General features: G+C 46.3%; 8 protein-coding genes and 1 non-coding gene across 9 annotated transcripts in view; 4 read left to right on the plus strand and 5 right to left on the minus strand.

Annotated features, from left to right (window-relative positions):
- The window catches only part of krt5 (keratin 5), an 8,221-nt gene extending 1,836 nt beyond the window's left edge, over nucleotides 1-6,385 (plus strand). The window contains exons 2-9 of the mRNA XM_088915084.1: nucleotides 1,888-2,096; nucleotides 2,380-2,440; nucleotides 2,947-3,042; nucleotides 3,161-3,325; nucleotides 3,823-3,948; nucleotides 4,075-4,295; nucleotides 4,511-4,572; nucleotides 4,934-6,385. Coding sequence (XP_088771210.1) covers nucleotides 1,888-2,096; nucleotides 2,380-2,440; nucleotides 2,947-3,042; nucleotides 3,161-3,325; nucleotides 3,823-3,948; nucleotides 4,075-4,295; nucleotides 4,511-4,572; nucleotides 4,934-5,181 — 1,188 coding nt within the window. The 3' untranslated portion in view covers nucleotides 5,182-6,385. The remainder of the gene's footprint in view (nucleotides 1-1,887; nucleotides 2,097-2,379; nucleotides 2,441-2,946; nucleotides 3,043-3,160; nucleotides 3,326-3,822; nucleotides 3,949-4,074; nucleotides 4,296-4,510; nucleotides 4,573-4,933) is intronic.
- A 7,553-nt stretch (nucleotides 6,386-13,938) lies between these two features.
- LOC148841485 (keratin, type II cytoskeletal cochleal) lies at nucleotides 13,939-20,888 on the plus strand. Its single transcript, XM_088915111.1, has 9 exons — nucleotides 13,939-14,299; nucleotides 16,776-16,984; nucleotides 17,281-17,341; nucleotides 17,897-17,992; nucleotides 18,431-18,595; nucleotides 18,807-18,932; nucleotides 19,187-19,407; nucleotides 19,678-19,724; nucleotides 20,425-20,888. The coding sequence occupies exons 1-9, from the start codon at nucleotides 14,030-14,032 to the stop codon at nucleotides 20,526-20,528; spliced, it is 1,299 nt and encodes a 432-aa protein (XP_088771237.1). The 5' UTR covers nucleotides 13,939-14,029; the 3' UTR covers nucleotides 20,529-20,888.
- A 12,052-nt stretch (nucleotides 20,889-32,940) lies between these two features.
- bcdin3d (BCDIN3 domain containing) lies at nucleotides 32,941-34,348 on the minus strand. Its single transcript, XM_088915129.1, has 2 exons — nucleotides 34,048-34,348; nucleotides 32,941-33,667 (listed from the first exon to the last, which is right to left on the minus strand). The coding sequence occupies exons 1-2, from the start codon at nucleotides 34,264-34,266 to the stop codon at nucleotides 33,083-33,085; spliced, it is 804 nt and encodes a 267-aa protein (XP_088771255.1). The 5' UTR covers nucleotides 34,267-34,348; the 3' UTR covers nucleotides 32,941-33,082.
- A 717-nt stretch (nucleotides 34,349-35,065) lies between these two features.
- Nucleotides 35,066-45,107, plus strand: LOC148841487 (NACHT, LRR and PYD domains-containing protein 3-like). Its single transcript, XM_088915025.1, has 10 exons — nucleotides 35,066-35,087; nucleotides 35,716-35,829; nucleotides 36,419-38,078; nucleotides 38,906-39,076; nucleotides 40,339-40,512; nucleotides 41,095-41,268; nucleotides 41,898-42,071; nucleotides 42,832-43,005; nucleotides 43,749-43,916; nucleotides 44,193-45,107. Exons 2-10 carry the CDS (start codon nucleotides 35,757-35,759, stop codon nucleotides 44,263-44,265), a joined length of 2,841 nt encoding a protein of 946 aa, XP_088771151.1. The 5' UTR covers nucleotides 35,066-35,087; nucleotides 35,716-35,756; the 3' UTR covers nucleotides 44,266-45,107.
- Nucleotides 45,108-46,719: 1,612 nt separating this feature from the next.
- On the minus strand, nucleotides 46,720-46,793 carry trnai-aau (transfer RNA isoleucine (anticodon AAU)). Its single transcript has one exon. It is a non-coding gene; the product is annotated as a tRNA-Ile (tRNA).
- A 234-nt stretch (nucleotides 46,794-47,027) lies between these two features.
- Nucleotides 47,028-49,240, plus strand: cox14 (cytochrome c oxidase assembly factor COX14). The gene is made up of 3 exons (XM_088924090.1): nucleotides 47,028-47,088; nucleotides 48,198-48,292; nucleotides 48,852-49,240. The coding sequence occupies exon 3, from the start codon at nucleotides 48,862-48,864 to the stop codon at nucleotides 49,036-49,038; it is 177 nt and encodes a 58-aa protein (XP_088780216.1). The 5' UTR covers nucleotides 47,028-47,088; nucleotides 48,198-48,292; nucleotides 48,852-48,861; the 3' UTR covers nucleotides 49,039-49,240.
- A 1,617-nt stretch (nucleotides 49,241-50,857) lies between these two features.
- Nucleotides 50,858-85,096, minus strand: cers5 (ceramide synthase 5). The gene is made up of 10 exons (XM_088915130.1): nucleotides 84,770-85,096; nucleotides 70,860-70,965; nucleotides 70,171-70,301; nucleotides 68,619-68,676; nucleotides 66,037-66,087; nucleotides 64,578-64,670; nucleotides 61,185-61,313; nucleotides 59,969-60,075; nucleotides 56,889-57,045; nucleotides 50,858-51,485 (listed from the first exon to the last, which is right to left on the minus strand). The coding sequence occupies exons 1-10, from the start codon at nucleotides 84,940-84,942 to the stop codon at nucleotides 51,336-51,338; spliced, it is 1,155 nt and encodes a 384-aa protein (XP_088771256.1). The 5' UTR covers nucleotides 84,943-85,096; the 3' UTR covers nucleotides 50,858-51,335.
- A 5,288-nt stretch (nucleotides 85,097-90,384) lies between these two features.
- Nucleotides 90,385-98,351, minus strand: LOC148841491 (glycerol-3-phosphate dehydrogenase [NAD(+)], cytoplasmic). Its single transcript, XM_088915131.1, has 8 exons — nucleotides 98,178-98,351; nucleotides 94,880-95,057; nucleotides 94,090-94,230; nucleotides 93,779-93,917; nucleotides 93,354-93,466; nucleotides 92,702-92,938; nucleotides 92,083-92,189; nucleotides 90,385-91,247 (listed from the first exon to the last, which is right to left on the minus strand). Exons 1-8 carry the CDS (start codon nucleotides 98,219-98,221, stop codon nucleotides 91,151-91,153), a joined length of 1,056 nt encoding a protein of 351 aa, XP_088771257.1. The 5' UTR covers nucleotides 98,222-98,351; the 3' UTR covers nucleotides 90,385-91,150.
- Nucleotides 98,352-99,600: 1,249 nt separating this feature from the next.
- Nucleotides 99,601-121,688, minus strand: smarcd1 (SWI/SNF related BAF chromatin remodeling complex subunit D1). Its single transcript, XM_088915132.1, has 13 exons — nucleotides 121,472-121,688; nucleotides 116,345-116,526; nucleotides 115,796-115,838; nucleotides 115,175-115,297; nucleotides 114,510-114,632; nucleotides 113,662-113,778; nucleotides 112,276-112,377; nucleotides 109,586-109,747; nucleotides 108,220-108,317; nucleotides 106,360-106,495; nucleotides 103,657-103,779; nucleotides 102,031-102,132; nucleotides 99,601-101,174 (listed from the first exon to the last, which is right to left on the minus strand). The coding sequence occupies exons 1-13, from the start codon at nucleotides 121,655-121,657 to the stop codon at nucleotides 101,121-101,123; spliced, it is 1,551 nt and encodes a 516-aa protein (XP_088771258.1). The 5' UTR covers nucleotides 121,658-121,688; the 3' UTR covers nucleotides 99,601-101,120.
- Between the last annotated feature and the right edge of the window lie 208 nt (nucleotides 121,689-121,896).

Raw genomic sequence — 121,896 nt, forward strand, 5'->3', positions numbered from 1 at the left:
TTCCCAGCCTTGGTCTGTGCACAGCTAACAGGTGGGCGTGACCGCCACGCCAGTCTGCTCTCCTCACCGAGCTCGCGGGCACTCCAGCGACGCCCATGTTTAATGAAGCAACTCACCTGACTCTTGCAGCTCCAGGCAAAACTAAATCTACAGCCGCACCCTGCTCAGAAAACCGCACAGTCAGCCCTCTGAATAGCGAGCCACACCCGCTTTCTGCTAGTGTAAAAGCAATGAATGAATCTTTTCGATTTAACCTTTAATTTTTCTGCCCCATCGAATCAGTCCACTTCAGCCAAAGTGGAAGATCTGCCCACTTCAGAGCTTAAAATACATATCGCTTCCTGTTAATGTTAGCAAACAGGACTTTGCTGAGGTGGACTGAAGAAGGAGGAGGCACATTCCGCAGTGCAGAGCTAATAACAATACCTCTGCGGAACTGAAATGGATTTTGGTCTCCATGCAAACAGAGAATTCACTTCTCTCCAAAAATCATCGCTGACTGGAATCTGGCCAGAATCCATTACGGTTTCCGTAGTACTTACAACAGATGTTATGGATTTTTGTGCATAAAAGTGTTAATTACTGGGTTCAGTTTTCAGTAACTGAGTGGGCGATCTTTAAAATAAAACATGGCTCTGAGTTCAAAGCAGATTACGACTGCTCTGTGTAGCTTAACCCAGCAAATCTAAATTGCAAATGTTTGCTTTTTTCCTGTGTGTGTTTTGCTTTAATAAAAATGCAAGACGCCACTAGGGCCCCACTGAAACAAGAGGTTTGCCTTCTCCCTGCCCCTCCCAGTAAAAAAAAAAACTTGTCAGGACGTGCATTTGAATGTGCAGTAAAACTGCATGTTCCTTCTGCCTTCGAACTCATAAAGCCCAGTTTGGACCCAGGACGCCTTGGCAGGACATTAAAATGATTGCCACAATAAAATTAAAAACCGCAGGGCAGGGGAGAAGTTCTCACACTTATATTTCATTAAACGCCTCTTCAGCCTTGATAAATGCCATCATTGTATACGGTCTTATCTTCTGGCGGGAGATAGATGCTGTGCTAACATGTGGTTTTGAAAGCCACGTTTGCCAGTCCACTCAGCCCATTCATCAGTTTCATCAATAGACTGTAGCAGAATGGTGATATTGCCCACCAGCAGCAGAGGAGGCAGCTCTCACCCTCAGTGCTAGGGGCGGAAGGCTGGCCACTGTTAAAACTTGCTATCTGACTCCGTTAGGGGTTTTCACACCTGGGCAAGCCAGGACTACTCTAACTGCATAGCACAGCTAGCTCTGCTTGTGGGGCGTTGCCTCAGGCTTACCCACCCTTCTTGTATGAAAAGAATTTGAGAAAAATGTACCGTAGAGGTTGTAACAAGCCTTAAGTCATTATTGTTTTACTATAAGTCTCCAGCAGGGATCCACTTCTCTTTTTTCGCCGATTTCCGAAATGCGCTGGGTTACACCCTCGCCCCTGCCACGCCTTGACAAACCAACCAGAACGAAGGATAGAGTGGAGGGTGGGGTGGGAGGGGCTTTTGAGGCAACATCCCTCACAGAGGGTGTGGTTTTTAACACCACCACACGTAGGAGCTTTCCAGCCAAAAGATACAAGTATTAAAATTATTTTAGAAACCCAGAACCCGGAAGTTATAAAGAAAGACAATTCTGGGCGGCATATTAAGATTAAAAAAGCATTCTTCTCCTGCAGAACTGCAAAGGTCTTACTTGATGGCAAAGCACTTGCCTACTGTGACAATGAACCAGTGTGAAGTACACAGAAATCTACATCAAATGAAAAAGTGCAAGGGCGAAATTTTCATTTCTACAATGGTGAGTTTCAGAAACCTAGCGAAAACCTCTCACTCACACCCCTCCCCATCCCTTTCCCCAGGTGCGCTTCCTGGAGCAGCAGAACAAGATGCTGGAGACCAAGTGGAGCCTCCTGCAGGACCAGACCACCACCCGCTCCAACATCGACGCCATGTTCGAGGCCTACATCGCCAACCTGCGCCGCCAGCTGGACAACCTGGGCAATGAGAAGATGAAGCTGGAGGGCGAACTGAAGAACATGCAGGGTCTTGTGGAGGACTTCAAGAACAAGTGAGTGACCGAGGCATCATCAGGGCTGGGTTCCTTTGTGCTCAGTGATGGGGAGCAGCTACATCCTGATAGTGCATCGTCCTAGGACAACCAGCTTCCAAGCCAGCTGTTTTTCCATGTAAAGCAAAGGTAGATAGGTCCCTTGTCACAAAGTTGCAGATCTACCAATGTTAAAGACAGATCAGGAAGCCGGCTAGTGAGACTATTTAAACTGTGAATCCTCCGACACCACAAAGACACAAACAGTCTATTCTAAAGCACTTTTCCTTTCCTACCTCGGCAGATATGAAGATGAAATCAACAAGCGTGCTGCAGTGGAGAACGAATTTGTCCTGCTGAAGAAGGTAAAAGAACTCTACTGAACACATTTGTTTGTGTTTAAGGTGTCAACAGGTCATCAGTTACAGCTCTACTGGAGCAGAACAGAGCTCAGGGGTGGCTAATATAGTAGATGGAATTACATGACCATGAGATTTAGCTGGTGAAGTAGGAACAATGTGTAGTGCATTAGACCTTACCTAGAAAGCACCCATTACCTTGATATAACAGATCCACAGAATGTATTGATTGCAGCAGCATTAGGTGAAGATTCATCCCATTCTTCAGGCCTAATAAAGAAATAAAAAATTACATCAACAATCCAAAGGCAGGATTTGTGTGAAAATGGCCAATTATTGACAGCACCATCCATGCTTTGATAGACATATGGCTGTATCTTCTGCATCTACCAGTTTGTCACCAACACGAGGCAATAGAACTTTTTTGGTGCTGTTCTCTGATGATGGACCAGTGAGGCTGCATCACATGCACAGCAGAAACCACTAACCCCTCCCTCCTTTCCTATTTTCAGGATGTTGATGGTGCCTACATGAACAAGGTTGAGCTGGAGGCCAAGGTTGATGCTCTGCAGGATGAGATCAACTTCCTCAGGGCCATCTATGAGGAGGTGAGCCCTTGACACAGCCGCCTGGGCAGCAACAGCCTTGAAAGCTCACCGCAACCCTCCCTAAATAAGGGTGTCTAAGCAACAGAATGGATTAAATTGTCCCATTTCATTTTTGCAGGAGCTGCGCGAGCTGCAGTCCCAGATCAAGGACACCTCTGTGGTGGTGGAGATGGACAACAGCCGCAACCTGGACATGGACTCCATCGTGGCTGAAGTGCGCGCCCAGTATGAGGACATCGCCAACCGCAGCCGCGCCGAGGCTGAGAGCTGGTACAAGCAGAAGGTGGGAGTTGCATACAAATTCTTGAATGCAGACAGTAATGAAAGAAACCAAGTAGCTTTAGTGGAGATTACTGCACATGCCTTCTGTCAGATTCTCAAAAGTCCAGGTTTCCCGTTTCCCCTTGCGGTCAATCCCATAATTCTTTTCTTTCTGAGATAATACCTGCTGCACACTTCAATTCAATTTCTTTTTATATAGTGCCTTTCACAACAAGGTTGCCCCAAGGCGCTTAACAATATTCACAATATATTTCTTTCTTTCTTCACAAAACAATATTTTCAAGCTAATGCCATTTAAATACCCACTAGCCCTTTCCACTAAAGATTTTGCTTTCCCTCGTCCCATTCCTCAAAAGCTTCTGCATGCACTAGCACCTGGCCGGTGTGACTAGCCAGCTGGCTGAATCGGTAAAACACTACCTTCTTTTGTAACCGTGGCCAAAAGATTCAATGCATCTAACGCATCTTTTGCATGTTTCCCGCCTGCTGTGCATGCAGTACGAAGAGATGCAGTCCTCTGCTGGGAAGTTCGGAGATGACCTGCGCAACACCAAGGCCGAGATCGCCGAGCTGAACCGCATGATCAGCAGGCTGCAGAACGAGATCGAGGCCGTCAAGGGACAGGTAAGTCCGAGGAGCTTCCCAGTCGTTGCCGGAGAGTACTCCTGGGATCAGTAAGCCTACATAAGTCATGCAAGCCTGTGTGTAAGGAGGGCTTGACTCACCTGCTTCCATCTTCACACACTCCAGCGTGCCAACCTGGAGGCCCAGATTGCAGAGGCCGAGGAGCGCGGGGAGCTGGCGGTGAAGGACGCCAAGGCCAAGATCAAGGAACTGGAAGAAGCCCTGCAGAGAGCCAAGCAGGAGATGGCCCGCCAGGTCCGCGAGTACCAGGAGCTGATGAACGTCAAGCTGGCCCTGGACATCGAGATCGCCACCTACAGGAAACTGCTGGAAGGAGAGGAGAGCAGGTGAGTGAGTCAGATGCAGGATGAGTGGCTGTGGGGGGTGCATAGACAAGTAATCTTTTACTCCACTGCGCAGCTTCGGTTTCTGCAAATAGACCCCAATAGCTAAAACAGTCAAACAAAATCACTTGGAGGCTTATAATTGCATACAAGTCTGGGCTGACCAACCCTACTGAGGTTCATAATCTTAAATGTGGGATTTCTTTTTTCATCATCAGGCTGACTTCTGGCGGTGGATCTGCAACAATCCACGTGCAGCAGGTTTCCTCTGGACCCATGTGTAAGTACCAAGCGCTTAGTCAATGCCAGTACTCTTCATTCCAATCCCTCTGCAAAACAACCACCTGCCTGTAGTGCTCCTGCGTTCTAGATATAGGTTTTAAGGGGCATTTAACTTTACTACAGTAACAACTTGGCCAGAGTTGAGTGAGTCTATTTCACCAACCAGGAGGGAATCTAGATTCACAGGAGAGTGCTGTTCCAGAATAATGAGGTGCTAGCTTGTTAACTGACATTGATAAAGTCTAGTGAACTCTAATTCTCATAAATAAAGTGTCTGTCACGAAATGGGCACTCTAATGTCTTCGGAGAACTGGTAAGTTTCTACGTTAACATCACTGTGTCTCTCCCTCTCTCTACAGCCTTCTCAAGCATGGAGAGCTCCGGATATGGAGGTGGATTTGGAGGTGGAATGGGAGGCGGAATGGGAGGCGGAATGGGAAGTGGATACGGAGGCGGAATGGGAGGTGGATACGGAGGCGGATCAGGATTTTCCATGTCCAGCAGCGGTGGTGGTGGTGGCGGCTATGGATTTGGCGGTGGCAGCGTGAGTGGAATCTCCAGCATCAAAAGAACCTCCATGGTCCAATCCCAGGCCCGACGCTACTAAAGCCCAGAGCAGATCTCCCGTCTCGCCACTTATTACAGGCCCTATGGCTTGTGACGCAGCACCTGTCAAAACTCAGATCCCAGGACGTGGCCTTGAGCACCAGCTCTTCTGCCTTACCCATCACTGCCCTGTGGTCCACAAAGTCTAGCAGCCTGTGCTTATGATCCAAAACGCTGAAAGCAGATCAGCCATCCCCCCCTTAAGGGATCCTGCACCGTATCTCTTTAGAGAGATGTCTCCCTGAAAAACAGGGTTTCTGCAGTCCCTGCCCCCTCCACCCACAGCCCTGCGTACGTCCCCCGATCAGAGCCTGGCTGGTGCTGCCGTCACGTCCTCCTGTCTTTCAAGCAAACACAACTGCTCAGCAAACGTCTAACTCACATTTCTGTTTCCTACAGCTGCATTCCCTTATCCACTTCGCCCCTTACCTTTAATAAAAAAAAGAGAGAGAGAGAGAAACCGAAACTGGCCGTAGAGATATCTGTAGGCTTGCCCTCCGTCAGCCTGTCTGGTCGGGCTTTTGTTTGTGTGTTAGGCCACAGTGGCAAGCAGGCAACCCCTCAGGGAGGTATGCTAAGCTCAGAAAGGCAGACTTCCAGATATACCAAAGGTATAGGGAAGGTCTTAGACGCTTAGGAAGGTGGCTCTCAACTCCTGGACACCAGCACAGTCAAATAAAATATAAAGCATAGTTTCTGCTAGGCTGCTCTCCTCCTTGCAACACTTGCACCAACTATACAGAGCTACCACGGACTCCTGTGGTACTATACTTCCCGCTGGTGTGCTGCAGGGGAGAATATAGACAAAGTCTGGAAAACAATGGTGTTCGCTCGAGGCCGAGAGACAGGGAGGTGAGACTGGGAGTTCCACTTTACTGGGGCAAGGTCGCCCGCCCCACTCTTCCCTTCTCCACCCACTGAGCTTGCCGCGTTTCTGTGGTAGAAAAAGCCGACCCCTCTGAGCTCTGACAGCGCCTTCCTCCGCTCCCCCTGGACACTGCTGCACTGAAGTGGCTTCGTGGCACCACCTGGTTGTTGCACCTTGTTCCAGTCATGTGCATGTCTATTCTGGGAGGGGAGGTGGGGAGAGCGCGCATCAGGAACAGTTTTTACACCAAAAAAACGGCTGACTGTTGTAATCAGATTTATTGTGTGCAATTGACTCTGTAACACCAAACCCGAATAAATCTGAGTTCTTTATCACACACGTCTTTTCTGGAGTTTCATTTTTTCCCAGGCGCGCGCAGCATCTCCTGGCCTCCACAGCCATGTTCGAGAACTGCGATGCGCCCGAGCTCAGATACGAAAGCTCTGCCTGAGCTCTTGCAGACAAAGATGGCATTTGCAGTTGATTTCAAATCAGGACTCTTCAAACATTCCTTGCGTTCTGCTCTGCAATCAGCTATCACGCTAGGGAAGGCTTCTTGGTGAATTTCTCAGAGTCTTAGTGGGAGATTTATTTTGAAAACTTGAAATCTATAATAAATTCAGAAGCCAAAGGCACGTAGCTCTTTATCATGCTGTAAAATCATATAGGGTGACAACAAGCTTAAAGAATCCATTAATCCAGTGCAGTGTAATAGAGGCTGCAGTAAAAAGGAAAATGTGATGGAGCCATGTACTATACAAACACAGGGACACTCCCATGGAACAAGGGAGAGCTGAAATGTCACTGACTGGTAGACTTGCACACACAGGTACAGAACGAGTCCCTTTGTGCTGGGTCATCTCATCTGGGGTAGTAAATAGTTGAGGTCTGGAATCAGAAATTGATGGCAAAACAAATGACAACAGTGGTATTGTCAAACACAAACCTGGAGCAGTGGGCAATGGCCAAGACTGGCACAATACAGAGGTGTAACGGCTTTCAACCTGGAGCAGAGTCTGCTTTTAATAGCAATGAAGATGACTGTTTGCCCCTTAGTGGTTTCAGTAATGTCACATCATCTCTGCACAGAGAAATATGTCCACTTGCTTTGTCTTTGTAGGATCATAGTGTGAGGCAAACGGAGCTCCCCGCTAGGGGGAAAATGCCGAAAACTAGAAACACAACAAATTGTACACTGTCAAGATAGCTCCTGGAAAATATGACAGAATCAGGGGCTAATAAACTTTACTGCCTCCAAATAAAAATAAGTTTCATCCATTCATTTAATTCCAACAAATGTGTGACCCCAATTGCAAAATTAAATACCATGATTATTACAATACAAAGTACTATCAATATTTCATCTACCGTCAAAGATTTATTCCTCTTACTAGTGAATAATATCTCCCAACAAGCGTCGATGTGAAGAACTCAACACAAAGTCCTGACAACGCTTTTGGGTCAGAAAAGAATTCAGCACTGAACCCCACGATTCTGCAGGTCATCGCATAAAGTGAAGCATGATTCAGCAGAGCAGCTGGCAAAGGGAAAGTCGAAAGGAAAGCATCATGTCTTCAGAATGAAGGAGGGTGTGAAACAAGCTCTCTAACAGTGAGGGTACTGTATGTTCGTATCGCATGCAAACAGGTCCACTTTAATGGACAAAGTGCTAAATCGGTAGCATTGAATAACACAGAAAACCCAGAGGCAACAGACTTGATGCCAAAAAATGTCACCATGTGCTCTTGAGAAATACGTTCTGATGGGGGGGAAAACCAGCTGAGAGGGTCCCTGCAGGAGCTCCTGGCTCATAAGAGAGATAAGATAAGATCACTTTATTGACCATATACAATTGCTTGCATTAGAAATTTGTTTTTGCAGACCACAGTTTGCTCTCTCTGAGACACACAGACAGGAAGAAAGAAGCTTGGGGTCAGAGCACAGGGTCAGCCATTTATACAGCACCCCTGGAGCAGCTGGGGTTAAGGGCCTTGCTCAGGGGCCCAACAGAGTAGGATTCCTCTGCCGGCTGCAGGATATGAACCAACAACCTTCCAACCACAGGCACAGGACCTTAGCCACAGTGCCACCACTCCACCCTAATTTCTGCTTTTAACATCAGATATCTCATTCTGAAAATACACATTCACTCTTATCATCATCATCATTATCAAATAAAACTAAAGGTATGGTTTGTACGGAAGTTACAGCCAGCTCCTTTGAATTGACCTGCTAAATTCTGTCCTTTAATTATGTATTGGTATAAATATGGGCATCAAAGCTGTCACTGTATTTCTTGGTTTCCTATTTGTCGTGCAAACAATTTAAAACAACAGAACAATGTCTTGTTTGTAGTGCATCGCCCCTGGCTCACTTTTAGAAGAAAGATTCTATTTATTTTCTCCCAACACTGCCCATATTTGCTCTACGCAGTGCCTCACGTGTGAGTAGAAGTACATAAAACCAGCATGAGCGAATAACATAGAACAGTAATATCTTTGCAGATTAATGTATTGAATTGGTAAGATCCAGACCCATAAGGAGAACGGTCAATGCCATCCCTAAACGTGATCCAACTGTCTGACCACCTCTGGAATGATAGAGTATGAGATGTGTTAAAGAGTACACTTTCTGTGCTTTAACATCAAGTCAGAGGAATCAATGCCCCATTTTTACGGACATTATGAATCTCTACCGCCATCTCGTGGCTATTATAACAGCAAAGCCCTGGAAAATCGCGCTCCATATTGCTTGCTCACAGTGTGAAAAATATATTTTTTAAAGCGTCTGAATTATTTCTTATCTCCGGGACAGGAGAAACCAGTAGCAGTTTTGGATTCCAAACTGGCCCAAAATCGTGTACAAAAAGCATTGCTTTGTTTATAAAACACCATACTGTTTATTTTCAAACGGTACATGCGAGTACTTCATGCATAATGCAATTCAATGTACATTTCAAAAGGAACAAATATTTCAGAAGTTGTTCTGAAAGTGATCTCAACATTGCTATTATTATTAATAATAATAATTAATAAAATTAGGAGCCTATTTCCTCTCCAGGGTGCCAGGCAGGACTATACATTCCGTTTGTCAGTGCACATGCACATAAACTTTTAAAAGGTAATAATATTAATAAAGACATGAATAATCCCTTACCAGATACTTACATACAGATACGGACAATCCAAAATAATTTAATTTGCTAGGGAGTTATGCAGCACACGTGTATGGACACACACTCAAAGCAAAAGAAATTGCCTTGTTTATAAGGACAGAATTAAAAACATGACAATTTTGTCAGAATGAAATGAATGAATAGTTTAGCGCGTAAAGCAACATCTGTTATCCTCGCTAATACATTATAAAGCTAAGCCAAGCCAGTCCTACTTTAGTTTGGGACAGGAAACACCGTGCAGAAGGTTAAGTACCAGCAGGAGGCAGCAGAACCTACTTTTAACAACTGCATGTGTGCAACAATGACGGAAAAAAAAACCTGCAGAGGAAAATACACTAATCACAATGCTATTAAATAATTTACAGCACAAACCACATAAGATAATTATTTTAAAATTATTTTTCCAAGCCTACGGCAGACTCTGTTGTTTTAAGCACTCGAGATTATTCATTCTCCAGCAATAACCTGATGACTGATGGCTGTGCTCGGCGTGTGCTGTGGTTGTGAGCCTTCCAACCCAGATGAAACGAGTGACTAGCAATGCCTGAGTGGCCTTTGGAAAGAAAGGGCTTGTTTGAAAAATGCAGGCTTTGCGGGATCTACTGCATGCTAGTCTAAATCCTATTAAAATGGCAAAGATGAAGAATTCAGGACTTTGAAAAGTGTATTCAAAATCAATCGAGAGGTAGTTAAAAGCAACAAATGTGTTCCAGTACTCATTTGTTGGGTTTTTAATGCCTCTCAGAATACAAATGAATGTTGTTTCATGGTGAACATTAAGCCCTTCACGTAACTCCTAGATGTTTCAGCTGTGTGCGACAGTAATTTTCTTCCCATGTACACTTCCTGCATGACTGCTCCCCAGTCTTCTATTATTCATGGCAATGAAAGGCCTCTAGTAGCAGTAGAGAACCCAATGGTGTGGTGCTGGCATCCTCACAGGCAATCACACACACGCCAAGGGACAACGTCCGGTTCCCGAACGAACCAGTACCACATTCTTGCCTTATTTTCTCATTACACAGCAAATCTTAGCACACAGCAACAAAGGGCCAAAAATAGGTTCCACACGCATGCAATTCTGTCAGAACTAGGAATACACTGCATTTATCTCAGGAGCCTTAGTAACAGCGTAAATCTGGCTGGCAGGAGAAAGTCAACAATGAATGGACTGCATGCATAGGTTCTGAAACATATCTGACATTTTTCTCAGCTCTGTGTCAACGTGATTTCTGTTTAGACTTGTCTTTTTTTTCTGTGGGTTGAAGGCATCTCAGAGAAAGCCTTTGTTTTCTTTGACCATATTCACTCATAGACCTGACAGTTGAGTCTAACACCCTCTGAGATCACAGGAGCCTTGAAACAGGTTCTGAACCCTGTTTTCATCAGCATTGGTACTGTGGACTGTGGACTGTGGACTGCCCAGCTTCTCTGTCACAGGGATAAGGATAAGGATGACCACAGTCAGAAAGAAAGGGTAAACCTTTGGGCAGTGCAGCACAAGGAGAAACACTGTCCCTATAACAGTGCTACTGGCTTAAAACTCGACTTGTCTTCATCCAATTTCTACCTTTCCCCCTTATCCATCCATCTTCTAATCCAGCATCACAGGGGACCCAGAGACTTACCCAGCAAACTATGGGCACAAGGCAGGATACACCCTGGACAGGACGCCAGCCTATCACAGGGCACACACACACACAGACACACATTCACACCAGGGCCATTTTCCCAGAAGCCAAATAACCCACCAGCATGTCTTTGGGCTGTAGGAGGAAACCCACACAAACATGGGGAGGACATCGGGGAGGTCCAGAATCAAACCCAGGACCTCAGTGCCGTGAGACAGCAAGACTAACCACTGTGCTACCATGCCAAACCTTTTCCCCCTTCTTGTCTCCCAAACTCACATTTTCCCCAGCAAAATTGCTTGGTAATTCCCAGAGCGAATTCAAGGATTTCCTTTGGCTTTACTGACGTTTCCCATTTCCAGGTACTCACTGTGCCTCACTACACTTTATTGTGCTTTTACCACCAAAATTTCTAGGAGGGCACGCCTGGATAATAATTCTGCAGAGCCTGACTAGTGTGTAGGCATGTCTATCTTGTAGATAGTCAGTTATCCTAAGAATGCATTTTTTTCCAGAAGGTGAACCCAATTCATTCCTCACTGAAAAACAAAAAGAACAGTGTGCAAGCTATTTAATCTCTCTGACTTGTAACATATCTTATCTCATCTGTTTTGTGTGAGTGTCTATGCAGGTGACTCACTCATGGGTGCAACTGACTCCTCAGCACCTGAAAACAATATTCAATTTACCAAGCAGCAATTCAATTCAATAATTAACAACTAGGCTAAAAAAGTGAGTCCTTTTTGAATCTGATAGCATACACACAGGGGGATAACAGAGAGATGCTAATTTCCCCAACCCCCATGTCTTTTGAATGTGGCGGAAAACTCACAAACCCAGAGAAAGAGCATGCAAACTCCACACACAAGTACATCAAGTTTGCACCAAGTCCACATCCCAAGAGTGTGAGGCAGCAGCACAAATGTGATTAACGTGTTTGACATGATTTACTACTTTAAGATTTTAAAACATATTTTTTCCATGTGCTCTATTAAAAAAAAAGATCCTGAGCTTCCTTAATTCAATCTAACATCATACATGTATGACACATTCTCTCTGCTAAAGCCTGCTTGTTTCTGCCAAAGGACACTAAATCTGTGTTGAATATGTAGTACGTATTAAGTGAAAAACAAACAAACAGATCAGCATGCTGTCTTCATTAAGGCTGTCATTCAATGGGCATAGCGAAACTGCAAATAGAAATCAGAGACTGAACGTGAGAGATTACATTATAACTGCTTTCCTATACTTTGACAGAGAAAGGTAACTTTTTCCATTGAGTTACAAATTAAAATATGCGGTTTTCCTTGCATCTCTGTATTTTTGTTTTACTATATAGTGGAACGAAAGTGGAAGATTCAAATAAGTGGCTGGAGTCAATGTTACCTAATTAAAAAGGCGGGAAGGTGTGGCTTAGTTTCTCTCCTGATCATTAAGAATCCTAGTGGAACAAGCTAGGTACAGTACCTGCAGTACCATTAAAACCCAGTTCAAATGTGTCGCTGTGCTTTTCCCTTTTGCAACAATTACAGATCACAGTCCCCTGTCACCCAAACACAGGAAAAGGATTGTTCAACACTTTTGCTGCTGTGACTGACAAACCCGAATGGCAGTGGGAACATATTTTGAGAGACAAATTTCTAAAACCCACCCTGCATGACACAGAAAAGCAATTTCTTTTTCGAAATAAAAAATCATCTAATTATGATGTGCTGTTCCAAAAACGTCCCTCATCTATGGATGCATGCGTTTTGAAAGATGAAGTTTATTTATTAAGTAGTCAATATGAATACTGGTGAAATATTTCTGGTGACCTCTAGATCAGTTATGCATGACTGTCCATGATGCAACTGACTGTTGTATGATCACCTCATCCGTGGGAGATTTGACTGGGCACAGCTGAAGAGGCGATTAAACCTGTTGAATGTCAAGCCTGGTAAATATCAAGAAAGTACTAGTTTGACTTGTTTATTGAGAAAACAATGCATTGAAAACAATGGAGGCTGAACTAAGCCAGCACACTCTTGCTATCTTGGGTATTCAAAGCCAGGAGCTTGTCACCTGGCGAGATTTTACAGTCAAACACATACTAGTAATAAAGGGCCATGATTAGGGAGACCACGAGTGACAGCATCTCACCAAGATCGATGGGGAGATTCTGATGTAATGGGCTGGCCAGTAGTGTCTAGAAGCTACAGGGCTCTACTCCTATCTAATGATTGATTGCTGCCTGACTTCACAGCACTACATTGCTCAGGTCCTCTGCCCTCACTTAGAGCCCATCCTGCAGGCTCCTCCTGACATTCCAGTAGGGCAGTCCACATCCTCATGCTGCTTGAGTGACCACGGTCATCCTGCTGGATGAGAATACGACAGTCATGCCAAAGACGCCCTGCTCTCCAGACTGCAGTGCCACCGAACATTCGTGGGATGAGCTGAGACGATGAGCAGCCTCTAGGGCACAGAGACCGGTGAACAGCCACATTCTTGCCCAGACTCCATAAGAGGAATGGGAGCAGATCCCACAGTACAGCATCAGCACCCTGGTGTAAAGCATGCATTGCAGGGGTACAGCTTGAGCTTCTTCCAGCAGAGGCCAGACACAATGCAGGCCTGTGGTCTTCACAGTACTGTAGATCCCTTGCTGGTGACTAACGTTAATCAGCTAAATGACTTTCCAGTGTCACGTCTATTCAATGACATATCAGTGCTTTTTTTTTTACAAAAAAGTTGAAAAAAGTCATTTTTGTGATAACTTTGAATGTGCATGTGTGTTCAGTGATTACAATCTTTTTTGAGCATATGAAACAAGTAGAAATTGTCAACATACAATATATGTAATGGGGGAAAGACGAGCCACCACCAACAGGGAGGACAGGATCAGTCCCTGCTCCGTCAGTGCTGGCAGGAAACAAGGTGATGGCTTTTGTGCGAAGGGCTGGGGGGGAGTGGAGGTCATTGTGCGACCGGTTCTTCCACATGACAAACACACCTGGCTGCAAGACTCCCCTGCTTCACCCCACCCCTAGAGGCTCTGTCGCCAGCTGGAGAGGATAAAAGGTGATCCGCCAGGGAGCTGCCTCTTCACAGGGTCAGCTCTGCTATCCTCCTGCAGCATCTCGCCCGGGCTCGCTCTCTCTCGCCTCCTCGAGTCGCCTCACAGCCCCAAGCCAAGATGAGCATCCGCAGCAAGACGATCAGCACCGTGAGGACCAGCACCGTGTCCGGGGGGGGCTTCAGCAGCCGGTCCACTGGCTATGGGGGGCTGTCCAGCGGCTACGGCCGGGAGGTCAGCCTCAGCGCCCCCATCACGGCGGTGACCGTCAACAAGAACCTGCTGACCCCCCTCCACCTGGAGATCGACCCCAACATCCAGGTGGTCCGCACCCAGGAGAAGGATCAGATCAAGACCCTCAACAACCGCTTCGCCTCCTTCATCGACAAGGTGAGTGTCACCGGCTGCCGGGGGGGAGACGAGCTGGTGATCACTTCTGGCTCCCCCTTATCCAGATCCTGCACAAACTGAGCAAATCAATGCTGTAGGTAAATACCCTAAGTCTAAAGTAGTTTTCTAACTTGTAAGTTTTAAGTTGGGAATTTCACGTATTCCATTAAAATGAGTGCATTGCTTTCTCAGCATGCTACACTGTAGGATGCATTCTTTAGTTCTTAAGTAGTGTAATTCTTGTGTCAGCGATTTTAAATAACCAAGAAAAGAAATGAAAAGAGCAAAATATGGTCTGTAAAAAGTCCATACTTGGTACCACTGTTACCTATTTTTTTTTAAAAATGAATAAAACTCAGGACATCCTATTCCACTGCATATGAAACTCAGGCTTTCCTCTGGTCATGCGTTCTGTGAAGGGCACTGGACACTGGAGACATCATTCTGCAGTCGGCTTGTTGGAATCCGCTTTTACATGTGCCTTAACTATGGAAACTTACATTGATCATGCAGGAGTTTAACAGAGATCTGGACAAGACAAGTAAAACCTTGTCACATATGATAGATTTGTCAAATTGGATTAATTAAAACCAAAGGAAAAATGAGGAACAACATAGGAAAATTCACTTGCGATCAAGTTCATCAGCAACAGCACAGCATAACAAATAAAAACTGTGTGTATGCCGCATCTTGCAAATCCCTCTACCATTCATTAGCCTTCCAATTATAATTCAATTTTAAACTTCTGGGGATATTTTATAGATGCTTTGTACTTAACACATTAGAAAAGCCGAAAATAAAAATAAAATTGTTCACAGCTACGGTTCATAAAGCCTGACTACAATGCCAAACAATAGCACAGACTCAAATTTCTGTGGTTCCCCAGGTCCTTAGGAAATACATCTGGGGCATAACTTCAGAAATGCAAGACAATGCTCTGGCCTGGAGCTGTGAGAGTATCGGATTAGATTACTGAAACCAAGCTCATACACCCTCACCTATGTCTGATTCTTGGCAAGGGATTTCATGCTACGGATCTTATCAACAGTAAACAACTTTACATTGTTAACATATCACACCCCTTATCTCAGCTGCAGGGACCAAAATATAAGCAGCCAAGTACAATTTGATTATACAAAATGTCAAACTTTGTTATAACTTTGTTGTCTATGACTTCAGCAGTTACTGCCATCCAGCTAATTCAAGGCCAGTTAAAGGATGGATGAACATGCATGAGTCCCATTCAGATGCTATAATGCATCCTTTGCAAGATCTCAAAATCATTTCTCTCTTTCACAAAATAATTCTGCAGAATCAGGTGCTCCGTATGAGAAATGATCCAAACATCCGTGTTAGTGCTGGCATGTGGCTTATTTCAATCACCACACTCTGAAATGCATGTTTAAAAACCCAAAGCCTTAAAGGTAATATCGGCAGAGATCCTGTGAGCAAAGATCACAGGCTGGCGAGGTGGGGCAAGGCTGGGGTTTTGCAATGACAGCTCAAGGAACACGACAGACCAGTTTTGCAGGCTGCCCTTACAGTGCCACTGCTCACAATGGCAGATTTCAGAAGGTGAAAGTCCGTGGTATCTGCAGGAGGAGTTAGTAACTGCAAATGTTTTAGGATTCCTAACACCGAAACTGTACCACAGAGCAAACTGTCAACAAGGCTGTTGGGTTCAAGATTTTAAAGATGTCTTCCATTGACAATACATCATTGATGAGGCCAACTTGCAGCAGTCTAGCACATGCTGAAATTCTCCACATCGAGCTCTGTTCTCAGTATTCGACAACACATCAGTAAGATCAGGGATGAGCTCTTGTCCCACCACATCAGTATGGATGTTACAGATAAGCTGAGAAGTTTTAGGATAGGACATGGCATGGGGGAGCTGTGGTAGCTCAGACGGCAATGGCATCTAGCTCCTGATTGGAAGTCCTGGGTTCAATCCCAAGGAGGGGCAAGCGATGTGGCTTGCTCTGATTCCTTCCAGATGGCTCCCAGGTCCACTTAGCCTGCTTGCCAAATGAGTACCGGGGGTTAATCCTTCCGGGGGTAATAGGCCGGCTGGATGACCACATCACCTCCCCTTCCAGTGTATGGTTGAGAAAAAATGGTGGCCCTTGCCCCCCATTCCCCCATGGGCCTTTATGGCCTGAAAAGGGGACCTTACCTACCATGGCATGGGGAAAACCAATGCAGGTGCCAACCAAACATCTGCAGGATCTCTATCACAAATGATATCACAGGAGTAGGCATGGGAAAAAGCTTTGGTTTCTGAATATATTGTTCTTACCTGACTTAAGTCATTAATATGCACAGATACATATCTTGAAGGAAGGATGTGGTGATCACTCTGTGAACTCTGTTCTGTCTGTTCCACAAATGTAAAGTATCTACTCTGGTTCTCACATCACCTCTGCTTTTTCTTATCTCCCCCACCCTTCACCACCACCACAAAATAAAAACACAGGTGCGTTTCCTGGAGCAGCAGAATAAGATGCTGGAGACCAAGTGGAGCCTCCTGCAAGGCCAGACCACTGGCAAGTCCCAGATCGAGCCCATGTTTGAGCAGTATATCTCAAGCCTGCGCCGCCAGCTGGACATCATCAACAATGACCGGAACAAGCTGGACGGAGAGCTGAGGAACATGCAGGGACTGGTTGAGGACTTCAAGCAGAAGTGAGTCTCAAAGCCTGGGAGCACAACCAAGCTCTGCAGTGCACTGGTCTGTGTAGGAGGACAGAGGTCCGCGGTGCACTGGTCTGTTGTATAGTATTGTTTCTGAAACATTTCCAGTGAAAAGTCTCTGAGCACGGACTATATGATTACTATATTTATAGTAAAATGCACGACTGTGGCAAGGTTTAAACCCCTGTATTGGTTTATTTGTATCCTGGGAGACTGGCATTTAGCAACAATGAATGAGCTTAGTAAGACTGCTGATGAAATCCCTTCTTCCACCTGTTTCCTTTCAGATATGAAGATGAAATCAACAGGCGCACCGGCCTAGAAAATGATTTTGTTGTGCTGAAGAAGGTAAGATGTCTCAAAACACAGAGACACTGCATTTCACACTGCTTCAATATTCATGTTTTTCTCTAGCCGTGACCATTGTAGAGAAAATGAAAACGTGAATGGAATTATGTGACAGAGTTTTGAAACCTTCCCATCAACCAAAAAAATGCCTTCGAGTAGAAAGCGTTCTTGAGCATATTGTATTACTATGCCAACAAAACAGGGCTGTTCGCTTCATGGCCCCAAAATAGGTCCTCCTAGCTACACTGAGACTCCTTTTAAAAGAAAGAAAAAAAGTGAAGGAGAGCTTTAACAATAGGGTCCGGTTAAAATTCCAGCCAAAGCCAGCTTTCTGGTCTATCCACTCCCCAAGACAAGATCTGCAGAATCAGCCTGCTTGAATATCCATTGACAGAGAAGAAGAACGATTCCCACCCTGTTAATAAGAGATCTTGTTTCCTCTGCACCTCATATTCCAGGGCTGGTGTGTCATTTACACTGGTTAGGGATAGTGTTACCCATAGGGAGGCCCTGGGCGTTGCATTGAGCTCTTGTAAATCTGCTTTTGTGCTTTAGGATGTGGATGCTGCCTACCTGGTAAAGGCTGATCTGGAGGACAAAGTGGCTAACCTCACTGATGAGATCAACTTCCTGAGGAGCATCTATGAAGCGGTAACAATTTGCCAAACAATTACCCTGTCTACCTTTTGAAAACTGTGCTGTTTTCATAAAAGGTTTCCATGCACACAAACAGCATCAGAGACCCACACATGTAGACACCCTATTGTTGCATTGTTTTTTAACGTTTCGCATGCAGTTAGAGGGGTCTAACAGTAGGCTGTGCTGGGCAGTTCCAAACTTCTGCAAACAAGTCTGCTTCATATAATGTAGTCCTAAATGGAGGTTTTATATCACATCGTTGTGTCCTGTTGTACATGGTTTGATTCACAAAAAAAACAAGAATCTCTGAAGAAGGTCTAGTCTATTTTTGATTTGGTGCAAAGCTGAACAGCTGGTTCAAAGGCTTTTATAGCAATTCTTTCCAAAACTCCACACACAGGACAATGTTTCGTTGCAATAACAGCCTTCGGTTTTGTTCTGGGTACACAGGAGCTACACGAGCTTCAAGCCAGCATCAAGGACACTTCAGTCATTGTGCAGATGGACAACACCCGCAACCTCAACATGGACCAGATCGTGGCCGAAGTTAAGGCCCAGTATGAGGAAATTGCTGCCAAGAGCCGTGAGGAGGCTGAAGCCTGGTACAAGACCAAGGTGAGGAAAATGATTATTCGGTGACCTTGAATGAAGAAGGATCTTTTGACTTTAAGCCTTAAGTCAGAACTAGGTCTTGTTTTAGTGTCCTGTTTCTGAAACAACTACCAAAGTAATCCATTGCAAACATATTGAAGAAAACATCACAGGTGTTTCCACCATCCCAGAAGTCAGACTGAATTCAATCTGCTCTTTCTTGTCTTGTCGGTAGTTTGACCAGATGTCTGCCCAGGCTGGCCAGTACGGAGATGAACTGCGCAACACCAAGGCCGAGATCGCCGAGCTGAACCGCATGATCAGCAGGCTGCAGAACGAGATCGAAGCTGTCAAGGCGCAGGTTGGTGTGAGGGCGTGAGAAGGAGAAAGTGAAGAAGACCTCAGGCACAGTTCCTGCTCTGGGGCAACATCACATTATTTGTTCATTAAACGGATCATTGCAGCAGTGCAGCCTCTATCTCAACCAAGTGACAGCATTACAGAATTGACTTTCATTGAGTTTCCTCTTAAACGTCTCACACGGACACATTTGAAACTGTTTGCTCAAGAGATATCACAATGTGTTGCGTTTTCAACTTCTCCCCTGTGTACCAGCGTGCCAGCCTGGAGGCACAAATTTCAGAGGCCGAGGAGCGTGGGGATCTGGCAGTGCGTGATGCCAAGGCCAGGGTCAAGGACCTGGAAGAAGCCCTGCAGAGAGCCAAGCAGGACATGGCCCGCCAGGTCCGCGAGTACCAGGACCTCATGAACATCAAGCTGGCCCTGGACATTGAGATCGCCACCTACAGGAAACTTCTGGAAGGAGAGGAGAGCAGGCGAGTCCATCAGGGGAGTCCCTGTGTCTGGGAATCACTCTTGAACAGATTTAAAGTGAAAGATGAGCAAATGATCTTGTATTTGGACGTTTTGAAGCTCTGGAAATGTATTAATCTTAGTTCAGGCAAACAGCATTTACATTTCACAGTTAGGGGCAAGGATGCAAGGCTTTGGAAATACCTTTCCGCTATCTTAGAGAAGATTACAGTACAAACCAAAAACATTTTCTGAAGTGCCTGAAACAATGATGTGTCCATTCTCTTTTTCAGACTTTCCCAACAGTCTGTGATCAACATTCACTCTGTCCCCAGCCTCAGTAAGTACCCAGCAAAATGAAAATTAGAAAAGCACTGTTAAAAACTACCTTATTTGGAACAGAAACGTTAGAAAACAGTTCTGCCGTTTAAAAACTGGTGTGGGTAGCATTTTCCCAAGATGCAAATAAGGATGGAATTATTGTAATGCATCACAATAGATACCTTTAAAAATGTCTAAGCAGTACAAAAGTTTATCTTTTGGCATTATTTCAAGATCGGAAAGGATTGAAAATGCGATAGGACCGGCTTCCAGACTTGAAACTGAATTCACATCTTGTACTAGAGCCTCTACACTGGTTTCCTCTGTGGCTAAGGACTCACATTAATGTTCTGCTTCAGACACGTAAATAGCCAGGGACCCTAACATCTATACCAGGTCCAATATATCACCAGCTTTCTGTTCAGACCAGTAAATGCAGGGTTGCTTGTAATCCTAAGGACTGAGAAAATAAATGAGGAGAGTAAAACTTTGAGCTACAGGACACCCAAGTTGCAGAATGAGCTGCCTAAAATTGTAAAGGAGGCACTGTCTGCGTTACAACAACTGAAACCTTACATGATTTAGCTTTCGGCTCTTGATTGAGATATTTGTTTAATGTAATGTTACCCTTCCTTTTTATTTCTGCTTGTACACAATGTCTCTTTGAACTTTGGCAGTATTTCCACTGACTGACGGATTTCATGCTTTTCGTCTCACAGACTCACCCAGGACAATGAATGGATACCAGCAGAGCAGCTCCAGCTCTAAGGTGCTCATCAAGATGACGGAGACCCGAGACAACAGCAGATTCAGCTCCCGTTAGAATGGACCGGAACCACAAGCCGAGCAAACTGGATTCAGCACTTCACTTTCAGCTTAGGCCTAGCAAGTGAAACCAGTCTCCTGGGTTTCCGAGCTCTTTGATAGCTTATGGTTTAAAATTAACTGCTCTTCACTACTGATCACCCTTTCTTGCTCTCTCCTACCTGGCAGTCCAGCTTGCACTGTGTATTTCCAGACAGGAAACCTGCCTGTCACATGTCTTTATTTCATGAATGAGAGGGATCGAATACTGCCAAAGTAAAAAACAAACAAACAGATAAAGCAATGTAAAAGAAATCATACTTGTAAAAGAAAGAAATGTGTAGATGCACTGAAAAAAGATTAAAAGGTCTTTAAGAAATCTTGGCCTTGACTGATTCTTCCAAGAAAAATGTTTAGACAAGTCAAGATATTGACAATTACTTTCAAAGTAAGTATGCCCAGCTTCTTTTCTTTCTGTTGAGCCAAATTCTCCTTTATTCTGTCCATCTTCAGATCAGTTTAAGAGGGGTATTACAGATCTTCTTTATGCTTTTGCAAAAGGTGCTGCAGGTTATGGGGTTGTTGGAGGGTAAATGAACAGATCTGGCCCCTTTGGCTTCAGAGATTCAGTAGTGCTTTAGCACATTGAGCCTCACACACTAGTTCAGCTCCTCAGTGGCCCAAGCGCATGAGCAGCCACATCATTTCAAAGACCACAACAGCACGACGTACATGACATCAGCAGCCACGAGCTCAGATCTAAAATAAAATATTTTTACTTCTTCTCTAAAATTTCTAGACCAGAATTAAAGAAGCAGATACCAGTCTATGTTAAACAATTAAAATGGAGTAGAAGAAATAACCAAAACCACATTGGCCCAAGTATTTTTTGCAAAAGGTTTAATTTTTGGGTGAGTTTCAATTGTCCTTTCCAACAGCACGTTTGTTCTGCTGAAGGATATATAAAAATCCCTTTAAGGGAACTAAAGATCAAAGCATTTAAAAAAACAAAACAGTCTTTAAGGTGAATAGCAAAATTGTGCTCAACAGCAGTCAGTAATTAAGAGTAAAACTACAGTTGTAGAAAGTATTATATTCATGGTACATCTAGCAGGTCTGATTAACCCTGAGGTTCTTGGACAGAAATGGTTTACAGAAATAAACAGTCTAGCCAGGCAGCAAACAGGAGGTAATACTGCTTAAGGCACAGTTTCACATAAGCACCTCCATAAACTCTCTTCTAATTCAGTAGAAGGCTAGCTGGTTGAAGCTCAAAAAGCTGAAAAAAACTGTAGGCTTACAAGGGAAGAACAAATACATTGTGGAAACGACCGAAGTGCGCAGAGAATGTTAATGTTGGGCCAATGAACTATAACCTCTCTTAACCAGATGCCTGTGAAGGGTTTGTCTGTATCTGTCAGGAAAATTATAGGTACCTTGAGTGATTACAAACAAACATGATTTCATAACATCCGTTGACTTGGGTGTGCTTGTTCTTGCTACCAAACAGATGCGTGCAGAATGAGTCCAATAGTTATGTTTTGCAAGCTCCTATATTTCTCTTAAGTGCACATATTCACATCAGCTTTTAAAAGTGTGCGAGATCCGCAAGTTCCACTATTAATATATGAGCTTGTCTATACAGTTCATGTGTTTCTGTTGTTGTCCTTAATTTGTTTTACAAAAAAATGGTGAACTGCTGATCACAAAAAAACAGATGCACCATTATGCTTGAGTCTCGAGTCCACAGGCTGAAGAAAGATGCAAGCTCACCAGTCTTCTGACCATCTGATAAGACACAAGTGCTTGGACATGCAATCACACACAATTCCTTATGCGTGCATTTGAACATAGAGGCAGATAACCAAAGAGCCTGCTTTGTTTTTGGTGCCAAAATCAAAGAAAGAAAAACAAAAACTTAATAGAGAAGGAAAGACTGTAGACCACTGCTGTGAGTCCATTCCAGGCCCATCTCCTGCATTGCTTTGCTCCTGAGTTATCTCTTGCCGTTTTCTCTTCTCTTGCCGATTTCTTAGGTAGACCAGAAAACATTAATAGATGCTAAAAATAAAAAAAAATCAAAGCATTGTGTGCTTGTTTAATTTCTGGCTCCCCTACAGTTGCTACTTGACGATGACTGCATGCATTTGTACTGCTCTACACTATTTCCAGCCCAGGTTACTATTATGTGTGAATTTCATGCACATTTGTAATGGTCTTCTACATTTAACCTGCACTATTTCTTAAATACAGCAGTCCGGTAGGTTTTCTAGCACTCTTTTAATCAGAGGACCCTGATCCCGATCCTGGAGAGCTGGTGTCTCGTTACATTTTCCAGATCTCTTTAAAGAAGCGGCGCCTGAAGAGCTGGGAGAAGCTGTCGTCCTGGTCTGATTGAGACCCCAGCTGGGCTAGAAACCTGTAGACAAGACTTTCTCCTGCATGAGGAGTGGGGCTTTAAGTCACTGACCACTTAAAAACAGAGAATATTTCATTACACTGATTCTGACCCTCAATCCAGGAGATTTAAGGAGGACTTAAGAGAATCTGCTGTCCTTTAGTGTCTCTCAACTACTGTTTGACAGAGTGGGAAGGGATTGAAATGTAAATGGTAATGGAGTTAAACAAAGGGTGAAATTTCAGTAATAGCGTCAGAGCATTAGTTTTAGCCATAATATTAAAATAAGAGCATAATGCTTTCGTTGCCTTGGGAAAAACAGCCAGTGGAAGCAATCTCCATTGCTATCATTATTCAAATGTTTTGTAAAGATTTTCAGGCGTTCGGGGGGATTTAAAGTGTGTGCGAGGCTTGCATCACTTCACACAAGCAACAGTGGAATAAAAATGCTGTTGGCTTGCATTCCTTCCATAACCCACAAACCACTGAGAGACCTCCAGCATCTTCACAGACCACATTCAACTCGAAACCACTGCAACGCATTCACAGCCAGTGGAATCGGAGGCCTTGCAAAGCATTTGCAGCTAAAAACTACAGTGCTGAATGTTAGATAGATAAGACTTTATTGATCCTGAAGGGAAATTGATGTGTTACAGCAGCCCAAGACAAGCAAAAAAAAAAACAGACTTCAGGATAAACGAAAAATTAGAATACGTACAGTAATACAAAATAAATAAAAATAAATGTTTGCGCTGTACAAGACTAAGGACGTCATTTAAGACGGGGTGTCTAGTCTAACCTTGGTCCAGGCATGGGCGGTGTCTGCAAGATCTCAAGATCACTTGAAAGCAGCAGGACCTGAAGAGCTGGGAGAAGCTGTTAAATTGGTGCAATGAAGCCTGTTACCAGCTGGTCTCTCCCATTAAGAGCTGGGTCACAATGGAAAGACCAGAAATACCAGCCCTCTAGGATCACAGTAGGATAGCCCTGACGTGAGTTTAACAGCAACATTAATTCACACATCTCTGGATGACTGGTTTGGGGAAAGTATAAAGCATGATCCCCTACTGGCCAAATAAGGATTTGCAGTTTACCAGACAAGTAAACCAGTGCTTCTGCAAAAAGATAAATAACAATCATTTAAAACACAGAAACACGATAATCATCCTCGCTGTGGGACTTTAAGAGACTTAAATGATGAGACTCCTCACCTAAAATATCTGCAGTTCAAAGCATCTGCTTTTCTTTGACTCCACATGAGAATGTCATGACAATATGTTTAGGAAGAAATATCTCCTTTACCTGTTCTTTTCCGACACACAGGTACCCAGAAAAAAGATAACAGGCATGCTCCATTTTCTGTTAAGGGAAACGTCATGTTGTGAGGGTGTGTAATGGAAAAACAAATATGGCTGATAAAGTTCCACAAAAATACTATTTCCATAAACTTCTAGGGTGATGATTTTGTATGTCACCCATCAATAAAGGCAGTATTGGAAAGCTGTTTATTAAACCTGTTGAGGACAGCTGGAGCCTGGAGCCTGGCCTGGAAACACTGGACTCCAGTTCATAACCCAGCCTGCAAGACATCAGGAGCTGGGAGTAAACCTGATCACATGGAGAAACTCCACAAGGTCATGGGGAGAACATGCAAACTCCACATGAGAGGAGCCTCAGGTCAGTTGCCCCAGTTGTAATTCCAACATTAATGTTTTGAAACAAGAGGCTCGTTTAGCTCTGGAGCAAGAAAGTTCTGAAACCTAGCCTGTAAGTGAAGAGCATTTGCAAAAACAAGAATCAGGTCTTTGCAGAGTGTAATGGAAATGCTCATACCCTAGAGTGAGTGTGCTGATTGACATGACACTTCACAGCAAGTACAGGTGTTAATTTAGATGCTCGACATGCGTGACTCAATGGCAGTTCAGCGGGTCTGTTTGTGCTGCTTAATGTGGCAGACATAGGGTTATGACACTCTACAAAGGAACTAGACCCATACAATTTTGCAATTCTATCGCATGCTCCACACCCAAAATAGCCTGAAGGCACTGAAGTCTCTTATCAGGAAAGTGGTTACTATGTGCATGGGTGTGGCATTGTGTGTGCCTCCCTAGTTTTTGCAGAGTTAAACAAAACATATCATGTACAAAAGTCAGTTCCCCCCCCCCATCACATGGTAACACACCAGCGATGCCACACTTGCACTGGTTTCAACCATCCAGTGATTTTGATGAGAACAGACTGTGCACTGCAGGATAATTTCACTGTGATCCTGGCCTAGTGCTATTAGCAAGCAGAAACCTGTTATAAGGTCCTTCTGCTCTTCTTCCCCGTGTACAAAGGCCTGTTCTCATGTGCAGTCAAACCTCTGGACCAAAAAGGGAGGCCGTCAGAACAGCCATTTCTATAGGATCTACAGGCTGGCTCCCTCCATCTCAGCTAATGGAGGTGTAATGATCTGATATGTGGGAGGGTGAGAGGCCAACGCACACAAACCAGAGTGATTCCAAGCGAAGATCTGATAAGAAGCTGCACTGGAAGCAGAAGAATAACACAGAAGAACAACAACATAAAAAACATTTTTTTTGCAACCTGCAGGGCTCAGTTGTACACAGGACCCGGTCTCTGCACTGGGATTGGAAGACAGTCTTATAGACAGGCATTTAAAGGCACCCGAGAGGTTAAAGGGCAAACCGAGGATCATCAAGGTGTGCACACTCCAAGTCTCATTGCCTGTGCTGCATGATTGTTCTGCTCTATTTCACACTCAGATCAGGGTTTTCCATGCTGACTTCCCACCCAGCAGCAGCACAGAGTCTGAACACACACGAAACTCACAGCGTGGCACATACAAGAGGAAGGAAAAGAGTGTGATCCCCATTACTGTATCATATTGCATCTCCAACATAAGCCCCCACACACATATTTCCATCCATTAGTCCATCTATCTTCTAACTGCTTTCTCCAACAGAGGGCTGTGGGGGAGCCAGAGCCTATCCTGGCATGCAACAAGCATGAGGCGGGATACTCCCTGGATGGGACGCCAGTCCATCACAAACCCCTGTGTCATTTCCTCTTCACCGGCTTTTGATGATATTTTTTTATCTTTTGGTCTGAAAATTTACAGTAAGTACCATGACTAACTCAGGCTTAAGGTCAAATAAGGACTTAAGTGCTGTTTTTGTTCCAAAAGAAATACTGTATAGAACCCACCAGTGAGACAGGAGGTGCAGATAAGCCTTTTTGTTTTAGAAGAAAGCAGTCAAGGAATATTTACTTTATACAGACCCTTCCACGGAGAGAGGAGATGCCCAGGGCACTGTTCACTGGGTACCTGTGCCCCTGTGTTGTGTCTGCTTCATTATCTCTCATCAGGACCCCTCCCACCAGCAGGATTCCTGCGCTGGGCGAAGCCACCCAACGGAATGAGTGTAGGCGGCAGGTCCTGCGTGCTGGGTATTTCGATCTTCTGTCTCGGACTTCTTTAAGCACCCGGGGGGAATCCCTCCAAAGCAAAGGAAAAAAAAAAAGACAGCCAGAAGCACTGAAGTCGTGCACAGCCTCGTGGCAGCAGCTACTGTGATTCCAGCCCGTGGTCAATTTTCACCCTAAAAGCCAGGCGACTGGTACTGTGTGTGTCAGCACAGCACTTCGCAACCTGGGTGCATTTCAGCTGAACGTGGACGGAAGAAGAAAGCTGATGGGCTGTTTCGCTGGTCTACAGTGCTGGCACAGTGCGGGGCACCTCACCTGGGACCTGAACGAGGAGCCTGGCAGCCCCTCCCAGGCCTCTGCTGGGGGCTCCTGTCTCCGGTGAGGCCTTCTCCGAAAGGAGAAAGGACCCCAGACTGTGCAGCTGGGAAAAAAAAAGCATAGCTTCAACAACACATCTGCCACAAACTTCCGATTTCAACTTCGCCCAGCAAATTTTGGGATCTTGCACAGACCACAGGAAATTTCTACAGCGGTGTCTGATTTACATTAAAGAGCACCCTGCAAACTCCCCGATACATCCAGTGGGATTATCACAGATTAGCTGTGGGTACTGCAAAATTGCATAGCTAAACGTGTTTTGTTAATTCCATTTCTAAAGCACTGAGATTTGGGGGGATTCAAAATAAGACTGTGGCACTGAAAGTATTAACAGTAAGCATTACATCATGTCCCACTCCCCCGCACCCTTAGAGCAATCAAATAATCAAAGTACAAGACGCACCAGATTTGAATTCAACAACACACACGTCATTTCTAGACAGGCAGATAGGCAAGAGACCTCAAACCACAACCAGTGTGGATCTGTTACAGTCGGTGGCAGGCTGGAACCTTCACCAGGCCCGTCTTCTGCTGTGCAACCTTAATACATAAAACTTGTACATTGACCCAGTTAACCCAGCTGAAATAGTGTAGCTCAGCAACTCTGAGAAGTCTAAAAGATTATTACATGCCATCCCCTGCCAACACAGTTCAATACTCAGCCTCAGAGCTCAAACTGCACAGATGAAAGAAAAATATTTCAGCTAATGGTCAGTTTCATATTTAGCCTGCTTGTTGAATTTCAAGCACGCATTAGAGAGTGCATCCACGCAGCTGGAGGAAAACTTGCTTATTTAATATTGACTATAATCATACCGGCAGGCAGAGAGGGGATAACAACCTGCAGTCACACCAGTGCTCCAGAAGCAGGACTGGACAGCTGTGTGCCAGGTTCTCTGCCACTGGGCTAAAGCAGGGATGGACAATTCCACAATGAGGTCTGGATATTTCATAGGGAACTCTCAATTAAGACCTGGAAAAGACAAAAGAGCTAACATCTCATTCAAAAAAGATATAAAAACAAGAAAATCCTGAGACAATCAGGGACTAGACTGACTCACCTATTCACTAAACATAATAAAAATAATTATAATAATTAATCATTGCTTTCACTTATAAAGCGCTTTTCTGGACACTCCACTCAAAGCATTTTACAGGTAATGGGGACTCCCCTCCACCACCACCAGTGTGCAGCCCCACCTGGATGATGCGACAGCAGCCATAGTGCTTCAGTACACTCACCACACACCAGCTATCAGTGGGGAGGAGAGCAGAGTGATGAAGCCAACTCATAGATGGGGATTATTAGGAATGGGAAATTTGGCCAGGATGCCAGGGTTATACCCCTATTCTTTTCGAGAAACGCCCTGGGATTTTTAATGACCACAGAAAGTCAGGACCTTGATTTTACATCTCATCCGAAGGACAGCGCCTTTTTACAGTATAGTGTCCCCATCACTATACTGGGGCATTAGGACCCACATGGACCGCAGGGTGAGCACCCCCTGCTGGCCCCACTAACACCTCTCCTAGCAGCAACCTTCTTTTTTCCCCAGGAGGTCTCCCATCCAGGTACTGGCCAGGCTCACACCTGCTGAGCTTCAGTGGGCTGCCAGTTGTGAGTAGCAGGGTGATATGGCTGCTGGCGAGGCATACTTGATTAAAGAAGGCAACATAAAAATTACAAAGTTGTATTTGTATAAAGAGACTAAATTAGGACAGAGGGGCAATATTTTTTCTCTTATTAGATTCATGACAGATCGCTATTTAAACTCATGGCCATCCAACTGATGCCAGCACACCAAAAAAAAAAAGATCAAACTACATGCACTTCGAGAGCAATACCTGCACCACAGAGCTGTATAAAAACAAATGGGGAAAAAAAAAACACAAAAAAACTGACATTCCACTTTTTTTCGATTTCTTTTGGAACTAGTGATTTTCTTAACTTTTTTTTCCCTCCAAAGCCAAAATGAATCACGGTGTAAATGATAGGACAAGAAACCTGAGCAGAGGGAGTTGTCTGTGAAAGATAAGCAGAACATTTATTCACAAGATTCCACAGGAAGAGGGGTGGGGCTGTTTCTTTAGGTAAGGCAGCAAGAAGGACTTGCACAATAACCAAAGGAGTAGCGAAACACTGGCTTGGTTTTATTATCATCTATTACCAATAATTGTTTGGAGCTTATTTCAATTTGAAAATTAAAACACCATTATTTGGAGCTACCAGCATCACAACGTATGACACCAAATTTACCAGTTTATCAAAAGCACAGTTGAAACAAAGGACAAAAGTAAAGCCTTTAAGCAGGGTTAATGAAACCCTGCATTACTGAAATGTGCTGATTGCGACCTCAGTGTTTAATAGATTACATGACTTGTTTCACACATCATATTGTGGTATAAATGAGTAGTGTCCAGAGACCACCACACCCTGCCATCAAAATATCAACATTGGTTTAAAGGGGGATATACAGAAAACAAAGAAATATCTAGATGTGAAATATGTAGCTCAAACATTGCAGCAATAATCAACACTTGTCCTGGAGAGGCACAGACCTGAAAGATTTCTAAGGAAGTTTATACCATTTTATCCGATGTTTATACGTTGAACCATAACTGCATCCAATTCCATCTGCTCTTTCAATTATGTCATTTACACATTTGTTAGCATTTTATAAGACATTATGAACGAGCCGCCTTCTGCTGTTTGACAAATGTATTTCCTAATTACATCCAAAGGCAAAAATGGTTAGAACTGAGAAAAAAACTACAGCTATGGTGAATCTGTGAACTGAGATATTGTGCTGCAAAAATCTGAAGTGTTCTTAGACACAAAAAATACACAGCTTTGTAGTTAAATGACCTCCAGACTGAGCCCCATTTCAAAAACGTTTGCGTGCACGATTCCTGTGAATGCCAATTTTAACATCACCTCCACTCTATCACTACAATGAATGTTAATGCCTGCGTGCCAGTTATCTGCGTCGCCAGTGAAAACATTCCATGTCAGTCATTTGATGCTACAAAACCAAAAAAGCCTGTTTCCTTTAATTAACAGGAAATGATTATCTGCCTTCTGCAGAACATTGGCAGTTGTCTTCCTTATGCAAGTTGTGTTACTGAGAAATACTGTCTCGCTATACGCAACACCCACACTGCGTGAGTGGTTTCAGCTGTGTCCTTTCCCTTAAATCAAAGATTGCTCGTTCACATCTCCTTGAGATCATGTCCCTTCTGACAGATGGGACGCGTTTTCAGATACAAAAAAAGGTGATTTTCAAAATGTCAGTCCTAGACTGTCTTCTAGACTGTGACGAGAACAGAGAAACGGGGGAGGAGAAAGTGAGATGTTCGCACTGTTCTTAGCTACATATAGAAACACATTTGCTTTGTAGCACAGGTGACAAAACCTGCCTGCCTCACAGCTACTACCTTAAGGAAATCGGAGGTTTATAACTGTATAGTGCTGCTGCACAGTTTCTGGTTGAATTAGATTATAAAGTAAGTTTGTAATTTTAAGAAAGGATGTCACACACAACAGCTCTTCCCTGTGGCCAGTCTGCATACTGCTACTCTATGCCAAAAGCTCAAAAGCTTAAAAACCATAAAAACATGAGCACACAGCCCATTTGATGGGCAAAACCACCTTTCCCTTGGTATCTCAGTGACCAAACACACAGCCTCATCCACTGAGGACCTGGTGTGGCGAGAAAAGCATCTCGCCGCATCGTGAAACAAAGAAAACGGCATTCTTCTCCTAATCCCTTCCTTCAGTCATGTACGGGCCGTGGCCCAGCACAGCCCCTCTCCGATTGGCTGCACGCGGTGGAGCCGTGCCAGCACCCACACAGAAAGCTTCTATCCTGCCCCACCCTTAAATGCCAGCCTTTAAAAAAAAACAAACAACCAAAACATCACATAACTACTGAGGCATAAAAAGCAAAGGGCATTCTACAAGCGCCGTACCTAAAGATCTGTTACAAAGCCCCATTCACAAGACCGATCTTGTTCTCAAATCATTCAAATGTGACATAAGATTCACCTAGTGGTGTATCTGCGGCCTGATGAGGATCACAGCAATTCATCAACCCGCCCACACCTAGGAGAGCTATCAGTTGTAGTGTTCATGCTTCTGAAAAAACAAGGCACTCCACTGAATGGATGAGAGGTAGCTGACAGAAGCTAACTCCCCTCTCTGCAATGCACCATAATTAACAATAGGCTCCACGCCTCACTTCCCTTTATGCCCCACTGGTTTTCCACTGTGCCAAAGCAGAGTTCACTGAGCATTTGGTTGTTGTGCCCAGAACCACAATAACAGATTTGAACTTGAAAAGAAAAAAAAAAGGCTACAATAGCATAAAATGACATCTACCTGCTCACAATATTTATACAGGACATTTTTACACAGCCAACCGTGTCTTGGGTGAAGTCAGGGTATCAGCTACATGGCTGGGCAGTTTGTTCCAGACCCCCACAATCCTTTTGAAAATGAAGTGCACTTCCACATCGTTTCTGCTTGTCCTCTGGCTCATGTTTCACCGTTCATTCTGAGGAAGTCCGCTGGTGTCAGAGCCTTTGCGGATTTAAAATACTTTAATCTGGGTTGTGCTACACTGCAACAGCACGTGAGGCTGAGGGCCACTGAGCTCTGTGTCAGAGTGTGCTCTTCAGAATCAAGAGACCATGAAGGCTCTGCAGTTTAATATAACCCACATGATCAGCTCATAAGCCACAATTCACCTAAACCTTTTTATCAAAGAGGAGAACGTCTCACTGTCCTCTTGCCTTTGCCAGATAGTAGAACTACTTCTGCTGCAGCCCCACTGGAAAGTATGCAGATAAAAGAGATGGCACAGAAATCTCCTGCAGGACTACTGCGTACAGACTTATTCTGGAATAAGAGCCGTTTAAAACAGGGAGTTGGTCAAAGCCAATAATTCTGTTAAATGATCACCTATACACAATAAAAACATTCTCACTGCAGTGGCAAAAGCCAACAAAAACAGAAACACATTCAACAATTACTTGCACGTTACATGTACAGCAGACTATATAGCTTCAATCTAAAATACAGCAGCAAACCTAAAATGCACCAATTGAAAATACATGTCACTCACTACTTACTGTAAAAACTACACACAGCAGAATACTGTTTCCACTTACCGTGCTGGTGCTGGTATCCTGCTGAACCAGCAGAGAACTGGAAATTTTTTTTCAAGGATCCATTTAAATGCAGAAAGAGATCTTAAGACAGGCCTGAATCAATAGTGGGTTAAATTAATTGCATTTATATAATGCTTTACATATAGGATGCAATCCACTACATTCACCACTGAAGTACAGAGCCCACCTGAATGGCTGCCACACCAGGTAGCCGTGAGAAATTGATTCACCAACTGAATTAAAGGGGAACGTTACGGAGGCCAAGTCGTACAAGCCTGAGGTGCAGTATTACCAGGACACTGGGGATAAAATGCTTACTCTTAGGAAAAGAGGCTTTCTATCAATTTTGCCATACCTCCAAAAGGGGCTACTGAATTCTGTTCACACATTTTTCTGTTTTGTCATTCGGTTTTGGAACATTCACATTGGCAAACAGCTTGAGCAGAAATAATTAAAAGGTAACAAAGTAAAATTCAAAAAGAATATATGTTAAATAAAATAAAGTAAGCTTTAAATGAACAAAACAATGCCACTTTGAGGTGGAGTTCAGTTTACGCCATTTTGTTTTAATGCATGAAATCAGCATCAAAACGTTCCAAAAGCTGTCCCAGTTGTTACACTTGCCATCAAAGAATGAATAATTAAAATAAAACATTTCTAGCACAACCCAAACTGAGGGAATCCAAATCCTGTACATATAGTATTTACACCTGTGGTCACAGAAAGCTTTCACCACCTGCTGTTCACATCCCCGCCTGGGATAACACAATGGAGTAGAGTCTCCCTCTGCTGGCCAAACAGGCTCCAATACAACAACAGCAGGAGAAAGGCTGAAGATTTGGAGAAAATTGTTTTAATTACTGTTAATGAGTCAGATATGGATGAATTCCATGTCAGTGCAGCTCTGGCAAACAGGTGAGAGGAGAGTGACTGCACTACTATTCCAGATTATACAGTGTTTTCTACAGCAGCCCAGACCCTGCTGGAAAGTGTTGATGGGGAATAATTTCTCTAAACTACTTGTGGGGGAAAGTCCGCTTCACAGAGGCTGTACGGTTATGTTAAATAAGGAAACTTCCTTGAAGACAGGTCTGTATTGGATTGTCTTACACGGAGGCACGGTGAAACGGGGTGAGCTGCCACCCTAGCTCTCCCTCTGTGGCGCTCACAGCGGGCAGCAGAGGCGCGAGCCGGCCTCAGGGCGAGTCTCCCCCAGCGCCGCGCCTCCGGAAGAGCAGCAGGCTGCGGTCCCAGGCCGTGCTGCCGAAAGCGCGCACCAGCTCCATGCCGCAGCGCCGCTCCAGGTGCTCCCGGGCCTGCCCGGCCACGTCCCCGCGGACCCCCAGCTCCTTGAAGTGCTCGAAGTCCCGCCGGCCCAGCCTGCGGAGGCGCCGCGCCGCCGCCCGGTAGCACTTCCAGGGCTGGGCCTCCAGCAGCAGGTGCTGGCAGAGGCGGGCGAGCCGGGACAGCAGCGCCAGCAGGGCCGGGTCGCCGTGGTTCAGGTGGACCCACATGGTCACCGCCAGGCACAAGCCCAGGTCAAAGGAGGCGCGGCCGAAGCGCCCCAGGTACCCCCCCAGCTGCGCGCGGCAGGCCTGCTCCTGCGTGACGTCCAGCGGGATGAAGGACACGGTCTCTGGGAAAGGGTTGCTCTGCTGAGCCCTCTGGATCAGGGCCTCGTCTAAATCACACCCCAGCAGATGGAGCTCTCTGCCGGGTTGAGTCTCCCCGGGACTCCCGTCCTGCCTGAGGAGGTGCCTGTACAGCGCCACACTCAAATCCTGCAGTTTAGGACAGGAACAAATACCCACAATGCATTTCAGAGCTCAGCATTCAACTCAGTCAGGGTAGGTTTTAATGTTACAACAGCTGCACACAAACACAGCACACATTCTAACACTACTGATGAGAGGATCTACCACATGTTCAGAGGAAACTCAACATTTCCGTACTGTTTTTTAGTTTTAAGGACACTGCGTGATGATTTCCTTTCCTCCAACGTATTACATCAATTCGTTGTGCTTAAATAGAAGAGAACACTGAAAAATACTGACATCACTCCTTTGGGTACATAAGAAATGCCAAATCTTCGCAGCTCTGCTGCAGACACAGGTCCTGTGCAGCGCCCACTAGAGAGAGCATCCTGAGTGCCTGAACTCACCCCGGAATTGCATCCCACGTCGAGAATCAAAATGGGCGCACTGTTGTCGGAGCTGTAGCCCAGTTCCTCAAGCAGAGTGGCTGGTATTAAGCTCAAGCGGTTCTCCGGAGGATTGAACGTGTAATAATTGATAAAATTCCCAAAACGAGCCGCTCCTGGATCATCTTGGATCACTTGCTCACACTCCTCTTTCACGCCGTCACCGGCGGGCGCGGCCATGTTTGTCCGGCTTTAAAACCGCTCCGGGTGGAAACACGCTGGTTTCTCTTTTTCTATAAAACAAGAAAGTTTGACATGTCGTTTGGAACCAGGGATCAGTTAGCAGCTATCAAACATGTCATGTGAGCCGAATAGCCTCTTCTAGTTTGTAACCTTTTCTTATGTGCGTTGTTAATAATGACCCACCCTTATACAGTCGCCTAATTAAAAGCAGAGTTACGGTGAAGTCTGGCATCGCGCCGCGGGGTGTGTCCTGCACCGTGTCCATTGGTATTTCTGTATCTGAGCATTATGGACCGCTGAATAGTAGGAGACCGGTTATAACCTCAGGATCTTTGCTTAGGAACTGTCTCAAAACAGATACATATCAGGTAACGTTTATCGGAGCGAGATGTTAGTTCGCGCAACTAAAGCAGTTGTAAGTGCTGTTTTCTGAAGATTTCTGAAGTCGTAAAACTGTACTTATTGAAAATACTGTACGGAACATTTATATTTACTGAATCTAGTTGCCTCCCCCTTGTTCCCCTCCCAGTAAAAACAAGAAACTGGGCTTGGGTAATGGCATTGTTTTATTGACTGCCGTTTGGACGCGTTTAAGGCAGAATTGTAAAATACATCTGGCAAGTTACGAAAAATACTTCTACAGGTATGGACAAATTGCAATTCAGAACAATGCGCGGGATTTTATTTGCTTTATGCTTTATTATAGGAAATTGCTTAAAGCATAAAGTGGTCTTGCGCAAACTGTTTTTTTTTTCAAACTTCAAAACCCTTAGTCAGGATCCATTTGGTATTTGGTGGGCATAACGCACAGCGCACAGGTAACCGCTTCTCTGCTTTTATTTATTACTTTCTAGAATTCTATATAACAAGTGTAGAAAATTTGGGCTGTGTAGTTTTGTTGTGTGGGGTTAACGTTTACAAGCAGACGTGAGAGATAATACCGATCTCGAAGTTTCACTGTTGTTGCATCTTCTATACCAGGATTAATTCAAGAATATCGACCATTTCTTATACAGGAATTACCCACCCAATACCACGAAATGGATAAACGTTTATGAAATAAATGGGAATTTATCACTCGAGTTACCACATGGACAAATCCCTCGTATGTACAAGTCATGCTGTTTTAGGAAGCTGTTAAGAAATTAAAACGCCTTGGTAAAGAAACAAAGACTTGACTGTTTAAAATTAATTCTGTATAGCGAATAAAGCAACGCACCATCGCGACTTCAACAAACGACGTAATCAAGGAGAAACGCTTCCATTCACATTCACAGCCATGAGCTAACCTCCATGTATTAGAAGAGATGTAGACGTGATATATTTCTGAGACAGGAGGCGTCGGTTCTTTTAAACGCCACCGATATAAACGAATCAAGGAAGTGTGAACACGTAGAGGCGCGGGAAGTCAGATCTGAGGGGGTCTGATCAATTTTATTTCCGCAGACAGCGCCTGTCCAGGAATCCTGACCGCTCTCTTCAAGGCAATGGCTCAAAACCCGGAACCCGGCCGCCAGACTCTGAAACGGACGGCAAAATTTGCACCTCGAGTTCCGTACAGTAAGAACTCATCATTATTTCTGTTCCTTAATTATATCACAAGCTTGCCCTTTAACAGCAAGAGCAGCTGTGCGATAATTTATTTTTTTTTTGTCTGGGAAGATCATTCACAGCAGAAACTCCGACCACAATTCATAGTATACTAGTCCCAAGGGGGCCACAGCACACTGCCTGACGTACCAGCCCTATATAGCACAAGTACAAGGGAAGGAGTGCAAAGGGTTCCAGCCTGCAAAACAAGGAATTAATGGGATTTCTGAGGTGACTCCGGCAGGTTGAGCCCGACAGCACACTCATCACTGGCGCAGGTGGGGGCTGTCATTTCCCAGGCAGCGCTGGTGGGCTTGGGTGAATTGTAGAGGATTCCCCCCTCCTTCTCTGCTCCCGTCACCTCGCTTAAGACATGATCCGAGACTCACGATGTGTCCCTGTGCCCCCAGATTAATTCCAGCTTGACAGACGATTGCAAGCCGCCAAGTACATGCTTATAGAGCTACTGATCCCCTTGCGTTTCAGGGCGCTGAAATAATCTTGAATAATATTTCATCATCCCACCACTCCTACATGACTGACTCTGCCCTGTTAACAGGATACCAGAAGCTGCATAAGGCTGCCATGACCACCTGCAGCAAAGCCCCTGATGACCAGCCCTCCCTGGGCTACCTGTCCCCGCAAGAGGTGGTCTGCATCAACCAGTACATAGAGCTCATGGTTGTGCCACAGTCCAGGCCAGCCCCTCTGGACATGCTGGCGGCCGGCGAAAAACACGAAGGGTTAAAGACAGAGGAAGAAAGCACGGGGCTGAGCTCCATCGGGATAGAGGATTTCTTCACTCCGAGGCCAGGGGAACAGCAGGCAGCTAAAATCTTGGTGGCACTTGGCGTCGCAGGGGTTGGGAAGACCACTCTTGTCCACAAGCTTGTGCACGACTGGGCGGCTGGCAAGATTTCCCGAAGGTTTGCCTTTGTGTTCCTGTTCCAATTCCAGGAGCTCAACCTGATGGAGGAAGAGCTCTCCCTCGCCAGACTAATAGCAGAAAAGCATAAGCACCTAAAGCAAGGCACGGTCAAAGAAATCCTGCAGAGACCCGTGTCTGTCTTATTCATATTCGATGGCTTAGACCAGTACAAGCACAGCCTGGATTTCAGCCTGCCCTGCTCCGACCCGGACAGGGCTGTTCCTATCCCCTCGCTGGTTGCCAGTCTGATGTCGGGGATGCTCCTGAGCGGAAGCTCCGTTCTCCTCACAGCAAGGCCCGCAGCCGACCTGAGTGGAGCCAAGGTCGATCGGTACGTGGAAGTCTTGGGGTTCCGCGACCTTCAGAGACGGGCCTACTTCGATCAGTTCTTCAAGGACACTCAGCTTGCAGCCAGAGCATTCCAGCAAGTGGAGAAGAGCGACAGCCTCTACACCTTGTGCTACAATCCCTTCTTCTGCTGGATGGTTTGCTCCGTATTGAAGAAGGAGACTGACGCTTTGGAGTGCCGCCTGGAGACCATAAGCCAGCTGCTCTCTAACTTTGTCGCCTGCTTGGTCTCCGCAAGAGCCCGAGGAGAAGGGGCTCCAAGAGACCTCTTTCTCAAACTGGGGAGGATGGCTTATCATGGGATGTGCAATGGGCTCAGAGTTTTTCCTCTGGAACAGTTGGCAGCCTTTGAACTCCCGTCAGTTCCAGCCTCTCCGCTCCTGTCGGCATTCGTGCAAAGGGAAGCCAGTGGAGAGCATGCCGTGGTCACATTCCTCCATCCTGTAATCCAGGAGTTTTTGGTGGCTTGCTCCTGCTTCCTTGAACCATCGGGCAACATTGGAGAGGTACTGGAAAAACTGTCCTCCAGAGACAGGCAGGCAGAATTCTTAGATCTGTTCCTTGCTGGTCTTTCCTGTCCCTCGGTGAGAAGGCCCCTGGAGACGCTACTGGGAGAGTTTGAGAGTGAACCCCTCCAGAAGACCCTCAGCTGGCTCAAGTTCTCCCCTCAACAAGCCCAGCGAAGCTGGTCCAGAGAGCAATACCTGCGCCATTTTCGCTTGCTGTATGAAAGCCAGAGTGAGAGCTTGATCCAAGAGGTTTTCGGAAAGCCGGCGAGCTTGAGCGCCACATACGCGAGAATCAGCCTGCTGGACAGCTCCGCCATTGCATATATCGCGGGCCGCTGTGGAGACCTGGAGAATCTGCAGCTGAGCTATTCCCGTCTGACCGAGAACGTGACCAGGCAGCTCCTGCAGGCGTTCAGCTGCTCTCAGAACATAAAGTGAGTGCCCCGTCCACAGCGTCAGAAACAGCAGAAATACCACAGAATTGTAGAACAAGTTCCTACTAATCGGCAGCAGGTATCCATACATTACACCTGGAATTAACCTATTGTAAAAGCGGCCCTTGGATCGAAAGATTAATCCTAGATCTGGACCAGGTAAGTAAATGAGCAGCAGGTGAGCGTAGCAGAACGGTCAGAATGGAAGTCAGGAAACAAACACAGATCAAAGCCGGAGAGAGACAGCGAAGGTACAAGGCAATATCTGAAAGCCAAGGTCCAGGGAAGAAATCCAGGTGCGCAGCTGAGTAGAGCATGAGGGCGATCCCAAGCCAGCGTCGAGATAAAGCACAGACAAAACTTGGAAGCTAAGCAATAGCTCAGAGAGAAACTCTATAAAGGAGAAAGGAGCAGTGCTCGGTCAGACCTAAAGAGCCTGCTTCAGCAGGAGACGGGAAGGCGATTACTCACAGGCGAAGCGAGCTCTCTGTCGTGACAGCGTTTCTGCTGCAGCCGGCCTGACGGACGCATGGAAGGGGGCGTGTCCGTCTGCTGTAGTAGGACTAGGATTTACCACAGCGCTCCCCAGAGGACTGGCCTGACGTTACAATAATCCATTAATAAAGCCAGTAATCTATTACTGGATTTGTGGTCCAGTTATCTGTTTAGCAGAGGTTTTCTTAACAAGACACATCACTGACATCTGATTCGCCAAGAAACATTATATGAACATTAAAAGTTTTCTGTGTTTTTAATCATTCCCTGCAAATCGTTAGTGCTGCAGCAAAGTTGAGCCCTCGTGCCCCATTGTTCCCTGTGTTCTGCAGGCTGTCACACTGCCAGATCAGTGCGGAGTCCTGCACCCACCTTGCTTCAGCTCTGCGCAGTGGCAAGACAACAGACCTGGACTTGACCTATAACAGCTCCCTGGGGGACCTGGGAGCCAAGCGGCTGAGTGTGGGACTGAAGGATCCGAATTGCAAACTACGCACACTGCGGTAACACTGAGGCGTACATACTGCATGTGAATACTTCTTCATGCAGAAGAACGCGTGGGCTGTGAGGAGGCTAGGACTGGGGGACTGATCTGCATGCCATTTAGCCAATACTCTACACCTTCGTGAAAAAATAACTTATAAATGTTAAAATACTGTATGGAGATGCTGATTTTACATAGTTCTGAGCACTGGATGTTGTAGAGTCATTATTCTGTATTGGCTGCTGCTGTTTACAGTATTTCATGACAGTGTAAGAGTTTACTAAAAATTAAAGAATTAAATGAAAGATTACAAATAACAGAGAGACATGGGGGCACGGTGGTTAGGTTTGCTGCCTCGCAACATTTGGGGACCCAGGAACTCCAGGTGCTCCGGTTTCCTACCACACTCCAGAAACACGCAGGCAGCTTAATTGGCTTCTGGGAAAATGGGACTTGGTGTAAGTGTGGGTGTCTGTGTCTGTGTACACTCTGTGCTGGGCTGGTGTCCCATCCAGGGTGTCATGGGAGCCGGTCCAGGCTCCCGCGAAGCGTAGCTCAGGACCCTATGCAGATGGTATAATCCAGAAGTGACTGGAATAAGACTTCAAGGGAAACACAGCAGGAGCAGGACGGGATGACAGACAGGGGGGTGTGACGGCTGTGATCTGGTGCTCAGGGGACGTGGCTCAGGCGAACAAGTCCTAAGGTAGTCCAAAGGGGAAACCGGGGTGCAGTGCAGGGTCCAGGAGCTGGGAGATCCAATCTGAGACAGACAAGATTAAAACCGGTACGGGATCAGGAACAGGGACAGGGACAGTGAACCAGGAGGGAAAAAACAGTAATGAGGCCAAGCGCTCCGAGCCCCGGACTCAGCAGGACAGGACGCCATGATGAAGCCTATGCCCTCAAGCCGCAGATGTAGGGCGACTTGATGGTAGGCGGGCCTCCGGGCGTCCGTCTTCCAATGCAGATCCGGGAATAGCAAGAGCTTAAGTAAGGAGACAAAGCAGGGGGCAGGCGCATGTACCCAACTAAAATACGAAAGGGCCGGAGCGCCATTAAGAGGAGGGATTACGAGCGTGACACAGGCTTTATCCCAGTTTGCAACCCTTGCATGCTGGGATAGGCCCCTGCTCCCCCGTGACCCTGAGCCGGATGAAACGATGAGAAAACGGAAGGAGGGATCAGGAATAACAAGGTCCGTGCACGTTTGCTGCGCATTTACTGGAATCCTGTAGCGTGTGTGTCCTGCGGTGGCTGACGCTCTGTGCGCGTCTCTAGGATGGGGAGCTGTGGCCTGACGGCGGAGAGCTGCGCGGACCTGGCGTCCGCTCTCGGCAGCGGCTCCTCGGAGCTGCGGGAGCTGGAGCTGAGGGGAAACGACCTGGAGGATGAGGGGCTGATCCGGCTGAGTGCGGGACTCCGAGATCCCGGCTGCAAACTCCAGGCACTGAGGTAGCCTTATTCCCCAGGTGCTTACAAGCAGATCTGGCGGACATATCAGAGAGCCAGAGATTTTAGTGCCTGCTCTGTTGCTGCAGCACCCTGTCTCTTCTTTATTCCAGTACTGTGCTCTGTACATGGTCTTGGATCCCACATGGACCAGCTTGTAGACACCTCGCAGGCCAGATCTGCCTGTAGAAAACTTGGAAAGCGTGGGAGTGGGTCTTGATTGGAGAAGAAAGCCAGGGGAATGGCTTGAATCCCATTCATGTTGCCATCCTTATGGCTTTCAAAGTTCAATACCCTGCTGGCAGCTGTTTGTTCCACGACAGTTGCAACCCTCCCTGGATGACTCAGTAACCACGGGCATCCTTCCCTTTTTGATTGCACAGCAACGTTGTGTGCCGGAAGTGAAAACCGCACAGTGGAAACGGACTTGCATTACTCCCTCTAGGGTTCCTCTAGAGAGGGTGTACCTCTCAAGTGCAAGAAAAGTGGTGGAGGGTGGGGGCGGGGTGGCGTCAGAAGAACTCTGGTGGGATGCTGGTCAGATGAGCAAGAATGCCAACCGTCTCGCCTCCTGTGCCCGGGCAGGCTGGACATGTGCGAGCTGACGGGGGAGTGTGGGCAGGCCCTGGCCTCTGCCCTGCGCGCCAGCCACTCCGCCCTGCGCACGCTGCACCTGGAGAAGAACGAGCTGGGGGACACCGGGATGAAGTGTCTGACCACGGCGCTGGAGGACCCCAACTGCAAATTAGAGCACTTATTGTAAGGCATCCTCCAGCTGGGGGGGAAGGGGGGTAAGGGAGGAGGCACGGGGGATCAAACTGGAGTCATCCCATCTTCATGGAAACTCAGCTGTGGGAGGATTTGTGCCTTTGCTTGTGATGTATATGAAATCAGCCTTTAACCCATGGCTTAACCATGGCCATTGTTGCTTTTGTTGTAAATTGCATCTGTTTCTATTTCAGTTTTATTCATCAAATGACTGTTTTGTAAAGCCCTTGGAGATTATGATCTGAGATAAGAGAAACGTTACTGTATTCCCAAATCCAGCACGCAGCTGGTGTTTCATCTTCCTATTCACAAAACTGTGCAACTACTTCATGTGTTTCTATTAATCATATATAAGTCTAGTGTCTAGCACCTAGTGGCTTTTTTTGGTACAAGATAGACGTAGTTCAAGTATTTTGAATCACCTCAATCCAGATTTGTCCCTACAATCTCGAACTGTCGCACAATGAAATGTTAACACATGTTTTTGCCTTTCCTGATGTTTGAATTGTGCTTTTCCCCCTCCAACCACAAAGACTCCGCCAGACTCTGACACTTGCTGGTTTACAGAAGCGCCTGGCTGCTCAGCCGGCGGGCTGAGCGCTGTCCGTTTCCCTCTGCAGTCTGCACGACTGCTGTCTGACCACGGCGTGCTGTGAGGGGCTCGTCACGGCGCTGCGCTCGAAAGCATGCCGGCTGACGGAGCTGGACCTGTCCGTGAACGAGCTGCACGACTCCGGGATGTCCCAGCTGTGCGGCGTGCTCCGGCACCACAACTGCAAGCTGGAGAAACTCAGGTCATTAGGTCCATTTTCTAACCACTTTCTAACCACTGTCTAACCGTTTTGTCACCACTTTATCCAATACAGGGTCACGGGGGAGCCGGAGCCTATCCAGGCATGCCACAGGTACAAGGTGGGGTACACCCTGGACAGAACGCCAGTCCATCGCAGGGCAGACACAAACACACACTCACACCAGGGCCAGTTTCCCAGTTGGCAATTAATCTGCAAGTATGTCTTTGGACTGTGGGAGAAAACCTGGAATAAACCCATGGAAACACAGGGAGAACATACTGTACAAACGTCACGCAGGAGGTAGCACCCCGGGAATTAACCCCAGGCCCCCAGTGCTGTGAGGCAGCGATACAAACCATGACCGGAAAGGCCAGATACAAATCTATGGGTTGCAAAAGAAGAGAGGCATGCTGGGAAAAGAACACATCCGCTGGAGTTTCCTTCAAGATGAACAAGACTATGAATCACATATAAGCGAAGGCAGAAATGTCCAAAATACAGTTCAGCTAAAGTTTAAAAAATCTATGCAGAAGTGAAACATCTCACTTTTAGTTTTATTTCCCTGTCTGTACTCATGCCTTGGAAATTCTATTTTAATTTGATTGTTGTAATATTTTGCTCCCCAGCATAAAATAGTCCCTAGTGGCTGCTCCACAAATAAGAGTTGGAGGCTGTAGTGTGAGGTCTGGGGAAACTGAAATAGCAAGAGGGAAGCAGTGCGCTAAGAACGCGATCTAACGGGTGAGCATTGGGCCCACAGGCTGGCCCGGTGCGAGCTGACCAGCGGGTGCTGCGAGGAGCTGGCTGCGGTTCTGTGCTGCCGCAGCTCCAGGCTGAGAGAGCTGGAGCTGGGAGTGAACGAGCTGAAGGACGAGGGAGCGAAGGTGCTGTGGGAGGCCCTGAAGGATCCCCTCTGCAAACTGGAGCGTCTGGGGTAAGGCAGGGGGGCTGCGGAGACGCGACAGTGTGGTCCTTTTCAGGATCTACCGTACCAGCCGCAGGCTCCGGTGTGCGCAGTCGTGCTGAAGGAGAAACGAAACATCATCTTCATACTGTTTTAACTCCGTGTGTGTGTCTAAACGGACTAAAAATCAGGTAATAAACCTGAGATGCACAAACTAACGCCAGCCGCTGGGTAACAGAAGCTCATAAAAGCCAAAACCGATCCAACTACTATGCAATGAGAGCCTAATCCATTCTTTTGTAAGAAACCTGCACAGGATTTTCTGTTGTTTTAAGTTAAGTTCACTTTATTGGCCTTATACAATTTTTTGCATTAGGAATTTGTCTTTTCACATACCCCAGCTTGCTCTCCATGAGACACAGACAGGGAGAGAAGCTTGGGGTCAGAGCATAGGGTCAGCCATTTACATGGCACCCCTAGGGTTAAGGGGCTGGGGTTAAGGGCCTTGCTCAGGGGCCCAACAGAGTAGGATTCCTCTGCCGGCTGCAGGATTCAAACCAGCAACCTTCCAGCTATAGCTATAGGCGCAGCTCCTTAGCCACAGAGCCACCGCACTGCCCAGGTGGTCTTTTAAGTGGTCTGACAAGTGTTTTACCTCGATTGTTTGCAGATGCTAATTCATGCCAACATAAGAGTATGGATGCATTTCTCGATATCCCTTTTAACGAATGTCTGAAAGCCTTTACCTTTCCCGCTGTCTTTGCTCTTGTCAGCATGGAGCTGACCAACCTGACCGATGCCTGCGTGGGGGAGCTGGCCACAGCGCTCAGCCTCAACCGCTCCCTGACGTACATTGAGCTGAAGAACAACACCTTGACGGACGCCTCCGTCCCCACCATCATCAAAATGATCCAGGACAGCCCCACCCTCCAGAAAATCAAGTGAGTGGGAGTGAGGCGCAGCGCCCTCTACAAAATGCTGAACAAGGAGATGAAGGTCAGGCCAAAGTTAAAATCGCCCACTGCAGAGCCAATAGAGGAAGCTGACTGGTGGGTGGATTGGAAGACACCCATGGTCCCTCAGTCCTCTCTAGCTGCCCAGAGACCATTTAAATATTGAGATAGTACTGATGGTTGTGGGGGAGGGAGAGGAGCAATCTGTGCTGTTAATGAAACACAGTGCCATCTCTAACCCCTGTCTCCGTGTTCCCACCACAGCGTACGCTACAACGAGTTCAGTGAAGAGGCACTAATGGAGATGGATAACTCTGGCTGTGATATCGAGTACTGAGAGTCTCTGGACCGAATGCCACAGATCCTACACTCACCAAATTAAAAAAAAGCTTTGTTATAATAATGGTTTGTGCGCTTTAGCAGTGCTGTGCCGACAAGAGCTTTAGGTGCCTTCACTGGGTGCCCAAGCGGAATGTAGGCAGCTTGGGAATGGCCAAGCCTGCACAAATTAAAAGAAGCATCTCTGAAAGACATGTTGGACGTCTTCAGATCCCCTGCTTGGCTGTCTACACCAGACCCAACTGTGACTCAAAAAGCCAAGCTTCCAGATGTCCTGGGTTTGCGTCGGCTCCATTCAGAGGCAGTTGGTCTTCCGCTGTCGCTATGTTTGCAAAATTGTGTGAATGTGTAATTTACCCTGTCCGTTTTGAAACCCATCTGATGAAACAAGTTGTAGGTTTCTTGCGGTTACTTCATTGCAACACTGCAGCCGAAACCAACACAGTTCTGTCCAGGACTGTGCCTCTCTTCTGCCTTTACTCTGCCACACTCTGTAAGCAGTGCAGGCTGGTCCATTGGTGACACAAGGCCAAGTGTCAACGCTCTGTCAAACTTACAGGAAGACCCCCTCAACACTCTGCAAGCAGCTTGCAAACAAGACACTGCAGTGATCAGCCAGTTAGGATAGTGGGCATTGAGGAGAGAAAGCCGTTCAGTGTCTCACTGTCTGCTCAGACTTGTGGCAAAACCTCTGGCTTGCAAAAAGATTAAGATCAAACTCGTAGGTTAAGCTTCTTCTTTGAAAAACAGCACTATGACCTTCGGGGCTTCCTATGTTAAATCAGGCCTGTTTATTTCGGGATAAAATAAAAAAAAAATAAAGTCTGAAAAGTGAAATGATTCCCTGTTTTGGAGACTCATTTTTGCCTTTGAAAAGCCTGCCTGGATCACCGTCATGAACTGAACATGTGTATCTCAGGCAGTAAAACGTCACGCTACGGTTTGCAAATGGCTTTTAGTGATGTTTAAGATATTGAATGTATCAGTAGCGTGATACATGTGATGATGACCAACCTCTTCTGTAGTTTAAGTGAAAGTTAATAACATCTGACTACATCCTATGGGACATTATTGAATATTGCCTGAGCCATAACTATTATATACTGTTAGGGGTATGTAATAATTTGTTAGAAATGTTAGAACATGATAAATAACATGCTAATAGTTATATGGATTCAGATAATATACAGCATAGACAGATACTTAAAGCAAAGTATTGCCCTTCACACCAATATTATTTAATCCCAATCCATGCACCTGTCTGTCATGTATAAGAGACAATGCCAAATAAGGGATGAAATCTGAGCGTTCTGTTCTGTACATTCACACACAAGTCATTTCTCAGCTACTGTACTGTATATGCCTGTTAGCAGTGTGTATGTCCCTCCATCCAATTCAGAAGAGTGGAGTGGTAGCACTATGGCTAAGGATTTGCAACTATAGCTTGAAGGTTACTGGTTCAGATCCTGTAGAATCCTACTCCCTTGGGCCCCTGAGCGAGGCCCTTAACCCCCAACTGCTCCAGGGGTGCTGTATGAATGGCTGACCCTGCACTCTGACCCCTAGCTTTTCTCTCCATGCCTGTGTGTCTCACGGAGAGCAAGCTAGGGTATGTTAAAATACAAATTCCTAATGCAAAAAAATTGTAGATGGCTAATAAATCTTATAATTCAGAGTCACTGCTGAAGCTGAAGCCTGTCCCAGCAAGCAAAGGGCTCAAGGCAGGGTCCAACACTCACATCAGGATGAGCAGATGGATCCCTAGGTCTGGAACTGAGCCCAGGGCTTCAGTACCATGAGCCAGCGATGTTTAACCACCCGTGTGTGTATGTGTAGCTCCTTACAATATTGGCCAGTAGCGCTATATACATTTTCACCTGGGTGATACACTAAACACAAACCCAAGAAAAGAAGATCGAAGTGTGCAATAGTAAGAAAATTGTGCAGGACGCAGAACACAACTCTTCTTTGCAGCCAGCAGCCAACAATGATGCATCTTGGAAATAACTGGACTGCTGAAATCAAAACTAAATATTTTAATGGACTTGCAGATGGAAAAAATACTGCAACAAGCTGGGAGGTGAAGGTTATTTATCCTTATCTGGTGTTTGAGCTCAAAATAATTCAGCACAGATTTAAGCTCCAACTAACAACTGCTAAATTCATAGCGATTTCAATGTGATTTCACATTCCAGTAGGCGGAATATAAGTATTAGTATAGGTAAACATCAGAACCACTTGACAGAATCGTTCTGCCACGGTCAGCAATACTTATAGAGAGCTGGCGACATCTTGTGGATCGTTTGTACAACTGAAAACCGGCCTTTTCACTGTTTCACTCAAACATGATCTACAATACATACATTGTAATTAGTAATTAGTAATACACTAAAGAAAGAAAATAACAGCATTTGACATATAGAACAACAGAGGGAGGGGGAAAAGGCAAACGTGGCCCGTACGGGGATCGAACCCGCGACCTTGGCGTTATTAGCACCACGCTCTAACCAACTGAGCTAACCGGCCTTGCATACAGACGACTTGTAAGCGATGCTCAGACGTTTCTTTTCATTATCTAAATTATTACAATTTACATTACATTACTAACTACGATTTACATTACTTAATATTATTTTTTATCAATTACACGTTTAACAAACTTCTAAAAGGGCGAAAATGCCCGCTCATTTTCCGATTGCGCCTTTTGGGTTCTCATTCAGACGGTTTGTCCCTTCAGCCTCCCCTTAGTTCGACTCACGTGTCTGGGCGGCGCAACACAGCAGCCTGACATTGAAGAGAAGAACTACTTCGCAGTGCGCAGGTGAGGGTCTTCAGGTGCAATGATTTCGAATTAGATACTATGTTTTTTTTTCCCCTCGATAACAACACCTCTCAACACGAGACCTCGGAATGCAGAGTTTACGATCATCTTTAGTGGAAACATAGCTAGCTAAAAGCAAAATCCCAACACGAACCGATTTACAGCTTTCAAACCACAAATAAATGCCAAACAGCATGCCGACAGTTGGAAACTGGCAAACACTTCTCCCTACTGTGATTTAACATGTTTCGTGCAGGGCTCTTAAATGTTTCAGACATGATGTATACAGCCAGTACGAATAACGAAGTAGTAGTGCAGTAGAACTATTACCAGCCCTGAAGCGTTTGAGACAATATTATGGTGATGGAAACGGCGAAGTTCTGCTGTACCAACAGTGTAAAGAAACCTAATCAATATGCTTCAAAGTTACGATACAAGGGGACAGGGGCTTGGAGATTGTTTATTCCAACATACATTCCAACATACATTATATGCTAACATGCCAAACGAAACTTGAAATGTTTAATAACACCCAGGTAAAATTCCTGCTTTCATTGTTGTTGCCTGATACGTTATAGGTTTCATTGTGGCGTGTCTGGATCTGTTGTTTTCGATGTGTGTGTTGAGTTCTGTTTTTTTAGTTTTGTATGGTAATGTCAAAGACAGGTTTCCAAAAAGATTCCATTCTTTTGGAAGGACAAAAAAGTTATACCCGTCATTCGGATGAGACGTTAAACCGAGATCCTGACCCTCTGTGGTCATTAAAAATCCCTGAGCGTTTCTCGTAAAGAGTAGGGGTGTAACCAAATTCCCCATTGGCCCTTACCAGTCATGGCCTCCTAATTTTCCCCATCTCTGAACTGGCTTCCTCACTCTGTTCTCCTCCCCACTGAGAGCTGGTGTGTGGGGAGTGTTCTGGTTCACTCTGACTGCTGTCGCATCATCCAGGTGGGGCTGCACACTGGTGGTGGTGGAGGGGAGTCCCCATTACCTGTAAAGCGCTTTGAGTGGAGTGTCCAGAAAAGCGCTATATAAGTGTGAGCAATTATTACTATTATATCTTATTAGTGGTCCTCAAACTCGACGTTGTTTGTGTTACTTTTTGAAAGATAACGTTGCCTGACGAGGAGTCCTCTTCGTTGACGATTCTTGGACCTCCTGGATCGTGAGGAATCGGCGGTTCTGTTCTGCAGGGAATTACCAGGTAAAGCCCTGTGGGTCCGGTTGGTTCTGCTGCCTCAACTTTCAGCGTTATGTAACGGACTGTTTTTTTCAGTGGTTAATGTAAAGTTAAATTGGAAAAAAACGTCAGATACATTCAGCTTAGAAAGGTAAACAGTTCCATTAAAACATAATATACCGTGGAACTATTTGAGTACCTCTTTCCCAGGATACGCTTGGCTTGCGCTAAACGAACTGGAAAATGGACTGATCGATTTCCTCCCAGAGTCTTCGCTATGCCAGACGATATTCCTATCCCACCACGCGGGACTACTTTTTAGAATAGTTTTACGCCTCCCCCTCCAAAAAAAGTTTTAAAAAAGTAGCTGTTGAATTCGTACAGCGTTTCTCACGATTTGTTGAATTATATACACCCTTTTAAACAATAGACGCAACCTAGCAATGGATTTTCCGTGCCTCCTCGCTTTGGTCAAACAGAAGTTTTACATTAACAGCGATTTAATCGTTTACCTTGTTTTACTTTTCAAAATAAACATCGCATTCACCTGACTTTCGCCGTTTGTATTTCGTCTCTCCCGCAGGCTGGTTGCCATGGTTTCTGGAAAGCGCCTAGCCGATGTGGGGTACCGCGTGTTCTCGGGCTCCATGATGCTGCTCTCGGTTTACGCGGGGTACCTGTGCGCCTGGCGGGGCTACCGCTACTTTCAGCGGCAGAAACAGCTCAAACTGGACGCAGAGAACCAGACCGAAGAAACCCTGAAAGACTGACTGCGCCTCCGAGCAGAAGTGTCTCCCATTACTGGAGGAATGTTCATGTAGAATAATGACCAGGCTATGTGGTTTGTTTTTTGCCATAAAGCTGCTGTAGTGTCTAGTTTTTGATTAATGGGATCCTACAACATGGTTGCACTAAAATAAAGATTGTGTACATATCCTTTTCTCTAAATAAAACAGCTGGCCTTTTTTGATATTATAGTACATCACTAAGTGATTTATATAATTGAAATCTGTCATTTCTGTGCAAGAAAATGACAGTCCAGCACAACTCTAGATCAAGCATTGCACTTTTTTTCTGTAAATGCTTCAATTGTTTTTTGTTGTTCCAAATCAACCTTTCTGTATACAAAATTATACAGCAATGAAAAAAAAATCAGAAACCATTTCCAAGGTGGTGTGTAGGCATTTTTATACCACTGCTATTGACTTAATTCTTTTCCAAAGTCACTTAAAGCTTTGTCTCTCCAATAACCTAAAAGCTCTCTGAATACAAAAAACACTTTCCCTTTTACAACCTAATTCTTCATGTTGCACCTTTCATCCCAAAAGCTTCCTAAAGATCTACTTATGAAGGATGAATCCATGATAATGGAGTTAAGAAATTTCACCCAATGAAGTTGGGGGGGAAATATGGAGGATGGACTGCTAAACATGATCGTGTTCATGATCACGTGAAAAGGACCTTATTTTAGGGGCTCATCTGAACCACAGCACAGTGTGGTTGCCCTGTTGCCATACTGGGGAATTTGTAAATTCCAGTCCAGAGGAAAGAGCACCACCTACTGGTCCACTTACAGTAGCAACCTGGTGTCACTCCAATGTTTCCCCATCCCAAAACTGACCAGGCTTAGCCTTGCTCGTTCACAATCCGATTACAAGGCGGTAAAGCGGTGGCTCTGTGGCTAAGGATCTGCGCCCGTGGCTGGAAGGTTGCCGGTTCAAATCCTGCGGCTGGCCGAGGAATCCTACTCCGTTGGGCCCCTGAGCAAGGCCCTTAACCCCCAGCTGCCGTATAAATGGCTGACCCTGCGCTCTGACCCCAAGCTTCTCCCACCGTCTCTGTGTCTCATGGAAAGCAAGCTGGGGTACGTGAAAAGAAATTCCTAATACAAGAAATTGTATAGGGCTAATAAAGTGATCTTATCTAAAGGTGGTGTTGAAATCCACAATATCTATGATGCTATACATTGGGTCACATCTAAAAAACTTTTGCTATAGTTCAGGTTGCCACATAAAAGGATCTAGAAGCCATGGAGAAAGCCTGTAGATTGATCCAGGGATTAGAAGGACATTGGAACGTCACCTTTTCCACACTTGGTAAGCATCTGCGGAGGGGCTGAATGGGCCTAAGGTTTTTAAAGCATCAAGGGTCACCACTAAAGTTGACCCTAGCAGGCACTTCGATTAATCTCAGCTAGCGAGGATACAGGACTGGAACCTTACCCCATTCCCCTTTCAGTGCGATTGCTTGAGGAAGAAACACCCGGTAAAGGAAGTCTCAAAACCAGCCTGTTCCCTGCTTCTGCTCATCCCCACGCCCTGGTCTCCCACACAGCGGAGTCACAATCAGGCTGCTCAAGTGAATGAGAATTAACGGGAAAACCTCATGAACCGGCTAGTCGGAGCAGCGGGCGTCGGGAGTCTTGACCGCTCTGGGATGCTTGGTGTGCAAACTGAACCAGGAGCGAAGCGCCGTTCTGCGACAGGGGGCACCGACGCCACTCGGCTGCCGTTCGGCCGGTGCGACCGCACAACGGCAGCAAGACCCCCAGGCCCCGACACTGACCACACAGCAAAGGGCTCTCAGCCGTTGACAACAATCAAATAACCTTTTAATATTAGCTTTCAATTTGGTCTCCAAATAAAAATTAATAAAACAATAAAAAAACAACAAACTCAAGTACACAACATTAAAACACAATGAGGATTGGGAATCCCGTCTTCTAGCAAGCCCCAGTGGGTGGCCCGGGGTGTCGTCATCCCCAGCGAACGGAGCAACGTCACTTGATTTTTCTGTGGTTTTGCTTTGTCTTATTTTTTGGTCTCCACTGCGATTGTCACTTCAGTGTCCACCTGTCTCCCCCTTGGAGACGCGGCTCTGCTTGTCTTTTCAGTCCTCCATGGGGGCTTAGTGTCCAGGGAAAAGGGGTGATGGAGGTGTGGCAGAGGTGGGGAGGAGCAGCCGGGGGGGGGGGGAGGGGGGGCTCGTGGCTGGAGGGGACTCATTCTCAGGGTGCACACACGCTCGCTGTGCGCGCACCTCGCCCCCTCCCTCCCTCCGCCATCCCTTAGTGGTCCTGCTGCCACGCCCCTGCGGCCAAGTGTCCATTAGTTCCGTTCTCCCCTTTGGCTGTGGGGGCAGTGCGGGAGGCCGGCGGGGGCGTCTCGATCTCCTCCTCCGAGCTGCTCTCGATGTCGCTACGGTCGTCCTTGGACACCTGTGTGCAGGGCAGGGAGTTACAATCATTGAGGCGGCATCTCAAACAGACTTAACAAGCCTTTGCAACTCTATCTCAAGCAGGCAACCTTCAAATCGAACCGGCGCCCACCCCATTTAATTCCGGCATTCGGATTTGCGGAGCCTAAAACCTGCACTAGGACCAGGCAGCGCACGCGTCGGTCTCCACACATCACGACTGAGGCCTCAAAGGGATGCCAAGTGCAGGAGCAAGACGGGTTAATGAGGCTATTATCTGGCACTCTCGTGAGAGCAAGAAATCTCCAAACAAGAGCCGGGGGGTTTTTGTGCTTCCTTTAATTTGCGAAAACGTTTTATAATGGCAGTGTGTGGCGGGGGGGGGGGGCAGTTTAAATCTGTTACTCGGCAACGAGAAAGCAACACCGTTAAACATCTGGTCAAGCGCTGCCAGGAATTCAGAAGGCCGAAGAGTCTTCAAGCAGGCCACGCCAGTTCACCCACTGTAACGGGAATGAATAAGCTCAGGTTAAGCAGAGCTGATCACAACGAACCTGGGATGCGGGTGGTCTTTCTCCCCTGTGCCACAGGGGGAAGCCTTCAATGCAAGTTGATACTTGTACCCCCCCCCCATCATATATATACACATACACTTATTTCATACTTATCAAAAAAAGCCACTAGGTTGTTGTTTGACAATTCCAACAACTTACTGGGGTTCTTTCATCCAAGGCTTCTCAGCCAGGCTCTGCCCTTATCAACACGCACGCTTGGCATCAAGTCAGTTCTTGCGCGAGTGGACGTGGCAGAAGCTCAAAGCAAGGGAGATAGATTTTCAAACTCCTCTCTCCCAGTCATGCTCCCATAGTCAGATACAGTCGCTCCATCGTCAGATACAGTCACTAGAGCTGTAGGCCCGGCACTAAGCACTCCTGGGCATGACGGGACCTGCGCCGCCACACACCACAGCAGCTGGCCGTGTTTTCTTTCCCCTCCAGGGTAAAATCATCGTTTTATCTTGACGAACAGACTGGTTTTCTGACAAGTTTACAGATGACTGTTGTTGTAAGGAAGTCTGTGCTGACAATGACTGGGACTATGAGACAATTTACAATTGCAGGACTGGAAGTCGGAGATTACTTTCTGGCAATTAAGCATACATTTATTCTAAATATGTCCATTTCCCAACATATTTTTGGAGCATCTAAGTATACTGTAAGGAACGCAGACGAATGCCGGACTTCCAGAGCAGATCTCTAGGAGACATGAAGTCTCTCTGCTCGCTCTCTGGACGGATTTCCGTAATAAAAGTTTGTCATAACTAGACTGAACTGTGGCTTCTCACACCCCTGCATTGGCTTAGAAGACCTCCAGCCCTCTAACTTCCCTGGAGCGGTTCTGAGCCCTGGTCCTGGAGAAACCCTGATCCCTTCTGGTTTGAACTCGCCTCTTAACCAGATTGTTTTTATGAGCTGTAAAAGCTGGACCGTCAAGCCTGAACCAGGATCTGGGTCTCACACCTGGCCGGATTCAGGTCCGTGGGCTGCAAGTAATGGGTTCTCAGTGGAGCACAGCCCCCCCTTATTGAGGGACCATCATTCCCACCTGTGTCTGGACACCACATCTCTGTCTCGGTTTAGACAGAAGATGTAGCAACAGCTTGAAAAGTAAGCTGAGGAAGGGAACAGACAGAGCTCCGATTGCTGAATTTCTCCTCAGCACTCCTGCAGCAGAGCTTTTACTGAAAACGGAGACCGAGTGCCGAAAGAGGCTGTAAAGGTTTAAGATAATCAATCCCTTTGATTGAACATGAGTAAGAGCTTAGTTGGAACACAAGGGTTCCCCCGGACCAGGGAGGAGAACCAGCTTTCTACAGGACAGAATAATTCCACACGAAGAGGAAAGACAACAGAAAAAGCCGAAACTCACAGACGGGGGGGGTGTTCATGGTCATGCCGAGTCCGATGACCACGGTTTAACATTTGCACTACTAACTCAAATAAATCAAATACCTTCACTTGAGAAGTTTCTGTTAATTGTAACTAGTATCAACTTTATATGATTTTGTCAGCTATTTCTATTCTTTAATTTAGATCAACACACTCACTCAGTTTGGTATTGTCACCTGCCAATCAACTCGGCTCACTGCTACAGAGGTGCCAAGCAAGTATCAAACCAAAACATGCACCAAGGAGCCCCCCCTGTTCCTGCAGTCGAGCTTGCACGGAGCAGAGGACTCGAGCAGCGGACGCTGACAACACACCGCAAGGGTGCAGGATCCTGACAAGCCACAAGGGGTCACTGTTGCATCACAAGCAGAAGTAACAGGAAATGACTTCAACCCCAACTCGGTCCACTTCTCCTCAGATCACTGAGCACAAAACTGTGAGCAAAACCCTAGCCGTGCATTAGGACTGGCTTATGATGGACCAGTGATATCAGGAAAAGCGTTTTGGGCATCTTCCCTGTAGAGAAATAATAGTAGTCCATTCTCACGGTCACAAGAGCAAGAGTTTATCAAAGGTTTTTTAGTATTAAGCAGTCTGGAAGCCTAGGACTCCCTCCGGATGGGAACACTAGCCCCCTCCAGCAACGCGGGTACCTTTTTATACAGCTGGGTAGCTGGTACCAATTGTGTAAACTGGAAAAACTGTTTCAAGCTCACTCATGGTGGCAATTGCAACATATGAAGCAAGTACAGAACCCCCCAAAAATTCTCCACCTGGGAAATCTGGACCATTAATCTGCGCTGCCCCTGCAAACATGGGGCGATGTGAAACTGGGCCCCGCGAGAGAACAAGACCTTGTGTTGCAGAGCCATACGGGAGAAGAGCCGAGCCGTCCCGGGTACCGCGTCCCGCCACCAGTACGCAGGCAGGAGAGCGAGCGAGATCGCAGGCCCACTTACAGCAGAGACAGGCTTAGCAGCGGGCTACGCTGGGCCCCCCGGAGGCACGGGGAGCGAGAGAGCGCGTGAGCGACAGAGAGGAGGACAGGAGAGCTCTGACACAGGACAGGGAGAGAGAGGGGGGGGACCCTCACACCACCTGGGGGAGAAGAACAGCAAACGTCACTGCAGGGAAGAGAGGGGGAGGGGTCAGACAGGGCAGGAGGAGAGAGACGCAAAGAACAGAAAACTTCAAAAGGCACAACCTGATCTCAGATAAGGAAACAAGTATTATTAGTACCACTAGGAAACAAGCATCAAGTCTGAATTCCTGAATACTGTATAGTATCGTATTTTCTTACTTTATAGATTGTGAAAATTTATATTTTAAAGCTTGAGAAATCCCAATAGCCTGGAAACAACTAGAAATGTCAGAATTCTGTGACGGCAATAGGCTTATAGCTTTCAACTGCAATATAACAATTACTGCCAATGGGAGAGGAGGTTTATGGCATTTCATCAGATCATCTGATGGGGAAGCTGCAGGGTTTAATGCTTTTATAGAAAACGAGACTTATTTGCTTATGAAGCAACGCCTCATTTGCATGAGAGGGGGAGGGGAGGCAGGCAAGAGAGTCTGCAAGAGGAAAGCCACGCCTGGGACCGGGAGAGAGGAGGGACAGGCTCTGTTTTGTGCTGCCACAAGGCACAAGTCGGCCCCGACTGGACAGAGCTACAACACAGTGCCTCAGCGATGGGGGGGGGGGGGGATCAGCACACATGATTAATGGAGCCATGTCTTGGAATGAGGCTTTGATGGCGTGAACAGCAGCATAGAATCTGAAATATCTGCATGAAGCAAGGAATACTGAAACCTTATTAAGAGGATAGTTTAAATCAGGAGTCATCAGCCCATTGCTTCATTTCTCCCTCGCACGCACATCCGGGAAAGCAGCTCCTCGGAACGTTAACGACCGCCAACGTTAACTACAGAGCTGGCGGGACGTTCCCCCGAGCGTACCCGGCCAGCCCTGCTGATTGAGCCGCCCAGGCTCAGGACAACAGAAGAGGAGGAGAAGGGGAAAAAACGGAGGAGACAGGGGAGAGGCAGAAGGAGAAATCAGGAAAGTGGGAAGGTGAAGGGCACAGGGAACACCGAACTCACAGGGTGGGAAGAGCTCAGATCTTGTGTAAAGGCTTGGCGCCAGCCTATGTGCTTCGGAAGCAGGATACGCCCCTCAAAAATCACCCCTTGGGAGCATGAATGTCAAAACGCTTGCTCAAACAAAGTTCTGCCTTATTGCCACCTTCAAGAGTTACCTTGGTACTAAAAGCCATTACAATTTTTTAATTCTACTTAGTGCTTCCTTATACTAACCGTTTCCCCAAACCTGTCAGATGCTCAAGAATCAATTTCTGTTGCAGCAGAAGACGTGGCAAAACCAGCGAGCCAGAATTAGGCTTTGCTAGCTGGAGCCACAGGCCTCATTCACTAAATGGCAGTACTGTGTTGTGCACGTGGCAGGCGCCCTGATCAAGAGCCGAGCACAGCTCCTGTACTCACTCAACAGCAGCGCTGCAGGCCTGACTCACGGATCAGTCACCGGGGCCCGTGCGCCAACGCACACAAAAGACATCAGCAGAGAGCAGACAAGGGGACACGAAACACGCAAACAGGATTCGCTAAACCAGCGGTCTCCAGCCTAAAATCCAAGTACCTTTCAGGCAGGAAACGGAATAGCATGCAACTCTCATCTAGGCACTTGGAAAGCCAGAGAATTTATAAAAACAAACGTCTGCGTCATGTCGGATGCATTTGTGCAAGATAACACTCAGGCCACCTGTTTTTTGGAATTTACATTTACAAGTCCTGCAGTATTTGTGTTTTAGGGGTTCACTTGGACACATTCAAACCAGTGATTTTCTGTTCACTTCTGATTTAATGTAATTATATCCTACATGCACGTTACACGTTGGGTTCCCCTTAATGATGCACATCAGCAGCTTAGTGGATAAGAGAGAAACTACTGATTTTTGTGGCTTCTAAATACCAGTTGACATTCCCTGTCTTCTAGGTGAAGGAGGCCCTGTGTGCTCGATCACCTTGAATTTAATGGATCGAGCATTATCGGTTGTCTCCAGCTTCGCTGTGACTACATCATGCAGGATAGCCAACCCTGATCCAGGACAGCCACAGCCCAGCCGATCTTGTACAGGTCACGTCAATGGCGTACACCTTTCATTAGTTCATTTGAGGCAGAAAAGGCCTGCAGCTGTCCTTGATTGTTACTGGGTGTTATTTTCAATTCAGATGAATCACTTCATGAACAATGCATCAGCAGTTAGTTGCCAAAACAAAACAAATATATTTAAATGATGGGTGAAGTAAAAACTTTGATGAAGATGATTTTTATGATCCGCGACACACTGTGCCCCTGCAGGATCGGGGCTGGCCAGCGCTGGCAGGATGCACTGGTCAAGAGTCTACGCCAAGAGACGACTGGCCGGCAGTGGCCGGGAGAGGCGCAGGGGACTCACCTTGCCGCGGACCATGGCCTTGAAGGCAATGCGCATGATGAGGTAGGACCAGATGACGTGCAGCACCTGCAGCACCAGCAGCAGGATGTTGAAGAGCCACCAGGAGGGGTAGGGCCCGATGATCTCCCAGCTCTCAAACATGGTGGTGTTCAGCACCCTGCAAACACGAAACCACTCCACTTCACTAGCTGTGGGCCCTCGCACCTGGGTCCACACATGCCAGACACATAGTGCCCCCCCCCATTACTTCCCGTCATTAAGCCCTCATGTATCCATTAAGAATTTACAGTCAGGCTAAGTGGAAAACACCATTAAGTCACAGTGTCACATGACTCTTTCACAACGCTAATTCAACAATGCTTGCAGCAAGCTTCTTCCCAGTTTTGCAACATGATTCTTTTTTTAAAGGAAAGAGTGCTGTGCATAACCCTCTGCTCTCACTAGATGGATATTTAATCCATCTTCTACAAAATCAAGAGAGAAAATAGAAAGCTGTACCCTTTCACCTGCACAGGGCTAGTTTTGACTTCTGGGGGCTCACCAATCCCTGCCTTAAATATTCACTTGCTCATTACTCATTGAGATCAATTAAAATAATGAAGGAGACAAGTGTAACAGAGTACTAAAACAGCTGATTAGAGGGACCACAGAGTTAAATGTCTTAATATAGACTGTGACACACACAGCATGTTATACTGCAACTCTTGGAGCAGAGGTCTGGGCAAATCTGTGCTGCACAATACTCTCAAGCCCATTAACATGCAGTATGTAAAAAATTCCCAGACGCTGTTTTTTGATGGAACTGTTGCATGAAAGACAGACAGCTCCGATACGATCAGAGATCTCATCAGAGCATGTGTAAAGGGATAGGTAGCAAGGGAGCTAGTGACGTAACCCAGGTGAAGATGATACACAGTGCTTTAATAATAAGGAAAGCAGAAGACACCACAGCTATGTTCCACCATTCTTTTCTAACCTTCTTTCCCCAAAGACTGTGTAACAGAGCACAGTGTCACCAATCCCCTAGGAAGGAGATGGATTTCGGTGATCAATAACGACCTCACCCATGACAGACACTGAATACAGCTGCTCATATTACAACCGTGCCACTGATGGCTCGTCTCTGCTCATCTGAGGCCAAGATCTCCCCACAGAGATGTGTTCTGTTGCTGTCCTGGGTCAGGACGATTCCACACACATTTCTCATGCAGATTATCACGGCTAATCTGAGGCTGCTGCTCCACACCACACTCTGTAGTTCGCTTTCAGATCACCTGCCAACACGAAAATAAGAATCTCCGAGACTGGCACTGCCACCAGACGGCCAACACCACCCATCTCCGACAACCTCTCTTCCCGGTCAAAAGCCTCTCCCCCAGCCACCCCCCCCAAAATAACGTCTGGGAGTCTGAGCGACAGAGCTCGAAGGGACGGAGGTGACCTGGCTCGTGCTGCAAGCCATTGCTCAGAAGCCCTCTCACAGACAAGCAATTTCACACTCGGACATATTCCCACAGCAAGCAGTACAACACGAATCTAATCAGGTACACGATCTCGAGGCACCTCACAGCGTAGTAGGTTACTTTTTAAAAAAGAACGAGTCTACGTGACTTTGAAAATCCCACAAGCAGCACGTAACCCATCTGAGATATAACACGCTCTGACATCTTCCCATCTGCCGATTAAGAACAGGAAATCTCCCTTGGGACTCTCATCCGAGTCCAGCCCCTCTGTGGCTGCCATGCACTCGGCAGCGCGGTTTTGTCACGAAACGGAGCTCGGCACGCGCACAGAGGGATACGTTTCCGAACAAACGCACCGAAAGAGAATTTCTTCTTCTCACCGATCCACCAGAGCACGCGTCGAGCTGCGCAGCAGTTTACAATGAGAGAGACGCACAGGACACAAAAACCGAGCCGAAAGTAACCAAAGGGCGGGGTGGTGGCTCTGTGGCTGAGGATCTGCGCCTGTGGCTGGAAGGTTGCCGGTTCGTATCCCGCAGCCGTCACAGGAATCCTACTCCGTTGGGCCCCTGAGCAAGGCCCTTAACCCCAGCTGCTCCAGGGGTGCCATATAAATGGCTGACCCTGCGCTCTGACCCCAAGCTTCTCTCCCTGTCTGTGTGTCTCATGGACAGCAAACTGGGGGATATGAAAAGAAATTCTGAAAGCAAGAAATTGTATCTGGCCAATAAAGTGCTCTCTCTCTCTATCTCTCAAAGCAGCCAGGATTACCGGAGTGGATTGCTTCCGGCCATGAACAAGCAAAGACAATCTAGAGAGCAGATCTCAGGACCTCAAGTGTACCTGGTGGGACCAGTTAGAAGCAAAAATAAACTGCAAAAGAGGTGGGGCCACACCTTCCTGCTGCTCTGCAATGATTACCACTCCCCCCCTCTTTCCAAACAGATCTGCGGAGACTGTGCGCATGCGTGTGAGTGAATAGCCAGCAACAGGCGAGAGAGAGATTAGCGCAGAAAAACAACGTCTGGGCTTAAATTAAAGGATAATTCTTGCAAAGATTATTCTCTACAGTCAATGTGATTCAGAGATTCTCTACAATGTGAACAGCTTTCTTAATAAGGACTTGAGAAACCCAGAAATGAAAAGGTTTTTCATAGTTTATAGTATCACAGGCAGAAGCAAATGAAATGTAGTTATATCCTCACTAGGGCACTTTCTTTCACCTCTGTAAACTTAGAGTTGGCAGATCACAGGGGTTTGAATACTTATGTAAGCAGCATATTTTAGATATCTGCTGACAAATAACGCAATTTCACTTTTGGAAAAAAAAATCTTGAGCATGTTTGAGCATGCGAGCTTGCAATAAAAACGCTGATGGGAAAAAGATGTTTAAGTCTCATTTGTAACTCAGCAACAAATGAAAACTCTTAAAGGATCTGAACACTTTTGCCAGGCACTGTATTGTCTAATAATGAGTCTCATCAGCCCCCCCCTTGAGGAACTTCTGATATTTTAACATTCTGCTGGATAATTGGTTTTATCCTGGGAATATGAGAATATCAGAACAAGTGACTGGAAAAAGAGAAATAGAAAGTGCCCCCCGGGTCTGGTACTCACCAGAAGGGGTAAATTATGAGCCTCGTGCCCATGAAGACGGCCCCAAACAGCGCGAACAGTGAGTCACACAGGCGCTGGTACTTGGCATAATTTGCCAGCTTGGCTGCCTGGCAGAGGGAAGAGGTCAGGGAGATGGGCAGGACGAGGGAGAAATGGGAATGGAGGAGAACCCCCCAGGACACAGGTCAGAGGAGGAGGAGGAGGCAGGTTGACAACAGGGAAAGAGGACGAACAGGGGGATAGGGAGGCAGAGATAACAAGAATGGACGTTAAGACCACTTTTCATTCCCAGGGCCTGGAATATCATCACTAGGGCAAGAGGGACATTGGGGACTGACTTAACTTCAAATAAGAAAGCTGAGCAGGGCTGCAGATATTTTCAGAAAATTTTCCAAAAGGCATCTTATACAAACACTAAACCTCATCATGTTAAAACATTTTCTAAACTCAGAGAAACACATCATAGCAAAAACTAATTATTTCCTGCACTGTAGCGGGAATATCGGTCTTCGGCAGGAACATCTGATTCAGGCCCTGGGAGATTCATGGAGGCAGGCTAACGGATTAACCATTGTCAGCTCCCTTTTGTGCTTGGCATCGTGCTGCCTTGGGTTAGTGGCCGTACAGGCCACAGATCTGTGACTTTCCTGCATTTCTAATTTTCCATCTACACTGCATCTCCTCTTGGGAGAGGAAAAACTCACGGATACCAATAGTGAGAGGATCTTCTCCAGTAAGGAAAGTGTGCACTGGAAATTGCTGATAGTCTATTCTACAGAACCTGCTCTTGGAGTATTACTGAAAGTCAGACAAAGGCTTTACCCTTGCTTGAGAGCACAGTGACTCCTGTTAGGGGGGAGGTTTTAACTTTAAGCCAGTCAGTCACAATCACAGACTGTGACTTTGCCCTACTCGATCTTCAGCCCAGCACATAAACCCAACGTCTGAATCTGTCACTTCTTGAACATCAGGGTGAAACTAACCCATCCCACATGTCCATAGCCTGCTACAACCCTTGCCCTCAGCCCACACCATGGTACAATTTCACATTTCACTTAAGGGTCACTGGCTCCACAGCAGGCACTTGCTTAACTAAGAATAAGCTGGAACAAAACTCAACCCTGCATTCTTCGAGTGAGATGGCAACCATGGTGATGGCCGACAGGAAATGCCATCCCACAGCCCTATGTGCTCACTGCTGCCCCCCACTGCTCACCTCTAACAGGAAGTCCGAGGCGTCGTGCACACACATGACCAGCGTGCCCACGCGCAGCATGTTGTTCACGTACGAGAAGCTGATGAGACTGATGGTGGCCAAGTGGTGAATGAACATGATGAGGAAATCCTAGCGAGAGAAAGAGAGAGGAGTCACCGCGGGTGGAGGGAGGGGAGTGGGAAACTTCTCCTCTGCTGGGCACCTGCACTCTGAGCCAGAGCTTCTGCGTCACATGTTCACAGCAGTACCAGGTCCAGAAAACACAACCCCCCCCCCCCCCCAACTGGGTAAACCCCAAGGGAGAACAAAGCCCAACAGAGGTGTCCAGGTGTGGTTTGGCTGGAACTTTGCAGCTAAATTAGCCAGCAGCCATATCACTCTGCAACTCACCACTGGCAGCCCACTGAAGCTCAGCAGGTGTGAGCCTGGTCAGTACCTGGATGGGAGACCTCCTGGGAAAAACTAAGGTTGCTGCTGGAAGAGGTGTTAGTGGGGCCAGCAGGGGGCGCTCACCCTGCGGTCCATGTGGGTCCTAATGCCCCAGTATAGCGACGGGGACACTATACTGTAAACAGGCGCCGTCCTTCGGATGAGATGTAAAATTGAGGTCCTGACTCTCTGTGGTCATTAAAAATCCTGGCCCAATTTCCCATTGGTCTTTACCAATCATGGCCTCCTAATAATCCCCCTCTATGAATTGCCTTCATTACTCTGCTCTCCTCCACACTGAGAGCTGGTGTGGGGTGAGTGTACTGGAGCACTATGGCTGCCGTCGCATCATCCAGGTGGGGCTGCACACTGGTGGTGGTGGAGTGGAGTCCCCATTACCTGTAAAGCGCTTTGAGTGGAGTGTCCAGAAAAGCGCCATATAAGTGTAAGCAATTATTAATTATTATTAAATTCTAGATCAGTACCCTCAACCATCAACTTTGTTTGTACACCTTCATCTCATTTTCCAGCCCCAGAGAAGGAAACAAAAAGCTCATTCCTGTTGTTTAAGAGGAACAGCTGTTTCAATAGAGTCAAAACTACAGCTTTTGCACAGGTTAAATATTTTCTTACTATGTGACATGCACAGTTGCCCAGGGGTGGCGGTGTAGCTAACATTACAAGTAAACCAATAAGCTGAAGAACTTTTAAGATCATTTAAAATCATGTTGCACATTGCTATGGTAACATTTGCCAAACAATAACAGATAACAGGTGGCTCTCACATTGAGGAAAAAGAAATTGCCTGCAAAGGCTATAATGATTTATTCAGCCATGCCAACAACGCAGACTGTATGCTCTTTATGAGCTGTTTTATTGGCCCTCAAATCGGCTCTCGGGGCTTTGTCGATCTTAATGACTTGCTAGTTACCTTAACGTTCTGCCTTAATGTCAAAAATTAACATCATGTTGTGGCATTAGGACAACTGCCTTACAGAATGCGTGATTTTGGGTTCAGCTTGGAGCGCCTGTCTGTATGGAGTTTGCATGTTCCCAATTCTTTGCGTGGCTTTTCTCCAGGTACGTTGTTTCGTCCCAAAGACATGCTGGCAATGTTTGACTGGTTAAATTGTCCATTTCAAAGGCAACTGAATTTTATATCTTGGAGGAGCTTTAAGATACCGAACCAAATGCACATCAAGAACCGAAAGTCCTCATCTCTTCTGCAGCCAGAGGAGTCAGAACGCATTCATACTTCATTCCTGAGCTGCACAAGTTAACAGATCCAAATCTTTCAAAACAGCCTCACCCCAGAAAAGAGAAATTTGCTTTTAAGACGTCTGGGAGGCTCAGAGGAGAAACGCTGAAGTCCTTTGCACCTCCCCCTGCCCTTCAAGGAATATTCCTCCGCTCCGCTGAACTCGGGCCATCAGAGGTCAAAGGTCACCAGGCTGGCTTTATCAGCCCCAGAGTGGAGGAGCCTTTTAACAAATTCCAGCACCACATCTCGAAATTTGCCGGTTTGTCAGGAGCCTGGGGGGGGGTGATCAACCACTTTAAAGCAGGGTAATAACACGGTTTCAAATCCCTGTAACCAAAACAGCACAAGTTCTGAAGCGCTAACCCTTTTTTCCACAAGTTAATCATGCTTGTAGAACTTTATACTTCTCAACACTAATAATACCATGAACTACAGGACACTGTGATATATTATCGCAGTCTGGTTTATTAAAGCCCTGTGTATCCACTAAACATTAAATGCCAGTAGAAGATTACAAAACCCTACCTAACAGCACATCAGAATTGTTTTCTAATGCCATGTCAGTGTCAGAAAGTGATTATCTATACTGAATTTGTATGTTGACAAAAAAAACGTCTGCTGTAAGGGCAGTACGGTGGCATTGCTTTTGGGTCTTGGGACTGATTTTGGGCCGAAGCACATTCTGTGTGGAGTTTGCAAGTTCTCCACCATTGCCCATAGGTTTTCACAAGGTGCTTCAGTTCCCTCTTGCAGTCTAAAGTCATGCTGTTGAGACCGGCTCTCCAGTTTCTCAATTAGAGCTCTGAAATAAGAGAGATTAAATCTCAACCCACTTCTCAAAACAGACAATGCTCTCTCAGGGGGGCCTGATTTTGCTCTTTGCTGTTAATAGCATCATTAAAATGTTACTGCTTCACCCAAGCCCCAGACAAACAAATACATTTGGCTGCACATGAAAATGCAAATGGACAACCATTGCTGGCTATTCACCTGCAGCGTCATTAATGCTGCTACTGGGACCAGCTTTGCTGAAGAGGAAAAAGGTTCCAATTTCAGACTGAACGCAAGGCTTTCTGCAGAGGCTAATACAACAAGCACTGCGGATTCAAAGGTTTGCACTGAACCCAGACTTAATGGCTTCAATACGTGAGTAGGAAGTAATTCAGTCCTCCAAATGCTGCTGGTGTCAGGAAATGGCCTCTGCTTTAGATTTCGGCAGTTCGTGGACAGTGGATTCTTCAAAGGCGAAAGGGAAAAGTTTTTAAGAGATTAATCCTTTACTGAACCTTTATATCCGTGCCCACTGTCAGCAATCTCCCTGGACACAGTACTCAGAAATCAAAGGGTTTTAACAAGCAATTGGCAATCAGAGGGAACCTGAGGTTTGCAAACACCCATGCACATCAGTACTAAAGCATGAGCTTCTATTTAGTTAATGGCAGATTAATGAACACAGAGGGGATTCATCAAAAGGTGTGCACAATTGCACTCAAGCAAACTCTGTCCGCTGCTTTTAATTGCGATCTTTGCTGCAAGCGGTAATTAAGGAGTAGCTAAGTGGTGTGGAGGGGGCGTCAGCTCGTGTAGCAAAGCCCCAAGAGTCGCCCCCCGCGGCCACGCGTGCCCATGGGATCACTTCTCCCCAGCCTGGCAACCTCGACAGCCACCGAGGAAGATGGGAACAGAGGCGGCCGGAGACTTACCTTCCTCTTGATGTCTGTGAACTGAGAGAACATGAGGGACCAGTAGAAGGCCAGCTCTGTCACGTAGTAATAGTACAGTCCTGGGGAAAGTGCCTGTGGCCAGAGGGAAAGGGACAGGAATGGTGGGTTTAGATTCACACCGCTTTCCCCCTCTTCACTGCCTGAAGGATCGGTGAGGACGTGGAAGATCTGGGGTGTTTCTAAGCGTGTTCGTCGGAGACTGTCCATTGAGGACCCCCACAACAAAGGAAAGCTTGCCACCCCCAAGTCTACTCGTGTGCAGGAACGACACTCACACCCTGGTTCTGTTCCAAACATGCAGCTCTTTTCTTTTCCTGGATTTGTTTTAGAATTAACAGTTGCATTTCTGGTAACAACTCTAAAATTTCAGAGCGGGGATTTAATGTTTAAATTTATGGTTCACCGATACAACCATAAATTGAGAACATGGCCAAGAGGACAAAACATCGAAGTGCATTTAAAAGCAAGAACAAGAGGCACTTTAGCCAAAGGGTTGCGGGAGCGTGGAACAAGCCACTCACACTGAAATGGCTAGATTTGACCCCTTGAACAACTGACTAAAAACTACCAAATGAATTAAGATTGGCCAAATGGCCTTCTCTCATTTGCAACTTTTCTTTATTGGAGGGGTACAATTTCCTGAACACGGATCACGAACCAGAGAAGATTGAAAACCTCTGTGCTGGACCCCAACCCTGGCCCTTGAAGCACTCTGGTAGCAGAACACCGGTCACAAGCAGCTGGTGAGGTGACCCATACTCGAACCCAGGGCATTCGCTCTGGATTACAGAGCTTGACCTGCACTCAGTGTTAACTGCTCGATCCACTCCAGAGACCTCCTGTGCACCTATTGTACAGAATTTCAGACACAATGCCTTTAAGAAATAAAAGTAGCACAGGGCTTGGGGCTGAGAAAAAAAGTTTAAATGAAAACGCATGCCAAGGTTGGGCTGGCTACCCATTGCACTGCTGAAGTAGCATGGTCAGGCAGTATTACAATCTTTAATTCTTATGAATACACTGAAAACACCTTATTTTTAGGGGGCTGAACAGTGGTGCAGTAGTTAGTATTGCAGCCTCACAGCACTGGGGCCCTGGGTTCAATTCATGACCTGGGAGGCTGTCTCTGAGGAGTTTGTAGTGAGTTCTCCCCATACAAACCAGGTGCTCTGGTTCTCTCCCACAGTCTTAAAAATAAAGTGTTAAGTTAACTGGCTTCTGGGGAAACTGGCCCTAGTGAAAGAGTGTGTGTTTGTGTCTGTGTGGGCCCTGTGATGGACTGGTGTCCCCTCCAGGGTGTAGCCCCCCCTTGAGACACTTGCATGCCAGATTAGGCTCCAGCTTTCTTGTGACCCTAAACTGGAAGTAGTGGTTTAAAAGTGGATGGACGGATGAATTCTGCTGTAAATATACAGAAGTATACACCACTCAGATTTACCTGATAGGGGTAATTGTACCAACATTGCCTCGTGTCCCACAGCCAGGGAGACTGCAAGGGAAAAAAAAGACATTTAGCCCTTTTTAGCTCCTACAGGAGCCTTCATTCCACGTGACCTCACCTTGTAGAATACTCCTACACTACTCCTTCTCCCTCATTCAGTAGAATGTGCGGCTAAAGACAACCATTTTTTGTTTGTGAAACAAAATCATGCATAAAATGTAACCTACAATGATGGCCCCCTGTTGCAGTGTCTTAATACTGATGAGAACTACTCAGGCTATAGAGATCCATGGCATCATCTTGTATCTAATGAACCTTAGCCTCTCATTAAACAAAATCATTTGTTCAGCTGAACAATCTTCCTTTTCCTCAGGCCTCCACAGTGTCACAGCCAGTTCACGTTAGGAGTCCAGTTGTACCGAAAACCTGCAGACCCACCAGACCCCAGGACCAGACAAGTGCATTAGATTGTCGGTTTTAAATGAAACCCCTTACTGGAAGATGCAGACATCCGCGTCTGTCAGTGTTTCAGCACGGTTACAATACCCTCCAGGTAAACTTGCAACGTGATAAACTACATGTTTTAATCATTTCAAGAAGTATTGCTTGTGCAAAAGAGCTCCGATATCCTCTAAATCCAACCATTAAAATTGTGTACACAAGTGACAATTTTTTTTAAAGTTAACATATTGATAACACAGGACCGACCACAATAATGCAATAAAAAGACCACAATCGAAACTACAGCCCTACCACTCAACCTATATATTGCAAGAAACTAGACAACCTCTCTTTTAAGACGGTGTATTTCACATCCCAATTCAGCAACACATTCATCTTTTCCAAGACTATTTTCCTGATGATAAAAAGTCCACATACTGCCAATTTGACTTTTTTTACAGAAAAATACAATCCCAAAAGAAAAAACCCGGCAAAGTAAGAAACCCATCACTCCTTACTGTGAAGAAGCAAAGAAATACTCTAGCATTGCCTGTGGCTCATCAATGAACTGGCTTCATTACTCTGCTCTCCTCCCCACTGATAGCTGGTGTGTGGTGAGTGTACTGGAGCACTATGGCTGCCGTCGCATCATCCAGGTGGGGCTGCACACTGGTGGTGGTGGAGGGGAGTCCCCATTACCTGTAAAGTGCTTTGAGTGGAGTGTCCAGAAAAGTGCTATATAAGTGTAAGCAATTATTATTATTATAATAAATATCCACAGTATTCCAATCCAATTAACACACCCAGAAAACAAAACGCAAAGATGAGAGAAACAGGGGGTCTTCACACTAACTTTAGACCGGTAGTGTTTAATGTTTTGCTTCTCTGAAAGGTAAAACTAGCTGTGAGTGAAATCTGACCATTTAGAGATTCAGGGGAGGGTTTATAGGTGTTGGGAGTAAATGCCAAGTTCTATTTGCTCTGCATCCTGTCTGTCAATCAAGTGAAGATCAAACAGACTTATCACTTTCTTATCACTTTGACTCCAGAAGTCTAGAAAGGCTGTAAAAAAAAAAGTCTAACCACTACAAAAGGTCTCTCTAGCATTGCCTGTGGCTCAGCAATAACAATGGAACTTGTTCATATAATATTTTATAACTCATAATTATAATTCCTCCCTACCTTTAATTCATGTTTTGGAAGGCTAAGAAAACCATGTTATAAAAGTTTTATTTTTTAAAACAAGATCACAGATTTTTGTATTTGGTCTATCAGTCTCAGATTTTTAAGTAGTAGATACGTTAGATAAGGCTAATTGGGTACCTACATGTACTTTGAAAAATGACTGTTTAGGATATTTCTTTTAAATACATGTACTAAGACATTATAAATCTGATGTTTCAAATGTGATGGTTGACCTTGAATTCAAGCCCTCAACCAGGCCTGTACCACCTATGCTTTCCAAGATAATGGGGGGGGGTCACTCAAACACTCAATTTACAGGTCATTCTGACAATGAGCTAAGGCCCCAAGGACTGGAGTTCCCTCCCTGGTTAATAGATGAATTAATACATTAAAGGTGACACCAGCATCAGAAAAAGAAGATTTAGGGTGACCTCAAAGACTTCCTGAACTGTGGCCCTTCAGATCCACCTCAGATCCGTTCACTGAGCCACTGAGCTTAGTTCTGTTAAGAAATAAGCTGGCTCGTTTGGCTCTCTTTGCTTGCTTGCATGACGTGCTTTTCCCAATAACATTACGATATCCTAATAAGACACTCTGACAAAGCTCAGCTTCTGCTTTCACAGATGGCAAATCAGTAAACTGGGAACCAGCTTAACTAAATATCAGCACAACCTGAGATGTGAGTGAAAGACTTGTAATCAAATACTCTACTTTGCCCTGCGCCCATCTGCTTCACTTTGTCAACCACAGAGGGAACACCTGCTAAAGCAGCAGCCAACAGAGACAGCCCAAATTTTATTTCATTTCTCATTTTCTCCACCCCCCCCCCCCATCCTGACAGGTGCTAAACTTTGGCGGTGCACCTAGTATATTTGCAAATAATGTAGGTCTGGTTGAATACAACAGCAAACAAGCTCACTCCTGCCGCCATTCAGAATGCAGGACTCACTCACCTGCCAAAGGAATCGAATCCCGTAGGTAAATATGTACAAGTAAAATGTAAACCTCCACCTACAAGCAAAGAGAAGGGGGATGTAGTTAGAGCTGAGGCACCATTAACCAAAAGGGACAAGCACAGCAGGACAAAGAGCTAGTATGCGAATTATCTGGATTTCTCATTTCAGGATGATCACATAAGGTCTCGTTAATATTGCTTTCATTTTCCTCCAATTACATTTACTCTTCTGTAAAATGTATTCTGTTTCCACAGTCATGTCATGTCATGTCATGCAACACTTCAAGCTGAATAATCCAGGAGGAACAATTTCCAAAGCCAACAGGCAGGGAAGCATAAATGTGTGACGCAGTGCTCATAGACATCCCTGTGAAGCACGAGGTAGCACATGTCGTGGTGTAACAGTGATTATCTTCCCCGCCCACTTCCTTTACAATCAACCTTAACTTTTCACATCTTTTGTGATACATTCCAATCTAAGTCACAGATCCTGAGAAATGCAAATAAATATGTTTGTAGCAGCATGAAGAGGATAAAGACTTCCATTTTTAGAAACCTTTTTTTTTTTGAGAGCAACTAGACAAAAATGCATTGAAGAGAGATCAAAACAAAGCAGGAAGCAAGAAAAAAGACAGAAGTACGAGAAACCACACTTTGAGAAAACTCAATCGGCTAAAAATCCCCTTGAATGAGGTGCGAGGATGCTTTGAAGTGGACCACCACACTGAAATAAAATTTCCCTCCCTCTGCACATGACATGCCTCCTGCAGTGCATTCCCACACCCCCATTTCCCTGTCATTTGAATATTGAAATGACATACAGGGCCCTTTGAAAACTGCTCACAATCGGGGAATTTCCAGGCCGACTGCGGTTTAACAAACACAAGAGGACTGGTGTAGAACTGGCGCGGCACAAACTCAAAAGCACTCAGAAAGGCTGTGGCCTCATTTAGCCCATCAGAAGCGTGAGACCACATTGCCAGCACGTCAGACCAGGCCTGCAGTTTAAAGCTCATCTCCTCTGTAAGCGTGGGCCTGGTTCAGAGCCTACTCAAGACACAAATTTTCAAACCAGGCAGGCTCCCAAAACCCAGACTGACACACCACTTATTAACTCAACACCTGCTTGTCCTTTGTCGCACTGCACAAAAGCAATTTAGGCTTTCACCTGCCAGTCCACTCGGCTGCAGGATTTGGGCACAACCAGCTCATTATGTTTATACAGTATACTTTTAGACATAGGAAGGTAGCTGGACCTGCCAGACCTCTGCTGGAACAGACTGGAAGGAGGACTTTGTGATTGCCTGTGCAGTTTGCACACTGGCCAAACTGTGCAAGAGGAAGCATCACGTCACCTGTCAGGCATTTCTATAGCCACACCCCCAGTTCCAGCACCTCAGATAGGACCCAGCTGCCTCAAATCCACATTTTCAGCGAACGGATCCCACAACCTGCCCCGGGGCTAAATGCAAGGCTGACCGGACACGTTTAAAACTTCTGCTAAAGAGGGCAAATAGTGCCGGAGGTTTCGAAGTCTGCAAGGGACCTACATGCTCTCGCAGAATTTGGTGAGGGTGCTGGGCTTGTCCTGGTTGCGCCGGTGCCGAAACCAGCGCTGGATCCTTCGCACATCCCAGTCCAGCTGTTTGGAGAGGCCATCCAGCCTCCGGGCGTCAGGATACTGCAGACGGAAAGGAAGGGGGGTCAAATAACAGACAGCTGTGAGATATAAAGCAGCAAACCCGGAAAAAAGGAGAGAAACTGAGGCTGTGAAGTCAGAGGGTCACCATGCAAAGACAGTGCTAAACGAATACACTTTAATAAGTCCTGGCGAATTAATAGAAAATACTAAAATGGAAAATGCAGCCATTCATCTATAGTTATTCATTCACATTATAGTTATTAATTCACATTAAGTAGCCGGGTGACACAGATCTGGAAAACTCTGGTTTTCTCCTGATTTCAAATTAATCTCAGGCAGGCTGGTGAGCAGCCGTGCTCATTAATATAAAGCTGCTGGGATATACAGCTCACTGCTTGCAGCTGTGCAATTCAAAGTGAACTGATCACCCGGCCCAGTGAATTAACAGAACACACCACACAAGAGAGCTCCAGGACAGATTCAAAGCATGAGCGAAAATGCCAGTTAGACACAAAGCAAGGAACAGGAAACCAGAGAAAGGGAGCGAAGGGAAGAGGAACAACAAGACACAATAAGGTAATGTAGCTTCTCTCCTACCTTTGTTATAGATGTAAACACTTTTTCTAGAATGGCGTTGGGCTGAGCTCTCCTGGTAACCTCTGCCTGTATCCTCAGGAGGTAGGCGCACGGGCGGGCCACAAACCTGTGGGGAGACAGGGGCTTTACAGGGGGCTACCTATTTGATGTCACCCCTGTTCTCTCTTCTCCAGTGCCAGGTGGCTTTGCCGCCGGCGCCCCACCTGCCTCTCGCCGGCGAGCCCCTCTGCCACCGGCGCCCCACCTGCCTCTCGCCGGCGAGCCCCTCTGCCGCCGGCGCCCCACCTGCCTCTCGCAGGCGAGCCCCTCTGCCGCCGGCGCCCCACCTGCCTCTCGCTGGCGAGCCCCTCTGCCTCTCGCTGGCACCCAACCTGCCTCTCGCCTGTGAGCCGCTCGGCCACTGGCGCCCCACCTCCCCAGTTACACTCCTTTAACATACTTCCTGAATTACACAGGTTCCAGCACAGCATTTCACAAACTAAAAATTTTAACTACAAATAAAATACTTATGCCTTAATGCAGACTATGTCACCCATTACAAAAAAAGGGCTAAGAAAAAAAAATAAAAGTTAAGAACAGCAGTGACAGCTTGTCACTGGATTGCTTTTGCAGACACGACTCCATAAAGCAAGGATGTGTTCAAGAATGCATGTGAAGTCTGGCACTCAGCCCCGAGGTCCAGTTTTGGAAAGCACGGCACTTCAGGGTTAATTAATTAGTACAGAGGGTAGAAAAAAAAAGACAGTGGAGGGAGCCAAGTCATTTTACACCCATTCCTCAAGCATCTGGCGCAGAACTGCTTGCGAGATTGTTGGGCAGGGCTCCTGGGGCCTAGAGACCCGGGCTTGTGGCATTTCTCAGCCCCTATGCTCGTAGCCTGCTCAGCATCTTCACAAGCTATGAAAACGATCGCCCAGTCGAGCACGTCCGTTATGGAGCAACCTTCCCCACAGAACAAGACAGCCCGTGCTCTCTCAATGATTCACCCCCCTCCCCCACAGCCCCGAGGTAACGGGCAACGTTCAGCCTGCGGTTTCGTCGAGCAGCGTCTTCGGCGCACGGACTGGGAGAGGAGCCAGGATTGGGCTTCGCCCTTTTTCAAACAATAAACAAATAAATCAAGCCCTTTTCGGTCTGTTCCCTGAAGCTGCTGCAAGCCACGTGTTGCATGTTTGGCCCCGGCTGCAGCGAAGTCCGATCAACGGCAGCGGCCGCCCCCTCCCCGCGGCAGTGATGCGGCCACAGGGGAGAGGAAGTGGGCGTCCCACCCCCTGGGAACCCAGCCCTAACTGGGACCCCTGAACTGGCCAGCGGTGTGTCGCAGGGCAGGGGTACGTGGGCTGGAGTCCTGGCAGCAAACAGGCCTCCATTCTTGGAGGTGCCTGCATGTCGTAAGCGCTTCACGAAGCCATGCTATAAAAGGAGAGCAGCGCCAGACCCTGCCATATTAAAATGAGCACAATGGCCTCCTTCTCTCACCCCCCATAAATTATTTGATTATTCACATCAGGTAGTCCCAGAACACTTCCACATCTTCCACAGGGGTGGAGCAGTGGCTCTGTGGCTAAGGATCTGCGCCTGTGGCTGGAAGGTTGCCGGTGCAAATCCCGCGGCCAGCAGAGGAATCCTACTCCACTGGGCCCCTGAGCAAGGCCCTTAAACCCAACGGCTACAAGGCGTTATATAAATGGCTGACCCTGCGCTCTGACCTCAAGCTTCTCTCCCCGTTTGTGTCTCATGGAGAGCAAGCTGGGGTATGCGAAAAGACAAATTCCTCATACAAGACACTGTATATGGCCAATAAAGTGATCTTATCTGATCATCTCATGGTAGCAAGCGGCAGCATCCACAGGAAATCCTGTGGCAACCCAAGGGCAATCCACAGTGTCAGTCTACACGAGACGGCTGCTGTAATGTTGCCTTTGTGCAAAGATCTTGTACCTCCCTGCCAAGACCGCTGTTTTAAACACGACCAGGTTCTGCAAATCACGCCCACCCATTACGATAATGTACAAGTACGGGACTCAGAGATCCTTAAACCTGTGGTGCTGGAGGAGGGAGTGGCTCAATCTGAAAAGGCCTGCATCCAGAGTGCAGGCTGTGCCCTACAAGGCAGAAATAGCCCTGGGGTTCAGAGTAGGCGCTTGTCACAAGCTGGGTGCTTTACTCACAAGACCATATGACACTTTTCCATGGATAATTAGGTTAGAGCGACCACATTCCCCTAAACTCAAAATGGGACACGTGGTCATCTGCTCCTCCCTCACAGCCACTTAACCCCTTTCTGCTCTCTTTTGCCCCAGGAGAGCCCCAGACGTCTCATATCTCTGTACGCACTCCCTCTCCTTGCCAGAGGGCAGCCAGCTTAATCTTATATCAGAAGCAAATGTCACGAGACAGAGTCCACGAAGAGCTTTCACAAACCCCGTGACCTCGCAGGCTCCCGGAACACGCCGGCGACCAACCCGCCGAGCAGAAACACTAAAAGAATGCGGCCAAGCGAGAAACGAAACGCTGGTGCTCCTGGAAGAACGCCCATCACAAAATCACGCTCAAGCGCACTGTTGAGACGATGGCCAGGCTAGGTCGCAAGTCCTCCTTTATCTTCTTACCTAGTTTCTTGCCGTTTAACGAGTACAGCAGTCATCGGAGTTGTCACCCTACCCCAAGAGACGCTCTTCATTCATGGGAGGAGAAGCGCCTGAACTAACCACCTGGACAGGGCTCACGGCAAAACAACAGGACTCATGGGGCCTGAGAGTCTTCTCATACACAATGAGACATTTCTGCAAGGAAGAGTGAAGCAGCGCAGAACGGGCAGTGAGACCTCTCAGTACATGTATAATACTAATTCCTAGCATCTGCATACAGATTTTCATCCCAAATCTCTTTGCACACAGGAGGGACCCACCACAACCCCAGCTCTTCTGTCCCACAGTCCCACAACAGGCAGATCAGGGGGAGGAGTGAAAAATAACTGCAGATTGCGAAAGGCCAGAGCTGAATATTGCCAGGGCATCTGGGATAACCCTACTCTTACAAAATGTGCGATCTGTGCGACCAGGTATACGGGGGGCCTTCTAAAATCACAGTGTCTCCGTTCAGCACACTGCGTTAATGGAGTGGAAACTGTGCTTCAGAGGGAAGAGCACCACCTACTGGTCCCCACCAACACCACTTTCAGCAGCAACAGGAGGTCACTCACGCAGTGACCAGACTCGGTTTATCTTCAGAGATCTCGCTATGAGGCCGTGTCACTCCTGTCATTTCACAGTGGACAAGCTATTCAAGAGGACGGAGGAGAATTGGAACACTGCGAGTAACCAGGGTGGCAGTTTCAGTAGTGCTTGGACTAACAGTTTCTAATGCTGCTATAGGACGTGACAGGAGGTGCTGGAATTTGACCCTAAATTTCACGAACAGATAAGGTCACAACTACGGAAGATTAGCAGACACTGCAGAAGAGGTAAGAGAAATTAAATGTGATGTAGACTAAATTTAGGACAAACACATTGGTTGGTGACCACTGGACAAATTTTGGGGCAGTGGACAGATCACTCTTATTACTCACAGCACTCAGAAAAAAATACACATTTCAGCAATAGACGTTAAACCCTTAAAGATCACTGCTGAGCCCCACCTCCATTCGAAGGTGCCAACGGGCTTTCTCAAGTTTATGGAATGTCAATTGACCTTTGATATAGAGATAAGGAAACAGCCCCTGGAGGTGTGATTCTGACTGGCGAAGATTTATAAACTGATCACAGAACTGCACTATTGATCTTTGTGTGCAAAAAAACAGACATTTTGTCCAATCAATCTCATTATACCAGTATCGCCCAGGCTGATGAAGTCTGCACAAAGTTCAGTGGTTCAAAACCCAGGCACATCTTGCGTAAAGCACAGCACTGACTCCCAAGTTCCCAAGACAGTAGATCTAATCCAAGTTGGAAGCAAAAGCTTTGCTATAAAATGTGATCTCAACATTCATGGAAGCAGATAACTGAGTTTGTAAAGGAGCAAGTAAAGGCTTATTCCATGCTGAAAAGAGAAAAACAATGGCCGAAGAAGGCTCCACATCTGAAAAGGTTGTTTCGTTCCTCTTTTCAGCATTGAATAAACCTTTACTTGCCCCTTTGCAGCCTACGCATGCTGAAGCAGCTCCCTACTGGAACTAACTCGGGTTGTGCTGCATGCTGTTAACCCACCCGGTTATGTGAACAGTCTAATGAAGGAGCAGACACAGATGTAGTCCCTGTATCTTGTAATGGCCCAAACCACGATGAAGCCCCGATTTGTGGAAGAAGAGCCAGCTGTGTATCCAGATTCCACTCACACCGCTAGTTTAGCGCACAGTAGCACAGCAGAGAGTACTGCGCCCTGACTGCTCTGGAAAGAGGCCGAGGAGCTGCGATCTTGCCAGCAGAAATCACACCTGCGCTTCTCCAAATCGCCCAACAGGGACCAGCTGGTGCCGAGAGAACTGGGACCGACACCCCCTCAGGAGAGACTACAGCACTGGCCACAGGGCTGGCTCACCGCAGAGAGCGTCTCGTCCCCTCGTGAGGGTGGACGGTGTACCGTAGGCACGGCAAGGGCCAGGACTGCCAGTTTGCAGGAGACAACCGATTCTTTTGGGGAACCGTTTGCAAAGTAACAAAACGGAGCCACTGCGCTGACGGCCATATTGCACTGTGCAATGAAACACTTGTTTATATTGTGTTTTGACAGCATGGAGAGGCTCAGGACGACTGTCCAAACAGACCCAGGAACCCTCAGCAGCCCCCAAGACAGGTCTCAGAAGGTCCAAAGGCTCTTTTTAGCAGTGTAGGAGTCAATCCAGTCATTCGGTCACCCCCGTCAGAGCATCGCGGTGTCCAGCCTGGAACAGCCAAAGGATCTGCTCACTCTTTTATTCTTGCGAAGCAAAAACATGACTCATACTTGGCTTAATCAATCAATTACTTGGCCTATTTGATTAATTAAGTCAAGGCAACATTACACAAAGCTCACCTCATTAGCTCCCGAGATCTCTTTATAAAGCCCACAGGACTGCGTTTTGACATAAATTGAAGTCAGCTGGATACTGTGCTTCCTTTAACTCACCCATGCCCTCGGGCTCATCATCAATAATGTCCGCAGAGCCCACCAGACGCATTTCTTTTTAAACCTGATCTGTCCTCATGCATGATCTGTCCTCAAGAAGCCAACATGCACGAGCCCACAGGCTGGCCGGAGACACTCACAGAGAGACAGGCACTTCAGAGACACTCACATACCCCCATCCCCCCTAACCCAGCACACTCGCGCACAGATAAGCCCACAGACCTGTGATAACCCAGCTGTGGAGAGACAGACAGGAAACCCTGCACAGTGGGCACAGGTGTGCCTCCCCCCGCTTTCTGACAGCAGCTTGACTCACGCCTGATTCAAACAACTGCGCAGCCCTGCCAAATGTCAGAGGAGCTCTAAAAAAGGGGCAAGATGCATGAGGTAAAGCACCAAAGGACAAAAGGAAACAGATGTGTCTGCCACAGTCATGGAAGACTGGTCTTGGGCATCATACAGGGCCGCCGGTCTCTATACGGCGCAGAGAGCCCTGTCCTGCAGGGTCGCCGGTCTCTATACGGACACATGAGAGACACATGGCAGGACCCAGAGACAAATTTCTGCAGTGTTTTTTGGGAGTGTGTGATCGCTTCGATACAACATGACTCTAGGCTAAACAAGTGTAAAAAGAAATCCATTATATAATAAGAGGCATTAAACATGCCTATTTTAGGTATTACAAATGCTTTAATACTAACTGATTGCAAGTCCAAGGCCTCTCTGTATAAATTGACAGCATACAAACTCGAAAGGCTACAATGGAAGTTATTTTTGTTATAAACCCCCCAATTTATAATCACCAGTTTCTCTATTTGAGGCTCTCGGGCACGGACTCCTGCACGCACTCAGGAGAGACGGGAACACAAAGCCTGGCTCCTGCGGCACCCAGCTGTGGCGCAGTCCCTGGTCCCGCAGCCTGAGGGCACCACTGTGCCCGACAGGAGAGGGCACGCCGACCAAAGAAGCAGCGCATCTCTCGCCGTCGCCGCAGGCCAGCTTGAGACCCAGCGGGGTCACAGGGGTGGCGGTTTGCTGAAAAGCCAGAGGATCCCATTCACTGGATCGGACACATTCCCCAGTCATTCCTCCTCCCCATCATCAAACTTCTAACAGGCTGAACAAGCTCATCAGGAGAGCAAGCTCTGTCATTGGGTCTGACCTGGACCCCTTGGAGGTAGTGGCTGAGAGGAGAATGGTGTCCAAACTAGAGGCCATCATGGACAACATCTCCCATCCCCTCTATGACAGGCTTGTAGAAAGGAAGAGCACGTTCAGCAATAGACTGATTCATCCACGGTGCGACAGGGAGCGCTACAGGAGGTCATTCTTGCCTTCTGCCATAAGACTGTACAACGCATCCACCTTGCGTCTGGGCAGAGGCAGCATTGACAGCGACCTGTTTCTGGACTGAACACATCTACACATCTACTGCTACATCTGTTCTCTTTCTTTTCCCGTTTACAACCGTTTTTTGTGCAATATATGCCAGGGACCCGTGCAATACATTTATATTTATATTTACATCGATATTTATATTCATATGTGCAATACGATTTTTCTGCGTACTGTTCCGTTCTAGTTTGTTCTTTGTGTGTTCTGGACTGTGAGTAACTCTTTTAGTGCACCCCTCACTGTACTGATTGTATTGTATTATTATTATTATTGTATCATTCATTACACTGTGGCTGTGTTGTCTGTGTTAAGCTGCTGTTGCACTGCAATTTCCCTCACGGGATCAATAAAGTATCTATCTAACACCGGCAGCCAGGGCGGCCCAGCACACCCGAGCCCTGGCGTTTACCCAGGTGACTTCAAAACCCTCACGCTCACCTACAAGGCTCTGCTTGGCTTGGCACCTCACTACCTGTCTGAGCTACTACCCCAGCTCTTCTATTTCTGGTCTCATATCTGTCCCCCAAGCCCATCTACACTCTATGGGTGACAGGGCCTTCTCCTGTTATGTCCCCAAGCACTGGAATTCTCTCCCCAAGGATATCAGAGAGTCACCTTCTCTAAACTCCTTCAAATCCAGACTCCTTTCAAAGAGCCTTTCCTTAACTGGTCCTGTTCTTTACCCCTCTGCTCCTGCTGTGTTCAGGACCCGCATCTACTATCGCCTCTCATTGTGTATTCTAGTTGTGCATACGTTGTGTATTTTGTTTTTTTGGTGGCGTTGTCATTCCGTAAAGCGCTTTGAGAAGCCACCTCTAAAGGCGCTATATATAAAAAAATGTTATTATACCCTGACTTGGCGCGGCTCGCTTTCCATGCCCCTTGCCTCCTGCCCTGCAAAAGAGCCCACTCGCACCTCCAGCACTCCCATCCAATCGCAGGAGATTGCGATTCCCAGCACAGAATCAGCACCCGCCCCGCTGTAATCGTCCCTCAAGAAGAAGCAGCCCCCCCTGGCAGTCAAACTACAAACTGTCACCACAACCAGAAAGTTTGTGCATGTTCTGCATCAGGTGCAGTGTTTCCTCAGACCTCCTCCTTGATACAGGAGGGCAGGCAGGACCCCCGCTCTCCATGAGACCCTGAGACCCCTCTCTCTCCCCCCCCCCCCCCACGCTGTCCCGCAGAGCCGTCCAAGTCGGGACGCTCCATCATCCATTTTTAAACGCGGCTCAGACTGGAGATGAGCGGGAACAAAGGGCTCCCTGCCCCTTGATGAATAAATGAAGGAGCCGGTGAGTGAAGGGAAATGATACACGCTCCCGGGCCGCTGCTCGAAAACAGGCTGCGCGGAGTCTGGGCCTTGTGCTGCCCGTACAGAGGAGGGCTTTGAGTGAGCTGCGCGCTCCGGGCGCAGGCGGGCGCACGCGGGCCAGAGCTCGCCTGCCAAGGAGGCAGATGGGAACCGTGTGGCAGCGAAGAAAACAATCTCGGTCTGCGCCCTGGTGCTCAGACTGCAAAAACTCCCTTTGCGCGAATGAATGACGGGACTGCTTTTCTGAGCTTCCCCACATGTAAATAACATTAATATCTTGGAACCCGAGTCACTTTTTATAGGCGACTCATTGTTCTATAGACGCACCACACTCATCAGCCCTGAAAGATACACAAGTCGAATACTTTTTCGCTCGCTAATAAAAATCTATGCTGCACACAGGCAGCCATGAGGCCTTTTTGGTGACCTAAATTGCAATTTAAACCAAAACTACCATTTCTTCCAGGTTTTTGCAGAGAAGGGGACAAATAACAGCATCTTTGTAAAGCCACCAACGAAAGGAGTCAAGATAAACTCACTTCCTTCCCGAGCTGAAAATATGTAGGTGATCTGAAGGTGCCATGATTACAGAACTATCTTTGGCCTGGTTTTTTGATGTAACTCCAGGCCTATCAGCTAAGGAAGGGGCGTGTGTTTAACCTAATTAAGAGGTATCAATTATCCTCTGAAGCCTAAGGCTCTGTGGGACCAGGACACCCACAGGACTGAAGACTGGAGAGGGACTTTACAATACGCTCCCCTACCCCTGACCAAAAAGAATAATATTGCCAAGATTTTCTGGGGACGGGAGCAAATCCACAAGGATTCAACCATTCTGCTGATCTGCTGGCCCACATCTCTTTGACAGCACTCCCTCGCTAATGCGTTGTTAATCACCGCGAGACCCTGCTGGGAGCACTTCAGATGATCTCCAGCCACAGCTGCTGGGGCCACAGGCGCTGGTCTCCAGGAAGAGTTTGCGCTCTCGTGCCATTTCGGGGTTTCTGCCTCAGCACAACAAATGGCGGACAGCACAAGCTGGCTGCTAGGGCTCCACTGCCACCCCAGTAGAAACAAAACAGGAAGACCCCAGCACAGGGATCACAACCGCGTGAGCACTTCCAGACCTGGGAGAGACGATCAGCATCGTGCCCCAGCCCATTCCAGTTCTCAGTTTGGAATTGTGTCATTCCAGAGAAGGACTTAGATCGCATCATCACTGACAAATTGCAAAGCTGAGAGGTTGCAAACCATGGCACTGGAACAGAAAAGGAATGCTGCAAAACAGCAAAAGCAAGCAACACCCAAGGCCTAGTCATCCACACAATAGGTGCAAACCCAGGCTCTTCATCTGTGGAGCAAAAAAAAAAAAAAGATTTCCACTGCAAACTGTAATGAAGCTTTACAAGAAGCAATTAGTTCACATCCATTTCAAAGTGGGAACCAAAAATAACTGAACTAATTGTCATCAAGGCAAAAATAAATTTGTCACTGCAGCGTTACGGCCCTTGGCTCCCCTAACTTCCACCCCTGCGGCCATACAGTCACCTCCTGCAGCGTCAAACTCTCATCTTTCCACCTTTTCTAGGACTAGGACCCATGTCTGCTCCCTACAGCACTGAGCTCACCCCACAGCTGCATCTGAAGCTCAGGAAGAACTTAGTGCCTTCAGTGTCTCTACAGGCCTTACCAGTGCCAGACTCCAGCCAGGGCTTACCAGCCAGAGCCAGACTCCAGCCAGGCCTTACCAGCCTTACCAGGGCCAGACTCCAGCCGGGCCTTACCGGCCAGGGCCGGACTCCAGCCGGGCCTTCTACACAAGGTCATTCTTGCTCTTGGCCAAACCGGTTAGCTTGCAAAGAGAGCTCAGCTGGCTCCTTTCCACCTACTCCACTCTTAAAAGCAGCACTTTAAAAACGAGTGGTGCTTATTTTTTGGATAAACCCCTTTTCCTCCCATTTTGTTAAAAAAAAAGGGGCTGCCACCTGGCAGGGCTCAGATAGAGGCCCCTCGTTCGGCTCCAGGTCCCGCGCGCGTCGTGATGTCGTCACGCCAACACTGGTACACTTCCTCATCCCGGAACGTCCTGCCAGATTACTAGAGCCATTTGGGCACAGATTAGCAGGAGAGGGAGAGGCCAGCGTAATGGACTCATTGGAGACAATTCATTATGGGGGAGGGACGTCACCCCAAGCACATCAGAGGAAATTCTCTGACTCACAAAATGAAAGTGGATTATCTTCCGCCTGCAAGCAATCAATTTACCTGATCTTGTGCGAAGCTGATTTGCATGCTTAACGACTTGCCAATCAGATACAAACCAGGAATCAAAAGGCTGCTGAGGACTGTTTCTCCTGCTGGACAGGAACCATTACAGAGGGACGTTTTGTGTTTGCAACAGTGAGCCTTCTGCAGTACCGACGCAAGAGCAGCTCTGAACAGCACAGAAGACAGACGGGTAGAAACTGCAACCCCAAACACCCATGAGGGTCTCCCAGAAAGAAAAAAAAGATGTGGGGGGATTCTTGCTCCTCCCCCACAGCTGGAAATCTGAAATCTAAACATCTTTCAAAATCTGAAGGATGACATCACCGGGGGTCTCCACACGCCCAATTCAGGGTTTTAGGGATTCTGCTTGCTCATCTGTAACTCCTGAATGCACCCATCAGAAAAAGAAAGAAAGCTTTAGGACTGCAAACATCCAAACACTCATTTTGCTCCTGCTGCACTGCTGCAGGCGGAAGACGGAGACGTTGTACATTTCCAGGCAAAGCGGAGAGGTTTTGTGACTTCGTTCCCACATAAATCACTATCAAAACTATTTACTTGAACTGGTCTCCGCGGCAGAGAGCATCAGTTCTGTGGAGAGCGCTCATAGGGTGGTCAAAGAATAGGTTTGGAAAAATCTGAAATGTACTGAGTAGCACAGGGCGAGAGGAAAAAAAAAATACAAAAAGAAGAAAACGAGTCGGGACACCATCCATTTCGACACCTGGCAAGTGAAATTTAACGCAGAGAAGTGCAAAGTGCTGCAGGCAGATAGTGAGAAAATACATTTTGACTGCAAGGTGGGTGGAAGCGAGCAAGCTGAAGGAATTCACGAAAGGCAGCAGTGTGGCGCAGAGGTCTGGTTACCGGATGGCTGCGGGTTCAAATCTCACCAGAAAAGCTGAAAAGACCACCAGAGGCTGTTCCTGGTCCAGAAAAGCTCACCAGCAGAGGCTGATCTTTCTGCGACAGTTAAAGAGGTTTGAAGCATCACAGGAAACAGTGACCCTTTCCTACAGATGGGTCATGGAGAGCGTGCTGACCTTCTCCATCCCTGGACGGTTTGGCAACACTTCTGCCTGGGACAAGAAGCCCTCTAGAGAGAGTAGAGTATTCCACCTCCAAAACTGGAGGACTCACCTCACCTCTCCAGACTGAAACACAAAGCCCTCAAGGTCCTCCCAGACCCTTCCCAGCCTTGCCCAGCCTCTGCTCACTTGCCTCCCCACTGGTAGGCGGCTCAGGTCTATCAGGAGCAGGACTACCAGGCTCCCGAACAGCACCACCCAGAGTCTGTGATTTGAATAAACTCTGCACTTTCAAGGCTGAAAATTTTGGATGGCTCAGTGTTAATCTCTCTCTCACTGCTAGTTATTGTATTACTGATGCGTGTTTAGGACAGTTTGTGAATGTGTCAGGTGGATGCTGTCTGTTACTGGCTTTATGTTGAACATTTGTAATTTATATCTTTTATATGTATGAGCTCACCAAACCAAATTCCATACAATGCGTTGTTACAGCAATAAAAGTACTGGACTGAAATCCCAGATGGAGCACTGGGGTTGTACCCTGAAGGAAGATGCTCCACTCAGTAAGATAGCCAGATGTTTAAATGGGGACAAATGTCACTCACTTGAGACAAGAGCATCAGCTAAATTATTGCTAATAAGAATGAAAAGCAATCATTCAATTCCAGTCTGTAATCACCAAAAGGCAATGTTTGTAAGTGGAGGGGTGTTACTCTTGTGTGCTGGATCAATTCCACTCTGATCTTGTTCAACCTGTGGGCATCCCCAAAGTTCCTTTAATTCAACCAGGGAAGCAGGTTCTCTCCTCTCCCTGGTCTGTGCAGTGGAGCTGCTGTGCGTCTTCCAGGTGGGGGCTGAACTGCAGCGGTGAATGTGTGCCTGGCAGTGCACCTTCACCGATATCTACAGAGCTTTGAAATCCTTGAAGATAAAAATCACATTGTAGATGCAACCGTGACAAATGACCATTTGGACAAAGGTGCTGTAGGAGATGTAACAGATCACAGCGCCAAGCAGTAGCAGTCCTGCTTGGATCACAGCGGCCTCGTGCTTTACAAACATGCTTTGCAAGGAGAAAGAGTGGCACCAATCTTGTCGATGCATTCACTCAGGCGAGGACGTGTGTAGTATGGCAGGGGGTCCCCAACCCTGAGCTTGGAACCCCAACACTCCTGCTGGTCTTGGTCCTAGGTCAGTTCTGAGTCACACAACTGAACCTTCACAGTGGGATTAATCAGAACTCTTCGATTAATTTCACACTTTCCATGTTCAAGAAACGTATCCCTTTTAACAAAGGCTCAGAGTTTTCTGGTTTTAAAAAGAATCAAGATTTCATGTTCCAAACAGCTCCCCCCACAAACATTTTTACTGCCTGTGTGACATTTTGGTGCACCTCCAAAAAATAAAGCTACCTTTGTGCGGAGTTCTTCAAAGAGTTCACTGATGGTTTTAAGTAAAAAGCAAAGCGCTGACAAGTTAAGAGTCAAAACAACACATTAATGTCTTCCGCAAGGGACCCTTTCCTGCAGACTTACAGACAGTTTTAAAGGACGGATAATTCACCAAAGACTAGTTTCCACAGTTTACATAACTCAGACAACTCTGCGAAACGTTCATTAATTACCGGTTACCATATTCACACACGGTCCTAGGCGAGGAATGCTGCCCAGCGTGGGATTCAAATTCTGAGGGAAAGTTATCGTCCTTGTGTACACAAATTTGACCACCCATATTGGAAGTATTAAAACCTGCGGCCTGCCTCCTACACCCCCCCCCAACGACATAAACACAACCAACACACAATCAATTACGGAGATCACAAGACCGTCTGAGCGCAGATACTGTAGCTGTGCTGTACTGCTTCCTCTACTCGCCAGCAATGTGGTATCCATTTAACTTAATTAAAAGCTTTCCTTATTTGAAAAAAAAAGGAAAACTACTATTATGGTCAAACCCGATGTCACATTCACTCAGGTCACGGGGTAGGTACTGGGTTTGACATTGGGATTGTTTAGCCTCTCGATACCAACACCTAATGCTAAAGGTATAAAGAGATTAAGAAAATTATTGCTTTGTTGTGTTTTTTTTAGAAAAGTCCTTACGGGCAGCGATTAGGCTATAAAAGAACCGGGGGAGCTGAGGACTGATAACGCTCGACTCACGCCACCGGCGCAGAGCCGGCAGCGGGAGACGGCCAGGCAGGCGTTAAGGCGCTTCGTGAATAGGAGTTACGTTACCCAGGTACGTCAGCATCCAGTCACAACGCCGCACCGCGAAACAAATGTAAAGATTGATTTAGCAAAAGCGCTAACTCCCCCCTGAAACTTCATTTCATCTCTCGGCGGAGAAACAGCAGCCCCCACCCACTTCAAATGAGGAGAGGCTCACCCTCCGCGAGTTTTTGGAAAGACGGGTTTATTGGGTAAACTAAAAGGAAGATAGCGTTCACTTATAAACAGCAGCACCAGCAACAACAACAACAACAACAACAAAAAAACAACCTAAACATGTCGAGGGCAGTACCCCTTAAGAAAAGTTGAACTGAAGAGTTTTTAACCGCAGCGCTTCGCTTTGGGAAACGAGACGTGCTGCGCTTGCCAGACCATGTCAGAGCTCTCCGGTAACAACCCATATTTCGTAATTCGTCCTCCCGAACTAGTCCAGTTTGATAAAGTGACATGTAACGGTGGGTTCCTATACTGCCCAAGCTACGTGTTTATAGCTGAGATTATAAAACACGGACGGGGAGTGGAGAGAAGAGGAGGAGGAGGAGGGGGAGAGAGAAAGTTAGTAGGTACCTCTCAAACAACAGCCTGACCGCGAAGATCCCCAGGGCCAGCGGTAAGGCAGACAGCACATGTCCGGCTTTGGGGTACTCCACTCCGGGCTCGGGGTCCGCCAGGTCTGCCCAGGTCACATTGTGTGGCAGCCAGAACCGTTCGTTCCAGAACCAGGCTGAGAGAGCAGCCATGTTGGGGAAGAAGGGAGCGACTGAAAGAAAAGGAAGGGAGGGAGAAAAAAAATTCGCCGCCCCTTCTCGGTGTAGGCACGGATGAGCAAAGCTCCCCAAGCGCGAACTGTTGAGGAAGTCAGCTCTGCCTTTTCCACGCCCCACCCCCAGACGGCTGTGTAAAGCCGCCAACCCCTCCCCTCCTCTCCTCTCCTCTTCTCCTCCTCCTCCTCCCAGTCTCTGGCCGAGTCCGCTGCCAACCGCGACGGCGCACCGGCGACATCAACACCGGAGCGGTGAGCGCCTCTCGGTGGACGGTTTAGCCCAGGTCCCGCGACATCGGCGGACGCAGCGCTGAATCACACAGCGCCGCTACCTGCCGGGTTGCACGGTGGCAGCCGGGCCACTCGCCTGGGTCCTGGGTTTGATGTCGGGCTGGCACATGTGCTGTGTCTAGTTTGCATGTGCTCACCAGCGCGGGTTTTCCTCAGGTTCCTCCCAGTTTGCGAAGACTGGGCTAGAGTAATTGGCATCTTGAAGTTCAACACCCCGTTTACGTGGGTGAGTGTCTCAGGGTGTACTTTAGACTCCGACCCCCTGCGCCCCTCTAAGGGTGGTCGGAGGATCACCAGCTGGTGTTGTGTGGATGTTCGCAGTAGCGTATCCACGCCTGGTGCCATGTGTGCCGTGATCCGAGCCTTCATAATTAAATAAAACTGCTAATGAGGCATTGCAGAACCGGATTGCATCGAGTCGCTTCAAATTTGCAAAACAATCCATCTGCACGACCATCCCTGTTTCATACGAAAATGATTACACTACTGGTTAAAAGGTTAAAGGACGGATATATCTTTCCTCTACAAAGGATGGAAAACCTCTTGAAAGAACAGGGCAGTTTTTCCCGGTCAAGGCGAGTTTGGGTTCCAATCTAATCATTTCCTCGTTGAGTTTAGGCTCAACAAGTACCTTTGGAAAGCGCTCCCTCTAACGGCAAAAGCTAAAACTGTCGCATTGTCGAAAATAGATTCGTGCACAACAGATGTAACGTAGAATAATAACACTATTCTACGTTGCTGTTTAATAATGACAACACTGTATACGGTATGTAAACAAATATAAGTATCCAAAGCTCTCTACATAACACCCCAAGATCCACGTCACCCACCTGGCTGAGGCTTGACAGTCACACAGGTCCCAGGTAAACCCTGGGGTTATAGTTTTGGGTGTCCTCTATGGCGCTTTCTACCAACAGAGGGCAGTATACGCTCAACAAGTTAAAATTTGAGAAACGGACTTTTATTTATGGGATGGTCGGACAGATGTTACTCGTAGACTTACACATGTATCCGACAGATGTAGAATTGAGCAGAATGGATGAGTTGTTGTTTAAGCAATACGGCACCGTGAGAGACCGTGCTATGTCGTCTACCGGCAACCCTTTTAACTGTGACTATATTCGCGATATAGCACAGGCGTCAAGCGCCTTATTGCTTTTGTAAAACGGTTGCTGTATAGAATGAATTAAAAAAACATTTGACACGAAAATTAAGCAGTTTACGTTCCTCCGCCAGAGAATATAGTCCCTAGTTGCTACGCAACTAAGCAGAAAGACAGCCATAACATTAACTAGCAAAGAGAGGACATTAGCTAGCCAATATGATAAAGGAATAAATGACTAGTTTTTTTTTTATTTCTTGTGCACATTTATTTGAACATTTCCAATGATCGCAAAAGCATTGAAAAACTGTCCAGTCCCTAGTTCGTCAGGCATTCTCCTTTTCACGCTCCCACCGCTGCTGGTCTCAGTGCCTGTCAGGATAGCACTCCAGCTCTTTCTGTCGGTGACATCGGGTTTCCGATAACTCCTTAGTGAACTCTCGTTTTCGTGTCCACTAACAGACAATCGCCCTTGCTTCTAACCGAGCGTTTGATCATTTCTGCACCATTGTGCTACGAAGCCAGTGGTTGGTGTAATTTTGTGTTCCAGCTGCTCTACTTATTCTTTGCAACATTGTTGCAAGATAATTGACGCCCATCGGTTCCTTCGTGTATCTATGTAATCTATGTAAGCCTTACCTATCTACGCTAAGAAGTCTTTAAAAGCCCATGCGATTGATTTTATTGACCGTTATTTGTCAGCCAGCGCATTGTTATTTCTTTATCACAGTAAAAAGTCAGAATTCCTTCCGGGGTGTGCGTATATCAGATTATAGCGCGGCTTCGAACGCGTGTCAGCCAATCAGCTTTCAGGGTCGGGACTATCCGTTTTATAATTCGTATGTTAATGAAGTGTAAGGGGTCCGAATTGAGAAAAGGCGTGATTTTTCTTTTTCAAAAAGTATACAGTAGTCGGTTCACGCATAAATCCACTAGAGGGCAGTAAAAAAAACATTTGATTTGTATCCAGTTGCGTGTAAGACCGTAGTGCGGGAGGTTTCTTAATGATACAGTCGTCACAAACAGGTAACAAATTCTGTTCATGGACTTTTTCACTAATGGCCATTTTCAAGGCGTCTCTGCGCTGGGTTCGCAGACATAAAAGATCCATTTCAGACCACGTACCTGACCTCATACTACGTCACGTCTGTTAGCCTTTCACCCCAGTGCTCAGGTTACACTTACGTAAAACGAGTCTGAGAACGGGTGGCGTGGTGGTGCGGTGGTTCACATTGCGCTGAGTTCACCTCCACACTTGGGGTGCTATCTACATCGAGTTTGTATAATTTCCTCATGTTCTGGTGGGTTTCCTCCAGGTGCTCCAGTTTCCTCCCACAGTCCGGAGACATATTGTTAGGTTAATGGGCTCCTGGGAAAATTGGCTCTGGTGTGAGTGTGTGTCTGTCTGCCCTGCAAGGGACTGGCGTCCTATCCAGGGTGTACCCTGCTTAGTGTCCCTCCAACCCTGAATTAGAAGGAGCGGCTGAAAAAGGATGAATGAAGACTGAGCACCAGAGTAAGTTCCTTAGGAAAGTCTCTGCAGCCTCTGAAGGTTTAGAGCTGTGGCTCCCCATCCTGCCCCTGGTGACCCACACACCTGCTGGCTCGTGTTCCAGCCCAGCCCTCACTAACACAATCAAACCCTTCATTGCCTTAATCATAAGATTCATTGAAACGTTTGCTCTTAAACACATTGGAGCTTTAACGGTTATATATTGTAAGTGAAATAAAATCCCAAACCTGTGACTAGGAACAAAATGTAAATATTTCTTCTTAGATCAAGTGAGGCTTCAGTGATCTAATGAAGGTGTGATGGACTGAAAGCCAGCGGGTGTGGGGAGCACCAGGACACCAGGGTTTAGAAGTTTCCTGTGTCCCATGCAAATTCAAAGATTCTTCATTTTGGCAGATAGATACAGCTGCGCAGGACATCTGTGGCCGAAAATACTGAAGACGTTCCAAGCAGGCATGCAGTGTACCCATGCGTGATTGACACACAGACTCAAGACTGGCTACAGAATTAAAAGCATTGCCTGCCGTCCAATTTTCGGTTGATTCTTATCAAACAGCTTCGTGTGATTTTGAACCCCTGTGACCTGCGCTGTCAGGTGGAGACCAGTAGACATGAACTGCTGATCTCTGGCACAAGTTAGGCGTTAGCAGTGAAACTGTTAAAGGCAGCTGGTGTCTACCGAAAGTAACCCACAGAAACCCAAAAGGATTTACATTTCTTAAAAATGAGCCTGAGGACTTACAGAAATGGGGTAATGGCAGAGCACTGAGAGGACGCAACAGCTTGGCTCCCTGTTAACTTTCACCATTCTTTTCTACCTTCAAATTCTCTAACACTTACTGCATTTACCTCTCTCACTAAATCTGTAAACCTGAGTGGACTCTTTAGACATCTGAAGATGGGTCCCCCAAAAAACTCCCAGAACAGAAAAGGGACACCATGGATTCAAACCCCCTCAGCACAGATTTTGGCAGAAACCTCGCCCCGCATGGTTTCGAACAGAAGTTCCCAAGATCCAAGGAGTGGGACTTAGGCAAATGAAACCTTTGTATGGTTTCATGTAGCCCGTAGGCATAGGGCCTACTGCAGCGGAAACCGGATACTTCAGATACACAAGAGGCGGGGGGTTAAAAAAACTGTCCGGCGAGATCGGACCTTGGGGTACTCCACCTGTACCCACAGTTCGTACCCTGGCAGGAAGGGACACGGAGAAGTACAGACTTTTCCCCACCTACCGCTTTCCTCCAGCTCCTCCTGGTTTATTATAGCTCTGCCTTTGACCTGACAGACTGGTTTATTAATAGAAGCCTGGCGCAGTGCTTGACCCAGAAACTATTCCGGCAATCTCAGCAGGGAGGCTGGACTCGGAGCAGGGAGCAGGACAGGGGTATCCTTCCATATCGCCCGTTTGGCACAAAAAAACAGGGATCTGCTGCTGTGCTTCAGTGCCAAGCAAGGCTGCAGAGAGTACCCCAGAATCACCACAAGAGCCCCGCACGATGGCAAGTTCAATTATCCGTAGGGCAGGCATGTGCAGTCCAGGTCCTGCAGGGCCCTGGGTGTCTACAGTGTTTCTACATCTCTTTAAAACTCCAGTGTGCAAAGAATTAAAGAGAATTTGTTAAATCGCTCAGATTAAGCAAATAAACTCATTCAGAGTCAAGTCAGAGTGTAAACCTGCAGACCTCTGGCACCCTGTTCTAGAGTTAATTTTTCCACCAGTGGTTCCCTGCTCTTGTCCTCAGAGACCAGAACACTAAAGGGCGTCCACGTCTCCTTCAGGTCTACAGAGCTGTTTGCCTGGGTGAAATTACACCTTACAATCGAAGCTGACGGGCACCCATCGGTCCCTTAGTTACAGCTTTGAAAGGAGAAACCCAGCTGGATTCCAGAGCCCAGGAGCCAGCGCTACAGGAAAAGAAGACCCCTGAGAGACAAAGGACATCAGGGAAAAGCAGGCTCTCGTCAGAGGAGGGAGACTTCAGTGGGAGCTGAGGTTAGTGCTGTTAAGGGTAACTGGGCTGAAAGCTTTTATTGCACAGCTGGTGTGTGGATTTGTACAGCTGCAGGGGGACAAGATGTGTAATGTCTGTGCAAGCAGGCGACTTGGCCAAGTATGTGAGAGAGACACTGCTGCCTAATGCCCGTCCAGTTTAAACCATAACCCCTGCCATCGCCTTGCCTGGCAGAGAAATACCGGGTACCCCACAGCAAAAGCACATAGAGAGTCACTGGAGATGGGAGTTGTACCCACAGATGGGGGCAGAGAAAGTCAGAAACCACATAATCCCTCTCAGGGTCAGAAAGAGTGCAGCCCAGACTGGAAATGCTAAAGGTGAAGAGTTTAATGTAACGAAGGAGTGAGTGGTCACATTACTACAGCTAGACTGGCCGCCAGAGAGAGAGCACAGCACCAGTACGCTGGGCACAGGCTGGGGACAGCCCTTCACGTACAGGGCGAGGAATGCCCGGCAATTTGGTTCTTAAAAAAAAAGCACTTAACCAGACAGTAGTGACTGATTGCAAATAATTTATTCAAAACGAACGATTTCGGAACACATTCTACACACAGAGACCACACTTCTTCCAGAACAGCAAGGAATACGGCAGGGCCAGTAACCATGGCAACTGAGGAACAGTGTGGGGGGTGGGGGGGGGCCAACAGTGACCTCCCCCCATGTTCCGAAGGGAAATACAGTCCCTGTTTGACAACAGTCCGGGACGAACGGGCCTTCGGTCAGAACAGCAGTTTAAGGCACTTCTGAAGCACGTACACCTGCCAGGCCAGTGGAAGGCAAAGGCACCAAGCACAGTCTTCACTTTACAAGTTCCACTTGCCAGAAAGGGCGATTCCCAGTTAAAGTGGTTAAGGAGCGAGAGAGGACAGTACACAGCCGTGGGGTCTGCTGGCCTGCCGACTCACGCCCTCGGTATTAGCACTCGTTTTCCCCAAGTGGAAATACTGACCCTTCATTTTCCTCAGGCGGCCAGGGATTCCCGCCTCCCCCGCGGAGAAAATCCCGAGCCGACCTGCGCTCCAGGTCAGCGAGCCCTAAGCCGAGTGGCCGGCGTGGCGTGGCGTGGCGTGGCGTGGCATGATGGGAGTGGAGGAGCAGCATGGACGCCGTGCTACCGTATTCCCGCGACAAGTCGACGCACTTCCTTTCCCAGCGTTTGGCAGAATGAGAACTTTTAAGACTGAACCTTTCCCCCCCTCCAGACCAGACACCCTCCCCTCGCCCCCCCCCCGTCCTCCTCGAGGCAGCCGGCGGCGGACCGCTACACGTGCTCGGGGTGGTTCTGCAGGCAGCTGATGAACTCGGTGACAGGGTGGCCCTTGTAGCAGATCTGGTAGATGGCATTGAACAGGGGGAACCTGGGAGGAGAGGAAGGAGGGAGGGGGGAACAGGGTTAGGGGTGGCGCAGGAGAGCATGTGTGGGTGAGAGGGAGCACATGAGAAGGATAAAGAGAATTCACAGACTCTGGGGGGGAGGGTTATAACAGAGCTGTACTGTTCCCACTACACTCCCTGACTATCCAAAGGCACATCTTGTAGATGTTCCACAAGAAAAAATGCTTGCCTTTAAAAAAAACTTAATCATTTTGATTATGATGAGTTTGAAAGCAGCCAATTACTTACTCAGACTGACCAAAGGCTGAGGCAGCTCTTCTGCCGACAGCGATAATGATCGATGAGTTAAATGGGTTTGTATTAAAAAGGGCATTAGGACCCAGATCAGGTCAACTTAGAGGACGTCTTCAGAATGAACAAAAAGAGGGAACACGTGCAAACTGTGCTTTTCAAGCTGAGAACAGCAGGCACTTCTTTATACTGCGGGAGAGGGGAACAGGCTACCCAGCCCTGCTGCTTTGAAGTGACAGAGCAGCCCGTAGGAAGTAGAAGGTCAAAGTGTCAGTTCCCAGTGGTCTGTGAATTCTCAACCCAACGAGGAGCAATAACGATCCCTCAGGACAGGGGAGTGTGGCTGAGAGCACAAGGTCACCAGTGGCAGTTAAGAGGAAAATCAGGTTAGGTAACCGTGAGGGGTAAAAGGAACTGGACAGGTGTAGCAAACAGATCCTCCACCCTTTGCCTTCAATTTGGGTTAAAGTGGTCGGCTACCATTAAGGACACTTTGAAGTGCACAGTTTTAGCTCAGTCCTATAGGAAGCAAAATTAGAAGAAAAAAAAAAAAGATCTGGCCCTTACTTGTGCAGGAGATTCTTGTGACTGAGGATCTGGTTGACTTCTGCGGAGGTCAGGGGTCCCTGGAGCTTCTGTCCATTGAGCATCTCCTTCTCGAGCTGCTCGATTGTCTGCAGGAGGAGGGAGAGAGCAGTCGTTCAGAAGAGAGGTGGGGCTCTGCAGCCCAAGAGAGCTCAGACAACGACAGGGGCTGGAGATGCAGGAAGCTGGGGTGTGTTGACAGATTAAGGCGGTTTGGGGGTTTCGGTACATTTTTTAACTGGTGACATGGTGTAAGGGAGTGGCATAGCCTCTGGACTGACAACTGGTGGGTTGCAGGTTCGAGTCCCTGCTGCAGACATGCTGTTGTACCTTGAGAGAGGTACTTTACGCCAGTGGCTCCAGTCCACCCAGCTGAATAAATGGGGACCAGCACTGCTGGGCGGTGGGGGTCATCCCTGCAATGGACCAGTGTCCCCTCCAGGAGTGGGCGGTGAGGGGGGATTCCCACACTCTCTCATCTGCTTAGCTCCACAGAGACGAGGATAAGCTCTGTACCGATGGGCCAGCGTGGCTCAGATAAGGAAATGACCCAACGCTCGTCCACGTGAAGGAGAGGCGGAAAAAAATAACTGCAGCCTACCTTGCCTGTTTTGGCAAAGGCTTCTGCCACCTTGCGGTTGCGCCCGCCGTAGCAGGTGGTGATGAGGTCGGCCACGCCGCAGCTCTCCAGGAAGGTGGCGGAGGACACCTGGCTGCTGGTGCAGAAGAGCCTGGCGAAGGCGATCATCTCCATCAGCCCCAGCCGGATCACCGCCGCCTTGGTGTTGTCACCCATGCCCAGGCCGTCACAGAAGCCCGCGCCCACAGCCACCACGTTCTGCTCAGGAGAGAGACATTCACCATGCGGGAGCCCACCTCCAGACACGTCAAGTAAGTTCATCGCCAACAGGGGGAGACTGCCCTGGCGTTGTTGCGTTGCCCTACCCAGCTTCTGGCAAGCACCCCAGGGGCACAGAAGAAGCCATTTAGAGCAAAGCAAGAACCACCGAAGTTACATACAAGCTGAGGCCTACTGGGTAACTTGTTCCAAACTCCTACAACTCTTTCTAAATTTCCTCACACCTTTCTGCCCCTGTCCACCCAAAACACCGTCCTGTTGTAAATTACACAGCAGACCCAAACAGTCAAGAGCCTCTGCATGGATCAGTATGGATCCTCCTCAGCTGATCGCTGGAACAGGGAAGAGAGAGCCTCTGCACACAAGTCAGGGAGCTCGGAGGAAGGAAGCTCACCTTGAGAGCTCCACAGATCTCCACCACATCGGCCTCCTCGACCACAGTAATGCGGAAGTTGGGCGTCTGGAAGAGTTCCTTCAGCAGGGCTCCCTGCTCTTTGTTCCTGCAGCCTGGAAAAAAAAACAGTGATTTTATTTATTTTTAAAGATACAGCCACTCACACCCACTCCTCCCAGTCTCTCCTCACTATTGCTTCACTTTCTATCCCCACTGTTCTAGCGTTCTAGAGAGTTTACCGGGGTACTCTGACTTCACAGTCGGCAGTGCCATTGAAAGGAAATGATGCCGATACCATGCAGGAGAACGCATTTCGTAGAAGTGTGGGTTCAACGTGCTGTGCAATTAATAAAGCACCGAGAAGGGGCTCCTGTGCTGTTCCTCCAGCCTGGTTTGCAACAGGATCGCTCTCTGCTGGCCCTTACCAATGGTTGTCTCGCAGAACTTCTCCTCCGCCACCTCGCTAGCGATGTTGGCCCCCATGAGCACGCTGATGGCGATGCCCAGCTTCTCGCGGATGACCTCTGAGATGAGCTTCAGGCCATCGGGGCCTTCGTCCACACCCTGCAGGACAGACGCCCTGGTTAGAGCCAAGCTGCCTTAGCAAATCGTTGTGGCGCTACTTAAGGAAGGCGGTCAGTTTCCATGCTTTCCACGCTTATAACTCCCGGGATTACAGCGAGCTTCCCCTTCCTCCCCACCAGCCTTCTAGCACTTCTGAGCAGATCAGATCTACCTTGATGAGCGAGATCCCTATCGCGTCCTTCTTGATCTTTCCCTTCAGGGTGTCGCAGACTTTCCCAATGAACTGGTGAGGGATCACGAACACCAGGATGTCGGCCCCTGCAGCCGCGTCCACGACATCCGGGATGGCCACCTGCAGGACAAGGCATTCGTGGACCAGGCGTAAGACATCCACTCAATGAAAACGGGACCCCTAAAGTTTGGCCCTCACAGGGAAATATCCAGCATGCTTTCATATCATCCCATCAGGCATCAGCAGTTTGAGAAATGTGGGTTAAACTGGCTTGGAATTTAAAAGGACCTAGACAAAAAGCTGGATTCCTGATCTCGGCAACCACAGGAAAGAGAAATCCTGGCTTTAGACTAATTTGTCCGTTACAAGAAGGGAAACTGCATGCAGCTGTTTTTGTTCAGGCATGAATACAAGCTCACACCCTGCAAAACAGCTTCAGTCGGAGCCCTCTGCACCCCATGGTCTCAGGAAGGGAAGAATGTGCAGGTCCACTCCACCCACAGCCCTGTCTGACCTTTGCCCTCCATTAGTGATGCATACATGATAGCAGCGAGGGCAAAGGTGACCACTCAGTACACAGCCCGGCAAGTATTACATTAACAGAGCACGTCACAGCCACAACACAGACTCTGAACCTGCATGAGACACTACGGGCAGGGAAACCTTGGGCTCCTCTGTGTGGCTGGCTGCAGTTCAAGCACACCTGGACTCTAAAAAAAGACCCGCTTCAGACTGTGGACAAGCTCGGAGTCACAGTAGGATCTCTCACCACGTTGGGCGGCAGCTTGTGTCCGGGCAGGTACTTGACGTTCTCGTGGTCGGTGTTGATGATCTCGGTCAACTTGCGGCCGTTGACCATCTCCTCGAAGACCCACATGTTCACCGTGGTGTCGAACCCGTCCTTCTCGGCGGCGTTGGCCCCGACGATCTTGGCAATGGCCGAGCCCCTGCGCAGGAAGGCAGCCACAGTTACAGACACCAGTCCTAGATCTTACAGCAGTGGCTGATGGGTTCTTTTTTTTTTTCTCAGTGAAAGATCAGCAACTAGAAAACACAGACTGGAAGATCTCGTGCTCAGGTGTCTTGAGGAGCCTTATTCCAAACCACTACTTTAATACTTTCTTGCTGACAATCTGCTCAGAGTTTTCCCCACGCATAAAATGCCTTCCTTGTGCAAAGAAATCTGAGGACAACTAGGCCTCAACAGGGGGAATATGCTGATCAAATAACACCTCTTACACACAAATTCATTAGTACTCCTTTTCCCCTTGTGATCGCTTCAGCTGGGTGCTGGAGCTAGCAGGGAAGACAATTCTGCAATCTGTGATCAAACTCTTGCCTCACAATCATGTTCAAGTTCAATCAAGTTGGAGTTCATCACAGATCGCGGCGCTCATTGCGCTGTTGATCAATTCAAGGCACGGACACCAATGCCTCCTGTGAGTGAAGATTTACAGAAAACCACAGCTCTTGTGGGTCAGAACCGAGGTGCCTTGAATAAAAGCATACAGCTACCCAGAGTAGCAGTTCAGCCTGTTGCCCTCAACTCCTAACTGCTCTCACACAACCAGTAGATAAGGTCACACTACTCCTTATCAATTATAACCCCCACCTTTTACAATTGTCAGTTATCATTTATAACTGTGCAAATTCTAGTACAGTAAATCTTAAATACATCCATCTTTTGGTCAATGACATGATGTCCTTTTGATGACTGAGACATCACAGTGTGACATGGTAATCTAAAGCACTGATTAGCTTCTAAATTAAGGTGTAGGACATGATTTTGATTGGTGCATTGTATTACCCTGAGAACAACCTGGAGGGCTTCAAAAATACACAAGAGATCGCAGATCCCCTTTATAAAATAGAGTTCAGACTACAGATACATGAGAAGCTGGACTGGAACCTAGTCCGGGAGAAGGAACAGGGTCGGCGAATCAGACAGCAGCTCTCAGCCCCTCCAGGATCACCCTCCAGACACAGGCCGAGCGGGCAGCGTCAGTGACGCAATCGCTGCAAGACAGCTGTGAAGAGGCAGCCCCGTCTGCTCCACACATGACTGTCCAACAGAGATAGCAAACAGCCTTGACCCCCCCCCCCCACCCCTCTAAGACACACACACACGTGCACACACACCACCACATTAAACTGGTTCGTTTCAAAACCAGCCTTGATTCACTCTGGAGGGTGACAGCTGCTACAGAGGAGACATGATTTTGCACTGTGGTTGGATAGTGCCAGCCTTGCTACCATGGCAACACAGTTCCCCCCCTCCCCAGCTGATTCAATAACCCAGGAAGGACTAAGAAAGCTGTCGGATCACGGGTGAAAAACAGAAAAGTTAATGGCTGCATCCACAAGCTACGTTACTCTTACTGTAATCCCCAGTAGTGTAGAGTAAGATGTTCACCCATCCCTCCCCACATCTGAACACAGAGTACCACACAATACAAAGAGCTCAGCTCTTCCGGGCTCAGCAGTGCCAGGATCGGGCCAGCCCTGCGCAAACTCCTGTCCCGGGCCCGGGCGGCCTGCCAGCCTGTCCCGACAGGCGGCGCGCAGCTTTGTGTCCCGAAAGGCCTTTGCCATTGTGAGCGTTCAGCCTTTACAGGACACCCATTGTGCTAAAACATCTTACAAAGCCAATTTTGTTGCTGAAGTTTGGAAAAACCGGATGCGCACAAAGGCCTCTGAACCGTCCCGGAAGAGCCCAGAATAAAAGGGATGTTGTAGCAGCTCCGGCTACCAGACCGCACTTCCACCTGGGTTACAAACTCTGCTACATATACTAACGCCTGAAATAAACGGGGATCCAAATTAATTTAACAGCACTTTTAAATGTGATCTCCTGTACAATAGTGGCTGACCTCATCATGTCATTGACTCATGATTACAGAGCCTAATGCGTCTGTGTAGTGTAGCACCTTCCTCACTCCCCTAATGGCTATATTATAAACTATCCCCTTATTATGATTTAAAAAATGGCCCTGAAATTGCATGAACGGCAGTTCAGGATCAAAATCCGGGATGACCGGAAAGTGCTAATTATGTTACAATGCATGAAGTCTGAATGCCTAGCTTACAGAACTTTAGTCTTAAATATGAAAATCAAATAAAATCGACTGTCAAAATGTACATTGGCAGCCAGTGCGATGTCCCCGCTTTCCACACAACAGATGTGCGCACAGTCGGACTTTTCCTGCTCCTCGCTTGCTCGCCACGTGATTCCGGCGACAAGACTGGAGACTGGGAATAAACCTGAAAGACCGCACTTCATGACTCCGCACAACAGACTGAAGACCTCACTGGATAATTAGTATCAGAATTAATGACATGGACAGTTTCCAAAAGGTGTATATCCAGTTAGGCTTCCGAATTTGTTTTTATTCAATACACATTTTTCAAGACCCCCCTGGTTTTTTAATGACTGAATTTTGCTAGAAGTTGGGAGGACCACAGGGATCCCAAATTCAGAAAAAAAAAAAGCTGGAGTAAGAGTTTTCAGAGGCCAATTTACAACTGCCCCGCAACTATAAAGATTTGGGTTCCATTAATAAGCGAGTTTAAGCTCACTTCATTAAAAAAAATTAAATCGCGCAAGACACAACATCGGCTTACATCTGTGATGCAAGGTCTGACTTTCGTGAAGTAGGTAAAACAGTGCCGTATTAAAACTGAAGCAGAAGCAGCATTTTACCAGTAATTCCAAGAGCTTCTGAATACTGCGGTGCTTCGGCTAATCGGCGGGACCTGTGACTGCTACCATACAGTATACAGCACCTGCTGTCCTGACACCTTGTGGACTTAGCTCCCTAGCAAGTCCGGGCATTAACTGAAATGCAGCTACAGTACTCTCGCTTTTTTCCTAGAAACCATTGAAATATTCCTGCTTGACAGCACTCCGTGTAATGATAGGCTCGCTCTGCACAGCCACTCATACGTCAACTGAGCTATCGCGCATTATTAAAGGTGCCAGTAACAGCAGGCTATCGTGCACCTAGCGTCTTAGCTCCAGGCAAAAAATAAAACCGTTAAGAAAAAAAAAGTTTAGTCTCGTTACTTACCAATTACCAGAGCCGACGATGCAGGCTTTCTTTGGTGCTGCCATTGTATGTCTTGTACAGAACCGCACAGCTGCCAAATCCGAATGCTGTAAAATCTAACTCACCCAGCGGCGCGCTCAGGTATTTATGCCCCGCACGTGGCGTCGCAGCGACCCCCAGTCCCGCCCCTTACCTCTGATTGGCCTAAGAGCTGAAAGGGGCAGGGTAACTGCTTCCCCGCCCCCGCAGAGATGCACTTCTCGGGAACATTTGATTAAAGCGCCACAGTTCTGTTGATTGAATTTAACATCAACCCGGAGATAAACGAATTAGATCTCGTCGCACCCAAACCCAGCGTTGACGCCCATCATGGAGACATGTTTGCATGGCCCTCAGGCGTCGATAGCTGATTCGGTCAAGGGACTGACTTTTTTTTCCCACGATACAATTCCACTATCATGCTACACGATCCTCTCACTTCTATCACCACAGAAGTCCCTTAAACAGATACTACTATTGGATTGCATATTGTTTTTTTCGGCATCGCTGAAATGTACTCGAGCACATTTTTAAATACATCACGTTTCCAACCTAAACATTAACTCCAGAATACCCACTCCTGACCACGACTCGAGTAACGCATAGATAATTAAATTTAAAAGGCGCCACACACCCAAATGCTTTTAAAACAAGCATTAAAAGGGTATCGGGACGCAGAGACAAAAATATTTCGATAAAGGTTTAAGATCAACCTCTGTCTGTCAAAAACTGCACTTAAAACCAGTAAACCCTAAAAGTACATCTTCTTGACTCACAGTACTGAATGCAGGAATGCCTACAGCTTATTTAATCAACATGAAAGAAATAAGCTGTAGGCACACCTATTTATAAGATAAGGGACAGCTACCAAAATCCATGTGCTGAGAACCAATGGAATACTTAGCACTATACACTGTATATTCACCGTGCACATTACCTATTCCACCAAAACCTATTTTATTTCTAAACTCTTCAAGCAAAAGGGAGACATGGGGTGATATTTTCCACTATTTCAAGGGAGTGAAATCTTGTCCAAGAGGTTTCAGAACGCTGCACAGACAAGCCTCACTAGGTACCTCACCCCACTTTCTCATCAGCCGTGAGCAGACCTGTCCCAGAACATTTCAGATGGGAAGAATTAAGAAGGCAAATAAAAGAAAACACAGGGGAGATGTTACCGCATGAAGAACGCATACATGTGATGGCATCCTAAACTGCATCTCTTAGTATCTTTTCAAACTGGGAATGATGAGATTGTGTTTCTACAGAATTACAATTAGTCTCAAGTCTCTTCTGTGATGCATTACTCAGAGTCCTCACATTTAAAACTTGAAAAACTACAGCAATGAAACAAAACAAGTTCATTGGCGCTTTTGGGACCATGCATAAAAAAAAGATAAAGCACTTTTAAAGTCAAGAAGCTCTTTATTAAAATAAGGGTAACACAGTAAATACAAAATACAACAAAACAATTTGGTCCATAAAGGGGGAGAAGAAAAAAAAATCCCTTAGACTGATTATATTAATGTATTTGAGCCTCCAGGGATTGCTGCTGCTGCAGACACACTAATCCAACAGTTACAATTAAATTGCATGTCAGTGTAACTTGACACGAGAGGAAAGGGAGTAATATGCGCATATTCTGTATCTCTACCACTAACTTCAATAACCAGATACTATCCCACCCAGTGGAGTTTTGTTACAAAGTCAACTTTCCATAGTAAAGTCAAAATTGCTTTATGATTTACGTATGGCTTGTTGCAATAAAAAGTCTAACATAATAATTCAATATTGGTATTTCTGCAGCCTTTTTTCTTATCATTTGAATCTTAAGGGTAAACATACACAAAGATTAAATGGATATAAATGATTACATCCACCACAATAACTGGGTTCCACATCCCAGCTCTCTTTACTTATTCACTGTCCCATCCCCTCCTTCCACAACTCCTTGTAGAGGAAATAAAAATGGCACAGGATCGGTATGTAATTCAGCTAACTAGACTAACCTATGGCATACTGCCTACACTCAAACACCTGTGGCTAGAGAACGGTGCTTATCTAGTTGGTCTTTAGTATTCTAAACTCAACAAGAGTGAGGGTCACAAACCCCCACAAAAAAGCAGATAAATGGTCCCTTCAAGGCAAATCCCAGTGCTGCGTCACAGCTTGTATCAGTCAGAACACTTATGTTTGTCTAGAGGACTGAACCTGGGAAGCTACAGAGAGGAGTTTGGAGGAAAAGCTGCCAATGAAAGAACAATGTTTAAAAGCATCAGTTAATTCATCAGGTTCACAACACCCAGCTGGTTAACTGTAGGTAGGTTACTACTCAGGGAAAGTCACCGTGCAAAGAAAAGGTCAAGGAGCCACGGATCGATGATCCATTGTCACACACCTCTACTTCATGCACTGGTGCCAAACCCTGTGAGATGTCAGCACCAAATACAGTCAAACACTGCTCAAAGGCTACATCGACAGCTGGATCACAGATCAATGGAGGCCATTCAGAAAAATGGCCATATAAGGATTCCTACTTCTGAAAAATGTTATCGAACAGTCACTACAAGTAGTTTTCACTGTATACTAAAGGTCCACTGTGGAGGCAAGGCAGTTCTGGAAACGTCAGGAGGACAGATGGGGTGCATTCAGGTTTACAGGCAATCAGGGCACCAGATGAGAACAAAACCCACTATGAGGAGAGAGGGAGGATCTCCACATGGTGCCGCTGGCTATCTGGGTGGTGTTTGATATAATCAGACTCAGAAGGCCTTATCTTTTGGGCAGACAATAGCTTCAGCCCTGTTTAAAGGCAGCATATTAAGAATGATGGAGTCATAGAGTCTGTGAGTGGAGCACTGTTCTGGTGACCCTCCCACTTGCCATGCCCTGGCCATGCCCCCTCCTGGTTGAAATCACTCAGGTCTAAGTGTTTCTGATTCCAAGAGCCTGCTCCAGCTCCTGCCTCCTCTGCTGGACCTGAAACAGAAGGAAATCACACGTTGATGTCTTCAGAGTGACTGAAGTGTTCTATGACTTTAATGCAGATCATGCAATATTTTGTGAAAACACAGAATACACAGTCAAAAAAGTGGCAGCTAGGCAAAAGGAAAGCAGAACAGCGTTTGCTCGAGAATATATAAAAATATACTTGTGATGATTAAAACACATCCTCCATCTATGAGAAAAGGTTTTAAATTTAGGGATGTCTAAACCTAGGAGCAGAGGGCTAATATGTCTGTGGATTTTTCACTTCAACTCGGCTTTTAATAAACTAAACCAGAAAGTTTAACTGCACCACTTTAACAGCTTCTCCAAGCTCTTCAAGTACTGCTGTTTAAAGAGATCTGGATATCCTGCACACACAACACTGTACAAAATTACTTAAGATATTTTACCTTCTGAGCAGGTGTTGTCCAGCTTTCCTTTTAAACTATCCTTTCATAACCTAAATCATCACAGAATTCACCTAATCCAGAAAACGTTACTTTTCCCACAAACAGTAACAGAGTGTTAAATGGAGAAACAGCACCATGACGTTTTCAAAGGAGTTGGAACAGACTGATCTGTTTGATCCTGTGCAAACTGTAACAGAATTATGAAGAAGCTGTACTTCATCCCAGTTCACAAATATGTAAATGCTTAACTGCTAAATCTTTTCAAGGAGCTATGAACAAATCCAGACACAAGACACCGATAGTTTTGCAAACTTGCAGCAAAGGCTGCCTTGCCGTTCAGACCCGCAGAACAAGCTGAAATATCAGAGCTGAAGAATCCCCCGACAGATGAGGAAGACGTAAACCACTCGCAGCTCACAGCTCACATCAGAGGTTACCTTGGAGTAGAAGTAGCGGCACACTGCCTCCTGAGCCCAGGGCTGGAAGTAGAACTCAGCTCTGCGCTCTTCTTCCGGGTTGCCCACCACATCAGTCATTGTCTGGGAACAGAACGGTCCACGTTTGAGACCCCTTAGGAACCAAATACTGGCCACTTAACCTAAGGCTTCTGCCACTCAAACACCACACAAAAGATTCTATATTTCAATATTTATTGCCATACCAACTTAGTTGTTAGGAAATTGCCTCAGTGTGCCCATGACAGTGAAACAATAAAACAATAAAAACAGTAAAACAAAGACATCAGGCACAACATAACATAAAACCATAAGATATAATCAGATTACTTGAAGAATAAACATGAAAAACAAAATAAATACATAAATGAAATAATAAGAATAAAAAAATCTAATACGGTATAAAATAAAGTGACTGGTGCATTGGAGGGTTTATAGTACACTTGGACTGTCAGTAGTCATCATAAAGTGCTGACATACAATTGGGGAGCTGTTCAATATCATGCTCAAAACTCATGCTCACAGTGGTAAAAATGCCAATTATGAAAGTTATTAAAGGGCAAACAGTCAGTAGTTTGTCATTTTACTAGTACCAGTCCACACTTTGTGACTGACCTATTATAACACAGGCCAAACAGCAAACTGCAATTTTCTACAGGGTTTCACAGAAAATTCACGGGACCTCACTTATGGCCATGGATGGGAGTTCAAGCACAGTACTGACGGGTGCATTTGTTACAGCTAACAACACTGCTGAGCGTCCCTTGATTCAGTTACCTTGGGACCTCTGCCAAGAGAGACTACAGTAAGCATTTGCTTAACAGGAAGGGAAGCTGAATAAGATAAAATTACATAACTTAGGACAAGGCAGATATACAAGAATCCTGCATTTAAAATAAATCAGCCGCCCATGTGTGAAGTAACACCAGCTACACTTATTTTTCCAGACTCATTTTATTCACATCTCACCTTTTTTATTCTTTTGTTTAAAGAGTTAAAGAAAAAATATATTTACAGTAATTCAATTATTTTTTTCAATAATTACCATTGCAATGGTAATTATTGTACTGCACAATTATATTACTGTAAATTACAATTATATAATTTACAGTGACAACTCAAAAAGATGTGCTCATCCAACAAGGCAGTTATTGGAGGAATCTGCAGGAAGTATTTTCCTTAGGGGTAAGGCTTCCCACATGGGATTTGAAACCCCAAAACTTCCATCTGGGAGTCAAGAGCCTTAACCACTACTCCACACTACTAAACTATCCTGGCTGTAGCGACTAGGTTGCACAACACTGCAGAAAGGATTTCAAAACTCTGAAGCTAAACGGTTGTTTTATCCAGTGTTTGACCTTTGACACTCCAGTGCAAAGCTTTTATCTTTGTCCTATATTCTCAACTTGTTAGAGATGATTTACTCAGCGGTTCGGACTCCATATGACTGATGTTTAACCAAAATCAGGCACCTCAAGGCATTAGATCAGTTAAGACTTTTGCAACTCTTGTATGCAACAGATAACATTTTCAATCAGTGCAATCAAGTCACTTTAGATTCAGGCACTGCCGAGATGTGTAGACAGAAATGCTTTGTGGGAGACCCACCTTCAGATCCCTGCACTGTGACTGCAGCCAGTCATTAATGAATCCCTGTGGGTCTCGGGCAAAGCTCAGCATGAACTCCCTTTGCGTTTTGAGCTGGTTGATGGTCTCTATAGTTTCATGGATCTGGGAAGAGAAAGCAGACATCACAGGATCTAAATACAATCATTTTGAACTGAGAACAGAAAAGGAAGCACTTAATTTAGATTAAATTTACGTTGATCTAATCAGTGCATGATGGGATAAAACATTGCCGGCTAGGGGCTAAAAAAAGGCTGTAATTGTTTTAGATATTTAAAAATAAACTACCAGAATTACAGGACTTTTTTTATAAATGGCACATTAATAATAACTGTGACAAATGACTAAATAAAAAGGACCAGCTGAAGTTTCTTAGAATATCTGACAGTCCCAATACTAGCAGTTTCAGCTATGGTCAAGAAAACAGTAAAAAAGGTTTTGGAGTTAGATTTAATCAACATAAATTAGTACACAAAACAACCGTTTCCAGTTCTATAAGAAGTCAGGTGCTGTCCTATAGCAAAGTCCAGAGAGGGTTCATTAGTTCAATGTGGAAAAGTACGCAGAAGTACTTTCCGTGACATCTTGTGTTTTTCTATCCCTTGTAACATGTAAAGCTTTGTGAGAAAACAGCATTATTGAAAGACCTTTTCCAAAAGCTCATGGGATGATAAATGTAGCAAGAGATTGAGATTTATGTTTTAGCATTGTGAATTCGTAACACTATAACCACCAATCACAACTCAGACCTACATCATCCAAGACTACCTATATAAAGATTTATCGCCTGCTGTGAAAACCCCATCCGGCTACAGACTTTAGATAAAATGGTAAAAAAAAAAAATCTTTACAACAAATGGTAAGATGCCTTGACAGAAATACATTAAAAAAAATATGGAAAACATGTCTTGCAAAAACAGCCTTGTTTTTTTCCCACTGATAAGGAGGCAGCCTGGGTGCAGAAGCCATTGAAATGTGTGCAGAATGCTTAATTTTTGGTGCAGAGCTACAAGCCACATTCCTGGCTGCATGCAAGCAGAAGTAGTGAATTAATTCTCTCTTTGTCACTGCAGATAAGGCTGCTCCTAACTCGGAAACAGACAGAAGCACACAGATCCCTGAATTCCTCATAGGGATCTTGCCAACATTTTAACTGACTGTCATAATCCTTAAATGTTTTCATTTAAAACTTTTTTAATTTAAGCATTTTATCCATAAACTAGATATTTGTTGAATCACTGAATGTTTACCAACAGTTTTGATTTTCATTACAAGTTTGCACATTTAAAAAAAAAATCAATATTTTTAACTGGATGAGTGTAAAGCATACAAACAAAAAATGAAAGAATGGAAAAAGTGGAAAAAATAAATAGGACCTTGAGTGACTGCAGAAATCAATAACCAAAACCTTACCGTGAACCTCAAAGTAAACAGATCTCCTGAATAATGAGCTGCTTTGCCTTGAGCAAAAACTATATTACACAGCCCAGACCCTGAGAACTTGAAATGTCTTAAATGTTTTAGGGAATAATTTTAGGAGCAGAAATCTACAAACTCTGGCTTCCTGCATCTCCTAAGAGGTGCTTACAAGATGTTAAACCTTCTCTGATCACACTGGTATCAAGACAGACTAAACCATGTAATTCCTTGCAATTATATATCTTTCCATCTATAGGGACTTGCACTTTACATTTAGGAGAAGTATGTCCTCTACTAAAGGCCCACCTACACAGTAGTGGGTCAGGTGGAGCAGTGTGACATTACTTCAATACCTGAAGCAAGGTGGAACATTTAGGGCGGGACAAGCTGTATAAAGCCGGGGTAGAACCTAGTCAGGACATCAGGGTAAGCATCCCTACTCTTCTGAGCAGTCTGACAAGACTGTAATAAAACAGTCAGGAAGCTGATTAAGTGTTTAACTGGAAGGACAGCATCTCTTACAGTGGTGTTCCCTGATACTAAGCAATATTTCAGCAGGGTTGCAAATAAGGTAATGATACACATTCAGAAAAAATCCAGACAATGTCAGAATGCACAGATTAATTTATTTGAGCAACATATGCAGGGCTGAGCACAATTACTCGGACACCTTAACCTTAAATGGGTACTGTAAAGGGAATTTTGGTTATAAAAAACAGGTGTAACTGCTGTGTTAAGTAGATCCACAGGACATTACATTTCCAGCATCAGGACGCCAAGCAGCAAATATGACGAAAAAATCCCATAAGGATGGAAAGACTTTACACCCCAGCAAAATATTCTGTAATTGTCGAACAATGGTGCAGTGTTTGAGAAGCTCATAAAGAATGGCATATTTGTACCAATTCCATCAAAAGCAGCTTCAGTGAAGCAAACTGCAATTCCACAAGCCCACGTTAGAGTACGTACACATTATTAAACATCTCACACAACCACAAAAACACTTTGGCATGTGTTCATGAATGCATGGCTGGTCTACAAACAGCTACATTCTTCGAAAATAAAGAGTTTTTGTAGACCAAAAAACATTAAATGCATAGTTTGATTTTTAGATAGCACTTAATCTTAACGCCCATACGTGGGAAGGGCCCACAATCATTTTCAAAGATGATTACTTTTGTAACTAGACCCCAAAAAAAGTATGGAGTATAGATTTCCTTCAATAGTATGACACATCGGTATGCCTGCATTAAAAACCCATGTTACCTTGTTGTCCAGCCCTGCAATCTCCTGCTGGCTGGCTGTGGACAGCAGGAAGGAGTTCATCTGGGTCTTCAGTGTGTCATCCACCTCTACATCAATGTCATAGCAGGCCGTCTTCTTCTGGTCATTGGGGTCAACACTGTATAACAAGATGTAACATTGACAGACTGCACTCTGGACAGTGGTTAGTTTTTTTATAGCATGCAAGTAATTGGTTAGCTAGGTCAATAATGCCATCTGGAGACAGGATGGCTCTGTCCTTCCCTAATGACTTAATTGAAAGCCCACTGCTCCTGTGTGGTACACCTGAGATTATACAACTGTGACCATGACTCTACCATGAGAATGTGAGGAATTATAAGTCCTGCTCAATGCTGCCTACAGTGTTGTACATACTGCACAATAAAAACATGTTAGGGTATTAAAGAACAAGTAAAGGTTCATTCCATGCTGAAAAAAGAAAAAAGGAAACACAAAATTTCGGTTTCGGGTGTTGAAGAAGGCTCCATAGCCGAAACTTTTCCTTTCTTCTCTTTTCAGCATGGAATAAACCTTTACTTGTCCCTTTGCAGCCTACGCATGCTGACGCAGGTGCCTACTTGAACTATGTTAGGGTGTTTACAAGCTGTAAGCTGGGAGAGATCCATAAAACCATCATATCCTTGGCAGAGGAGATGCTAATTAATAGTTACTTTGGCCTTAGCCCACTTAGTTTTGTCTTGCACAATTAAAATTAAAATAAGAACATTTCCTCAGCCTACATTCATCGTGCCTACCATCCTACTCATGTATACCCTCCTTTAAAATTAAGTTTTATTTTTAACGCATGAGAACAACCGGAAATTTTGCAGTGGCGTATTATACAAGTCACACAATAAATGTGCAATGTCACGCTCCAGAGGTGGGACTCGGAGCTCGATCCAGGAGTGCAAAGAGCCCAACTGCTGAGCAAGAGGCAGCCGAGATCCGGGGAACTGAGAGGAGGGTGCTGACAGCGAACAGCTGGGCAGTGCTGAGGGTTACAGGAACAGGGCAGAGTGGGGAGCTTACACAGAGACCGTGTTGCTGCAGCGCACTGTTGCAGGGTCTGTCCTTCCCTAATGAAGCAATTGAAAACCCACTGCTTCTGTGCGAAACACCTGCATGGTACACCTGAGATCATACAACTGTTTCATGTGACTGTGATTCTACCATGAGAACGTGAGGAATTATAAGTCCTTCTCATCGCTGCCTAGAGTGGGTATGTGGGTATACTGCGCATTAGGGCAGAACAGGGTCGAAATGCAAACGAAGCAGGGGATGTAACCGGGAGGGAGACGGTAGCAGACAAAGCCAAGAAGGATCCAGGTGAGAGGTCAAGGCTTCAATCTGAGTGTTCAGCCAGACACATCTTGGATCAAAGGGGTGATCCAAGGACGCGGTCATGGGAACAAAGCTCAGATAACAAGCAAAGCCAAACAGGGGAGAAAAAGACAGAAAATGCACTCGAGGGGCTCAGTGTCCAAACGCAGAGACAGAGCCCCGAGCACTTATTCTGACGAGCACCTGGAAGAGGTGTGACCGTATACCGACACCAAGTGCTCCGAGTGTCCAGATGATTAGTATTCTGCAGCAGGCGGAGACGGGAGACAGAGCAGCAGCAGCAGCCGCCAGGGCAAGCGTGACAAAATGTGTTGGGATACAGGTAAATTGTTCTCAAATACCCCCCCACCACGACCTATTCATGGAACAGAGACAACTTTTCTCAAATTTGCATTTGTGAACTACTGAGATGCACAGCAGCAAACTGACTGGCGCTGACCAATGCAGCAGACTGCACACAGCTGTGAGGCTGGAGGCCTGGAGGCCTGGAGGCATATTCACCTGATGACGTGGTTGATGATGATTGGCTCTGGGGGCATCAGCAGAGCGTGCAAACGCTGAGGGATCTCGGAGAACTTCATTCGCTGGGTCTCAAATATCTACAAGATTGACAAGCAGTTGGATTGATGCAATCGACACTGGGAGCATCTGTAGCGTCAGATGAAGACGAGAGAAGCAGATCATGCTCAGAGTCTTGACAGCTAAAAACAATAATACGTGAAGATATCTTTCCAATGAGATTAGCAGAACATCATTCAAAACAGAAGACGTGCACAGAACAGAAACTCCAAAAATCACAAAGTTTGAAGTACACTTGAAAGAGCGGCTCTTACGTTTTCAAGATCCAATTTCACATTTCCTGAACTTATAATAATAAGAACATAAGAAAGGTTACAAATGAAAGAAAGCAATTTGTCCAATTCAGGTTGTTTGGTTGCTTAGTAGCTAATCGATCAAATGATCTAGTCTGGCTGTTTCTAGAAAAAAGACGGAGTATCTGCTATTAATGTTTCACTGTTGATTCTGAAGGAGTTAGCTGGAATGACACTGTGAATGCATTGGAGGATTTTGAACACTTCAAGTCAGGTCCCCACATAGTCTTCTGTGCTCAAGACTAAGTAGGTCCCATTACTTTAACCTCTCAGAGGAGGAAATTCCTTTAAGACGGAGATTGTAGGTCAAGACAGATTCCAGAGCAACAATAAATGATTTTAATGTGATGACCAAAATTATACACAATATTCTAAACAAGGTCTTACAAGTGCCCTGTACATCATTAAAATATCTGGTGATTTAAATATATAATTTTAACCAATACATCTTAACACTATTTACCTTTATGCATAAAATGATATTTATATTGTATATGATTGTTTTCACCCATAACAAAGACTGTTCATTGCACTCCACATTTCATTAATTGTAGAGACTTTTACACATATATTCATCTTAAATTACATACTTAAGCTAAAAAAAGATGCCTGCTTAAAACTTCAAGTGGTCAAAATAGTCAAGTGTAATATCAGCTGCTCTCTGTAGAGTCAGAGTAGATGAACATGAACCAGGTTTTCCACACCAGTGGCATGACTATGTTGACTTGTCTTCTAAATACACTTCAAAAATAAAGAACACACACAACCTAAAACAGTAAATATAATAATGCTTAAAGCAACATGGACCAGAGAGTCACATATTCAAATCCTGGCTGGCACATTGCAGTTGTACCCCTTAGCAAGATGCCTCACTCAAATGGCTCCATGCTTCACTTCCGAGGTTATCACAGTAAACAAGAGCTCAAGAGCTTGTTCTCAACTACCTTAGCCAGTCACATAAAGAATGAAGAAGTGAAGCAAACAGCTCCTCCTACCTGTTGGAGGTATTTGTCGCAGTTGATAAACTCCCGTTCGTGTGGGTCCTGCAGCTTGTGGGTTTTGACATATTGCCAGAGGGCCTGGATGATGACCGGGCGGGTCTGGGTGTGAATGCCCAGCATGCGAGCCAGTCGAGGGTCCAGTTTGAACTGAGGAGGCTGGAGGACCGCAAGGGTAGAAGGTTTAGGTTAAAATTAGAATCAAAGCATAAAACAAACTCAGATTAAATCAAGCTCTGAAAAAACTCGATTCTCCTAGTCATCGGGTGTCCAACTACAGAGATAGATATTCTTTAGCAAAACATTCAGACCACAAAAAAAGTAAAGAGGAACTGCTTCGCTATATTTATAGTATATTTTGTGGTTAGAAAGAATCTGCTTTGATGAGTGCATTTCAAACCACAATGAAAGTATAATGTACACACTAACATGTAAAACCCCCAATATACATAATAAAATAGACAATTTTCACATATGTGCAGAGACATATTCTACCATGCCCAATTCTGATACAACAAATCTGAGGCAACAAAACATCCGGTGAGGTGATGGGGCTGTATCACATTGTAAACAAGCATGCTTGTGAATACTTTGGAAGCCTCCTGGAAGAGGTGTTAGTGTGGACAGCAGGGGGTGCTCACCCTGTGGTCCATGAGGGTCCTAATACCCCAGTATAGTGAAGGGGACACTGTACTGTAAACAGGCACTGTCCTTCGGATGAGACATAAAAACCGAGGTCCTGACTCTCTGTGGTCATTAAAAACCCCAAGGCGTTTCTCAAAAAGAGTTGGGGTGTAACCCTGGTGTCCTGGCCACATCTCCCATTGGCCCTTACCAATCATGGCTTCCTAATAATCCCCATATATGAATTGGCTTCATTACTCTGCGCTGCTCCCCACTGATAGCTGATGTGTGGTGAGCGTTCTGGTGCACTATGGCTACCGTCGCATCATCCAGGTGGGGGCTGCACATTGGTGGTGGTGGAGTGGAGTGCCCAGAAAAGCGCTATATAAGTGTAAGTTATTATTATTACTTTTAATTTTTTTAATAATTTTTAATCTTAATCTTTTTTAAAACAGAACAGTATAGAAATATTGCTCTCAACTTTGAGAAGGTTTTGGCGATCACAATGAACATTTCTGCAGTGAAATGTCTGCTGCACAACCTGTACTTATTCGTTTATACATCACACTACATCGGTTACTGTATTGACCAGTGAGCAGGAAGGGTCGCTTCAGGTCACAACTAGTGCAAGCTCTTGCTTTCACCCACAGCGAGACTAAGGGTTTGCGACAACAATGGCGACCACACAGTACTTTCATTAAGTTCACAATTTTGCACTTAATTTGTAGTCTGTAAACTTTCGCAATATCTTCAATTAGTTACCGAGATGTAATAACCGGCCTGAGGAACTGGGACCACAGATCCCCTTTAAGATATGCAAGAGGCGCTGCTCTGCTGCCACCATGTGGCAGTCTTTGGTAGCTCCTGCGGGTGATGCAACAAAAGTGAACTTCAGCTAAGCAAACATCCGCAGCACCAGTTTCCTTTGTAAAGAACACTCAATTGCAGCTTTAGTTTCTTGGGCACTGCGAAAGGAAGACTTTCATCGTCTGTTTTCAAACTTGGCCTTTCCGCTACGCAAGGCTATAAAACTTAGTCAAGGTCATGCCTTTCCCCTCCAGCTCTTCACCAAGATAATCAAATGATATGAATCTTTTCACCACCAACTGGCATCTGGTGTTGCTGGAACAGGCTTTGGCTAAACCTTAAAAGAATTCTACCATTTTTAAACTGGAAATGTGATGAAAATGAAAATGTTCACCCTTAAGTCTTAAAACTTTTTTCCTGGTTTTCTTGTAAATATCAACGCTGCTTTCATTAAGTGTTGCAGTAAACTTTTAATTTTAATTTGTCATTCACTATTGGTGTTGCACCTTGATTATTTTTCTGGAGCACCCCTGTATATTTGGCCAACTGGGCCTTGCAGTTTAGAAGTTGACCCCCATCCACACCTATCCCCAGGAATTCTTGGTGATGACAGAAAGAATCAGACAGAGGGTTCAAGCAGAGGAAATGAGGTTTCTTTGCAGGGCTGCTGGGCTCGTTCCCAGCTATTAAGACAGACACAGCGTGGAGCTCCAGATCAACAGGACCCAGCTGCGGTGGGCTGAGCACCCAGTTAGGACCTCGCTGCAGATCTACGGGGCACTTCCCACTGGGAGGGGGGATAAAGGCCAACCCAGGACACACCAGAGGACCCCCCCCCCCCTTCCCTGACTTGTCCATATACCCCACTGTTCTCAGCTCTCAGCTATCCAGGAGAGACTCAGAGTGGAGCTCCAGATCAACAGGACCGAGCTGAAGTGGGCTGAGCACCCGGTGAGAATTCCACCGGAAATGTACTGGGCACCTCCCATTGGGAAGAAGGAGAATCCCCAGGTGCAGCCGCAATGTGCGGACGAGGCAAAAGGATGAATCCCAAATGCAAAGGCTAAAATGTAGTGAATGATCCGCTTGTTTCACCTTTCCCTCAATTTATTTTTGCCATTGTGGTTTATTGGTTGACATTACACTCGCAGTGCACGCAGTCCGTTTAAATGTGCGACGGGTTTAAACACAGCTGGTCCTGGCTCGTTGCACTAAGCACCATTTTGTACAACTACTTCCCACTGTGGCGTTAGTACCTGGTAGTCCAGCATGAGCAGCACTGTGCAGCGCACTCCCACGTCACCAGGTCTCTTCACCTGGAAACCGTCTGTCTCCTGGGTGGTAGCAGTCCTGTGCCACTGAAAACAGTCACAATATATCCTTTATTAGGTCCTAATCACAGACGTCCATTTCACTCCATCTGGCACATTCACATGCACAGATAATTAGTGTATTTCCACTCTTTCAATCCCGCACAGCCTGAGGAGAAGCCTTCGCTTCAGGCCGACACAGATTAAGCTTTTCCCAAATTAAATCACAAGGTGAGAGATGAACTCAGTGGTTTCAATAAGCTTAAACAATTTAGCCCACCCCTTGGGAAATTTTTCAATAAAAGCAGCCAGTCAAACAAGGAGTCTAGTTTTTACAATCAGCTCTTGGTTGGATCTGTGTTAACTATGCATCAGAGTCAATCATTCCATTGAGGAATGTGGTACTGTGTATTCTTCGTTTACCTGGAGTACAGCTCGAGAAGTAAGGTGAAAAATATGGTCACAGTGAAAAATACATTGCTTTCTTCCCTGTCAGAAATTCTGCACTGCCCATGCCTCATCTACTCAGGAGATGCTGCAACGTCAAGGAAACATGCTCAAGACTTTTACACCAAAAGCTTCAAGAACAGATGCATTGTTCGTCACCCAGTTTTGGTGAAAAGCACCATCTGGTTTATTGCAGCCTGTCTGTCTTTTCAGGTTTTTCACTCTGTTGAGGCCCAAGTGGAAAAACGCCCACACTCCACATTCTTCCGCAGTGCTCTCTCCTTCTTGTCATTAAGGTTGGAGACTTCATTTAATGGGCCTTTTCATTTCTGGATTTTAATTCTGACAAAAGAAGCCGGCAGAACACATCTTTTGTGCCAAGATGATAAAAAAAATCAATTCCGAACCACCCCATTAACTCAGACGTGTTCATCTGCTGTCACTATATTTCACTTCAATAAGCCTTTTTAACAGCTTTTAAAAAAAATAACTTGCTAATATGGTGCCCTAATTAGCTAGTTCATTGCTCTGTGTATCCGATCCTCTCTGCAAAGGCATTCTCTCATGAAAATTAATGCTTCCATTATTTCCATATTAACTCTGCAGTTTATTTTCTTGATAAGCGGTGCAAGGGCATCTTCTGACAACGTCTGCATAAGGAAAGCACTTTGCAATGACCTCCATGCAGCCAGAAAAGCTAGAAAAGTTTGAGTTTATTCTGACATTTTAAATCTGAACATCTATAAATGGTATAGATTTTAATGGCCATTTGAAAAGAAAGTGAAGGCGAACAGAACCCTCGAATAATGAACTTAATGCATTAGGAAAGGTCCTCTCCTCCAAAGGAAAAGACCTTGCTAATGAAGAACAGTATTTCACACTCACCTCCACCAAGTGGTTGTCAGGCCCATACAAGTCCTTGTCTAATTCAATCACCAGAGATTTGAAGAAAGAGGAAAATTTCCTTTTCTGTTTCGTGGCATCATATTTGGATACAGCTGTCTGAAATACAGGCCAGGGCAAGAAACCGGTTACTAAAGCATTAAAGGCTGGGACTGCAACATCACCTGCAATGTATTCAACAATGGCAAAATAATCATAGGGCCTGCAATTACGGCACAATAGCTACAGCATGTTTTACGTGGCTGCCTTAATAACTCATCAAATTCACCTCACACCACACCAAGGAGCAAGGAGAGCTGAAGACCAGTGAGAATCCTTCAGTTTCGCACAGTCCCGGCCACATTCTCTCATGATTCTAAACACTGCACATTTCCAACTAACCCAGGCTGGCACCACCGGCCACATTCAGCTGGGAATGCAGTGGTACAAAGAGGTAAATGAGGTAAACATTCACAAATAAGGAGAAAGACATTCAAATCCTGGATTAGGAGGCCAAAATGTAGCAACTTAGCCAGGGCTATTGCCCAATCCACTCCACTCCAGTGCTTTAGTGCTATAAAGTTATATGGACACTGTCCATATAACAAGGTGTTAGTTGCACAGAAGAACTGGAGCAAAGCGGACTAGAAGGGCCGCAGTTGAAACAGCCATGAAGTAAGCAACATGCAACTCTTGCTGCTGTTAGTTTAAAGGAGAGACGGGGTTGCCCAGCCTAGCACAGCTTTCTTCTGCCAGGGCCCTGATCGTGATGTTCACGTGTCCCAGTTTCTCTCCCTACCGATAAAATACAGCCCCCACCCACACTGTCCCTGGAAGGGCAACATACTCACATCCTCAAGGAGTCTGCCTTCCACACGCAGCTCCCAGGAGGCCACAGTTCCCTCGCCGTCCTCCGCATCAGGCTTGGCAGGATTAAACGTATTTGAAATGAAAATGCGAAGCTTTCGCTTTTGCTAAAGGGATGACAAAAAAAATGGGTTGACAAGGGTTTCAAACAATTTCAAGATCAAAGTTAAATCCTCAGTTGCTTCAAACAGGCAGCCGCATGCTTTTCATCTGTCCAGATGGACTCCGGAGAATGGCTCACCTAACATGGGATCTTGAAAAAGAAATTCTCCCACCCAACACCTTTTATAAATTTAAATAAATAAATAAAATCCAATCTCAAATTACGGAAAATAATATAACAAATCATGGTTTGCAAAAGACAAAATCCCAAATAAAAAAATCATACTACTAGTTTTGCCGTTTGCGATTGACAACCTCCATCATGCAATGCTGCAAACGTAACATTGCAGTTTAGCAAGTCAAGCAACAGGAGTCCAGCACGGGTCACTGCATTGGTACTCAAGACTCAATACTGAACAAATCAAATTAAACATGCAAGCAGAGCAACATCTGAACTGGTCAATTTCACCTTAACATTCCTTTAAACTGAACCAATTCATAGTCAAGTTTAAAAAGGTGTGCTTCAATTTATCTTTGCTGCCTTCACCTTGATAGGCCGTTTGAGTGCCTCCTGAATGTCAAGTCTTTTCCTCATTATAGTCTGGTCCAGTTTCCTCTCGAACGCCAGAAGATCCATGTAGGCCTGCGATTCTGGTACCAGCTCTCTGATCTGTATGGGAAGTTTGAGAATATTAAGTAGCTGTCAGAAGTTCAATTCAACTGCGAAACAAGACAGACTGCGTGCACAGATGTTGTGGGAAAAGTGCAAAAACCAATTAGATTCAATAGAAGAGCTTTAATTGTTACCAAGTGACAGAGGTTTAATGATCACTGTACCGAAAGACATCTGCCTCTTTCACTCACACAGAGAGGAATATTATCAGTAATCTTTTGCAACTATTCTTCAGTTTGATTTAGATGCAAAGAACCCAGGTTTTAAACATCTTAAAATGTGGTCCAAGACATCCACGTCACAGCAGTCTCTAGAAGGTGATTTAAGTATATGCACTTCATACTACAATGTTTAAGGTTTCAAAGCTGTCTTGGAGAACATAACTCTTTAGAAAACAATTGGCAAATACTTCATTTTTACATTCAAAGAAGCGAGACACATGGTTTTGGACTCCTTAAAGACTCAGCAACACGTGTTTAAAACTCTTACACTCACCCTCTGAGGTAGAATTTTATCCGCCATCTTTTTTTTCTTTGCACTGAGGATAAAGGGAAAATTTGCTGAACTTAACGCATTAGGAAAGGCCCGTCCCTCATTACTCATAAAACCCACATTAACCGACATTGCTGATGCAATTTGCATTGCAAACGCACAATGTATAGTTTGGATCAATCAAGAAAAAAATAAAAGCAGCTGTACAATCATGCGGTAGGATCAGAATTCTTATAGTACAGATGTCTCACTATCAGCTTAAGTAAATTACAGCTATGCACATTGCTATCTATTTCGTATTGAATGAAGACTACATGACAATTAATCTGCATAACATTCCCAGCTTTCACTAACATCATAAAACCACTACCATAATATGAAATGTAATTAGTTTTAATTCTGGAGATTAAGGTCATGCTTATGAGCTCTACTTTTATTTGGTTTAGTCTGCAGAATAACCATAGTACACCACCAAATGTGCAATACACATTTCCCAGATGTATAACTGGAGGGCACCTATCCAGTAAGCAGTAAGGAGCAAAGTTCTCTTACTGTTGGTTGCGGTTCTGAGCCGCCTGTTGTTGCACTTGCTGGATTTGCTGTGGTGCAGGTCTCTTGCGGGACTGGTCCATCACCGGCATGCCAGGTCTCGAAACCGGACTGGCACCATAGCCAGGCGGGCCCATCGACGGGCCCTGAGGGGTCATCCGACTACCTGGAGGCATCCCAGGACGCTGGAGAGGAAAGGAAAGGACGAGTGAAGAAAAACCACTTAGATTTCATGAAACTTACTCATCTCGCTCTCTGTGCCTCATTTTACACAGTTGCAGTTGGCGCTATACACCGCTACTTGTTTGGTGCAGTGATGCTATTTGTTTGGTGAAATTAAGTAACACAGTCTAAAGAATTACACAAGGCATATTTCCAAAGCAAATGTATGTTTTAATTCAACATATCTTCATAAAATGTGTTGTATACAGTAGGTGCTGACTAACAAAAAAGCTGGTTCTTAAATTACCTGAAAAATAAAGAATGTTTAAAGCCTTAAACTAAGAGATGGACAAGTGAAAACTATGTGGAAGTGTATGTTAAACTAAGATCAGGAGGCACTTTGCCTAAAGGGTTGTGGGAGGGTGGAACAAGCCACCCCATCCATGTTGTTGAAGCCGACACCCTGACCTTCCCTCAAGAAACAGCTAGGTGAGATTCAGGATTGACGAGATACTACCAAACATGTTTGAGTCTCCCAATGGCTTCCTCTTGTTTGCAACTGTCCACACTCTTAAGTGCACAAGAAATTCTGCTTTTTTTCTGAACTGCTTTCTTTTACTGAGCTAAAAATAAGGTTACTCATGTATAATTGTAATATCCAGCTACATTTATGCACCACGTTTTCCACATAAATTGTGATGTACACTACACACCAACAGCAGTGCTCACATCCACTGACACCTCTGTGCTAAGAGGCTGTATACACGATCAAAGACGTCTCCACTAATACTGTCTATCCCATGCATTAATAAGCCACTAGCTCCCTTAAAGCTTAGCAGAGGGCAAGCCTGCCGAGGTGCCAAGCTACACTCTCAATCTCTTCCTGCTAAGCATAGTGATAATTACAGCAAGCCACAGAATCAGAAAACAATACTAAGAACAGCATAATTAATTGCAAATTTAGCCTATAAATATACTATCTGCCATTTCTCTAGGACTAAGGGTAAAAAGCAAAATGTATTGCATTAGCCACAAGACAAATTAAAAGGTAGCAATTTAAAAACATCTAGATAAACTGTAGAAAGTTAAGAGAAATCTGTGAAAACAGTTTCTTCAAACGCCCATGCCATTACAGAACATGCTATAAATATAACAGCTCTGTTCACTGACACAGTCCTGTGAAACAGGATCATCATTCATTCACACTTTCTGAAAGACGAAAGCAATGGTTTGACGCACTTTCAAAAAACAAGTAGTACAGGATGAAAAAGAATATTTAAAATTGCAAATGAGGCAGTCGAAGAGAAGGACAGAAAAGCTAAGGCAGCCAGAACAACTCACCCAGCCATGCGCCAGGAACTCAAAGAGCCTGCTCCGTGTCTCTGAATGCATTGCAGCCTGACACAAGGCAGTGCCCCCCCAGCCCGATGAGCAGCCGGCCCGCCGCCTGGCATCAGCCCACATTCCTGGCCCTCTCCACTCCTGCGTTCCGCTCCGCAACACCACTACCGTACCTCCCCGTGGAGCGGCCGCCGCGCTGCACCGCAGGCCAGCGCAACACCATCCCTACAGAACCCGCATCCCTTCCGTCAGCGACGCTGCGGCTCGGAACAGAAGCTTCTCCTGGAGAATCTGATGCAGGCTCGAGGAGGAGGAGGTCTCGTGCGTGTTTGTTTTCCTTTAACCTAGAACATGCGCCTCCACGCAATGTCCACCAGAAACAACACTTAACTTTGCGTGGCGCTCGTCCTGAAGGGGAGGATGCTCAGGAACTCCGAAACGTGAGCCTCATGACTTGTAGGCCACTTGACTTTTCTGCATCCTGCGGCACTGGCATTTAGTGCCTCCCCCCCGACACTGCCGTTACGTTTTGCAAACGGCAAGGATTTTGCGGCCAAGAACTGGAGAATGTCTTACCGCAACGCACTTTCAAAAGCGTGCGTCTATCACTAAAGGCACACGAGCGTTCAATAAACCAGAAATTACAACAAACAAGAATAATTCCACATCTCCCTCCCTCACACTGCTACTACATAGCTGCGTCTCGCGTCTTTCATAGGCAGCAGAACTAACCTTGGGCTTCCCTGAACAATCGGTGTATCTGTAAAGCGCGCTGGCTTTGGAGCGGCTTTCATGCAGACATATTGTGCTGCTGCTGAAGGCCACAGGAGAGAACAGAACATCCTTTCAGTGGCGCCATTTACGCGCTTACAAAAGGCAGAAGATGCTATAAGACCTGAAACGCAACAACATGATTGCTAACAGTATTTGACCGTGAACCAAAGAAACATGGCAGTAAGCCGAAGGGATTTAACTGAATTCGCTTCCGCGGCGAATAATTCCCACGTCGACGAAAAGTTCTGCTTAAACTGCACTAGTCCCATCAGAGAAACGCCATCTTTTTTTTCCAAGCGCTCCGGCTATCTCCTGGGTATATCAGAGTGACCACCTTGAGGTGCATGAGGTGTGGGCACGTGCCAAAATGTCGGATCTGAAGATAATGGCAGGTGGAACCAAGAGAAAAATGGAGTGTATCCTGCAGCCCCACAAGTTTTTGCATAGACCCAACACTTCACTGGCAGCAATTTCTCTTGTTCCCCTTTTGTGCACCATACTGATCTAAGTTAGGAATTGCTTTGCGAAGGGCAGTTTCTGCTTCCAGAGAGGACTGCTGTCATCTAGGTCTCTTTACCAAAAAGCCCAGAACACAGCCTTATAGCCCTGGGTTTATTGACCAGCGTGAGAGGTCCAGCTCTGCTCTTCCCCCGCCACGATTCTGGCACAGACGCTCGTAAGCGATGAGCTTGCACGGTGGCGAACTCTACGACACCAGAAAACCAGATCTTCTGCGGGCAGCGAATTCTGCAGCGTCTGAGATCCCAGGCGAGCAAAATCACCTTCTGCCACAAGCTCAGTGCCGCAGAGTCCAACCAATTACAGTTGGCAGAATTCACTAGGAAGAACAACACCCAAGAATTAAGTATATTGAAAGGTTTATTGAGTGTTTTAGTCAAAGTACATTTGGCTTGGCCCGGCTTGTCTGAGGGCTACCCGCCTGACCACAGGACAAGGAGGTAGAGACCCCTCTGTGAAGTGAGGAGTGACCAAAGGGCAAATGCAGAGGGATGCAGGAGACATGTGAAGGGGATCGCGTTTAGCATTTATAATGTTTTAGGTGAGGAAATTACATAAGGAGTGATTAGAGGCAGCTTAGATCGATTCAACTTCGGTACCATCCCATCTCCCAAACTTTTGTTATGAACTCCAGTCATCACCTCCAGTGATTTTCTGTGTTGCTCCTCCTGCTATTACTGCACCCCCACCTAACAAACCCATCCATGACATCAGCACAGAGAGAATTCTAACTGGTACCAAACACGAACACATTACTCCACACCTGGCCCATCCACACTGGCAACACGTGACGTCCATTCTTCACCTAGTCATCCAGAATGAAGATCCCAGTCACCCTTCTGATGAGCTAACCTAAGATCCAAAGGACACCCTTTAATTCTGTTCTTCTATCACTCAACAGGTCTAACGTAGATGGTCAGTATTGACAAACCCTCTTTTAGAAAAAGATTGCCTCCTCTAAGAGAGGTGTGGGGTTTGCCAAGGTGGTCTTTTTGGAATGCACATGCAAAGACAAAAAACTAAATTTCAGGAAAACAAAAGGCAGTGTGCACAGTGCAGTGGTTTGGCACAATATTTCAAACAGCACTGCTGCTCAGGCCATACATGTATTTAAGATTTTTATCTCCACACGTTCGTGAAGGCAAACTCATTCAGAATAATTGTCCTAGCTTGAACAAACCCAAATATGGCCTTGCCTTCTGGAAAGAAAACTGTAGCTTGTAAATTCTGACATGGGTCTAATACTATCTGATGCTGCTGTGCCACAGAAAACATCATAAAGGGATTAAAATTTTATATTGCTACCGAGGTTAAAAGTACATGCTGTTCATATTTTAACATTATAATTTAGTAAACGTGGGATTCCTTCAAATATTCAAGCCTAACTTTAAAAACTTCAGCTCTTCATAAATAGCGAGAACTACCTTAATTCAACACACATCAGCCCTACTTCGATACCTTATTTCAACTGTAGGGGAGGCTGAGGCGCTAAATTTAATTTGCAGCAAATCAGTCGTCGTGGCTATTGCTTATATTCTGATCGCCAGTTGCAAACTTAGAAAGTTCAGTATTTTCGTTTTCTCCAGCAAGAAGACCCCGAACAGCTTTTTCAGATCTGCTTCCCCGCCATCTGTGAGAAATACGACCACCCCCACGATAATTAGTCACACATTACCCCCCACCCACCCCCCCCGTCTTAATTATGACGGGCCTAAGCCTTGCTCTGACCGGGGAATACTGTGAACCGCATTCCTCATCAACAAGGGAAACAAGAGGGAAAGGGTGAGAGAGAATGAACTAGAGCTGCAAAAATATATACACCCGCAACTTCGGCCACACAGCTGTAGAGCTCATAATTGTGCTTTATCAGAAAGAAGCCTGGAAAGATAGAAACGGAGTGCGTTCAGCATCTTCAGTGTCACTTTCCTGGATATTGCAATGTAGAGGATATCCCTACAGTACAGCTGGGCAATGCATGTGTATCACCTGGGCACGCTGCACCGGGAGATCAGCAAACCTCATCGCCACCCTCACCTCCCACGGCACATAAACTGGTCAATGAGCTGTATATATCACGGCGGTTTAGCAACATACCACACAAGCACACAACTAAGAAAAACAGATATTCATCCGAAGTTTTTTTTTCCTTGCCTACTTCTATTCTACCGCCTCTCTCTAACCGGTATACCCGGGTAGTTCAGTTTAAGCACTTGATAAAATATAAAGACGGTCACTGTGTCCGCTGGTCCTAATCCACACACAACCCCCTCCCTCGCTTCTCCGTCTTTCCCGGCTCCCTTTGTTCCCCTGACGTTACCGCCTCCCCCTCCTTACCGGGTATCCGGGCCCTGGCATTGGGGAGCGGTAAAGGTGGTTCTGTGCTGCCGAGGAAGGACCCATCCGGCCCGAGGGAGTCCCCGGTCCCATTCCCGGCCCAGCACCCGGTCCCGGCTGCCCTGGACCCAGCCCTCCACCGCCGCCTCCTGCTGCCGCCGCTTGGAAGCCACCGCGAGCCGCCATCTTCTCCCCGCTGAGCCAGTGGTGGAGGGGATATCGCGAGAGGGGCTGTACGAGATTTTGCTCACTGGTTGTCATAGAAACTGAAGAAGCAGCAATTTTTCACACGGCTCTGAGCACGCTGAACTCAATGGAAGCCATATTGCTGAAGGATGTGAAAGCAACGTTTATTCGTAATTTTTCTTTAATATGAATAAATATGAGTTCAATGAAATGGAACGTGCGGAACGTTTAGGTATCGT

The sequence above is a fragment of the Atractosteus spatula genome, chromosome 1 (genome assembly GCF_055471065.1).
Source record: "Atractosteus spatula isolate fAtrSpa1 chromosome 1, fAtrSpa1.hap1, whole genome shotgun sequence".
Classification (NCBI taxonomy): domain Eukaryota; kingdom Metazoa; phylum Chordata; class Actinopteri; order Semionotiformes; family Lepisosteidae; genus Atractosteus; species Atractosteus spatula.

Coding starts and splice junctions, on each gene's coding strand:
- smarcd1 (XM_088915132.1), bottom strand. CDS start 121,657: ATGGCGGCTCGCGGTGGCTTCCAAGCGGCGGCAGCAGGAGGCGGCGGT. Junction 112,378..113,661: donor CTGACAACCACTTGGTGGAG/GTGAGTGTGAAA, acceptor GACTGTTTTCAG/TGGCACAGGACTGCTACCAC. Junction 102,133..103,656: donor CACAGTGCAGGGATCTGAAG/GTGGGTCTCCCA, acceptor TTCTGTTCCCAG/ACAATGACTGATGTGGTGGG.
- LOC148841487 (XM_088915025.1), top strand. CDS start 35,757: ATGGCTCAAAACCCGGAACCCGGCCGCCAGACTCTGAAACGGACGGCA. Junction 40,513..41,094: donor TGCAAACTCCAGGCACTGAG/GTAGCCTTATTC, acceptor GTGCCCGGGCAG/GCTGGACATGTGCGAGCTGA. Junction 43,006..43,748: donor TGCAAACTGGAGCGTCTGGG/GTAAGGCAGGGG, acceptor TGCTCTTGTCAG/CATGGAGCTGACCAACCTGA.
- cox14 (XM_088924090.1), top strand. CDS start 48,862: ATGGTTTCTGGAAAGCGCCTAGCCGATGTGGGGTACCGCGTGTTCTCG.
- LOC148841491 (XM_088915131.1), bottom strand. CDS start 98,221: ATGGCAGCACCAAAGAAAGCCTGCATCGTCGGCTCTGGTAATTG. Junction 94,231..94,879: donor ACAAGCTGCCGCCCAACGTG/GTGAGAGATCCT, acceptor CTTGTCCTGCAG/GTGGCCATCCCGGATGTCGT. Junction 93,918..94,089: donor TAGGGATCTCGCTCATCAAG/GTAGATCTGATC, acceptor TCTGTCCTGCAG/GGTGTGGACGAAGGCCCCGA.
- bcdin3d (XM_088915129.1), bottom strand. CDS start 34,266: ATGGCCGCGCCCGCCGGTGACGGCGTGAAAGAGGAGTGTGAGCAAGTG. Junction 33,668..34,047: donor ACGTGGGATGCAATTCCGGG/GTGAGTTCAGGC, acceptor CCTAAACTGCAG/GATTTGAGTGTGGCGCTGTA.
- LOC148841485 (XM_088915111.1), top strand. CDS start 14,030: ATGAGCATCCGCAGCAAGACGATCAGCACCGTGAGGACCAGCACCGTG. Junction 16,985..17,280: donor GTTGAGGACTTCAAGCAGAA/GTGAGTCTCAAA, acceptor GTTTCCTTTCAG/ATATGAAGATGAAATCAACA. Junction 19,725..20,424: donor TCACTCTGTCCCCAGCCTCA/GTAAGTACCCAG, acceptor TTCGTCTCACAG/ACTCACCCAGGACAATGAAT.
- cers5 (XM_088915130.1), bottom strand. CDS start 84,942: ATGGCTGCTCTCTCAGCCTGGTTCTGGAACGAACGGTTCTGGCTGCCA. Junction 61,314..64,577: donor TCACAGACATCAAGAGGAAG/GTAAGTCTCCGG, acceptor TTCTCTCGCTAG/GATTTCCTCATCATGTTCAT. Junction 60,076..61,184: donor CCTCGGACTTCCTGTTAGAG/GTGAGCAGTGGG, acceptor TCCCTCTGCCAG/GCAGCCAAGCTGGCAAATTA.